Source organism: Eucyclogobius newberryi, unplaced genomic scaffold (genome assembly GCF_026437365.1).
Source record: "Eucyclogobius newberryi isolate DKJ021-1_F unplaced genomic scaffold, fEucNew1.0.hap1 SCAF_17, whole genome shotgun sequence".
NCBI classification, from domain to species: Eukaryota; Metazoa; Chordata; class Actinopteri; order Gobiiformes; family Gobiidae; genus Eucyclogobius; species Eucyclogobius newberryi.
In genome coordinates, this window is record NW_027315801.1 from 13,374,928 (window position 1) to 13,519,106 (window position 144,179).

At 41.1% G+C, this 144,179-nt stretch overlaps 4 protein-coding genes across 4 annotated transcripts; 3 read left to right on the plus strand and 1 right to left on the minus strand.

The window, feature by feature from the left end:
• The first annotated feature begins 11,343 nt into the window (after nucleotides 1–11,343).
• On the plus strand, nucleotides 11,344–81,504 carry itga5 (integrin, alpha 5 (fibronectin receptor, alpha polypeptide)). The gene is made up of 30 exons (XM_072449246.1): nucleotides 11,344–11,555; nucleotides 29,073–29,203; nucleotides 36,625–36,725; nucleotides 37,763–37,886; nucleotides 38,728–38,789; nucleotides 38,874–38,919; nucleotides 39,012–39,137; nucleotides 39,558–39,602; nucleotides 39,780–39,823; nucleotides 40,046–40,102; nucleotides 43,586–43,638; nucleotides 44,282–44,490; nucleotides 45,541–45,732; nucleotides 45,812–45,857; nucleotides 45,970–46,083; nucleotides 52,800–52,855; nucleotides 53,514–53,671; nucleotides 54,398–54,535; nucleotides 61,915–61,982; nucleotides 65,268–65,418; nucleotides 65,691–65,783; nucleotides 66,545–66,624; nucleotides 66,715–66,795; nucleotides 67,522–67,627; nucleotides 68,139–68,297; nucleotides 70,685–70,792; nucleotides 75,637–75,750; nucleotides 78,001–78,102; nucleotides 78,836–78,958; nucleotides 79,051–81,504. Exons 1-30 carry the CDS (start codon nucleotides 11,359–11,361, stop codon nucleotides 79,132–79,134), a joined length of 3,168 nt encoding a protein of 1,055 aa, XP_072305347.1. The 5' UTR covers nucleotides 11,344–11,358; the 3' UTR covers nucleotides 79,135–81,504.
• Nucleotides 81,505–82,699: 1,195 nt separating this feature from the next.
• Nucleotides 82,700–112,758, minus strand: rapgef3 (Rap guanine nucleotide exchange factor (GEF) 3). The gene is made up of 27 exons (XM_072449247.1): nucleotides 112,598–112,758; nucleotides 107,998–108,042; nucleotides 98,705–98,811; nucleotides 98,501–98,622; nucleotides 95,774–95,945; nucleotides 95,331–95,415; nucleotides 94,303–94,363; nucleotides 93,168–93,244; nucleotides 92,941–93,087; nucleotides 91,995–92,098; nucleotides 90,691–90,776; nucleotides 90,518–90,596; nucleotides 89,338–89,488; nucleotides 89,176–89,255; nucleotides 89,076–89,106; nucleotides 88,812–88,887; nucleotides 86,508–86,645; nucleotides 85,701–85,798; nucleotides 85,499–85,624; nucleotides 84,460–84,641; nucleotides 84,207–84,297; nucleotides 84,089–84,139; nucleotides 83,331–83,418; nucleotides 83,195–83,259; nucleotides 83,076–83,130; nucleotides 82,923–82,994; nucleotides 82,700–82,848 (listed from the first exon to the last, which is right to left on the minus strand). Exons 1-27 carry the CDS (start codon nucleotides 112,679–112,681, stop codon nucleotides 82,730–82,732), a joined length of 2,592 nt encoding a protein of 863 aa, XP_072305348.1. The 5' UTR covers nucleotides 112,682–112,758; the 3' UTR covers nucleotides 82,700–82,729.
• A 9,301-nt stretch (nucleotides 112,759–122,059) lies between these two features.
• Nucleotides 122,060–125,435, plus strand: slc48a1a (solute carrier family 48 member 1a). Its single transcript, XM_072449248.1, has 3 exons — nucleotides 122,060–122,495; nucleotides 123,400–123,567; nucleotides 124,355–125,435. The coding sequence occupies exons 1-3, from the start codon at nucleotides 122,366–122,368 to the stop codon at nucleotides 124,489–124,491; spliced, it is 435 nt and encodes a 144-aa protein (XP_072305349.1). The 5' UTR covers nucleotides 122,060–122,365; the 3' UTR covers nucleotides 124,492–125,435.
• A 686-nt stretch (nucleotides 125,436–126,121) lies between these two features.
• On the plus strand, nucleotides 126,122–135,404 carry LOC140362410 (solute carrier family 26 member 9-like). Its single transcript, XM_072448515.1, has 20 exons — nucleotides 126,122–126,246; nucleotides 126,360–126,499; nucleotides 127,121–127,231; nucleotides 127,378–127,553; nucleotides 127,689–127,853; nucleotides 127,929–128,081; nucleotides 128,151–128,233; nucleotides 129,544–129,691; nucleotides 130,523–130,636; nucleotides 130,945–131,022; nucleotides 131,097–131,192; nucleotides 131,834–131,940; nucleotides 132,033–132,102; nucleotides 132,168–132,260; nucleotides 132,326–132,463; nucleotides 133,410–133,652; nucleotides 134,555–134,609; nucleotides 134,688–134,815; nucleotides 135,181–135,240; nucleotides 135,331–135,404. Exons 1-20 carry the CDS (start codon nucleotides 126,122–126,124, stop codon nucleotides 135,340–135,342), a joined length of 2,295 nt encoding a protein of 764 aa, XP_072304616.1. The 3' UTR covers nucleotides 135,343–135,404.
• Nucleotides 135,405–144,179: the final 8,775 nt, after the last annotated feature.

A 144,179-nucleotide genomic window follows, 5' to 3' on the forward strand; every position in this document is an offset into this window, starting at 1 on the left:
ACTAAAGCTTCAACTGACTGATCACAATATATGGAGATAAGTTTGTTATCTTAAGTTCGGGAGCAGGACCACGCCCCTTCCTGCGGCTACACTACTTAATCATCCAGATCACACACACCTGTGTTCGTGATTTTCGTGCCCCTCCCTCCCACCCTCTTTAAACTATTCTAATTCATCTCCTAGATGGGGTTATCGAGGCCCGGGAGCCTTCAGCCCTCATCGCAAGAAGACCCAAAACGGCATTAACTTCGTACATTCGTGTTGTTCATGTTTCTCCCCTGCCAATAAACACCTTGCATCGTATCTGGGGTCGTGGTCCTTGCTAGTGAATTGATGAATGAAAATATGATGGTTTAGCACAAGTGATTCAGTGAGTGACTTGAGAATGACGAGGAAAAAAATATAGTAATAAAGGGAGAGAAATAGAGAGGGAATCAGGGAGAGAAGAGGGAGAAAAGAGGGAGAGAAGAGAAGAGGGAGAGAAGAGAAGAGAAGAGGGAGAGAAGAGAAGTGGGAGAGAGGAGGGAGAGGGAGAGAAGAGGGAGAGAAGAGAAGAGGGGGAGGGAGAGAAGAGAAGAGGGAGAGAAGAGGGAGAGAAGAGAAGAGGGAGAGGGAGAGAAGAGGGAGAGAAGAGAAGAGGGAGAGGGAGAGAAGAGGGAGAGAAGAGGGAGAGAAGAGAAGAGGGAGAGGGAGAGAAGAGAAGAGGGAGAGAAGAGGGAGAGAAGAGAAGAGGGAGAGGGAGAGAAGAGGGAGAGAAGAGAAGAGGGAGAGGGAGAGAAGAGGGAGAGAAGAGGGAGAGAAGAGAAGAGGGAGAGGGAGAGAAGAGGGAGAGTGAGAGGGAGAGAAGAGAAGAGGGAGAGGGAGAAAAGAGGGAGAGAAGAGGGAGAGTGAGAGGGAGAGAAGAGGGAGAGAAGAGAAGAGGGAGAGGGAGAGAAGAGGGAGAGAAGAGGGAGGGCTGAGGTGTGGGATCAGAGTGAACGTGTGAACGGCGACATGTGTGCATCGTGAGCAGGTTCAGGCTGATCTCACTGGTCTGATCTGGTCCCACAGCAGTTTAAGGCTCAACCAAAACTCTGACTACAGTATATATTTGACCCAAAGGAAAGGATGAGTATTTTGCATATTTGTGAGACAAATCTGAATAAATGCACAATTCATTCACAAATCTGGATCCAGCCAACTTCATAAACCCACTAAAATTGAGCCAATGTGCCACTAAACGACTTTGAGTATACTTTAATTCAGGTTTTGGTTTATAGTTTAACTCGATGTGAAATAATGTGGGTCAAAGAAACAAAGGATTTGGGTCAAAGAAACATTTAAAATAAAGAAACAAACTAAATCAGTGGAAACAAGCGGGCCACACCAGTGAGACCTGCATGTACACACTGTATTTCCCAAAATAAATGACCCAGATATGTTACATTTTAAAGGGCACAATGTAACTTTTCTAGTGGGAGGTCTGCCACTTGTTTGTCCACTTGTTCCCATGGCGATGTTATTCCTTTTCCTGGAATGTTCCACAGCATGTCATTAAACTTATCTCTCTTGCAGATGTTTTCACTGCTCAAAATGCTCACACAGGCCCTCCGCAGATCTGACCCGTAACTCTCGGTTTAAACGCGTCGCCTGCTCGTCTAATTGGAGCTCGACACGTTTAACGCCGTTGGAAATGTGTAAAAAAAATAACACGGCTAATCTACTAATCTCTGCTGACAAAACGCATTCAAAATCGAATCACGCGTGCCTTTATTTTGACATTTCACGGCCACATTCCTGGAGGTAGAGGCCCCCCCCGGCACGACTCGGCCCCTCAGGAGAAGGCGGGGGCTGGGGGGGGTCAGTGGGGGCCATCCAAATAAAACACGACACCCCAAGTATGAGAGCGGACAAGGAGCTGCACGCGGCGCTGGCTTTGTGTTAGCGCATTCCTGTCACTTTGAAGGGCTTTTGACCTGCATTGTCTGTGCAGAAGGTGAGAAGAACAGCACAACGTCTGGTCATTACAAACTACAAACTTAAGCTATTAAATGCTAAATATGGGAAATTACATACATTCATTAGCTACTAAAACAGATTAAACCATTATTAATATTGGCCAGGCGATATGTAAAAAATGATAACATAATAATAATGTGCATTAATGTGCAGCTGTTTTTTTTTTTTTTAGATGTTCAATATATTTGTATCTCATCTCATTTACAACAAATAAATGTAGCTTTTAAGAATAAAATAATAGGGTGCATGAACATAGGCATTCTCTCCAAACTTTTACCGTCATAGTTTTATTATTTTTTTTAATTAAAACTTTCCAAGCTGATCACTGACAATTGGAAACAATGTGTTGAAATTCAATAAATCATGGCTTTACTTGAACCTTGAACCTGCTCATCTCCATGGAGATGTTACTGCCTTAAATGTCCCGAAATATGGCATCAATGAAACAATCCTTTCTTCTCAATGTATCTGCATAGAAACAGTAAGAATATCTGATTTTAAGGTATTTTTTTGTTATTGTATATTAAAAAAATACATCAAAATGCATTAAAAGACAAGATTAATGCCACACTGTGGGGACATCTCCATGACGACACTGGGTAAACGTCGCTCACTTGTATCTCTGCTCGTTGGCCTCATCGACCTGCTGCTTTGGCTCAGTGACCTCTCTTTAAGTGTTTTATGTTTCCTGAAACAGACGGGTGTTTCTGAGCCCACAGGTCCACTCTGGGGGGGCTCTGCCGCGCGGGTTCTAAACAGGTGGCGCAGGATGCTATTTAAGGATGCTAAGCTAGTTAAATTGTAGAATGGGGTTAATGGACTTGTGCGCTTGGCCCTCAGGAGCTCGCGCACTGCTGATTTTACAGCCTCACTTTCCTCTGTCTTGATTAACAGATGTGCATAAAACGTGACTACAGTTTCCAGACGCGTCGTGAGGAAGACAATGAGGTTTGCACTGTGTATTTATGGATGTAGAAGTATTTATCGTGGTTCCTGCTCTTTGTCGTTCACTGTTTTATCATTTTTTTTGGCAGATCTATGGGTTTGAACATGGGTTTGATAAAAGGTTCTGAGCGTTACCATGGAAAATGACGATTTAAAACTAAATAACAAGGAGATGGAGGACGGGGACAGAGCCGACTGTCAAGGACTGGACTAAACTTTGGACATTTTTAAATAGGAGCGACTGACTTTTGCATTGAATTTGAAAATGGACAAATTTGCCAGAAATTTAAACAAATGGAACAGGTACCGAACGTTGCCAAACTGACACTTACATACTTCTCGTTATGTTTTTTAGCATGTTGCTCTGTGTTTCTTGTTCTGTTTATTATCATTTTGTTTTTTTATTGTGTTCTATTAAAAAAAAAAAGTTTAAAAGTGATCAAAATGTCACCTATAACAGGAAGCTGGAACCCAAGAATCGATGTTTTGAGAAGCACTTTTATGATTGGCATTCTGCAGCATGAACAATAATAGTTCATTTTTCATATTACGCAACATTAAATAAATAAATAAACTGGCTTTGAACGATCCTCAGTTCAGTTTTAAGTTAATATGGATAGAGTTACTAATGATGCGTTCCTTATTTGTGACAAATACAATGTTACACAGTTGAGTACAGTTTCTTATTACAATTAGCATTTGATAAATACAATAATATCTTTATTGTGGAGCAGAATGTAAACGCGACAACTTATGACAGACGCAGAACAAATATGATATATCAAAAGAAAAACTGATGAATCTTTCACCACTAAACACAGCCAAGTTTTGCACTAACTCAACAAAAGCCCATTGTTTTACAGACACGTGGGAAAACGTGATTATTAGTTCTGACTTTTAAAAACTGAAACAACAGATAAATAAAGAAGCTGGACGCATGTGTTTCCCTCGGGCGTTTGCACTTCATCAAACTGGGACGCCTTGTGTTGTCCGTTTACAAAGCTCCTTCTTCTCTGCAGCAGACCTTACAGGACAAACATGTACACGAGTGTTGATCATGGCCTTGTAAGGGTCTTTGGGTCTGAACAATCCCATGATTCATTGTGGCGCCGTGTTGCCAGGAGCTGAGGGGAAACACTGGACTGTCCACTCAGCAGAAGGACTTTGCAATGACAAACGCAGTTCTCAGCAGCGGCAGCTCACGTCCTCCACAGTGTGTGTTCAAACTGATTATTCTTCACTTTTAATCACAGTTAAAGATGCACTGCGTAACTTTTCTGGCGGAGGGTTAGTCTCCTGTCTCCATTGCATCAAATGTATCCCTAGCATTTAGTCAATTACAGGTGTTTTTATCTCTCAAAATTACATTGAAAACTTACACTTACTGTGAGTGAGGTCGCCTCTACACAGATCTGACCTGTAACGTGGCCTGGTGGTGTTACCTGCTCGTCTCCAAAGCGATAGACAGGTTTAATGCCGTACAGTGTAACATTCCAGGCAAAAACAAACCTAAGAAACCAAAGCAGAAAGTTATAGTACCTTTTTAAAGTATCCAAATATAGGTAGTTAAAAGTGTCATCATATATTAATATAGAGGAGCTGTTAATGTATTATGCCAATATTTTAACATCTGTGTGGTCAGACAAGCCTCACAATCACCATGAGGAATTAGGACTGTTGCCATGGCGATCAACAGTTTAAAACAAACGTATCTTTTGCATACAACAGATGCTGAAACCCACAAATAGCTCATTGTGGGTGAAGTTAAAAGCAGTATTAAAACAAAGATATATTGTCCTCTTTCACGTCACTTACTGAAGTCAGATGAAATGTGTTTGATTACGAGCCGCCTCCGACAGGGGAATGCAGCCGGCAGGAAAGAGAAGGAGACAAGGAAGTGAATGAAAGCTGCGTGAGCGTCTCAAACCGGGGTGCGGGTCCAGGAAGTGCACTGGGTTTTTACACTGGAGGAAATTCCTGCTCCTAGATGAGTATCGCTGCAGTTGTGGAGTGATAGAACGAGAGGGAAAAGAAGGGAGAGGAAGGAAATGTGCTGTTTTCAGGCTTACAGAGACATCTCATCAAAGACTTTATGTGTGTGGAAGGTATTTACTGGAAGAATATGAACTTTTATGAATGCATGATGTTAATGAAATAACGGTATCCAGCAGTTATTAGAGCAGAAATACTACTTTTCCTCACTTTGATTGTTGTTTTGTGTGTATTTATGATGTTAAATGTCACCATCAACCTGTCAAATTATGATTAAAATCTGTTTGACATATTTATTATGTTCATCCATATGTGCCGTCTCTAATTCTAAAATAAATAAAAAGTAATTGTAAAAGGTTGGAGCTCTAAATACATCTGTCTTTTTCTCTTCGACTTAAGTCAATCTCTGTTGAAATGAGAGCACTTGTCACTTGCTCTAATATGACTCTAATATGACTCTAATATGACTCTAATATCGTCGCCCCTCGTTCCTAAACGGGACACTTCTCTGCGACTTTAACGGATCGCTCGCTGTACATCCGAGAGGAAGTGGAGATCGGCCCGAGGAGCAAACACAGCTTAAGCCCGGCCAATTGTTGTGGCTGACCCAGGATCAAATTGCCTGTTGTGGCTTTTATTTGCCGTCTGTTCCCGTGCGGTGAAATGGTGTTTATTCTGAGACTTAAAAGGCCAACAGTTGCTTAATGGGGAGTCATCAGGGCCCTTCCCCCGTTTGAGAGCATCATGTCAGGATTGCTTTTGTGCAGAGAGAGGGCGGAGGAAAGGGCTTGAGGGAATAGAGACCTGCGAATAAAGACTGATATCTCGCTGATAAAGTTGCTGAAACTGGATCTGGCCTAACTTGCTGGACATAGCTCTTATCTGGGTTTAATTTACAGCCATGTTGACTAAATAACCAAATGTACATGGCGGAGGAGACTGTTCTGTCCAATAAAGCCCTCGGGCCAAAGACAAGATGAATTAGACTTATGGAAAAGGTCTGGGGGAGGGGCAAAAAGAGATATTGGTCTTAGATCAATAGAAAACTGTGAATTGGCCTTTCACTGGACTTCAGAACTGTATGTGGGCCTCAAAACTCCTGACATGGACACATTTTGTACCTAAATGGATACTTTTGATCACACTTCTTTTGTTTGTTTACAATGTTGGCATTTTGTCTGATTATTTCTCATGTTTGATTATTTCTAATGTTTGAGATGTATAGAATCAGATATTCACCACTTCTGATCTCATAGTGTATGTGTAAGTGTGTTTTTATGTATTTGTTTAATCTGTGCTTTGTTTTAAAAAGTATACCCATGTTTTTTCCCGTTTGACATCCCCTGTATAAATTAAATCAATAAAAATAAAGTATGAGTGTGAGTAATGACTTACTGCAGATATGTGATGATTTGATTGCAGTCGGGAGGGCATCCATAATGAACACATGTCTATTTATAGTGCATTTATCTCAGTCCAGAGTCACATTGCGAGATAGGGTGATTAAATTTCAGCAATAGGCCGGCAAAAAAACAAAGGTAACTTACTTAGGACTTAACTTATATAAGTGAGTAAATAAAACCAGATCTCAAAACTGCTATTTCATTGGCCCCGTAATAAACTGGATTTTCTTAATGCTTCAAAAACCTCCTAATTGCCTCTCGTCTCACACACAGAAACGGGAAAGGGCTTAAGTATTTCACTGGTGACGTTTAGGCCAAAGTATTGCTGTTATTGTACAATTTACAACCCTCCCCTGGACTTTTATAATGAAAAGCAAATGAGAGTCAGTTTTCGGCTGACATAGGTGAGTTAACACCTCAGTACTTTCTATTGCCCTTCGGAGGATCGCTTAATTTGTCTGGCACGATGGAGGATTTGTCACTGGATTCTGGAAAGCATGTGTAATTGCCAATGAGGAAGGCCTTTGTGCTGGTGGGCAGTAATAGGCGAATACTTATAATATTAAATTGAGTAAATAGAGTTTGAAGTTGCCGTTTAAATAGACTGGAAAATGAACCTGGAACATTTCTTAAGTACCGGTACTTTTACAGGATTGAATGTTTCCCCCCCTGTCCCGTAACTAATCAAACACATCGTATCAGTTAGTGTTTTTGAATAACTGCTTGCACGGCCTTCACAATGGGGCCCCAAAGGAAAGACTTGAACAACAGAAAAATAAAATACAATGAAACCGCACACTTGATGTGCAGAGTTTAATCTTTAATGTGAATTGTCAGATATCCATTTAGTTTAATGTGTCATCAATCAGCTGTTAATCTTTTGTAGAGGACCCCCAGATCCCTTAATGCTAAGGGCCCCCCAAGCACCTTATTTCCCCCGCACACTTTGACTTCTGACAGCCACTGTTGTGTTCCCAGTTAAGTGGGATTTACATTTACATGACATTTCAATGGAGACAGATACTTCCTGATTAAGGGGACTATACTCCTCACTTTTAAACAAGCTGTACCTGTACTTTTACTTTAGTACTGCTCTTGACCTTTGACACCCTCGTCTATTTGGAGCTCATTTACAGCACAGCATACTGTCCCGGGCCGCTGAGGTGCCAAAGTGTCACTTCTAAATTTAGACCTTCTGGCCAGCCGTTGTATCGTGCGGCAGATTTCTCCGTAAGTGTTTTGCTGCTCCCATAGCGACGGGGGGAGTTATGATGTCAAACGTGAGGCACTGGAAACTCGACCACACCTCCTTCTCTAACGGAAATCACGGTTGGAGCGAGAGCAACGGAAAATATTGTTCGCTTTGCCAGAGCCGATTGCTTAGGCATCACCAGAAACCAGGCCGCAGTTTGGAGAGAGAACGGGACGACATACCGCAGAGCCAAAACAGATGGTGTTGTAAGAACGAGCTGTGCAATAACGAACCCAAACGCATTTTAGATTTACGCCAAGGTTCATTTGTGACACGTGTTTTTGCTCCAAAGCGTAAAACAGTTCGCTCCTGCTGTGCAAGAAATCCAGCTTCAGAGTTAACTTTATCGTCCCCGAAGGGAAAGTTTGAGCCATCTTTCAGTGCTAGGGCAACCTGTGCCTCAGAGCGGGGCGGGGGGGGGGGGGACATCTGCAGGCCTTCAGCTCAGTCAGGACCTACAGCTGGAGGTCCTGACTGAGGGGGGGGGACATCTGCAGGCCTTCAGCTCAGTCAGGACCTACAGCTGGAGGTCCTGACTGAGGGGGAGGGACATCTGCAGACCTTCAGCTCAGTCAGGACCTACAGCTGGAGGTCCTGACTGAGGGGGGGGGGACATCTGCAGGCCTTCAGCTCAGTCAGGACCTACAGCTGGAGGTCCTGACTGAGGGGGGCGGCGCATGTGCAGGCCTTCAGCTCAGTCAGGACCTACAGCTGGAGGTCCTGACTGAGGGGGGGGGGCATCTGCAGACCTTCAGCTCAGTCAGGACCTACAGCTGGAGGTCCTGACTGAGGGGGGGGGACATCTGCAGACCTTCAGCTCAGTCAGGACCTACAGCTGGAGGTCTGAGAGAAATGGGGTGAGAGAGAGTAAGAGGAACATGTAACGAATAAGTCCAATCAAGAAGCCAAACCTTTACTTTACTTTTGGGACGTTTGCTCTACCAGATCAACCATAACGCTTGTTTGAGCAGTGAGTTAGCACATTACACCGGATACCATTCCACTACATCGCCTTTCTCGCGAAAGAGTCTTTAACCACCTCTTATCCACATGAAATGAACCCAAAAACTGCTGCAATGTGTACTTTTTGTTATTGCATTATAACGTATACATCTGTTGTTCTGTTCCACATCCTGTTATCCTCAGAGAAATGTAAAGTTGTGAAATATATGTCACAATCAGACGCTGTTCTCGTCGCGCTTGTCTTAAAGTGAATGTTAAAACCTGGTGAGGCCAGAGTGAGGGAGTCGTGGTTAACATATAACAGATCGTGAGGAGAGATAGCGACACAAAGGGTTAAAAAGGCAAGGTTTGGTCAACATTGGGATTATCTTTGAGTAACGCCCCCTTTTCCTGACCACACACATGAGATCATCCGTATTACGAGCGTAGAAAATGCAGGCGTGTAAATCACTGCTGCGTGTGTGGCATTTGCATGTATGAATATTCCAAGTGTGGTGGGTCAACGACATCTACTTTCTAAAAACAAATCCAGTGGGAAAGTTTGTGCTCCAGATCTTTAGATGGATGAAAAAAGAAACGCTGCCACGCCCAATTTAGACCTAAAGGTTATCCGTTTTGATTCAACTATTTTAACTAGTCTCTGTACGTTCGTGTTGAGTTGTATTGCTGAAGTATACAATAAGTAAATATATAAGATGGTGTAGAGCAGTGTTTTCCAATCAGCAAATACTTGGGAATTTGAATAAAAAGTGTTGTTTTGTTGTAGTATTTTGCATATTTAAGTCTGTTTTGGAGGATCAGTATTATTAAAACAAGAAGATATAATACAATTGACAGCTAAAATACCAGAGTATGGTAGTGGAAGTGTGAGAGAAAAATGTTCTGAACCACTGGTGTTGAGTAATAGACTATTTAAAAATGCAAAGTAAGTTTTTCAGCATTGTTCTCCAGCAAAAGAACATAACCCAAGACCCGAATGGTTCAAATTCCACCCAAAGCACAAACTGTCATTGTATCTGTGCCTGGGCAGGACACTTCCACCACATGGCCTGGCCTGGAATCACGTGCAGATCTACAAAATGTGCTTTTATTGTGACAACTTCTAACGAACAAGGAATCAGCCGAATGGACGAATAGCGAATGACATTAAACTTCACCTTGCATTTCTTCAGAATAGTGTTCTCTCTGTGAAATCCACACATCGGATGGAAATAGACTAGTTCAATGCCAAACTGTGGAACATGGATTATGCACCTTTAAAACATGAATGGGTTAACTATTCGACAGTCTACACTAATCGACATAAATAACCGTTTGTCTCCATTGATCGTGATTTCATTTATGACCCAAATAACCGTGATACACTCTGAGTTTTGATACTTTCCTTTGTACATTTATACTTTTACTTACTCACTAATGCACCAGACGTGACATGCCCCTTTGCGCTCGCCCCCAGCAGCTGTGAAACCCCCCGCTCCCAGTCCCTCACAGACACTCTGGATCGTTCCCATCACTCCCCAGTCAAAGCAGAGCAGTTATAAATACAATAACCACTTGCAGACTGCAGTTCATGTTGCGACTGCCACCCTAAAGCCAAATTTGGACTGGCAGCTCAATCCCAGAGGCTTAGGAGTGAATCAGCTAAACCGACACGCACTAATTCCAGCCGGCGAAGATAGCTTTATTAAAGGTCCTGACTCAACCGCTGCACTGAGAACCTCCCACCAGAACACATCATACACTTGGATAGATGTATGTTGTAATTAGAAAAGCAGCACTCGTGGGTCAAGTGTTGCTGGATTTGGTGGGAGGGTGAAGTTCATTGGGTCAAACGTTCATCCATACAGGGAAAATATCATTACTGTGTGTGAATTCCAATACTTACTATGGTTTGTAGGGTTGTAAAAACATGTCCTGTCCATCGATTATAGACTTAAAGGTGGCGTGGTGTGGGAAATGATTAGGATTCGACTCACAAATGTGGATTATGGAGCGATGACGCAGATGCAGGGATGAATAATAGACAATCGAAGGTGGTACATAATAGTTAATGTCGTTTTCTATTATTAGATTTAAAGCCATTGTCAAATTTCAATCCAACCTTTAGTAATAATGCAGTGTTCTTTAGTAATAATCAACAGTTTAATAGCACTGTGGATTTGACTATCGCTTTATCACCAATAGTCAACTTACTTTATCACAGCAGAAGTATTGTCAAAAGCAGATGTGGGTTACTTTAAAATAAGAATACAGAAGTAGAAGTAACAAGTAATGATACAAACAATTACTTTCGAAATCCTGATTTATGAGTTAATGTATTGGAATTTCTAAGAACATAGACAAAAATGACAAAAACAAAACCATATCTGAAGGTAAAACAAATGCTCATCAAACCAGTAAAATCAACTTAGTGACTGTAACTAAGGTAACAACATTTATCCCACAATTAGAACACGTTTTCACCACATCACCAAACATCTAAAACAAGTTCAACGTTTATTTCTTGTCTTCTTCTCAGGGAACCACAAGCTCCGCCCACTCCCTACGTCACGGCCGCGTGGGAACTCCCTGCTCCGTGTGTCCCGGTGAGGCGCGTGAAGGGGGCGTGGTGTTGCGCACACGGACACGGGACGCGGCGCAGGGAGGACGCAGACGGAGCGCTCACGGGTAAACGCCAAACCGAACCGAACTGAACCAAACTCACCGGGACGCGCACGTTTTTCGGGAACAATACACCGGGACCCACGCGCGCGCGACGCATCTCTCCCCCAAAACTCAAGCGGACTACTTTATCCTCCCGTGAAAATGGGTTTGAGACTGTTTTACGTGAAGACCCCGGAGATCGTGAGGTCTGCGCGTCTTTGCTTTGCGGGTCTTGTATTATTGACGGTTTGCGGCTGCGGGGCGTTCAACTTGGACGTGGAGAAGCCGTCTGTTTACAGCGGGCCCCCGGGGACCTACTTCGGATACGCGGTTGACTTTTATTTGGCAGAATCGTCCAGGTGAGAGAGACCGTTATTTCTTTTTATTCGTATTCTTGCGCTTTTGACGGGACATTTAAGCGCAAAAGCTGTGAAGAAAATCGGCCCAACTTTGCTCTAACTTACTTTCTTAATACCTTTCCATTCGGTTGTGTCAGAAAACCTCTGCAAAGTTATGATTCTTAACAATTCCCTTTGTTACCGAGTGTGGGACGTCCCAAACTGCCTGACATGACATATTAGTTTGGTTTTACGCACACTGTCGTTTACACAGGCTGTGAAGAATGCCTTTTTATTTGTTCATTGCCAGTGATTCATAATAGAATAATAGAATAAACAAAGCCTTTGGGGGACACTCTTCAGGGTGATCTCATTGTTTGACTCTAATGCCATTACAGTTTGACCTCTTCATCTGGCCCCGGCTGAACCACTTATAACTCCTATAACCTGTACTTCTCCTCACATCTCCAGAGGTTCTGCTTGATTGATTTGCCAGTGGCTCCAGTGGAGACTTGTGACATTAGCACAAAGCCAGTCTGTGCTGCCATATTCTAAACGTATCAGCTGTTTTTAGAGCGCAGACTTGAAGGTGAAAGGTTTATATCCCGTTATTATTTGGGCATAAGGCGGTGAATAGATGAGTGGAGAACAGAAGAGTGGTAAGTAAAGGTGAGGATGTGTGGGGCGAATGGACAACATGGCAAATGACATCTTGGAGAAATGCTAAATTTAGGAGTATTGAGTGTAAACTATAAATAAAAATGACTTAAAATTAAACTGAAAATGATATTTCTGCACTTTTGTGGTTCATTTTACGGTCCATTCCTTCTTTTGTGCTGGAGTTGAACCTCAACCAAAAAATTCAAAGATGCTGCTAAAAGTCCACACACAAGTACATTTCCCCGTTCAAGCAAATGATTAATTATAAATAAGTAAATTATATAAAATTCATCATATTTGATTTATTTCAAGTTTTCCTTTGCTTCTGTCTGCTGGTTTCTCAAATTAGTCACTCACTTGATGGTCAATATCTACATTTTAGTGTTTAACAATTTGATCAATCTCAACTAATCACTTATTGAGACAATTTTCAACTCATTTAGTAGTTGAATAATTGTAAATGGACTTTACATCTGCCCCAAAAAGCATATTGTGTGCAGAAAGCGGTTTAAATACTTGGTCAAAGCAAGAATTACTTCAAAAAGACATAGGAAACATCAAAAACCCACTTGTCCATAAATATACTCCATCAGGCTGTTCGTAGTGTTGTGGATTTGAGTAAAATGTGATATTCAAGGACATTTTGAGATCCAAACATCTATTAATTGAAACTAGAATAAGGAATAAGGAATAATTGCTAGATGCTACTTCATTCCCTCTCAGTTCCTGGTGTTTTGCTTGTTCTTCATAGTCACTTTCAGAGCCAACAGCAGTTATCAGTGGTCTGTTGGCCCCCGTCCTCCTCTTGTAGGGCGTCCTGTCCCCTGTAGACGTTCGCCTTCAGTGAATGGAGAGAAGTGCCCTTTAGGTTTCAGACACGCTAAGATTTCCTGGCTAAGAGTCCACGTCTGTTATTCGTCATCTCGGGCCGTTCTTGGACCAGCCAGCTTTGGGATTTGTGCCGAGTGGGCCGCCGGCTTCTGTTTCCCCCTTCCCGTCTCCCTCTCTCTCTCACCTCACACACTTTCTTTCCTTGGACAGCAGGCGGACGAATCCTCCACTGCCCCTTTAAATATCTTGTAGCTCCACCATGATTTAAGGCGTCCGAAGACCCCCAATTTCTCACCTCTCTCATCACTTCTTCCTATGCTGATGTCATCCTGCGGGGATTTGAATTCGCCCACGTGCTGCAGAGTCGACGCTCCCGCCTTTCTCTGTCTCGTCTCGCTCCTCTCATCTCATTAAACACGATACTTATGTCATCGTGCTCGTGACTAATTCTGAACTTTTAACGCTGGGGATGACACAATGCTCGTCTGTGCGATGGGGAAAATGGCAATGTTCAAGTCGAGTTTCCTTCGGCACAGCGGCTTCCAGGGTTGTCAAATATAATCAGCACAGAGAGATACTGGTTCATGTTGATATGTTGGATTCATACAAAGTACACAAAGTACTACTGCGTCAACGAAAGGCCTGCCCTGCAAAACGATTTGTCGCTCAAAGTAGACGGTGGCGTAAAACTGGCGAAAACTCTCAGAATGTTTGGATGTCTTTATGATCTGAGTGTGTATCTGACCCAAGCTGTGTTCACGGGACAAAAGCTGCACTATCTATTAAAATAAACTACTTGGAAACGGTGTAGTCTCGATTCATAATTCACTCCGACCATTAACCTTTCCGTAAAACCATCGAATCTGAAAGAAAACCATTTGTCAGCTACATTTTGCTCGACCTCACTGATTGATTGGCTAAACGACGAAAGGTTCACAGGCCTTTTACAGTCAGTCTCGGTGTACTTTTGTAGCCACAGCTGCCCTGGGGTGGACTGTTGAAAGTGAGGCTGCTGACTCGTGACAAAGCTGCTGTGTTCAAGTCATTTCTAGGGCTGTGAGCGTTTCGTCCATGGTATTTTAGTTGCCCAAACTTTCTAATGATCATTATTTCATCGGGATTAGAAACATTTAAATGGACAGCTAGGTACTAGAGATGACCTCTTCCTTTTCTGTATGTAAAGATGTTATTAAGTGAACCTATGCAATCTAAGAATCTTTTGTGTGCATTTTGGGTTAGATTATGGATATATCCTTGTGGATCAGTGACATTTGTCTAAATCCAGCACCGAAAAGGCGTTTGTAATCTTAAGATCATGACATGACACCACTGGCGTACGTGTCGAATGTCAAGCTATTTCGATCAAAGCACTGATTCATTCTAGCCATTTAAGCCTTATCTTCAGCTATGGAAATTCCAGTTTTCACAGTTCACTGGGAGTTGGATGATCAAAACGCATATTACTGCAGCGGAGCAATACAATTTGGTTATCTGTGCGGTGTTTCCAGCTCATCATCGGGCTCCAGAGTCGACAGATATGGGGAGCGGGGGAGTGTAGGAATTTTTGGGGTGAGGTCAGTGGGAGGTTGTGCTAGGAGTTCCCACTGTCAATACAAACTTCCAAGGATTGTGCCAGGAAAGGCTTAGCAGTAAAATAATGATGGAAAAAGAAGTGCACATGCTTATTTAGATGACAATCGGTTGGTAAATGACTGTTTAGATTGAGTACAAGTGTGAACTAGGGCTCAAACTTGATTAAATGAACATAAAACCTTTAATCTGTGGCATTTAAGACAAACTATATGCATCCAAAGTCTAAGTTTTATAGTTTTTTTAATGGTATTTTGTCATTTCTAATCGTTAATGATCAGAGTTCAGACGTTGAAGGAAGAAATGTGGCATTTTTATGAAAGCAAAAATAAAATTGAAGTGAAAACAATGATCGATCGATTGTTTTAATTATTGTAGAAGTGTATTTGAGATCTGATCTCTTCCAAGTGACTTTAGTTATAACCTTTCTTTTTTATTCATGCGTGTTCTACTGATGGTTCAGATGTTTGCCTTCGCTTGGTACTTAAGGTCTCTGCTTATTTTTACATGACATGTTTGTAGACTTCCACATTTGAGTCCATTTCTCAATCACTGCAAACCACAGCAGTGGTGGTGGCTTTGACGTTTGTTGAAACCAGTTTTCTTATTCCGCCGTCAAATCTAGTCTCAAGCGTTCAGTGCTAAACGCTTATCTGCAGATGACATGTGTTTGTTGGTGCAGATACAGGGAGTCGATGGAGAGAGGAAGTTGAATGTCATGTCAAATCCAGAAGCACAAAGCGCACTTTCTCTCGGCCCCTGACAATGAGTTGATATCTGTCAGTCCTGCCCCTGGGCCTGCGGTAATAAAATTAAGTTTGGACACTGGCAGACAGCCCACCCATGGGAGACTGCCCGAGGACAGCATGTGTGTGTGTGCGGCCTCGGTGTGTGTGGGTTCTTCCTGCAGTGCAGAAGTCAACGCGGAGGTTCCATAGTATTTTCAAAGACACATATTGAAATTGTACATCTTCAGAAGTTCTTCTTGGTCGCTTATTAGTGACGAGGTTCTTGATCTTGCTATTTCTTACCAACTGCATAAATATACTTATTGTGGGGCTGTGTATTTGAACTATGGCTGCACAATATATCAATATATCGCAATTTTAGCTGATGCAATAATCGGTATTGCAATAAGTCACAGATATAGCAACAACAGCATGAGTTTTTCAATGGAAAAGGCCATTTTATTTATAATTTTTCTAAAGTTATAAATTAGCCTTTATTTAAGTAAATGAAGGGAATGCACATTTTAGTTTCAGAATGAGTTATTATGTCAAAATGATCAATATTGCATTAATATAGATCTTGTTATTAACTACATATAGCAATCATTATCATGCAGCTCTAAATGGAATGTTTGCCTGGAATGGTCCATAGTACGGCATTAAACTTCTCAATCTGAAATTATATGTTTTTTTTGGCAAATAAATTTGCCCTGTAACTTGGCCTGGTGACTTTACTCCATGGAGAGAAAGAGAAGTTTAATGCCATACTGTGGAACATCCTCCAGAAGTGCACATTTATACATTAAAGACAAAACTTAAATAATTGTTGAGTTTTGAGTCCCTTTGCGTGCCCCTGCCTCAAATAAACACTACAGGATTTAGAACGTCGTGACGCCGTCTGAAACCCACCAATCCCTCGGAGCTGCTGTTGCCGTCCATCAGAGTCGATCGGACCCTCCAAAGTTGTCCTGACTTCATCAGACACTTCATAACCGACCCGTGAGCGCTCGTCTCTGGTGCCAGGCCGGGACAGCGGAGCAATCAGGCAGAGATACAAGAGGTCAAGCAGGTCAAAGGGTATTAATAATAATGGAGTCGGGAGATAATGGGACGAAACGACCGGTCTCGTAAATCACTGCTGTGGAAATGAAATTGGAACCAAAATCCAACACGACCACGTCAACATTCCCATATCGTGCTGTCATGTTAGCCTAGCTTTTTAAACATGCTTCTTTAGAAACTTTGTCTAAACTTAATAAATAGTTACGCTTACTGCAACTTAATTGCTGAAATAAGTTAATATATCTGTTAATGCCATGTAGCTAACAGTAGTGCCCATAATCCACACGTTCTGCTCTTTTTTTCCACTAAACTATAACTAAAGGTGACCAGAACTATGCTACTTTTAAGGCTGTATCTAACAATTATCTTAGAAGTTAACCAGCCATACAATTATTTCTATTGTAGATCCAGTCACTTTATACGGCTTCGCTCACAGGATAGTTTGGCTATGAACCGCTGAGGTCATACGGTGCATGTAGGTCATACTCCTGGAGGTCACCCACTCAAACCAGCGTGGAGTTAAACTAATATTGACTTTGGGCCACTGAGGCCTCTGCCCGGTGTTTATGCTGTGTCTACACTTTTATGAACTCTCACTTTGTGTATTGTTTTAATTAATGTCCATGCTTTTTATTGGTGCAGAAAGGTTGCTCTTGTATATTGCCGAAGTTCTTGGTTTAATCCGGCTTTAGAGCTGGTTTTGTACTGGGGCCAGATGTAGTCCAGTTATAGCACTATTTACTAGAGTCCTATTTTAGCTCTGGTCCTGATTTAGTCCTGATAAGTCCTGGTTTAGTACTGGTTTAACTGACCATGTTTAATTGATGATGTAGACTTTCCTTTGTCCTGTTTTTAAACTGATCTGTCTTGATTTAAGCTTGGTTAAGACTTAAGGTGGAACTTTTAAATCTAACTTTTCTGGGCAGCTCAAGTGAACCCAAGTGAACAGACAAAAGTGTATTGTTTTAATGAACGTCCCCAGTTGACTTGAGAGGTGCAGAAAAGTTTCACTCGTGAACTTGAGCTGCCAAGGTTCCCCAGATTTTAGTAGTTGGGTGTTGAGTAGACAATGCGGCTCCTTGTCTAAAGTAGCTACGCTTTTCTCTAATTGATTGGCCTGAAGAATAGCACCATTTTGTGTTGTCAACTCTTGTGTATCGCTACGAGAATGAAACGGGCGAGCAGGGAGCGCTAACGTCTCCTGCGGCAAAGGTCAACGGGGCCCAAAACTATAGCCCTCTGTCTGGCTTTCACTGCAGACTTTGTAATGGGGGCTTTGTGTAATGAGGCAAAGTGTGTGCGTCTCAATGGAAAATAGATTTGGATGAATGGCCACGATGTGTTTTAAAGGTACCTAAACGTTGTCAGGTCTGCTAAACACGGTGTCGTTGGAAATGCCCCTAATACGTCATGTCTGCTCTGGGATCTGGGAGTGGGTCCGATGTTAGACCACTTTTAGCCCCCATTTAAGCCCAATATAGGTCCATTTGTTTCGTTTCCTGCTTTAGGTACTTCTCAGAACTGGTTTCTGTTTTAGTTTGTTCTGTTTTAGACCTGGTTCAGGCTTGATGTAGTTCTATTTGGTTTATTCTGGTTAGGTCTAGACCTGGTTTCAGACCTGGGTTACTCCTATTTTAGACCTGGTTTATTCCTTTTATTCCTCTTTCTAGCCAGTTTAGTCCAGTATTAGACCTGATAAGGTCCCATTCGGTTAGTCCTGTTTTCAATATTTTGATTTAGACTGGTTAAGTACTTTCCCTACCTTCCTTTCTCTACCTGGTTCAGTCTTGTTTTAGACCTGGTTTAGTCTTGTTTTAGACCTAGTTTAGTCCAGTTTTAGACCTGGTTTAGTCCAGTTTTAGACCTGGTTTAGTCCAGTTTTAGACCTGGTTTAGTCCTGTTTTAGACCTGTTTTAGTCCTGTTTTAGTCCTGTTTTAGCCCACCGTCAGGTCGAAATCCGCATTAGAAAAGCCCCCCTTACGTCATGTCTCCCTTGTGTTTTTGGGGGTGTAAGTCTGCGTCCTCGTCTGACTCAGAGATGTGATCTGCAGCAGTGACTTCACGTAACCCCAGGTCAAAGAAGTGTCTCACCTCGACTCCCTAAACGTAATTATTTATCACGGTAAAAGCTCAAGTGAGTTTGACTCATATGATTTGGGCTATCCAATTTACTCAAAACCGTTAAGTTTGTTATCTTTAATTTAATTTATGTTACGGTAATTGCTGTTTCTAAAAATGCACTTATTCGATGAGTGTGAAAGTGAATAGTGTTTGTCCCTGGTATTTGTTATGTTTTCCTTTAGTGCTTTTGTGAGTCTGACTCCTGATCACACCTAGTTTAGTCTTGTTTTATTCATGGTTTATTTCTATATATAGAGAACAAACCTTTCAAAATCTGAATTCTGCTCCTTAAAAATCGCATACAATTGACAATTAAAACAAATGACTAAGAAGCTTTATTTACCACAAATACAACAAAATAAGACAAATCTTTCCACATAAGCCTTGTTTAGAATTTACAATTAATATAAGTGTTGCTTTAAGGGAATAACTCAATAAATTCTTAGTCGACTAACAGGGTTTGTAAAAACTCTTAAACCTTAATATTTTTATGATATGACCGTGTATCTGTGCCCAAAATACACTGACAAGACATACAATTACAAGAGATCATGCAATTACACATATTGATACAGAAAACTAGTAGTAAACGGTGTATTTATCAGTAAAAAGGAAGATTAACCTCATAATTCACTCACAAATCTCAAGCTAACCCAGTCCACGCCTTCTCATTTCTGCTCTCGTGAATATAAATCCTCTAAAATCCCCCCATAAATAATGCATTGACTAAAGGTACGGTTGTATTTGACATGGACAGTACTAGTACATGCGTGTGTGTGTGGATGGGGGTTATGCGCAGACAACAGCTGCGTTAACCCCGTCTGCACGTCGCATGTGGCTCTGTCCTGAGGTGCGAGAGGCCTGGACCCCCGCAGTGGCCCATTGTGGTGAGGTGTTAACTACTTTTGAGGGTACTTTACTCCAGCCAAGTCACAGGGGGGCGGGGCCGAGTTAGGTACATGATGCAATGCAAAATGTTGTAAAAATGTTGCTGCTTTATATTCAATTTCACTGGTTGCGTTTTTTTTTGCTCCTGACCGGCACTTTTAAGCCATAAAAGATGTGATTTTTAGTTCTGTTTCGTATTAATTGATGCAGTAATGAATAAAATACACACGGTTAATGTGTTGAAGCCGGTATTAATTTAATAGAACTTAAAGCGCTCAACTTGAGGGTGTAAAGTTGGATATTAAACGTACAAACTCAAACTACATCCATGTTTTCGAGTGATAAAAATGTACAAAAAAAGTACAATGTCCCGCATTTTTCATCATTCTTAAACCCAGAGATAAGCAGGAAGATTATACCCATTCATATTGATTTCCACTGGTTGAGTCAAAATTTCCTTAGAATAAAAAGCTAAAACCTTGATTTTACCGAATTTATTTACTGAGCAAAACTTAAAACAAAGGTCTAAATAGTTGTGCAGCGACTAGTGGTCGGCATGAAGCAGCGTTCGGGGTGAAAAAGGTGAATTTGATTATCTTTTTCAACCAGCAGGATGTTTGGATTTTCACACCTGCCACTTGTGGAGGGTTTTTTTTTCTGTTGTGACAGGGCTGTTGTGACAGGGCTGCTGTGACAGGGCTGCTGCTGGACTTCACACATTAGCACAGACCCAGGGGTGGTACAGGAGGGCCGGGAAAGGGTGGTCCAGGTGATCGCACTCAACAAACAAAAAATAAAAGGGCGTAATCACACACAAACAATGGGTGGTCTGTAGATGGAAGGCTGTTTTTAGTGAGTGAAAAGTGACTCCGCTTGTCAACGTCCCGTGCTGAAAATAAAGACGCTCAATTCTAAATTCTTAAAAAAAGGTTGCTATGTAAGTTGTCTGGGTCCGAAACCGTGTTTTTCCCAAAAGATGTGTTGTTTGTTTTGCCTGGAATGTTCCCCGGAATGGACATAGTAGCTCACACAATGTATCACTTAGATTAAAAAAAAGTGTTAAGAAACCTTTTTAAATAAATAAAGATGCGATAGGTGTCGAGCGTCTTCCTTTGAGGTGCTAACATGTTCAGCTCATTCTCCCCTCCCCCTTCCAAAGTTTGTCTCATTGTTCTAAACACGTTTAAATGTAGATGGGCCCCTGCAGTGAGTTAAGCCTAATGCGGAACTCCTCATTTTCCACACCGCGTTGTTACCATTTGTACTGTACAGGAAGAGGGGCCAACACTTTTGGGGTGCATTGGGGCCTCCCAAGCCCCCTCTGGCTCCGCCCCTGCTGTGAAAGACAAAGTAAGACCATTTTTACAAGACCAGCAGGTGATGACCCTCCACCAGACATAGGGCATCTCTTATTTTCTGTAAATAATTACTAGTAAAACAGGACATTCTCGCCAACAATAAGACGTTTCTGTGTGGTTCAGGGCAAGCCGGATTGGTGACAGTATTTGGAGTACATGTAGTAGTAGAAGATTGACATTTCTTCTCTGGAGGAACTGGAGGAAGTGCTTGTAATGGAATATAGAATAATTACATGGTGTTTGTCTTATGTGTGTTCTTTTGATCGTTTTTCAATTCTTCTATGCACCACTTTTTCAATCTGTAATAAAAGTTTGCTTGATTCATAGCAGGCAACTGGAAGTGTGCGCTGCCACAGGATTTACAGTTGTTGTTTTTGAGTAATTCTGCCATCTGCAGCTACAAATCTGCTTATCTGCATAATACATTCACAGTGGATTTTTCAAGCTGATGCGCAAATTGGTCAAATTCGCATAAACTTTCCTTTTCTCCCAGTCGTATATTGAAGCTGCCATCGAGACAATAAACAACATTGTTCGGATACCTCAGCACTTTTGTCATTTGGCAGACCACCTGTTACTCTGCCCTCACTCTGTCCCGTCTGAGGATAGGAAGGCATTACTGCTTTAAGGCTTCTTTTCAGATTGTGTGGGATTGTTGCCGTGGCGCTCGACCGTCTTCCGTCCGTCCCGAGTTCTCATCTGTGGAAGAACTGCTACTCTCATCAACTCTAGACCGGACAGTTTGAGGACTCAGCCAGACTTGTCCTGGCCTTGACTCTGAGCGGACACGACACAAGTTCACTGGCTCTGATCGGTCTCGGAGAATGAACATGAAGCTTTTCGCTGCAATTTCAAGGCTGGTTTCTTCATTTTTAATAAAACCGCGCTGATAAATTGCGAAAGCTGCCGTTATTTATGTCCTGTAATATCATCGAGTACAAAATATGTAAGCTTCATGTGGTCTTATGGATAAAACTATGGCTAACAGTAGTTTAGTTCTCCACAAACAAACTGGAAATGTATGTAATGTTCTTTAAGGAGCTCATATTTCAGTGGTCTTAATACATTTCTGTGAACTGAATCACATAAATCTACTTCCAAAATGTTTCAGTACCAGGTTTTCCATATTCTCTAGCCTAAATGAACCATAGTCTGGGATAAAATATTGAATATATAGGTTTAAATTAAGGTAAAGGGTCTAAATCAGGACACAAAATTCACCTAAAACCAAAGAAAAACTGATAAAGATTAGCGTAGTTTGTTGTCTTCTCGTCGCTGCATAATTACCCATGATGCCCTAGTCACTGCATAAATGACCAGTGCGTTTCACATCTGTCACTGGTTTAATCTAGCTCTAAGTGCGTCTGATAAGCAGTCAATATAGGATGACTTCATTTATTGATCGGGTCAGCGTTTTAACATTTTAACCAAATGTCAATATTTCATTCAGACTCTTTGTTGTGATGACAGAGTTATTGGACAGCCCACATGCAATCTAGATTCTTAAATGTAGCCTTTTAAGAACATAATAATTCAATGGCTGCAGCACATTTGAAAAGCAGTGAGACAAAAGACAACAACAAATTAATAAACAATAATATATTTTTTATAATTTTGTGAGGTTTTTGCTACTCTACTGCACTTATTCTATAGTAAATAGTAAACATAGCTGTGCAGTTTATTGATTGTGTATTGAATAAAATGTCTTGATACATTTAAAGCTGCAGTAATTTACTTTGCATAATTTAACAGAGACAGTATTTCAGGCAATAGACCTTTAAAGGAATAAATGCAATAAAACGTATTATTTGACATTTTGCTTTCCGAAACTTCAAATGTCTTCAAACTTATTAATTGAGTTAAGTGTCAGACAAATGTGAAATGTCTGTTCAAATTAATCCCAAAAGTGCAGCATTGACACCGTACACCCTTATTTGAAAGTTTACAACATAACCTTACTTTCATTTTTATTTTCAATCCACTTTTTTAATAGATTTTTTCCTATAAACGATGCACTCGGAGTTCCATTTTTGCACATCTTCAAAACAACATTCATTATATAATGTACATTTCGATATATTACCCACTTCTAAGTATAATACAATGCGATTATTCATTATATTATGTACATTTCGATATATATTACCCACTTCTAAGTATTCTAAAATGTGATTATTCATTATATTATGTACATTTCGATATATTGCCCACCTCTAGGTATTCTAACCTATGACGTCATCTGAAACCCAGTGAAAGTAGGAGCGTCCAGACGTGGTTGCTCGTGCCTGTATCTGGACATTCCAGTGTTTAAGAGGAGCAGGTCAGCAGTGGCTCAGACGTGCTGCAGAGCCTCTCCAGAGCTCAAGTGCGTGCTGACATTTCAGTGTAAACCTCATTTTGTGTCACTGTACGCTCTTGAGTGAGGTGTGGCTGAGGCCCCCAGATAAGCACCGCGGGGCCGGACAGTTTGTGTGAATATTAAGGGTGGGCTCACACTTACACACACGCCACAACAGGACTGGGGTCGTTCAAAGGATCGAAAATCAGATATGAATCACTGCTAACACAAAGTATCGAAACTTAAAAAAACACATAAAAAAGGACAGAACTTGCGATTTTCGGATCATTTTTAGCACAATCTTGTAAGACCACATGGAAGAATAAAGAAAGTACTGTTATTTTGTGTTGAAAATGACAGTTTGTAGTCTTATATTAGTTCTTTGCAGGTATAATTCTGGTTTAGAGAAGACCTGGTTTAGTCCATGTTTAAACCTTTAGTTATTGTAAATTTAGTCCCGGTTTAATCCTAGAGTAGACTATGTTTTGTCCCAGTTTAGTCATACTTAAGTACTGGTTTCAAATTCAGTACAAATGTTGGGCTGTGACCTGCTTTAATCCCTGTTAGATCTGGTTTAGTCCAAGTTGATCCTGCTTTGGTCCAAGCTGGAGATGTCAAAATTATTGGGTTAATCAATAATAGTGATTATTCAGGTCACAGTATATATCTGAAATTTAAAATAATAATTGTAACCATTTTTGTCAAGTTGTCATTCAGAAAGATGTTTCTTTTTGATCAGCACTGGGGACATCCTCTGTTTTTAATCTACGATCTTATGTTTGTTTCTATTTTATTTGTCTGTGTTGTCTGGTGTATGGAAGCCAAATCCAACAGTAAACCAATTCTACTTATGGGAATAAATAAAGTTACCTGAACCTTAACCATGTCACAAACATGAAGAAAAATAAGCACTTAAAAAAAGGATTTCACTGTTGTTTTGTCATGTCTCAGTGATCATGAATTATTGTTAAATCATGTTGTCTTTCTCATAACAGTTGCAACACAAACATTTGATATTGTGACATCCTTGTCCTAATTTGGACCAGGTTTATACTGTACATATGGTGTCATGCTAGCTGAGTCCTGGTCCAGTCCTGATCCAGTCCCGGTCCAATCCTGATTCAGTCCCGGTCCAATCCTGATTCAGTCCCGGTCCAATCCTGATTCAGTCCCGGTCCAGTCCTGATTCAGTCCTGGTCCAGTCCCGATCCAGTCCCGATTCAGTCCTGGTCGGGTCCCGGTCCAGTTTTGATTCAGTCTCGGTCCAGTCCCGGTCCAGTCCCATCCCGGTCCAGTCATGGTCCAGTCCTGGTGCAGACCCGGTCCAGTCCCGGTTCAGTCCCGGTTCAATCCCGGTCCAATCATGGTCCAGTCCCGGTCCAGTCCCGGTCCAGTCCTGGTGAGAGCTCGTGTGCTCTGCTCTCCAGGCGCCTGCTCTGTGGGATCTGTCCCGTGGTGTTTATGAGCGTGGATGGTGACAGCAGTCGGCCTTGGCATATTTTACAAATGTGTTTGCCATTTTCCTCCCTTCGCCCTCAGCGTAAAACAGTCATAATGGAGTTAAGTGACATCAGCTTTGCCTTGCAGCTGGGTGGAAGTCAATTAAATGAGGAATGGGGTGAAAAATGTGTGTCCAGCGGGGGAGGGGCATAACGCTGGAATTTGCCCACGGACGACCTCCTCTGTAACCTCACCACAAACTATATTAGCCATAGCTTCGTGTAGCGTAAATCATCACGTTTTTTAGCTCTGCGACTTTGCGCCACAGAAAATAGTGCTTGCGTTCTGGTGATTATGATGTGGTGAGAAATGCTTTGTGCTCTGTAACCCTCAGTGCTCAGCTGCAAGTGTTTGGACCAGCTAACCATTGCCCATTTGCAGTAAAGCTGTTGGTTACACATTCCACACTTTCAAACCAAGTCATTTACAGAAGTTTAATCAGTGCGCGGCTGCCTGACTGTCTGGTGGCGAGGCTCGTTGAACTCGGGAGTGTTGTTGCCCCCGTTGTTCCATTAGAACCATTAAAATAAAGGCAAAATTAGAATATCAAGTACATTGTGTGTAATTAGAATCATTAAAAACGATAGCGAAAAGGGATGATTATAAGCTAAATGAACAGAAATGCAGTGTAAATCTGCAAAATGAGGGTATAAAGTGACATTTCTGCACTTTTTGGAGTTAATTGTTGTCCGATCACACTTTGTTCTAGACTTTAGCTTCAACCAAGACATTTAGAGGCATATTTTAGCACGTTTCTGATGCAAAATCGATGCAAACACTATAGAGATAATCATTTTTGTCAACTTCACCCACCTTTGCTTTCAATTCAGTTAAATTTGAGTATAGTGTCCCAGTATCACAACAAACGTCTCAGAGGACGTTTGTTGTGATACTGGGAAAAAAGAGCATTTGATATAAAAGCAAGCCAAACAATCAACCAAACAAGAGGATACATGTCCTGCTTCTACACACAAGTTAAGAAAGTGTCAAAAATATGCTGTTGTAAATACACTTTGAAAGATTAATGTAGAGGACTTCTACTACCACTAATGGCTCTATAATATACCTTCACTTTAGCGTTGTATTTAAAGTCCAGGCTCTATATAAGTTGCACCTTGGCAGACGTCAAAGATGTCGTGTACTTCAAATATAGAAATGTTATTGCTTGTTCAGCTCTCTTCAGATCTATTTAAATGAAATGTCAGGTCTTGACTGAGTACTTGGCTGAAAGCTTCATTAGATGCTAATGATTCGGAGCATTTTACCTTTACAGAAGATAAGCAGTGGGTGGGGAAAGTGCCTGTTAAGACTAGCCCGATGTTGGCCAGATAAAGGGCTATTAATGCTAATTCCTGCTCATTTACAGCACTGTGAGATGGCTTATCAGTCTGTGTGAGCGTGTGGGCATCTGTGTTCCCACATCTGCGAGCATCACTGCACAATGCTGAGCCAAGACCTGCTGATTACAGCCTGATCTGGTTGTTGTGTTATTTCCTGTAGTTTTCCCCTTTGAAAAGCTGCCACTTCCAACTACAGCTGGACCACGTTCAACTCTGATAGGCTTATAGTCCTTCCACTTGTGTTATTTATTACCTACATGTGTTTGTGTTTTAGATCTGCTACAGGGTTTTGGCTGTAAGATCATTAACTGTGTTCTGTCTGATAGTTCTGGGGTAAAGGCTAGTGCAGGTGTACGTTCTTATCCTCCTCTGCAGATGTTAAACGCTTCCTCCATTCAGTTCTTTAAAGCTGGGGAATTTACAGTATATGACTTTCATTTTGTTTTTCTCCACATTGAGAACATATTAAGGCAGAACTTTGTGACAAAATCTTTCTGTATCCATGAAGAAAGAATATTATCTATTGTAAACCCGGAAGTAAGAGCCTATGTTTGACTGAGCTTTGGCGTTTATCCTACTTTCACGTCACAGTTTGAACTGACATGTGACAATCTGCCAAAGGGTTTGTGAAAACTTGGAGCTAATTAGAAAAGTGGATTTCCTCTTTTCACAGTTTGAAAATCAGGTAATGCAGCTATATCTGTGCGGCAACAAGTCCTGATTAAAAAGGAACCAGCGGAATATAAGAGTTCTCCAAAAATCCCTATTTAATTCATCCAACAATACTGCAACAGCAACTGCAACTGTATTTATAACACACTTTAAAGAACCAGGTTGAATAAAGTGCTACAATATTAAACAGTAAAATAAAACAATATAACAATACGTGGCAAGTGAATCCCATACTCACCTTGTAAATGTATTTCAAATGTATTTCTTTTTCACAAATGTAACTCCCACTAAGTTTGACTGGTTTGGTTCCATTACTTGGTCTTTCTGGTCCCGTATCATTTTCCTTATTTCATAACATTTTAATAGTAGTAAAAGTGTTTTACTTGCTGTAATGGATAAGTATATTTCTCTAATCAATAAATACAATATAATTTGCAAACGCAGATACTTTGCACGTATACCATCACCTGGAGTTATATTTAGCTTCATTCACGCTTGTTTCTCCCTCTGAACTTTACAAAAACAATAAGTTTCAAAATTCCCAGATTAGTGACATCAAAGGCACAGCTCGGTTTGTCTCACCACCGGACAGTAGATGTCATGCTAACACCAATCTTGATGAGGGAACGCCTTACTGGTAGCCATCCTTTAATTATTTGTTTGAGGCTATTTTTAACAAACATGACTTTTCCTGCACTATTCCACATTTACCCAGAGTTCTTATCACCACAAGCATACATCTGATTGCTGTTTTGTGGCTGGCATGCTCTTACCGGTTGAGTGTTAATTGCTGGATGCTAATGGCAGCTTAACCGTTAGCTTTCATGCTCTATTGGAATATCTAGTTCAGGAAAAGGGAGTTGACTTCCTGTTTGGAGCCCCCTTCAGACATGTCTGCTCCCAGGGGCCCCTCTGCTTCACCTACATCAGTGTCAGTCTGAACTGCGTCTGGGGTCAAGTATTCTTCTCCGGTGAGGTAATGGTGAACTCATACTCCATGCATTGTCCACTTTGGGAATTAATTATCTGGTCCATGCCAGAATACAAGCGCTCTTTTCTCTGTTATACACTTGTGGTGAAAGATGTTTCTCAGTGTCTGTAATCAAAGTAAATGTGCTGCACTGCGTTTATTAAGTACAGTAAAATCAAGTGTACTAAATAGTGTACGAACTGTGTCGAGGTTTCCACTGGAGATTTTTAAGATGCTGAATTCTAAACTTAGCGTATTACAGTAAAGGGACAAATGTATTTACACTATGCACCTCTATAGACGTTTGGTAAATGATCTGCTGCAAACATGGTTGATTTGACTAATAAGGGCTGTTTTTTATGTTTATTACTGTTACTGTGCCTGGTTCTGTTCTGTAGTTAGCCCAGTAGCTCAACAAAGGTAAACACACTTCAGTAGTATATCCTGACGATACACAACTTTAACTACAACTTATCCACACGTATCATTTTCACCCCCAAAAATCTCACACCAATGCGTTTACTTGTACTTAAATTAATAAGGATGTCACAATATAAACTTTTATTGATACAACGAAGAAACTGCAATTTTACGATTATTTTTTATGATTGACCCCATGAACAAAAATCAATAATTCACTCTATTCATTCATATATATCATTATACCATTTTCATACATAAAATTTGCTGCTAAAAAATGCACTATACATTTCTTTTTTTTGGTATAGATTGAATTAAAACAACTTATTTTTAGTTCTTTATGATTTCATTTTGACTTGAATAATGATGAAATTGACCAAATGATCTTGACATTCCCTACACCTGCAAGAAATATCAAATGGGACCTGTACAAATGGGTAACAGCAGTAACCTCTCTCCCCCCATTAGAACCACAGGTCTATAGGACGCTGTTGTGATATTTGAAACCCAACGATTCATTGCTTTTGTCCCGTCGGATGGTAGTCCAGGTTAAGTGCTCTTCTGGCCTTTAGGTAGTTCCAAGGACAGGACTCCCAGCTGAAGAAACAGCAGTGAGTTTGCCTCCACTTAGCTCCACTGCATTCTTGTTTGTCCGATTAACTGTAGACCCATATATTACCGTGGAGCTGCTCCTCTGTACAAGTACATATTACCGTCTCACAAATGCTCATTTGTCAAAGCGGCGGTTTCCCATGCTTGTGTTGCATTATGTAAACCGCTGCTGCAACCTGTTAAAATGTTTCTGCTTCTGGGTCAAAATTCCAGTTTGATAAATGCTAAAACGTGCAGGCTATACCGCATTTTAAATTAGCGTTTTTTGTGTGTCTCACATGGGAGGTCTGGCATGCAGCTTCTACGTTCTAATTGATGCCAGATTAAAACGCTGAAAATGCACACTTTAGCCTTTATGGGTTTGTCAGCATTTTGTGGTCTAGTGAATGTTGAATAGGTTGTAAATGCCTTTTCTCTTCTTTTTTTCCTCCTGTTTTGCTGCTACAGTGCCAGTGTTGTAATCGGAGCGCCCAAAGCCAGCACGCGGCAGCTCAACGTAAGCGAGGGAGGAGCGGTCTTCTACTGCCCGTGGAGCTCCGGCCGCACAGATTGTCACGCCATCGAGTTCGATAAAGAAGGTAAAGACTGCGCCACAGAATTCATGCGTTTTATCAGGTTTGTCTTTGTTGCTTTTCTACAATTGTGTTTTTTGGTACGTTTTCTGAGCTCCTCTCGATCTCGACCATAATCGGCCCCTGGAGAGTCGTTTCCATTCAGAGAGACCAATGTGCTTCGGTGGGGTTTGAATTGCTTAACATTTGGTTGTTTGATCAATCACAATGTTTGATCCAGTTTATGTCATTAAAACCTCCAAAAATATGGCTTTCTTGAACATTCAAGAGTTTTTGTGGTGGTCTTCACAGAATCGTTGAATCGTTGCCAACAGAAAGTTCAAAATTCAAACAATGAAATAGTCAGTCATTGGTCAATAATAGAGAAGCAGATTATACAATGTTTCTCTCTTTCCCAGAGCATCCCCGTGTCCTTAGACCCTCCTTCACAGCAAGGAAAAACAACACAAAAACCCACTGGGGAAAAGTAGAAACCACAATAAGACCCTTCTCCCACGGACGGACAGGCTTCAGATTGTCCAGGACTCATGTTTATCCATCTGTACATAGAGACAGTGGAGCCAAGAGGAGAGAGGGTTCATCTAGTGTAGAGAGAGTGCACATTTTAAACGTCGAGGAAGATTTCAGCTCACAGAACGACTCGCTTAAACTAAGAAATGAACAAACTAAACATATACACGAATCTTGGGCTTTCAGGACAATTTGTAACGGTCTAAACTGCAGCGTCAGCAGGTTTTCTCCTCGGCCCTTACACCTGTCTCCCATTCTTAAACCAGGAGTGCATTGTCTTCATCGTGGCCCCTGGGTTTGTATCGGGCGTCGCCGTTCCACTCGACTGAACCGCTGTCCGAACTCGTTGCTAGATCGTGAACACAAGATGATCAGTTTTTTCCTGTTTGCACCTTGTCACTGGATGAAAAGGATGAGGTCGGTTCACAAGGTTTATGTCCGGTGCGTCTTCCTGTTTGGCTGCCGGTCGCGTCGTTTTTGCCTCGGAAACAAGGCAAATAAGCGGCTAGTAAACAAAGAAGGGCCATGTATATGTGACAAGAAAAACAGACAAAGAGAAGGACTCCAGTTTCAAGGTCACGTAAAGGTCTGATAATCTGATGAACTAACCTTTTGGAACTTGTTATAGCGATGTTCTTGATGGTTGTTTATTTTTGCCATTATATTCAGACTAGTTCCATCAACAAAAATGAGTAAAGTAGTTCTCGATACACTTGATATTCATGTTCTTTCTTAAATATATGTAGTATAGTGTAGTATACTATAGGGCTGCAATGATTAATCGACGGATTGTGACTTGTCAACGATAAAAACGATCGTAGTTTGATCATCGTAAACTGAACTTTACAGACTTTAAAACACAAATGAAATGAAAACAATTTCCTAGAAGCCTGCAGTCACCAGAATTCAGCCTTTATGTAAAAAGTCTCAATCAATCGATCAAATCAACCTTTATTTATAGAGCCATTTACAACACTCAAAGTGACCAAAGTCCTTCACAATAAAAAAATCAAGGCAATATAAAACATAAAACATAAAACTAAGTAAAAACAGACAAAATAATACAAAATACAAAATAAAGTGTCACTACATTACAGAGTGTTAAAAGCCAGTCTGAATATATACATTTTAAACCTAGATTTATTGTACAATATAGTCGACTATAATCTGCCGAATGTCTCTAGACTCTCTAATGCAATAGCTGTCCTGTCAAACAAAGGCTTCGGGCCAGAAAACCTTAAAAAATAAATAAATCTTAAAACCAGACAGACAATTCAAGGCTCCATTTACGTCTCTGTGCAGCTGAACCGTCCCAGCGGCGTTTCAAAGCGGCGTTTAACAACATTCTTTTACGGGACTCCGCTGGGTCGTGTCCCATTCTCCCGTCGCTCCAGCTCTGTTTTTCTCGTGTCTACCGGTCCGCCCGCTCTGGCCGCTGTCCGCCGTCGGTGATGTCATACGGGGGTCTCTGTGTAGACTCGGGTCCCCTGGGCTGTCCATGCGTGTCCTTCATGCCGTCTTTTGAAAGGCTCTTTGATGGAAGAGTTGATGGGAGAGCCAGAAGAGCCAGAGCCCAGCATCTGGTTCATACACTGCAAAATAATCTAGATTGGTGATGGGCGATGCATGACAAAAGTGGATTATATCGCGACTTTTGGTTTGGAGTTGTGCACGTTTCGAATATCAAATAAACACATCTTATGAACTGACAAACTAGGAAAAATGGCAAAAAGTTACTATATCGGTATCTATTTTGTTATCAGGATAATCCAAAAATAGATTGAGGGATTAATTCTTGTCTCTGCTCCACTAATCTTGAAGAGTTAAAATAGCTTGAAATGTACGACTCATTTAAATCTATTGCTTCTCGTTTCAAGTCTATTTATTTGCTTTTGTGTTAAGAAAATGTTATCCAATTTGCAGATTTATTTTCATGCTTCAAAATTGTGAAGCTAAGGAATGTTAGGAAACAAGTTAAATATTTGTATCAAACCATAAATCAAATATAAGTCATACAGAAGTCATACACTGTGGCCACTTGGAGTCACCTAAGCAAACACAGTAGGTATGAGCCTCCCGTTGGACTAGTCTCATTTCTGAAACAACCATGTGGAAAGACGAATCTCTTGGTCATGTTTGAGAAAGGTCAAATCATTGGCTGTGTGAATAAAAATGCAACACTGGATAGACATAGATCTTTTAAAATTGCAGAAGCTTATTGAAACTATGCCACAGCGAATATGTGCTGCAATTAAAGGTACAGGCGTTTCCAACCAAATATGAGTGTTTTTTTTATAACATGCAGTGTATCTTAGATGGATATTGAGTTTTTGCAGTGTGGAGACACTGGGAACACATTAAATACATGGACAGCAGCATGTCAAAGAGGCCCGGCCAAAACAGCTGCTGCTACACAGATGACATTTACAGACGATACTCATTTACTGTAGCTGTGACTGTGTTTGCGTTGCCAAGTTGGACTGAAAGGACGATGAAATGTATTCACTGGTGATATTGGCAGCCTAAAGATGTTAGACTTTCAATGAAAACATGGCTATAAGATGATTTATTAGTCACAAGTGCAGAGCTTTCCAAAGAAAGTGATGTCAGTGGCAGTGCTGTGTTGGAGTTCGGACACGGAGGAGGCAGACGTCATGTATTCGCAGTAAGATAAAGATACAGTTTATTGTCATATAAATGTGGTCCATCCTTCATTGTCATACTGTGGAACCCTGTTATGGCGGGAGAGATGGGCAGCCACAAAGTGCAGGGATTGTTAGAAAATAATCTTTGCTGATACATTGTGTGTACTTATTAATAGGTCTTTAAACTTTACACTTAATCTGAGGGAACACTCACTAATGGAACCTCGTAAAAGGAAGCGATCCATTCATTTTGATGTAGAAGAGCTGCTTTGTCACACAATGTTCTACAACAATAAGAGGAAACGTTATCATGTGCCAAATGCAGACACAAAGACATGTAGAGGAATGAAGTGGCCCAACTGCCCACATTTGTGCCGCCTGCTGTATTTTAACATTTACAGAACAATCTGGAACCTTTCTGAGGTAACACCATGTCAACAGCCTCTACTAGGACTAAGCTACAACTTAACTTGAATTATTTGTGCTTAAAATACACATAATTCTCCAGGACACATCTTTAAAAGAGAGAAAAAAGTTGAGTTTCCTATTGAATTAACAGCTTTTCACCACGCCTAATATGAGGCGTTGCCAGCTGTATCCATGCAATTTCCCTGTCGACCTTAAACATGAACGACTAAGTGATACCATGATCTTATCATTTCTTTGCACCAGATACATTTGCCCTAGTACTTTAATTTCACTTTTGAAGGGAACAGAAATACATGTTTTATGTTTATTGTTGGATTCAAAATGTTACATTATTATTCAAATTTCGATTCAATTGCACTTAATGGTGCAGCGCTGCACTATTGGCTGCTTCAAGTCTCTTAACTTGTCTCGACGATAATATGGGAAATTTCAGCTGTCCAAGTTTATATTTTTTATGCTAAATGTTTCTTTTGGTGTTGCGTCTCAGCCCAGAACTCTCCAATCTTTAAACTAACCCGTACAAGATTCACTCCCTTGCTCAAAGTGGACCTAAGTTTACTCCCTCCCTGCTACTTCCCCCTCCACCCAGATAAGAGGGGTCTGTAGAGGAGTGGTGGACACACGGGTTCCGTGGGGGGTATGTAAAAGCAGGACAGGCGCAGGAGGAAGAGAGGGTGTAACCGGAGCTGTGTCCAGTCCCGCTGCTGTCCCCCAGGACCTGCTGAGGGTGATGAGTGAATTCTACCATTTGTCTTCCTCTGCCCAGTGACATAGGGCTCTGAGTGACCACATTATTAGCAGAAGGAGACCCCCACACTCCCACCTGTCTGCAAGCAGTCTATCTACTATTAGAACAGTTTTAAGTTCATTTGGAAAATCTATATTAGAGGTGGGCAAAACATCGTCTAGAAGATAACAGGGGACCAGTCAGCGATCCTTTGATATACATGGCATATATATGTGTTATATGTACAATCCCTCAAAAATGTAGATGTATTCTTTTTGCCAAGTTTGCCCCAATGTTACATCATTTACAAACTCATATGAAACGCAATACAATCAAATGAAAACGATGCCTGCTTTGCTCACCGGCTTCCCACAGGGGCCACGAAGCCCGAGGGCGGTCTCTACAGAGCCTTATCTACTTTAAACATCTCCCATAGTTTGAATCAAAGAACCGCCCACGTGACTCCGTCTGTCTGGAAGTCACAGTTACAGAGACACAGCGGTGGAACTAATCCTGCCACGTGAGGACGACCCACTCTGAAGTTCTTCACGTCCCTTTCGCACGCCTCGACGACTGAGCCTGTAAGCCTTTTGCACGTTTAATCAAGTCCATTTAACAGCCGTTGTCTTTGTCAACCAACAGTTCATTTATGAGGATTATAAAGAATGTGTCCAGTAGAGGAAAGAGCGGATCTAGTGCTTTTCATAGATGACGGCACTGTTTACTCGTCCTGTGAGTAGCAGTTTGGGTCAGATGCATGGTCGCATCTTTGAGGACTCTTAAACCTTCAAAGAGCTTGCGTCATGTCGCTTTTTATTCGACTAATTGATGTACAGGGCATGTCTCTAGGTGAACCAGAAGTCCTTTAGTCGGCTACAACAAAGAAGGAACGGTCACAATAGTTTGCAAAAAAGGAAAAATGCCTGGTTTAAGAAATGTGCAAGGAGATGAGTAAAAGTCTATTCGAACACATTGTCAATTTTCGGTGAATCAAATGCTTAAAACATATTGTGTAATGTTTATAGTTTAAAACGACATACATAATTACAATTTAGCGTCACGCTGGCCATGACGCTGAGGTGAAACTCGTGCTGCCGCTCTTCAGTTCCATAAGTTCTCCTTGTTCATTTCGCATGCCTCGATGACCGATCACGGTACGAGTTTCATGAGGGTTTCGCGGCTGCTAGACGTCTGGTTTCCACGGCAACGCAGCCCAAACCTTTTCTTCCCCCGTCCGTTTTCCCCCAGACCTTATGCAAACAAAGACCTCTTGAGTTATGAAAATATGGAGGCAGGGTATTCGTTTAAGAAAAGCCGGCGTGCCACTAAAGAAGATTAGTTAACACAACAAGCCTATGAAGAGACTTTTGATGTGGGAGCGCGTATTATTGCCTGAATGGTTAAAGCACTTATTTTCACACATGGAGGTTTGATCACTTAATACGTCAGGGGCCCCAGTTGACTCCTGTTGGCCCCTGATAAATTATGTTAGCCCGAAATCGCAATGAGGGAGATTCAGCAAGCGATAAACCCCAAGTTATTCAGTTATCAGCTTTGGAGCGGCAGACAAGAAAACCAAAAGGACAAGGCATAATTTGAGCGTTACGATTGCAAAAGATAATATTGAAATAAAAACACACAACGGAGTAAATAAAGGTGATTGAGAGGTTGTTGTAAGGAAGCCTGTCCAAATCCTATGTGTTTTCTTTGGACTCCAGCCCCTCGGCTGTTTCCACAATGTCCCGAGCACTCGAGGAAGCGCGGATGGAAACTAACCTACACTGTGAAAAAGACTTATTTAGGTAAAATAATAAGGTACAGTATGGAACTTTTCTGATGTCTCGTTTTGGCCACGTTCACAACTGCACGTACCACATCAAAAACTGCAACCGAACCTGAAGTAGACCATCTTGAATAAATGATTTTCCTGTGGATACACTGTAGGATTACGCAAACACTTTATTTGAAGGGCTGAATACGAGCTAAACTGTGGTCACTGAGCCTGTGTGATCTCCCCATCCTCAACATTTGCAAACAAACTTGGACAAGAAGAAAGAAGCAACGAACAAATGTCAATGGAAAAAAAACACGCACTCGATACTCAGGAATTTTACCATCATCAAGGAACTATTTTGTCTGTTTATGAACAGATTAAAGAGTGCAGGTTGTTCTGTGTAATAGTCTGCATACTGTAGTTGTGTGCTCGGGCTGGACACTTCGCTTGTTTTTGTATGAATGAGTGTTCGGAGTTTGGATTAGCTTCAGCTCTGAGGACAGATTGGCAGTCAGGTTTATTAACCCCCAGGGCAGCTGTGGCTACAGGAGGACGGGCATAAATACAGGGCATTATACCATTTGCATCACAACAGCAGTCGCCTCACAGGGCTTCACGAAAATGGTTAATTTGACCAACAGAAAGTTAGAAAATCTCACATTTAAACAGTCATTGGTCAATAAAGACAAGCAGATTAACCAACGTTCACAGGAAATAAGTGAATAGACAACTTTCCCAGAGCTTCCTGTGACCTTGGACTCTCCCCGGCAAGGAAAAGCAAAAAAAAAAAACAGTGGGAAAAAGAGAAACAGATTCCACACTTAAAGATGGAAAGGCTGTAGTTGTGTCCAGGACTGACGTTCATCCATTCATGATCATCTTTTTAGGATTCTACACTAATATTTGTGATCTGAACGCATACAAAACACTGCAAATCCAAACTCATCCACCAGTTCATGACGAAGTCTAACTTTTCCTCTATTATCTTCCCCTTACGGAGCATCTGGTGCAGATACGACTTCCCTCTTAAATCAATTTGTCTGCATTTTGTTTTCAATTATCTCACAGATGTAACATAGAACACAAAGGTTTAAAGCCCGTGTCCTCCCGCCATCTGTCACGTCACCTGCTGCTGCCAAAGTCTCAGAGTGGGAGATCTAAGTTACCGTCCAGGTGGTCAGACTGAGCCAAGGGTCGTGAGGGTCAAGCTCTGACAATTGAGCCAAGCTAGCAAAGAAAAGCCATCGTCTCGTATGAAAAGGAATGTGTGGTTAATGTCTTTACACCTGATCTGATCTCATCCCCATCGCAGCTAAATGCCCTTTTTGTGCTGCTTTTTCAGGAGATCGAACTGTCAACATCAATGATACAGAATATCAGGCGGATTTCAAGTCACGACAGTGGTTCGGAGCGACGGTGCGTTCCCACGGCGACACGATTCTGGTAAGACGACTCATTACGGTTGCGTGGACTTGACTTATTTAAACTTTGATAGTAATAAGTAATAGTACAATAATACAATATCTGAAATGTCGAGATATCGTATGGTCACAAGTCACAATATATCGAGCTTCTTGTCTTAAGTGTATAGTTTTGTTGCAGCCTCAACTTAAAAAACAGAGCAAACAACATTGACCATGATCCTTTGCTGCATTTCAGTGCACACAACGTGAAGAAACATCTGTAATTAAGCACTTTTATATCTTAATTCTTTGAAAAATGACTCCACCACCAAAGGCTTGTCAAGGCATTTCTAATGCCCAATAATCTAACCCAAACTAGAACATAATTGAAAGTGATATTATGCAGATTGAACAACATGTGTAGTCGCCACTGCATTTTTTACACTGCCACGTCAATAAACGATGTTCTTTAGGCCCAGCAGCTTACAAAATATTGAACCTTCACTATTAAATGAGACATACATATTAAGCCTGCACAATAAATCAGTATTTATTATGATATTACCTTTTCTTCTTAATTCGTTTTGATTTAGTCAAATTTTTTTGACTTTGAAAATTTGATTTTTAGATTAGTTTTTATTTTGACCGAATTTGACTGAAAATTAACGCGGGAACATATCTGCAACTGAAATGATGGTGTCAAAACTAAAATATTGCAAGAATATCGATAACGCCGTACTCGAATGCCATATTGCATCGTTTCTAATATCTGACATGTTTGATATTTGGTTCTCGTGCCATTATTGTAATATCCAAACCCTGTCTGTGTCATTCAGAGGTGTTTATTTAGCGTTACTCTGTGTACAAAGAGTCTAGTTGTGACTTCAAAGTGCTGCAGCCTGTTGTTTGCTCAGTCTGAGTCGTGACCTCAGCCTCAGGACCCTCATGAGTTCTCCAAGCTGTTGCTGCAACTGGAAAAACATCTCCCACCCAGAAACTCCAACCATTCATCATCACTCTCTCCTTCCCTCTTCTTCTGCCTCCTCTCTTTCTATCGCTCTCTTGCCTTAACTTTAGGCCTGTGCCCCACTTTACTCCTGGAGGACAGAAAAGGACGTCCCACATTCTGATGCCACGGGGACTTGTTACCTCTCCGCCCAGAATTTCACCAAATTTGTGGAATACGCCCCTTGCCGGACAGGTACAATGCACGTTTGTGGCTTACCAATGTTTTTGTGACTGCCTAGCTTTTCAATTTAAAGGGATTATTTCAATGATCAGTATTTTAATCATCTTTAGGTCTTTCAAGAGTATTATTTCCTCCCGTTGCTGTTTGTCGGGAAAGGATAGTGGCCATTTTACATTTACATTTTTTTTCTTTTGAGTCATGTATAAATGTGTAAAGAGAAAAGTTGTACCATAAATGACTCTGAACTAAGCCGGTCACAATAAATACTATTGACGATCTTTCAATATCGGAAGATTTGAGCTGTTGAGGGTTGAAATAACACAATTGTACATTTAGAAAAGGGTTTAATAGGGGTTTATTTTTACCCCTCAACTAAAGATGCACCGGGTAACTTGCCAAATGACACAAAAGCTTTGTCGGGAATGGGGATTGAACTGCCAACCTTTCAGTAAATGGTACATTATACCTGCCAACTAAGCAACCAAATAGTTATTCGGTTTACTATGTCACAATATCACATTTTCGTATTTTGATTATTGTGAGGAAAACAACACATTTAACGATAATTCCTGATGGTTGGCACTGAGCAATGGCATTTTCTTTAACACGTCACTAATCCTCAGATTTGTGACAGTCTAAATAAAATAACACATTCTGAATGTCAAAATATGGTTAATGTGACAAAAACAGCCAGATAAAATACATTTAGAGGTGTTTTTTTGGACTACAGTCTGTTTAAGAAGTCTTTTTCATTCAATCAGTTATATTGTGTATTGTGACTTGAATAATTATGGATTACCCTAATCTAATCTGGACATCCCTATCCGTTACTAATGTTTTGTTTGCATTTCAGAGATCAGTGAAGCAGGAGGTCAAGGATACTGCCAGGGAGGATTCAGCGCCGACTTCACCACGGTATTTACTTTCCATTTCGCCCTAAACATTTCAATAAGTCTTGTTTAAATTCCACTGACTCCTTCGACTGCCTTTATCTTCCAGGATGGCAAGGTGGTACTGGGAGGACCGGGCAGCTATTTCTGGCAAGGTGTCTAGGACATACCAGCCCCGCACATGTAAATCATAAAAGCTGAAGGTTGAATCTCCCTTTCAACTCCTCTTTTCTCTTTATCTTATCAGGTCAGGTCATTTCTGCATCGAAAGAGGACATCATCAAAGGGTACTACCCAGGGTACTTCATGCAGTCTGTGGAGGGCCAGATCCAGACCAAGCAAGTCCAGTTTGAACACGATGACAGCTACCAAGGTATGAGGAGCCCAATCTCAAGTTATCTTAACAGCTTGGACCGATCTGGACTTTAGATTAGATTTTCTGAACATTAACAGTACATTCTTTTAATCGTTTTGACATACAACCCCACAAAAATAGCCACATTTCTTCCTCCACACACGCTTTTATCTATGAACCTCTCGATTAAACGGAAACGGGTTCAAAAATTCAAATTTGACACATTGCGTGGCTCTAATTCTTGGTCGGAAATGTCTTTAAATGTGTCGTAAAGGAGATGATTCGATCGCCTAAGGTTCAGGTCATAGACGGTAAATCTGAACACAAAAACGCAGCCAGGACAGTCGGGAAAACACGTAGTTCACCTCAAACTTGGGACAGGTTTTGGTGATGTAACGTTGAGGTGTAAATTTGTTTGTCTTTTTCTGTGTGTTTTAGGTTATTCTGTTGCTGTTGGAGAGTTCAGCGGCGATGAAGTCGAAGGTAAGCCAAGCAAAAGATGTCAAATGCAACGCAAGCAACCTTTATTTCACATGTCACTGCCCTGGAGGAGTCATTTTTGTAAATCTGTGCTCCTTTAGCAGCTTGTGACCTACTCTTTACCTCTTAAATCATCACCCTGTTTTGCTTTCCCCCCCTCCCCTTTTCCTTTTCTTTCAGATTTCGTTGCCGGCGTTCCAAAAGGGCTCATGCTTTATGGTTCGGTAAGGAGAAGCTAATCGCTGCTTTGGCATTTCACTCCAACACGGTTCTTCTTAGAGTCTAGGCTCCCCGGCTTTGAAAGTTGGGCGAGATTCAGGAAAGTTAAGAAATAGAAAATGGCCTTAGTGTTATTGTCACGGTGGGAATAGTATTTATTTTTCCGTCTCTTTGCAGAGACCGGCGCTTGCACGAAAGTATTCAGCGTTTGTGTCTCTGTGCTGCAGGTGTACATTCTGAACGGGACGGATATGAGGATCGTGGCCAACTACACGGGGGAGCAAGTGAGTGGAGAACTTTGAGAAGCAGGAAATGCGTATTACCACTACTACGACAACGACGACTTTTACCGCTACCGCCAACGCCTCTGCTGTGATGACCATTACTCAAACTACCATGACGATTAGAAACACCGCGTTTTAGTGTTGTGTGTGTGTGGCAGCTAACACAGTGCAGATAATCCAATTTATTTCAATTATTGCTCTACTCGGTTTCAATAATGTTTTAATTGGACATAAAATGATAGCGTCTGTTTGTGATAAGCAAGCACGTTCTGTTTTATATAGCGCGTTTCACAAACCAAAGTGACACAGTGCTTCCCGGGCTGCAATAAAAACACAATAAGTACAAACGTAACGTGCAAAAGATTATAATAGAATATAATGATATGTGTTGTAGGTCTTCCCTGCTAAAGCCGCTCATCGAATGCACAGCGGCTTTGGAAACAAGAGCGTGATCCATTACATTTGTGTTCTAGACCCTATACTTTTGTAAAATAGAGGTGATCTTTTTGAATAATTAAATGAAAACCAACTGGTGGTGACTTTTGCTGTAATGGAGCAAGTCGAGCTCAGGTTAGCGGTGGTTATCAGAGTGTGGAGAGAATGTGCAACACGCTATGCATTATTATTATTACTGTAACTACCACAACCACCAATATTAGTATGATTACAACACTACAACTACTACCAAAATACTGCTGAAAAGACTAATTAGGCCCGAGCCCCAGCAGGGCGGAGGGCCTATTGCTCCCGCAACGCTGCCGAAGGCAGCATGTTTGGTACCCCGTCGCCCCTGGCAAGTACAGTGAACTAGCCCATGCCGAAGGCATGGATCATGCATACTTACTCCTGCTATGACAGAAATAGTCAACAATTAGTGAATGGGAAGCGAAGCGCTGCATTCCTCCAAAAACCCTCCTGGCATCGTCCCGTACGCGAGAATCCATGCCGCAGGCATGGGCCATGCTTGTATCTGCTCAAATCAATGGAAGTCTATGGGGAGTGGGCGGGGCATCCCGACGGAATAGGGAGTGACGAGCGCGTAAGCGCTCGTAATGATGATTCCACCCCATGGCGGCATGGGGAAGGCTTAGAGCTTTCAAACGATGTATAATTTGTTGTTATAGTGGAAACGGCTATATTGTTTTTGCTAAAAATATTATTATTTTTATTATTTTTCTTGTTCTTCTGCTTTTTGAGCTCTAATTTGACCCCCTGAACATGCTCAAAAACTCACCAAACTTTGCCCAAAATTCAGAATCGGCGAAAAATTAGATTTTTTCTGGGCCATTTTTTTTTTCGTAAAAAAATGGCGCGACAGCGCCACCGACAAAAGTCAAAATACATTGCGCCTATGGGAGACGCCCCGAGGTCAACTTTGTCGTAGAGCTACGAAATTCGGGACACGCATTCCTCTCTTGAGGACAAAAAAAAAATATTACTGTGGCCACGCCCCCAGACTTACCCTATGCCCGCCATCTTCCTTTGAAAATGAAAACAAGCTGTGTTAGCCATTTTGTTCACGTCAAACTTTGACGAACTCCTCCTTGGGCGTTTTGCCCACCGACTTCAAAATCGGCGTACGTCCTCTGGACAAGTGGGGCATCTAAAGTTATTCAATTTTTTGAGATACCTTTTACGGTCTGTGTGCGGCGCAGCCGCAAAGTTGGACAACTTATTTTGGAATATTGCAGATCTAAAAATTGCTCCCTTTTGATCAAAACCAGTCCGATTAGGACCAAATTTGAATCAGTTGTTAAACTTTCTAGTTTGGACCAGTTTAGGCTGACAAAATTGAAATGGCCGCGATAGCGCCCCCTACAGAGTGACCTTTAAATTAACATCAATTAACAAAAATTAGTTTTACCAAAATTGTCTAAACTTTACCCAAAATTCTATTTTGCCGTCCCGATCACAAAAGCCAATCACAAAAATGCCTAAATTTTTACGGCGTAGTCGTAGCGATGACAGAAACCTCCCATGTTATCCCTATGGGAAAACCGCAAAATCTCTCAAATTACCACATTTTTATGTTTTACACTTTAACAAACTCCTCCTAGTGCGTTTTGCCCACCAACCTCAAAATCGGTGTACGTCCTCTAGACAAGTGGGGCATCTAAAGTTATCCAAATTTTAAGGATAACATTTACGGTCTCTGTGCGACGGAGCCGTAAACGTTTCCCAGAATTCTGACTATTTGGCCTTCAGAGTGGCCTATAAACAATATAGTTTTTCCAAATGACATGATATTTTGAACAAAATTCTAATTTGCCATCCTGATCATAAAAGTATGAGAGCCAAAGTCATATTTTGTACGGCGTAACCGTAGCGATGACAGAAACATCCCATGTTATCCTTATGGAAAAATCGCAGAATCGCTCAAATCACCACATTTTTACGCTTCACACTTTAATGAACTCCTCCTAGGGCGATTGTCCGATCAAGTTCATATTTGGAGAATATCATCTACACAAGTGGGGCATCAAAACTTATCCATATTTTGATTCTAAGTGCTACAGTCTCTGTGTGGCGGACCCGCAAATATATGTCAGAAATGGGAAAACCGCGATATCTCTAAAATGACCACATTTTTATGCTTCACACTTTAACGAACTCCTCCCAGGGCGATTGTCCGATCAAACTCATGTTTGGGGAAAATCATCTACACAAACGGGGCATCAAAAGTTATCCATATTTTGATTTTAAGTGCTACGGTCTCTGTGCCGTGGAGCTGCAAATATACTGTCACAAATGGGAAAACGCCAAATCTTTGAAATGTTCAAATTTACGCTTCACACTTTAACAAACTCCTCCGTGGGCAATAGCTCAATCAAGCTTTACTTTGGGAAATATCATCTACACAAGCGCGGCATCAAAAGTTATCCATATTTATATTCTAAGTGCTACGGTCTCTGTGCGGCGGCGCAGCAAATTTGACTGACACTTGTGTTCATTTGCACTGGATTGGCCATGTCCAATGTGTCGCCGTCTGTCAAGTTCTTTTTTAATTCAAGACACAATAAGGGCGCCATCTTTATCAAGTCGAAAGCGCAGAGTCGGAAGGCCGGCGGCCCGCGAGGGCCGTTGGATGCCGCTTGCGGCTTTAATTCTTCTTGTTTTCACTTTAAATACCACTTTAACTAGCTATTTTTTTTCTTTTCTATTCTAAGCTGCTCCTAAAGTGGTTTGAATTTACTGCATGAGTGTAAGCAGCACAATTATTTCCTTTTACAAGCATCTTTAGTGGTTCGCAGTAAAGCTCAGTTATGAAGGAAAAGTGCCGTGGCAGTTTGCACTAATGCTTCTGGGAATTAAAACACTTATTTGAAACAATAATGAGCGAGAAAATTAGCTGACGATGCTACAATTATTCAAGGCATTCTTGGAAGACATTTTTCTTCAAAGTAACTGCTAAATGTGAAATTGCACGCCGTTTTGTAACGCTGAGGACATGCTAATGCTATGCTAACGTTCTTTCCGCTGCAGATGGGATCGTACTTTGGCTATTCTGTGGCAACAACTGACATCAACAGCGACGGGTAAGTCAAGGATTCAATATTAAACATCAAAATCATGTTTAATTCTCCTGCCACCAATTATAACGACAGATATAGTGACTAGTGTTGAGCTCAAGTAGCACGGAGATTAGCACGATTTTGGAAATGCTTCTCGCTCCCACTTCAAACGAGTAAGACGAGAGAAAGTTTTAAGTAACTGTAAAGTAACAACACATTTTCAACAAAACAATGCATTCCAGAAGCATTTGATATTAGATTTGATCCGTTCAACATTATTGCAGTTTCAAATTTACAGAGCATTTTCTGTCTTGTATCTAAGCAAAATAGTGTTTTTATTTGTGAGATGGAAAGTAGTTATTTAACTATAATCTAGTGCAGACCATTTGTTTTTTACTTGATTTATGTCTCTGTTCATTTTCCCCTCAAATAAAAAGTAAAAGGTAAATGTAAAATGTAAAATGTCGAATGTAGAATGTAAAAAGGTAAAAGTAAAAAGGTAAAAGTAAAAAGGTAAAGGTAAAAAGGTAAAGGTAAAAAGGTAAAAGTAATGGGTAAAAGTAATGTTGTGAAAGTAATAGGTGAAAGTAAACGGACATAAAATATATTGATAAGTTACTGCTCTTCCCATGGTCCAGTGTGTAATCTGAAGTCTGTGTTGGTGCAGGTTGGTGGACCTGTTGGTGGGGGCCCCTATGTTCATGGTGCGGGGTTCCGGGGGCCGCCTGGAGGAGATGGGGAGGGTCTATGTTTACTTGCAGCAGGCCCCGCTCAGACTGGAGCTCAGCCTGCCTCCCTTCACCGGCCCACAGGTGAATGGACGGTTCGGGAACACCATCGCGTCTTTGGGAGATCTGGACCAGGACGGCTTCAATGGTAAAGACGGATCCATTCAGTTTGATTCAGTTGTTTTACCGTTCCATATCTCCATCACACACTGCAGAAAAGAAGTGTGATGGAAAACAGGGCTGCACAATATCACAATATATCGATATTGCAACAAACTACCGTATTTTTCCCACTATAAGGCGCACTTAAAAGCCTTTAATTTTCTTATATATGGTTATAATTCTGGTTGCGCTTACTGACCTCAAAGCAATTTTGTGTGGTACATGTTTTGTTTCACGTTTTGCTTCACTTATAGTTATATATGAAAATAGACCATCCATGGACAGTGTGCCCTATAGTGCGGAAAATACGGTAAATGCATCACAATGACACCTTGGATTTTTTTTGCTTTTTTGTCCGAGTTTGACTATCGCATTACGGCATGTACAGATTTGTTTTAATATAACTGAAATGATTGTGTCAAAAAGTATATGTAATTATTATAATATTATCGATATTGCAACACTTAACAGACATATTGCAATCATTTCCAATATTGTGCAGCCATAATGCAAATCTTGTTATAATAAAAACCTCACGTCAACTCCAATTCCACTTGCAATGAATATATTTTTGAGAGAAAAGATTTATCTGTCTTTAATAACAGGAAGTTTCAGATCTGATAATTTTTGTCATTAATTTTTTTTTCTTTCCTCACCAAATGTAGGGCTATCGTTTGCCTTTAAGATAACTGAGTATGTAGTAGTGACGGGGTTTATACCTGTTATAAATACGAATGATAGTTTCACACCGATCAAGTGGCTGTTTGGGGAGAAAAAGTAAAAAAATCTGTATAAAATGACAGGAAGTGACATCACACCGGGGACATTCATTCCATGCAAAGTTTATGCAAATTTTACACAAAAGGGACACCGTTTTTAACTCTCTACACATGAATTTGACAAAACAAAGGTGCTCTCATGTATGTCAAATAAAAAAAATAACATTCCAGGCATGACTTCAGCGTGAGCCGCTTCCACATAAAAAGTACCGTCTGACCCACAAAACTTCAAGAAACAATGCGTTTTCTCGCCATAGATGTGGCAGTCAGCTCACCTTTTGGAGGAGACGACCACCAGGGCCTTGTTTACATCTACAATGGCTTCACCGAGGGGCTCCGGGAAAAGCCATCTCAGGTGATCGCGGGACAGTGGGCCGCTGGGAAGTTTCCGTCCATTTTTGGATTTTCCCTTCGAGGAGCTCAGGACCTGGACATGAACGGTTATCCTGGTAAACAGACCTCTCATTTGGCAATCAGCGCTGCAGATTTGTGTAGACACGGAGCCTAATTTTGCTTCATTGCTTTCAGACCTCATCGTGGGCGCTTTTGGTGTGGATAAGGCCGTTCTTTATAGGTGTGTTATGTGGAGTTGTATATGTAATTACGCAGTTTGTTTATTGCAGCGAAAGTGCTAATTGCGCATTCGACGAGCGAGTCTTCAATCTCTGCCCTGACTTTGCCCGCAGGTCGCGCCCTATAGTTAACACCACGAACTCTCTGACGGTTCACCCCGGGATGATCAACCCAGAGGAGAAGAACTGTGTCATCGCCGACGGCAACGCCAGCATTCCCGTTTCCTGGTTGGTTCCTGCTCTATCTGAATCCAAACGTTCTGCTTCCTGTGACACTCGGGTCAGATTTGGACCATCTTGTGTTTGTTCTGGACACATTTCCTCACGTTGAGTCCTCGTCCTTATCTGACCGACTCTCTGCTGCTCGTAATAAAACACACAGGGTTTGTCCAAATCGTCAAGCAATGCGCTATAGTGGAGTTTTTTTTTTTTTTCAGAATTCACCCTGTGGAAGGAAATGCGCAATAGCAACATGGCTGGCCGTGCATTTGCCGGACTGTCCAATCTGGTTCATATTGTTGAATACTCACTTGTAAATTAGCAGTTCAAGTAGCCACTCTTTGGTCTATTAAAAATGGATTTGTAGAAATGAAAAGCAGATGTCAATAGCACATCTTCTTCCACTTTATTCAAGGCTTTAAAGAAACGTCCTGACTCCTCTCTTTCCTCTGATCTGGGAAAATAAACACGATTGAAATAAATAATTATAATAATTATAAAAAATAATAATAATAATAATAAACCTTAGTTTAGGGCAGTGTGATAAAAAATAATAATCTAATTAACATAAATAAATAAATACAACTATGATGATGATGATAATGATAATAATATTGATAATCACAACATTTTCCTCATATTTATTTGTAGACCTCTCGATTAAAAACTGAAATACAATTATATATTTAAAAAAAAAGAAAACCTGATCTGCCTCTCTGGAGGGGTTTGAGTGCCCGAATGATCCCGGGAGCTATGTTGTCGGGGGCTTCATGCCCCTGGTAGGGTCTCCCAAGGCAAACAGGTCCTAGGTGACGGGTCAGACAAAGATCGGTTCAGAAGCCTCTTATGACGACGACACGAACAAGGCCGTCGCCCGGATCGGCGTCACCGGGGCCCCATCCTGGAGCCAGGCCTGGGATGGGTGCTCCATGGCGAGCGCCTGGTGGCCGGGTCTTACCCCACGGGGCCCGGCCGGGCACAGCCCGAAAGAGCGACGTGGGGCCGCCCTCCCGTGGGCCCACCACCCGCAGGAGGATCCATAAGGGGCCGGTGCAGAGAGATCTGGGCGGCAGTCGACGGCAGGGGCCTCGGCGACCAGATCTCCAGACACAGAGACTAACTCTGGGGACATGGAATGTCACCTCGCTGGGGGGGAAAGAGCCTGAGCTTGTGCGGGAGGTTGAGCGATACCGACTAGATATAGTCGGCCTCACCTCCACGCACAGTTTGGGCTCTGGAAGCCATCTCCTCGAGAGGGGCTGGACGCTCCACTTCTCTGGTGTTGCCCGCGGGGAGAGGCGGCGGGCTGGTGTGGGCTTGCTGATAGCCCCTCAGCTCAGCCGCCACGTGTTGGAGTTTACCCCGGTGAACGAGAGGGTCGCGTCCCTCCGCCTTCGGGTGGGGGACAGGTCTCTCACTGTTGTGGCGGCCTACGGGCCGAACAGCAGTGCAGAGTACCCGGCCTTCTTGGAGTCCTTGGGAGGGGTACTGGACAGTGCACCGACCGGGGACTCCGTTGTTCTACTGGGGGACTTCAACGCCCACGTGGGCAATGACACCTGGAGAGGGGTGATCGGGAAGAACGGCTTCCCCGATCTGAACCCGAGCGGTGTTCAGTTATTGGACTTCTGTGCTAGCCACGGATTGTCCATAACGAACACCATGTTCAAGCACAAGGGTGTCCATCAGTGCACATGGCACCAGGACACCCTAGGCCGGAGGTCAATGATCGACTTTGTTGTCGTGTCATCAGACCTCCGGCCGCGTGTCTTGGACACTCGGGTGAAGAGAGGGGCAGAGTTGTCAACCGATCACCACCTGGTGGTGAGTTGGATCCGCTGGCAGAGGAGGAAGCCGGACAGACTTGGCAGACCCAAGCGCATTGTGAGGGTCTGTTGGGAACGTCTAGTGGAGCCCTCTGTCAGTAGGGTATTCAACTCGCACCTCCGGGAGAGCTTCTCCCATGTCCCGGGGGAGGTTGGGGACATTGAGTCCGAGTGGACCATGTTCTCCGCCTCCATTGCTGATGCGGCTGCTCGGAGCTGTGGTCGCAAGGTCTCCGGTGCCTGTCGTGGCGGCAACCCCCGAACCCGGTGGTGGACACCGGAAGTAAGGAATGCCGTCAGACTGAAGAAGGAGGCCTATCAGGCCACTCTGGCTTGTAGGTCTCCGGAGGTCATCGACGGGTATCGGCAGGCCAAGCGAGCCGCGGCTCGTGCTGTCGCAGAGGCAAAAACCCGGGCCTGGGAGGAGTTCGGGGAGGCCATGGAGGAGGACTATCGGTCGGCACCAAAGAAATTCTGGCAAACCGTCCGGCGCCTCAGGAGGGGGAAGCAGTGTCTCACCAACACCGTTTACGGTGCGGGTGGAGGCCTGCTGACCTCAACTGGGGATGTCGTCGGACGGTGGAAGGAATACTTTGAGGATCTCCTTAATCCCTCAGTCACGTCTTCCGAAGAGGAAGTGGAGACCGGGGACTCGGTGGCTGGCTCATCCATCACCCAAGCTGAAGTCACTGAGGTTGTTCGCAAACTCCTCGGTGGCAGGGCTCCGGGGGTGGATGAGATCCGCCCTGAGTACCTAAAGTATCTGGATGTTGTAGGACTGTCTTGGTTGACACGTCTCTGCAACATCGCGTGGCGTTCGGGGACCGTGCCTCTGGACTGGCAGACCGGGGTGGTGGTCCCTCTGTTCAAGAAGGGGGACCGGAGGGTGTGTTCCAACTACAGAGGGATCACACTCCTCAGCCTCCCGGGTAAGGTCTATTCCAAGGTACTGGAGAGGAGAATCCGACCGATAGTCGAACCTCGGATTCAGGAGGAGCAGAGTGGTTTTCGTCCCGGTCGTGGAACACTGGACCAGCTCTATACCCTCCATCGGGTGCTCGAGGGTTCATGGGAGTTTGCCCAACCAGTCCATATGTGTTTTGTGGATCTGGAGAAGGCTTTCGACCGTGTCCCTCGGGGTGTCCTTTGGGGGGTGCTCCGGGAGTACGGGGTCCGGGGCCCTTTGCTCAGGGCTGTCCGGTCCCTGTATGACCGGAGCAGGAGCTGTGTTCGCATTGCCGGCAGTAAGTCAGACCTGTTCCCAGTGCATGTTGGACTCCGCCAGGGCTGCCCTTTGTCACCGGTTCTGTTCATAATTTTTATGGACAGAATTTCTAGGCGCAGTCAGGGGTCGGAGGGTGTCCGGTTTGGGGACCACAGGATCTCATCTCTGCTGTTTGCAGACGATGTTGTCCTGATGGCTCCATCAAACCCGGACCTGCAACATGCACTGGGACGGTTTGCAGCTGAGTGTGAAGCGGCTGGGATGAGAATCAGCACCTCCAAATCCGAGGCCATGGTTCTCGACCGGAAAAAGGTGGCTTGCCCTCTCCAGGTGGGTGGGGTGTCCTTGCCCCAAGTGGAGGAGTTCAAGTATCTCGGGGTCTTGTTCACGAGTGAGGGAAGGATGGAGCGTGAGATCGACAGGCGGATCGGTGCAGCGGCTGCAGTGATGCAGTCGCTGCATCGGACCGTTGTGGTAAAGAGGGAGCTGAGCCGAAAGGCAAAGCTCTCTATTTACCGGTCGGTCTACGTTCCTACCCTCACCTATGGTCATGAGCTTTGGGTAGTGACCGAAAGAACAAGATCGCGGATACAAGCGGTCGAAATGAGTTTCCTCCGCCGTGTGGCTGGGCGCTCCCTTAGAGATAAGGTGAGGAGCTCGGCCACACGGGGGGAGCTCGGAGTAGAGCCGCTGCTCCTCCACGTCGAGAGGAGCCAGCTGAGGTGGCTCGGGCATCTGTTTCGGATGCCTCCTGGGCGCCTCCCTCGGGAGGTGTTTCAGGCATGTCCCACCGGGAAGAGGCCCCCGGGAAGACCCAGGACACGCTGGAGAGACTATGTCTCTCGGCTGGCCTGGGAACGCCTCGGGATCCCCCCGGAGGAGTTAGAGGAAGTGTCTGGGGAGAAGGAAGTCTGGGAGTCCCTGCTCAGACTGCTGCCCCCGCGACCCGGCCCCGGATAAAGCGGCAGAAGATGGATGGATGGAAAACCTGATCTGATTATTGCCGGTTGGAAATGACTGAATCTAAGCTCAATTAAAATTAAAACCCAATTTTATTCAATTAATGAATCACCAGGTATAATTTAAGAAGAAAATGCTTGGCTTAAAGTGTGCCCCCAGATCTAAACCAAGTCTGTAATTAAACTTTTTAAGTGTCATAGTCATTTAAATAAAGATAGATACAATTGACTCAAAAGGAAACAAATATTAGAACTCTAGAGAGCCTTACCACTCATTCTGAACCACTGTTTTAAAAATGGGTTGTGTTCAACATTACACAATGTTATATGAGGCACACTATTGTAAGTTAACTCCCATCAGAAGAGAAAGCAGAGACTGAGGAGAGATATCTCCTCTCCTGCGGGAGGAAGGTAAGGGGAGAGCGAAAGGAAGGGAGAGGAAGGGAGAGGAGGGTAGAGATGAAGAGTGAGTGCAAGTGGAAGAGAGAGGGATAGAGAAGTAAGGAAAAGGGGAAGAGAGGGAGAGAAGAGAAAGGAGAAACAGGGCAGAGAGAGCAGTAGGAGGGGGAGAGAGATGTAAGGAGAAAGAGGACAAGAGGGAGAGAGAGGGTGAAGGGAGAGTAGAGAAAGGAGAAACTGAGCAGAGAGTGAGAGAGAGAGCAGTGGGAAGGGAAGAAAGATGGAGGGAGAGAGAAGGAAGGGCTGTGGAGAGAAAGGGGAAAGAGAGGAGCAGGAGAGGAAGGGTAGAGGGAGAGAGAGAGAGAGGGGAGGGGCCTTGTGCAGTTGAATGAGATATTGTTTAGCGATGGAACACAGCTGGGAAACATCAGGACACAAGCTCTCACTGAACCAGCAGCAGATTCTACACCAGGCTGTTCTCTGACTGCTACAAACACCCTCCTGACCCATTTTCAATACATTCTTATTGTGTGAGGTTTGCAAAATACAAAACATAAACCGCCCCCAGAAAGCATAAACGACACCATAAACCTAAAACAGATGAAAGAGGACATATTATGCAAATGTTGTGATTGTTTATACTTTGCATTTATGTTCTCAAATTCATATTTAGAGTAATTAGTGCATGTTTCAATCATCTTTTTCAGTTTTGAACATGGACAAGTCGTTTTCGAGCAATCTTGTCGCATGAAATAATGATCCAGGGTTGTTGTATAGCAGACAAAAGCATCATACGTCTGTTTTAAGTTGTTTCAAACACCATTTTTTGTGCGTTTATTATTTTCACAGAACAAACGGCACAAAAATGAGTCGGAAAATGAAACGATTTCCACTAAGCCTCTGTGTATCTATCAAAATACTTCCTTTTTTCCCCCCTTCCTTTTGCCGTCTCTTGTTGTGTGGTTCCGCTTGTAAAACAAACGGAATCGCAAACATTTTGGACGGCATCGGCGTTCGGCATGTTGCACAGCTGATGTCATGGGAACGAGCAGCTTTCAGGTTTAAATACAAACGGCCATTGACTGGTCCAGGCTGAAACCTGAGTGGAGCCCAATGTCAACCCGCTCAACACGGCCCGAGTAGTAGAGGATTGGATGAATGATTTAGTGAATTTATACTTAGCTGTGATTAGGGATGTCAAGATTATCCAGTTAATCCATAATCGTGATTATTTAGGTCACAATATAATAAGTAAGAACCAAAAAGTAATGATCGTGACCATTTTAGAAGCAAAATTAGTTCAATCGTCAAAAAATAGACCTAAATGTAAATAACTGTTTTTGTTAAATTTAACTTTATTTTCTTCTTCAGAAAGTTCAATTTTGAAAAGCCAGTCACAAACTTGAGGAACAGTGACATTAGACCAGGGGAATGAGAGAAAAATTAAAGATTTCACTGTTGTTTGCTCACAGTCTCATTAATAGCGAAGAAATCTTTAAATCGTGATGTTTTTACTCACAAATTAGCACTTATTTATTATTGTGATCCCTAGTTGTGATTATTGGTGGCTTGCAGGTTACTCTTTGTATTTACCGTATTTTCCGGACTATAAGTCGCACTGGACTATAAGTCGCACCAGCCAAAAAATGCATAATAGAGATGAAAAAACATATATAAGTTGCACTGGAGTATGAAATGCGGTTGCAAGTGTGAAAATAACAAATAATATCACATATAAGTCGCTCCGGAGTATTAGTATAGTATATAAGTATAAATATAAGTATAAGTCGCTCCCTGGCCAAAACTATGAAAAAATACGGAACTTGTTTTCAAAAGCCATATTTTCTGCAATCATCATTATTATGTCATCATTATCTGTAGAAGGTTAATTACACACAAAAAAAAAGTTTAATTCTGGAAATATATTTTGGCAATTGAACTCACAATTTCAAGCCCAGTAAAACAAATTATAATCAAGATTACATTTATTGTGCCCATTTAATCTCATCAAGGAGCAAACACTTAAATATGAATGGTTTAAATATTGTAAGAATCACATTTCAGAACCGGGCTTAACTATAGCAGGTTTTATACATAAAGAGTACACTTTGTGAACCATGTCAGAAGCTGTGACAAAAATAGTTCCCCAAAAGGAAGCGACAGAACAAGCACGAATGAATCGGCTGCTTTGTTTCCATTCTATATTGAATTTGCTGCTTGTCCAGGATTAAATGAATAACGTGACCTCTCTGTGTCCTTGTCCTCCTTGTGTTCTTGTCCTCCTTGTGTCCTTGTCCTCCTTGTCTCCTTCTGCAGTGTCAATGTGACGTTCTGCTTATCTGCGGATGGAAAGCACCTCCCGGACGTTCTTGGTGAGACCACTTTATACCTCGTTTGCACTTGTTCTCTTTGAATGGAATATAATGATAAAATGCTCTTACTTTTATGGGATATTTAAGTGTTGCTGGTGTTTAAGCCGCTTTATCATATCAACCAGGAATTCTAAACATCAGGTATAGAAAGGTAGTGATGTGGGGCAAGTTTTACTGTTTGGATTCTATGGTATTTTCCTGAGAAATGGCCAAAAGGAAAATCTAGCCAGACACTTTACCCACAGCGGTCACTCCAGTCAAACCCATGACAAAAAGGGGAGCAGAGGAATGCAAAACGATCTTAAATTTGGTGTTTTCATAAATCGAATACACATAAAAAGTCTCAGTTTACATTCGAATGGTTTGACTTATTGACAATAAATAAAATAAATCTATATAATCCTCTGTCGCACTTTGGGGATTCAATGCATTCCCACCTGAAAAGTGACATTGTACACCTTTAATATTTGTGACAAGCTTCGTAAAAACAGTACATTTGCTTTTGCCCTGGTCATGATTTCATCTTTAAGTGTTGACGACGTCCCTAGTTGTTTTTACGAAGGCCTTTTCCGTACCCGTCATTGGTAAACGCCGATTCACGCTAAACGCTTAAGCTTCACGCTGTTTAAAGCTCATCTGTGCCCGTTCCTCGTTGCAGACTTCCAGGTGGAGGTGCAGCTGGACAGTCGCGAGCACAAGAAGAAGAGCGCGGTCAAGAGGGCTCTGTTCTTGGAGACGCAGCAGCCGCGACTCCTGAAAAGTGTCAGAGTGCGTCAGGGCCAGCGCGCCTGCCACCACAAAATGATCTACCTCAGAGTAAGAACACCGCTGACCAGCACATGGTCTTTCATTGACTTTTCATTGTAGTGGCATTTTCAGAGGAGTTGTGCACAAAGCCGGATGTAAAGTTTGACTTTCTGTGCCGTGCCAAAGTCAAACTAAGATTTAGATGTTTTTAGACTCTTGGAATAAATCACTGGCAGTTCAGAGTTCAACAATGTCTTGTTAATGGTGTGATCGAACTGCCCATGACCAAAGCTTCATGAAGATTTGATGTTGAAGATTTTTTGCTATGTTAGGGCTGCACAGTCTGAAAAAATATGCAATATTTGATTACTGACTGACAAGACTAAATTAACATTAACATTGATTAGATATCAATGATTGTGTTCGGCAATAAAGTGAAATCGATATTTATGTGATGTATTATGCAGTTTGATTTTTCACATTTTGTAACGGCTAATTCTAGTTCCTCCATTAAAATGCATTATCGTTTATTTATCCCCTGTTTTCCGAAATCTCCCACACAAACACAAAGAGACTGATTTATAAACCATTTGAATACAGAGAGACGCAACTAAACTATCTTATTCCATGTGGTTATCATGGCAGATCTATTTAGGGCTCTGTAAAGCCATTACCGCTATTTATAGTGATGGATCATAACTTCTGACTCAAAATTAAATAAATCAATTAAACATATTATTATTGCATTTTCCTTGGCGCCAAAGCTCACTGGGTAAATATGTTTGTCTGACTCAGGACGAGAAGGAGTTTCGTGATAAACTTTCGCCCATTTACGTGGCCTTCAACTACAGCCTGGACCCCACAGCGGCTGAAGACCCCCACGGACTCAGGCCCATCCTCAACTACCACACCACCAACGCCATCGAGCAGAAGGTATGGACACAAACAAGAGCCCAACTAGTTTAATCATTCAATATATAATCATCTCTCTTTAGATTTTCAATATGTTGTTTTTAGATGAGGACATTACTTACTGTATGTTAAATCTGGAGTACCTAATTTTCACGCCAGGAAGGAGGAAGTAATGCATCTGTCTAACTCGTCCTCAGCTCTTAATAACCACATACATTATAATTTGGTCTATTTTGTTTTAAAACAGCTTTTGTCTGACAAATTGTGAAGCTAAGACGGACCGCCCAAGCGCAGCCAATCACAGCGCTGCTTTCGGTGCTTACTTCCTGTTTGACAATAAATAAAATACTTTATTATAAGCTACAGTCTAATTTAGTCACAAAGTGCTTCTTTTAATAACGTACACTTTGGGAGAAAACACAAAATGAACCAATTTAACCCTCCAAAAAGTCTGGTACCTCTCCTTTAAGTTTAGAGTAGTTTATTATGAAATTTTCTCTTGCACTGTCCAACTTCATCAGTCTTAAAAACAACGATGGGAAAGAAGGATTTTGTGCAGGAAAGAAAGTGAACAGGGGGTGTAAGAGTATGGAGAGACATTCAGCAATGTATCGCCACACCATTTTTTCATTCAAACACATCCAGGATAATGAGAGGATACAACATAACTGCTCAACTAATACAAGTATAAACCGGTGTAATCTCTCTGAGTGGCCCATGATAGAAAAGGTTTTTAGAAATGAACATGTGTAAAGTTAAAAGCTGATGGTTTGTCTGTCTTCTCCCGATTGGATCTTTTGTCGATCGCCTTGATTGAACGTTCAAATTGCAACTGACCACAGTTTCCACAGTTCTTGTTGTGGTTCTACAGCTCTTGGCGTGGTTCCACAGTTCTTGGCGTGGTTCCACAGCTCTTGGCGTGGTTCCACAGTTCTTGGCGTGGTTCCACAGCTCTTGGCGTGGTTCCACAGCTCTTGCCGGGGTTCTACAGTTCTTGGTGTGGTTCCACAGCTCCTGGCGCGGTTCCACAGTTCTTGCCGTGGTTCCACAGCTCTTGGCGTGGTTCCACAGTTCTTGCCGTGGTTCCACAGCTCTTGGCGTGGTTCCACAGTTCTTGCCGTGGTTCCACAGCTCTTGGCGTGGTTCCACAGTTCTTGCCATGGTTCCACAGCTCTTGGCGTGGTTCCACAGTTCTTGGCGTGGTTCCACAGCTCTTGGCGTGGTTCCACAGTTCTTGCCGTGGTTCCACAGTTCTTGGCGTGGTTCCACAGCTCTTCGCGTGGTTCCACAGTTCTTGCCGTGGTTCCACAGTTCTTCTGGGTGCCCCTACAGCTGTGCCATATTTGTCTCAAGCTGTAATTTGGGATTGCGTTCAAATCCTGTCTTTTACGTTCCTCGTTCATCTTCACAAATCCACATTCGTCTCAACCCTGTCTCTGATATCAAAGCTTTGGTACGTTCATATCAAAGCCGACTCATTTCTTGAGACTTTGGTTCGATGTGCTGTCCACAGACGTTTTTCCCCATCTGTCACTCAGAGAAGGCAAACCTGATCCGTCGGTTCCAACACGATGCATTTGCTCTTGTCTGTAGAGGAAATGGCCGAGTTACCCTCACACTCCTACGACATACGCTTGTCTTCCAACACACGCAAGCCAAATGTGTAACCTCTCATGTAACGCCGACGCTGCCAAGTGCTTTTCAAACGTTTTTAAAAATGGTCGACGCACTCTCGGTCCTTTTAACTCAGTCCACACGTCACTGTTAGTTTATGGCACAGCTACATCCATTAATTCGAGCATTACGCACATTGTAGCTTTTGCGTGTGAAAAAAAACCCTGCCTTTAAAGTGGCCTTGGTGTTCTTGAACTCGCATCACATGACTATGACTAATGATCTTGATTCACATGCTTTTTGCGATCTGTCGGGCTGCAGAATATTGGACAAACTCGACTTAATTCTCGCTAATGGGTTACTTCTGTAGATTATATTCAAAAAGCAGCACTTTGTGACAAAACCATGCAGCTGCACACTGTCTGTAACACATTATATCGATCCAAACCCCAGATTAAAGAGCTCATACGTCACTAACATACGTTCTGGGATGAGAGTTTGTTGGCTGTGGGATGACGGTCATCTCTTGTTTTACTTGGCGCTCTGGGAAATCTGCTCTAAAGCTGTTCATGCTATAAACATGTATGTGTGTGTGTGTGTACTAGTAACGTGTCAAAGGGTTAGTGAGAGCCCGGAACCAGTTAGATCAATCAAATTAAATACTTCCTCCTTTTACGTTTTGAACATCCAATCCCCTAGATTTAAGAAAATATGTTCCACAATTATGTATAATCAAGCTACTAGGGCAGCAACAGTAAGTCAACTGTAAAAAATAATAGCACTGTAATATAAGGTGCATTTTTCATACATAAAGCCCACCTGTCTATAATACGCAAACGAAATAAGTCAGATAAGTCATTCAGTTGAACTTTATTAATGCAGTATGCGTGGAAAGTGGCCCAGCTTTTCTCCGTAATCTTTTGGCAGTTGCTGCGAGATATTAATGGATCCATATATAAGGCGCACTGGATTATAAAACGCTCTGTCGGTTTTTGAAAAAAATTAAAGGCTTTTAACTGCGCCTTATAGTCCGGAAAATACGGCACAGCTATTTTAATGACAAAAACAGTATCATTATTAAATCAGAATGTCAAAAGAGAATAAACATTTTCTTTTCTTCATCAATAATACACTTTATTGTCACATATTCTCTATTTAAAAGCCTGTAGTCACCATATTTCTGTCTTCTTTTGGTTAAAATGCGTTTGATATACAATAGAAATAATTGACTAATCAAAAGTCTTGTAAAATAGAAACAGCTCCTTGTGTTCCTCCACTTTACCACTCATAATATTCAATCTTTATTTCAGATACGTCCATATAAAACAACTTAACCACGCATAGAACACACAAACACAAAACAAAGCTACTCCTGAATAAGACCCTGGTTTAAGAGCGGGCCCCCAGTGCCCCGGCCACTTGAAGGAAAAATTCACCCTTTCTAGTTTTTTGATGACGATTGTGCTCCGCTGTGTCACCCCCAAACGCTGGCAGAAAGGTTCTATGCCCAGATACACAGAAGAGCGGGGAGCGCATGGGGCCGTAGTCATCGCCGCGGTTTCTATGGTGTCCTAAATTAGAGCTTCAGTTCACTGTAATGACAAGGGCCTCCTCCAGCCTCTCTAATCTCTGCCTGTTTTCAATTTATTACCACTGCTGTCATGAGCCTCATCACTGATACCACGCAGCGGGATGCAATTTTGGCTTTCCCTGCCACACGTCCAGCGGTCGCCCCCCTCACCCAACGCCGTTTCATTTAGTCCTTCCCCCACGCTGTGATCTTTATCTGCTTTTCAAGTCAACACACTGGACTTCACGCTGTAAAAAAGAATGTCTGCATGAGGGAAATCGACTTGAATTCAGGGGATTCGAGTTGGTTTGACTTCTTCTCTCATGTGGGTTTCCGAGGGTTTCAATATAACTTGTTTGTCTGTATCTGGACCTTTCATCATCAAGCGTGACTCTTAGCTTGAAATAAGAAAAAACGCATTCACAAATTGATATTACTGGTTCAATATTACTGACAAGATTCATTGTTCTGCTGCTTTTAATCAAGATCTGGGTTTTAAGAACATAATTTTCCCGTGCTCTTGCTTAATGTTGAGTGCATACGGCAGGTTTTCATGTTCATCTAGTTACTTTGTGGTGGGAAAGTACCTGCGATATATATTTATCCTGATCTTACATCAGTCAAAGGGCAGTTTGTGAGAAAATGACAGGAAGTAGCGCTGAGATAAAAACAACAAAATACAGAATTCCTCTATCTATGGCATCAATGCACTCCTTTACAACCCTAAAACATGCAGGGTCAATTTACACACACGGTACACAAGAAAATTAAACTATTGTCATACATTTTTCCTTCCCATGTCCAACCAAGAAGTTAAATTATAAAATTAAAAGTTTTTTCTTAGTTTCATCATGTTGTATGCAAAGTAAGTCAAATGTTCACTATGTTCTAGTGAAATGAGTGTTCACTTTACATACTCTCCGAAACAATCAAGCACACTTTCCCTTCAAACTTATACCTTTCTTCTTCTTCTTTGGTGTTTTATGGTGGTTGGTATCCAAATGTTACATTACTGCCACCTTCTGTAGTTGTACGTCTTCTGTAGCTGTACGTCTTCTGTAGCTGTACATCTTCTGTAGCTGTACGTCTTCTGTAGTTGTACGTCTTCTGTGGCTGTACGTCTTCTGTGGTTGTACGTCTTCTGTAGCTGTACGTCTTCTGTAAATGTACGTCTTCTGTAGTTGTACGTCTTCTGTAGTTGTACGTCTTCTGTAGTTGTACGTCTTCTGTAGTTGTACGTCTTCTGTAGTTGTACGTCTTCTGTGGCTGTACGTCTTCTGTGGCTGTACGTCTTCTGTGGTTGTACGTCTTCTGTGGTTGTACGTCTTCTGTAGCTGTACGTCTTCTGTAAATGTACGTCTTCTGTAGTTGTACGTCTTCTGTAGTTGTACGTCTTCTGTAGTTGTACGTCTTCTGTAGTTGTACGTCTTCTGTGGCTGTACGTCTTCTGTAGCTGTACGTCTTCTGTAGTTGTACGTCTTCTGTGGCTGTACGTCTTCTGTGGTTGTACGTCTTCTGTAGCTGTACGTCTTCTGTAAATGTACGTCTTCTGTAGTTGTACGTCTTCTGTAGTTGTACGTCTTCTGTAGTTGTACGTCTTCTGTAGTTGTACGTCTTCTGTAGTTGTACGTCTTCTGTGGCTGTACGTCTTCTGTGGTTGTACGTCTTCTGTGGTTGTACGTCTTCTGTAGCTGTACGTCTTCTGTAAATGTACGTCTTCTGTAGTTGTACGTCTTCTGTAGTTGTACGTCTTCTGTAGTTGTACGTCTTCTGTGGCTGTACTTCTTCTGTGGTTGTACGTCTTCTGTAGCTGTACGTCTTCTGTAGTTGTACGTCTTCTGTAGTTGTACGTCTTCTGTAGTTGTACGTCTTCTGTAGTTGTACGTCTTCTGTGGCTGTACGTCTTCTGTGGTTGTACGTCTTCTGTAGCTGTACGTCTTCTGTAAATGTACGTCTTCTGTAGTTGTACGTCTTCTGTAGTTGTACGTCTTCTGTAGTTGTACGTCGTCTGTAGTTGTACGTCGTCTGTAGTTGTACGTCTTCTGTGGCTGTAGGTCTTCTGTAGTTGTACGTCTTCTGCAGTTGTACGTCTTCTGTAGTTGTACGTCTTCTGTAGTTGTACGTCTTCAAAGCACGTGCTCCACGCCACACCATCAAAAAATAAATGAAAAAATAAAAAATAAAGAGATAGAGAAGGAAGAAAGAGAGAGCGAGGAAGAAAAAAGAGAAAGATAGAGAAGGAGAGAGAGAAATATTAGAGAGAGAGAAAAGAGAGAGAGATTAAAAAAATAAATAAAAAATATAGCCGCAAGCGGCAATGATCGGCCCTCGCCACGCCGCCGCCACACCGCCGCCACGCCGCAAGAGGAGGGGGCGCTAACGCGCCCCAATTGTCCTTTTATTACGCCTACTGCTGAATCTGTGACGCTGTCACATCTTCTCCCCTTTGTTTTACCATCAAAAAGCTATTTTATTTTGAATTCTTGGCAAAATGTGCGGCTTTGCCGCACAGACACCGTGACTCTTTGAATGAAAATGTGGATAACTTTTGATGGTCCACCCCTGAAGATGAGTCTCACCAAATTTCAGGTTAATAGGGCTGACGCCCTGGGAGGAGTTTGTGAAAGTCTAAAGTGTAAACATGTTCTGGCGATTTCCCCATTGGAATAACATGAAAGGTTTCGGTCATCGTTACGGCAACGCCATAACAATTATGACATGGGTCTCATTGACTTTTTTGATGGGGATGCTAAAATTGAGTTGTGTGTCAAATTTCATATAATTTCGCAAAACTAAACATTTAACCTCCATATAAAATCTGTAGGGGGCGCTGTGGCGCCAAATGAATTTATTTCACTTCAAGTAGGTTTAGGGCAAAGAGTTTAACAACTGATTCTAATTTGACGCAATTCGGACTTTATCTGCAAACGGCAGAAATTTTAAATATGGGAGATTTCTGAAATTCTTGCTACAGTTTGCGGCTTCGCTGCACAGAGACCGTGAGAGGTATCAATGTAATTTGGATAACTTTTGATGTCCCACTCCTCAGTAGCATTTTCACCAAATTTCAGCTTTTTAGGGCCAACGCCCTGGGAGGAGTTCGTAAAAGTACGACGTTTGGAAAAACTCCGAAGTCATGTTTAGCCATTTTTGAAGCAATATGGCCGACATTTGGTTGGGCGGACGGCGTTGCCGTAATAATATTTCATGATTCTACGATCAGATTTTTTTTGGGTCATTTCCCATCTCTCAATGCATTTTTGGTACATTTGGGGGCGCTGACGCGCCAATTTTTTTATTTTAGAAAAGGGAAATAGCCAGAATGTAGAGAGGCACGATTTTTAGAGGTGTGAACATTTTTGTGACTTTTCGTCAATGTTCACTGGGTGAAAAATAGGGGGGTTGGTCCCGAGAAGAAGAAGAAGAAGAAAGAAGAAAGAATAATATTCCGATGCGAAAACAATGTTTCCCATTTTTCAAATATCATAAACTATACATTTTCGGAAAGCGCTCGCGCTTTCCTACCTCATGGTGTGGGTTAATGTGTGAGAGTTAATGGGGAGTTTATTCTACCACTTTTACATGTGACAAGTAGTGTACTACTACTCTTCTGTACAAATGGTTATTTCTCCTGTGAACTCGTGGTTTTGTGAGTGAAGTTTAGGATAGATATTTGGTGTGATCATAGAGATACTTCATAGTTTTGAGGACTTTGGCCCCTTTTATTTGACCAATCGGTGCACAGAGCATGTCTGTGGTTGACCAAGAATTTCTTTAATCTACTACAACCCTGAAGTTTGTATTCATTTGCTTAGTTCAAGATTATTTGACTCTCAATGTTTTTCTCTTGTCGTATTCCATCCTTTCATTTCATTTAAAACAAAAAGAACTTTCAAAACTAATCAAATTGAATCGATTCAAAATGCGTTGTGATAAATAGTTACAAATTATATCCTGATGCATAATTTATCTTTTCCCCCCATTTATTTGACACTTTTCTTTCAATTTCACATCAACATTATTTTGAAATATGAAGAAATATTTTACTGTATCTTCACTTGTTCCAGCTTTGGACCTAGTTTTTGATGAGTGACCCAGCCGCGCCTTTGTATAATAATTTCAACCTATTAAATCCATATTAAAGTCATTTTAACTGTAAAATAATCCTATGTTTTTGCGGTCCAAAATCACATTTGTTGCTTTGTGCATCCTCCAGGCTCAGATTCTGCTGGACTGTGGCGAGGACAACATCTGTGTTCCTGACCTGAAGCTGGCCGTGCTTGGGTAAGTCTTGAGCTTGTGCACAAACCTCTCGGCGGCATAAATGTGTCAGGAAATATACTAGACCGTGGAGTGCATAATGTATGTTACACTGCGAGCGGGGTCACAGACGCTGAACTCTTCACCTCTTCTATGCAAATGGGATTTAAGCTGCGAAAACACAATACAGTTGCTTTTGTTACTTGGCTACTTTGTTTTTGTTGGAACCCAAGATAGTAAGTACTGTTAATAGCCTTCGTGTTTCAGCAACAGGGCGATGACCTCGACTGTTTCCTTCCACACGTTTTACACAAGACCGCTTACAAGCTACAGAAATACAAGTGAATGTGGCTTGCTGCTGCGGCAAAGTGAAGTGAACATAACTTTGAATGATTAGAATATGAATCGAAATGTGTGTAGTTTATTTATGAACATATAGTTTGAGTTATTAGGCCTGGTTAATGGAGCGTTTCAAGATTATATTGATGCTTTTAATACGACTTTGTTCCTAAGTAACAATATCTGGGTGTGCTTTTTTCTTTTCCCTCCTGCACCTCTCAAGACCCTTCTGTGCACGTGTGCTTTGTCCCCAGGAAAATGTTTAGAAAATCATGTCAATTGCTGGTATTTTATGGTATTTTTTAGCAATACTTTACTTTCATTGAGCTGAAGTGTTGCTCTGTTAAGCCGTTTGTCCACTGCACAGGTCGAGTCAAAGCACTTTAAATAACGGATAAATACAGAGGCTTTTATTTTGTAAGGGCCATGAGAAGTGCAGCAGATTGGAATAAATGACATGATGGCAAACTGTTTATGTAATCTTGGCTGGATAAATAAATGGACCAAAACCATTCGGCACAAATCAAATACATTTTCATGTTCTATAATAGTAATGGCATAACTTACTTTAACTTTCAATAAACTGGTCACAAGAGAAGTATGTGCACATAATGATCAATAGGAACGGGGAAAAACGAGATGAGTTCATAGTTCATAGAGACATCATAGTTTTTGATTTATTTGATGTAATACAGCTGCTGTCATTGTAGCACTAACATAACTTACTCGCTTTTTATGGTCTAATCCAAACCTTAACACATGGAAAATATCTCACTAGATAATTTTCCTCACAAGTGCAGAATTTGTGTGCCTTTTATCTCGCGAGAGCTCGTCCCATCCCCAGGCCCCTGATTCCCACCCTGAGCTGGTCTTAAGCTGTCAAACGCCACTGCCACAGTTTAATTTCAGGAGTCTGTTAGCATTTTACTCCCAAATAACACGCTCCCAATACTCCCTACCCTCCCTGTCATTTCATTTCACATTCCTATATTTATCTAACATCTGTCTCCAGTTTCTCCCGACGTATGGTGGATCCATCTCGCACTGTATGAAACAACCTGCTGTAAAGTGTGGCGCAAAACAACATGACTCTTTTATTATTTATGTTACAAGTTTACGGCCCATTGTAAAGTCACCACAATGACCTGCTTTCCCGGCTTGTCAACTACCAACGCAGCAGGGATTTAGTATCTCGCTTTTTCTGTTCAATCGTTCTCGTGGAATGCCGTTACTTTCACTTGGACTATGATTTCAGTCAGAAGTTCATTTAAAGATGTTGTTCGTGGTGTTTTACTTGTAGTTCTGTGTTTGAACGGTAATGAGCTGTAACTGTTACGTTATTGGTTGAACAACACTTTTGGAGCAAACGGGTTTAATCATAGAATCTGGCAACCCAAAGTGAGGATCTCATTCTGTTTCCTGAGTGAGTAATTTACGGAAGCCCTGGAAAAAAGAAAATAAAAAACATGTGTATTATTTATGCTTTATTTTCAGAGTTCAAAATATGTATTCTTCCAGTTTGAGCTTGAAGGTTAAAAAAAAGGTTCTTTTTTTTTTTTTTTTTGAACAGCTCCACAGCACAAAAAACTAAACTTGTACCTTTTTCCCAAGAGCCCCAACAACAGCAGCAGACAGAGGAAACAACAACATAGACTTCTTTTTTAACCGGCAAGCTCAAACCAGAGGAAAAAACAACATTAAAACATAAAAAAATTATACACACAATTTGTGTTTTGATTTGACCGCTCAGGGCTTCCGTAGTCATTGTCTTTGGATCCAAAACACAAAATAAAACATAAACCATTTTCTGTATTACATTTTACTGCTCATTTGACACTTTGTTTCATGTCTCTATTATACCATTTTACATAATATACATAGGTTTAGGTTATAACACAAGAAATACCAAGTATCCAAAAGTGTACAGGAAATAAACAAATGCCTCTTATTGTCCTCTTTATGCTCACTCACTGGCTTGTGCAGGATTACCTTAAGAACTCTCTCTCTGTTTCCATTTTGCTTCTCATGAGCGGTTCCTAATTAAAATCATCTGTGGCCTCGCATTGTTCTGGGCCCAGTCTTCCATGGAAAGTGTAGTGAACGAGGAGGTGCTTTACATGGCCATGGCCTGTTACTTTGCACTTACAACAGTTTTACAAGCCTGGAAAAGTTTAAGTAACAGGGGAAACTTTAAGGTGAATCATCCCATGTATTTCACAAGCCTCTTTTGCAATGCCAGTAAATGTTATGTATTTTATCCAGAAGGCTTTTGGGTTTTACAGAGCAGGGGCCTAATTCAAACTCTGAGTGAATCAAATCAATATTTAAATGGAAAGTCCACAATGTTGGCATTTTTTGTCTGGGTCCACAATTTGCAATGTTAATCTTGTGGCTGCAAATCTTTTGAACTGATGGTTTCTCGGCTCATTTGAATAATTCCTACACTTTGAAAACAAGACATTACATTTTAAGCCAGTTTTGTTTCATTTAAGTACAAGCATAAGAGCTGCGATTAATCAAATAACTGAGACCAATCAATTGTATTTTTTTGATGATTTGAATCGTTTTCAGGACTATACAGACTCTAAAATGTAAATCTTTTTCTAACAAAGCATTATTACAAGGCATTATTTAATCAAAATCTCAAAAATGATGAACTGTTTGTGTTTTTCATCAATAATCCATTCTAAATATTTTCTATCTAGACGCCCTCAGTCACCTTTATTTGGTTGATAATGTATTTAAAATGTTTCAATTTACATTATAAGTAATTGCTTGACCACTGACATATGGATAGTTGCAGCCTTTAGAGATATTAAACCGAAACTTGGTCCAAACCTCTTCATCTTCTTCGTCTGAACTGCTCTTCATTCATTCGTCATCACTTTCTTTAGGGCTTTTCAGAATGTTACATCACGCAAACACAACCTATAACGTCTGAAGTAACACTTTGTCTGTTTGGACCTTTAGGGACCGTAAAGAGGTGTATCTGGGCGATGACAACGCGCTGACCTTGACTTTCAACGCCAGAAACGAGGGAGAGGGCGGGGCTTATGAGGCCGAGCTGTACGTGGTCCTGCCGCCTGAAGCCGACTACACTGGGATCGCTCGCAACAATGAGGTAAATGTGGCACGTTTAAGCTCTGGATCAAAGCACCTCGCTGTAAGGCTAGTTTTAAATTATACCCTTCATATTCATTTCACTGTTGAGAAATACAACGATTTAGCTCCAAGTACAACATGTAATTAGCAGTTCAATAAGATATTTGTTCATCAAAGCCAGCGTTTCTTACACTACAATTAAATGCAAATGTAAATACAATTGTGCAAACTTCCAAATCGAGTCTGATGTGGGCATACTGGTTTAATAATGATGGTATTGTGTTTTTCCAGAGCCGTAACCAGCTTACGTGCAGCTACGACACAGAGAATCAGACCAGATATCTGAGCTGTGAACTGGGAAACCCCATGAAGTCGGGCACCAGCGTAAGTCATTTAACTGTGTTTGAAGAGATGAGCATTTCTGTTTCCTGTTTTGGGAAAAGTGCATCCTTGATTAGAACGAGCATAAGGGAACGAGAGAGTCGGGAAGTGCCGTGACAGGAAGTACAGGCCTCCACTTCCTGCAGAGTTCATAATTGAGCCATCCACCGGCTTCCTATTGGGGGACACATGTACAAGGAAACGCAAACTGCTCTAAAGCTTTAAAACTGGGTCTCTATTCTACTTTTATATATTCATTTTAAATAGATACAAATTTGTACTGGTTTAAATCTGATATAATCTCAGTTTTATCATAACTTAGTCCAGCTTTAGATCTATTTTAGTACTAGATTTAGTATTGGTCCAGTACTGGAGGTTTATTATAGATCCAGGCTGATTTAACTAATAAACTAGACAACACACCATTCCTGTGTGACTGTAAAAGATACTACAAAAACCAACAAATCATTAATTAAATTAGGTACACATTTGAGAAGTTTCACTGCTAAAAAAGGACAAAGTTTGATTGATCTGTATCAGAACTATAAGACCATATGGCAATATTTAATAAACTACTTTTATTGTGACATTCTATTGTCTAAAATGTGTTTTTATTGTCATTGTGTATCGAGTACTGAGCCTTTTCCTTGTAGACAGAATATTAGTATCGTGATGGCTCCTTTTCATGGTGGAACTACACGTGTTGTTTGGCTGTGACATAAACTCCCGCTGACTTGTCCCAACTCTTGTTAATGTCTTTGCAGATGTGGGAGGGGCTGCGCTTTACGGTGCCCAGACTGAAGGACACGCACAAGACCGTCCAGTTCGACTTGCAGATTCGCAGGTACTTTTTCCCTTCTTAAAGCCTCGTTTGTGCGTGTTTCGTGTGGTTAGCTGCTGACAAGTCATCACAGCCTTTTCTTTCTCTCCACAGTAAAAACGAGAATAATTCCCACAGCGCGGTGGTGACCTACAAGATGGAGGTGGTTGTCCAGGCAGATGTCATTTTACAAGGGTGAGTTAAAGGTTGGGATAGCCTCATTTATTAGAAATCTGGTGTTTGATTAAAAACACACGCTCACTACCAGAGACCAGCAGTAAAGTGATACAAAGCTACTTTTACCCTTCGACCCATTTTTTTTCCCTGTGAATTGTACTACTAAGAGTACTTGTACTGCTATCCCTCATTTGTCCAAGGTTAGAGTTTCTTCTTCACTAATATTATTTTGAACCAAGCCACTCTATTTACTACATGCGTCTCATGTTTACTTGGTTTAGAGCTGAATGATTCTGGAAAAAACATTATATTGTTATTTTTTTAATCAATCGCAAGCATTGCAGTAAACCAAATATTTCAATGTGTGCTCTATTTTTACAATCCTCTTTTTTAATCCTGAATTAAAAATGTACAAAGAAGAAATATATAAGAAGAAATATGAACAGCTATTCTAATATAAATATCCCATGCAGTTCATTTATAGAACTACATGGTAAGCAGGTTTTATACAGAATAGAAGTAAATATTTAGTTTTTTAAAGCGGTGAATTGGCAATTTCCTTAAATTTATTGAATCAAAAGTTTTATATGATTCTTTCTATATAATATTCAGCAATACAAAAAAGCACGTCACTTAGGATTTCTCTCTTGGTTTGTATTAACAATTCTCTTACTCACAAACTACTCTTTTTTTTATAAACCTGCTCCTTACTCATGTTCACGTACATTTTCTCCTTTTCTGAAGTGTGTCTCGGCCTGATAAGGTCTTTTTCCCGCCGGCCAACTGGAAAATGACCAAGCCTCTCAGCCAGGAGCAGGACATCGGCCCTGCAGTGGAACACATCTATGAGGTATTTCCTTCTTGTAGTGTGCTCAGACTCATGTAGGAAGAAGGCTTAAGCCAGCTTTAGTTGTGAGACATTTAGTTGTGGTTGAGGGTCGCGGGCCAGTGCCGTCTTCAGCTGTGTCTTTGGGCATTTCACTTCACTAATAACTGCATAACTGTCCACGTAAAACCTCTGTCGTCCAGGTAGAACAGAGATGGCACAATCTGTCACCCATTTACAACTCCTTCGATCCTTAAACCTCAACCAAAACAAATCAGAATGTTAATGTTTTGAAATGTTTTATAGCCATTGTTGCCATTGTCAGTGAATTAAACCTACAAACTAAGAACTTGCTTCAGCAGTAACGTGCAACATGAAACATTGAATAACCCTAAAATAGGCCAAAATACAACATATATAGTACATTACTTATTGCTGCAGTGTAGTGCTGTGAGAGGCTTGTCAGGCTTTTGTAGCACAACACAAATATAAAGCACTAGTATTCTAAACTTGAGACATTGTGCATTTCTTTTAGCTGGTGAACAACGGCCCCAGTCGCATCAGCCACACCATCCTGAAGCTGCACTGTCCCCTGAGAGTCCCGGGACACTCTCTGCTTTACCCTGTGGAGTTCTTCACCGAGGGCCCCATCAACTGCACCTCCGACTACAGCATGAACGCACAGAACCTCATGGTAAGAGCCGCAGCAAGTCGTAGTTTGGTAATGGTTATTGTTATCTGACGGAAATTACATTTTTATAGCAAAGACTGTGGCATTATTAAATCAAAATGTTAAAAAAATGAATGAACTACTTCTTATTTTCAGCAATAATCCACTTCATTCATACATATTCTCTTTTATGAAGGCATCAGTCATCGTATTTCCATCTCAACTAATACAAATAATACTGTAATTGCTGACTAATCGACTTTGATGGACCACGATTTGTTCTGTGGTTTTCTTTCTAAAGAAGCATTTTGGATCCACGCTACTAAAAAAGTTTTGTTCTTCACTAACAACAGCGTTTAATCCCTTTGAGTGTAGAAGCTGCCCAGATCTGTGGGTTCACATGAGGAAAACCTGACTCAGTGACGGTCTAAGCTCCCTCTGATGCGTGGTTACGTTTGATTAGCCGTCAGCTCTCCTCTGAAGTGCTCCACGCCCTCGTCCCGCTCCTCTGCTCCACCCAAGACACTCGCTCCACCCGGGTTTTGAACTCCCGATCCCCCCGTGTGATCCCCGCCGTTTAATGGGCCGCCTCACAGCAGAAACACAACTATCTACTGCAAATGTGTTCAACTGACTAGAGTTTTAAAGTAGTATAGAAGTATTCTTTTGATTTTATTGGGCGTTGATGGTTTACTTCTGAATTTAAGACGTGATTATTTATTTCTATGCTGAGATTTTAGAGCATTTCACCTTCACTTTCTCATCCGCAGAGAGAAAAAGCTGATTTTTCGAACTCAAAGCTAAATATTTTCTGACTTTGAGCCTTTGTAAATCAAATCATGAGACTGAAAAACATCTTCTCGACACTGGTCAAATCAAATCAAATCAAATCAAATCAATTTATTTTTGTAAGGCCCAAAATCACAACAACAGTTGCCTCTGAGGGCCACAGGGAGAAATGAATCAACAATGTCTGTGGTGGCGATGGAGTCAGACAATGTCACTGGTGACTACATGCTGGTTTTTATATGATTTGATTGTTTGTCCATGATGATCAAATGTCTCTTTTCATTTTAAAATACAATTAACTTAATTGTGGTATTGAAATATTGATTGTAACGCAGTTGTTGGTTTGGAGCTATGCAAAATTAGAGCATAAAAAACTGTTAATAAAGGCGTATTGCTGATTACGAATACAAATAAAATAAACATGCCACAAACAGTCTTTGAAATAGGAGTATGAAGAGATATTTGTATAGTGTTTATTTTACAGTTCATTCATATTTTTTGCAATATTTGATCCTTAACCAAGACATTAGGCATGTTTTATCTGTTTGAATGAAATAAAAGTGTCAGAATAACATCATCGGGATAATAAAATGAACTAAAGACATATATTTGTTGTCAATATAGCCCAGCCCTACTTAAAAACATACTGTAAATGAACATAAACCTCATAAAAGAATGTTCTATTTGAACTCTCCTCCGAAACGACTCAAATCAATACAAACATTTGATCTCTGGAGACATTTGAACTAGATCTTTGGAGCGTTGTGAGCCAGTTTTCAGCGCAGTTGCTTGTGTTTACGTCCCGTGCAGCCTGACAGATGTTGCTCGGGGCCGTTACGGGGTCGTCTTATCTCCGCTCGGGTCCTATGTTTTCTCTTTCCCGGGCGAGTTAGACCGAGTTTCCACGGGAAGCGGTGCCACTGCTGCTCACATGCTTCTGATTAATGGAAACACGCCTCCAGGTCATGCTAACATTAGGAGCTGTATTGATGGCATCAGAGTGAGAGCGAGACGTCCCGGCTTTTTCTGTGAAGCCACCATACCTCAAAGCTCATAAAAGAAGTTACATTAGTTTAGTTACATTAGTCTGAAATTATTGTCCTTGTTCAGTTCAAATACAACCAAAAATGTATAGAGCAGTGACTAAAATCAATATAACAACACAGTCTTGCATTCATATCAATAAAAATACAATGATTAAAGAAATTAATCATATGTTTATTGAGGGGAAACTAAATGCTGCCAATGTTCACTAAAGGGCTTGGCATTTTCTCCTCATCTTGCATTTTTTTGGTAATTTTTTATTTGATTTTGTCTTAAAAAAAATGGCTTTCAATATTTATTTCCTGAACATAAGCAATGCAAGACTTGTAATATTGTCTAATTTCTTCCTTTTAAAATGTAAACTCTGCTCCGAACCACAAGGATTGTCTGTGACCCTCTCGATTAACCATACCAAATGACTGAATCTTGATTTAAATGTGATTAATTGCGCAGCACTTGTTCAAAAGCGCTCTGCAATCTCAACAGTGTTTTTTATTATATATTTTTTATTTCCAAACATTTCTGAATCAATTTCACACCATTAACCACACATTTCCCTGCTTGACTTTTTATTCCAGATCCAGCGCGCGGCCACAGAATCTCCGCTCCTGGCTCTGAAAGGCGGCGACCATCGCATCGAGAAGAGAGACGTCCACAAGAACCAGCTTTCTCATTTGACTAACCTGGTAAGAAGCTCTCCAGCGCCTTTCATTTCTATAAATAAGGCCACACCAATCGACACCAGGTAATGTAATGCAATCTGCCGTTATTCGATTAGTTAAACTGTGTGAGAATGAGAAGCCTCACTTCACAGGTTAAGCTAAATTCACTTAAATGCTCAAAGCTAGTGTTAAATCTACTGCGTTGTCCGGAAACTAAAAGTGTTTCGCCCGGTCGCTTCGTGTTGCTCCCGCGATGCTGTAATTACGTTGTGATGTCATTAAAATCCGGGGGTCACAGGGTGCAGGGCGGTTCCGTTTTGGTCATTAACGTTAAAAGGTTGTGTGAAGAGGCGTGGCGAGAGAGAAGGAGACTGGGGGGTCTTGATACTGTCGTTCTCACAAGCAATTAAGGCATGAATATGGCCTTAATTGCTTGTGAGAACGACAGCATCAAGACCAAGTGCATTTAACTGATGTAAATAAGAGTGTTTTGTTTACTTACCATTAGTATTAATATTATTTAGTCTTATGCTAGCTATTTTTACTTTATTTTATCATTATTTTATTTTTATCTTTTTATTTTATTATTATTATTTTTTTCTTCTTATCTTATATACTGAAGAACCATTTTAACTCCACAAATGACGTCAGGCGAATATTATTTTTAGAATTGCTAGTGAAAAAGGATTTTACAACAAAACTCAACCAGAAAAAAAATCTACACAGCTGCGACGAAATGCATTAAAGGGGCAACGAACCAGTCGTAGAAAACAACAGAAAAATACTTCCTTCTTAATACAACAGGTCGTTCCGCTTTGTGGTCAGTTGGGATGAAATAGAACAGCCTTTTCTCATCCTGAAATATCATATAAATTACAGGTTTGCAATACATAAATTGCTCACAAATTAGATGAAAACAGCATACAGAGGCCTGTTTTTGTCTCAAATGTCCGCATGCACAAACATCCGGATTACACGCATCAATCTCTACATAATAAACATCTTCTCTGACTTTGAAACTATAGATTCTTTATGAAGCGGTGACGTCACGTGACTTCAGCCCAGCACCATTACCTCTCACACTGGTCCTATTGATCCGCCCTCTGTCCCGCAGCTGCAGGTGCCGCCCCGCTCTGTGCCTCCCGCTGTGGGATACCTGCCCCGGGCCAAAAGAACTCTTTGTCCGAGCGCCTGTCGCTGCCTAACTGTGCTCGTTTATCAAGCGTGTCCAATGACATGTCGGGATAAAGGAGGTCTTTCTTGATTTCGGCCGAGTGTCTGCGCTTTTTATTTAGTGAGGTGGGAAAAGCTCGAACAGAAATCCCTCTTTGTGCTGAGAGAGTGCAGCGGGTAATGGATCAGTGACGCCGGGCGAGCAGGTCGCAGCCGCGCTTTGAAGAGGTGGACGCGCAACACAAGCAGTGCAATATAGTCACAGTTTGGGGATTGTTAGTTGTGCGCTTGGTCGCTCTGTAAATGAAGGAATTATTCCCCCCGTCTGTGGTGTGGGAGGTCACAGGTTCAGTTCCCCAATGTGCAACCAAATACTTCAGCCGTAGTTTTACTGCTCTCACGGCTGGTTTTTCTGTGCTCAAATATATAACGCATTCAGGATCCTTGTATAATGCCATTATCGTGACTTATTTAGAGCGCATTGTAATGTTTGTACCACTGAATGGAGCTTTGATGACTTTTAATGTAACAGAAGTTGAGTTTATTTACAAAATCTTCTTTAGTAATCTGCAATTTATTGAGTTGTGCAACAGAAAGCCACCATAATTTTAACATGTTGCAAAGAACTGACGCCTATATAATTGTTATGCTATTGTTTTCAAATCACAACTCTTTCCCTGAACCCTTAACGTAGTGTTTTGTGTTTGAGATTGGGCGCTGGGCAGTTGCACATATTGATTTGTGATTGATTTTGAAGTCGCTTGTATGTATAGTTTGATTAAGATCGTATCGAACAGTCAGATTTCTCACAATGATACTGTCAGATTATACCCAAGTACAAGCCCGTTTTGTTTTGTTGCAGCAACCGAGTAAACCGCGTCATAGACCAGAATCCTTTGCTCCATTGCAGGGATAAAAGTTGCATATCTACAATTCCTCTACTAAATATTGCAATACATATGGTACAGTGACATGTGTATAGTTACTTTCCTACAGTATTCTGGACCTCGGCTCTTGTCCTCGTCAAAGAGTGTGACAAAAGTACTTTCCGGAATGTGAAAACGAGCGATTGCGTGGCTCTTTATTTGTTTTGTCTTTCTGGACCACATAATCCCTTCAGAGGGGCTGTGTTGGTCTGAGGGTCTTGCCCCAAGCCCTCCTGCCCCGTTTGCCCCTCTCCTCCTCCTGCTGTCCCGGGACATGAATGAGACATCAGAGAGAGGAAGTGCTCTGATACGCTCTCTGTCTGCTGCAGTGCCCACATTAAGTCTGTCTAAGCCTGAAGTCTAAAGGAACTGGGCGGGTCCTGCACTGAAGGAATGTCTACTGTATCTTTAAAAAATGTAGATTTGTTTTAAAATATTTCTTCATACTTTAAATTCAATATTTTATAAGTTTGTCTTGCCACAATTAACATGTTCTCTCATAACTTTCATGAAAACAAAACAGTTCAGTTCTGCTAAATGAATAATCTAGTCATAGCTATTTAAGATTTTGTTATATTATATGTATTTATTGTATGTAACGCTTTTACTCTATGTCTTTGCATATGATGTTTTTAACCATATTATTACTGTCATCATTACTTCACTCAAGGTTGTATTTTTATTGATTCATGCATATTTGAGTGAGTCTGTGTCCACTCTTTACTGTTTTTATGATTATTCCAAACATCCAAACTCAAAGTTATACCCGTAGAGTTAAAATATGTCAGCTAGGCATTTTTAAAAACATATAATGCAGCTTGTTACTGTGAAATGTCATTATAAACAAGAAGTCAATGGACCTGTTTCATTATAAAGCCGATTAGATTAAAACAATTTAACATAAAATAACAACGACAATAAAAAAGGGCAGGACCAGCGAGAACACAAAATGAGTAAAGAATACAATTTAAAATCAAAGAGTCACAGAAAAGAAGGGATAAATCCAAAAATTGTGGTTTACAATGGACAAAATGTAAAGTAATGATCTACCTACGCTTTAGTTTAATACCACATACCTGCAAAACAAGTACGATATGTCTTCTTCAAATGAATAAGCACAAATTGAATTCATTTCGTGTACATTTTATGACTCTTTCCATGCGGGCAACACTTCATCACCGATGTGCGCCCAAAGGAACGCCACAAACCTCACACTTTGGGGTGGTCTTCTTCCAGCATCAGATTTGAAAGCATTTGACTGTTTATTCAAATGTGATGGAGCAACTTCCCTTAAAATGCCGGATTAAGTGCATTCAAGTCTGAAGTACAATCGTCGGGTTTTGTGGCGGTGCATTTACAGTCTCATGACATTCCTCCAGACTTAATTCGAAGCAGGCTGCGGAGCACGGATCATAACATTGAGCTCTTTGTTGTATTTATTGAACCTACAACATGAACACGACTCTTTCACCACATTTGACTTTTATGTTTTTTATCTTGCAATCGCATCCCACTTTCATCCATGCGTTCCTGGATTGCAGTGGTTTTTAATCGTTTGTATATGTAGGTTACAGCGATGGTATGCTGGCTTTTATGTGGTTTTTTTTATCCTTTAAGACCTGGTTTAGTTCTGTTCTAGTCCTAGTTTCGTCTGCCTTTAGACCTAGAGAAGTCGTTTTTGTACCGCAGTTCATTCCTAGACAAGATATGATTTAGTCAATGAATCTTGTTTTGCTCCGTCTGCTTGAGAAATGCCTATATTTGGGTAACCAGTCTGCTTAACTTGGTCAAAACCCAGACTAAAACAGGTGTAAACCACAAAACCAAAAAGTTGTACCACCAGAAGAAGTTTAAACTTGTGTTTGAGCATCATAAAGTATAATGTTGTGTCTTAATCAAAAGTTTCAGTAATCTTGCATATTAACTGGATCTAGACCAGGACTATCATTCCAGGGGTGAACTAAGTCTAAACCACATTTTATGCAGCTTCAGGGTGCGTTCTAGTTTGGTCCTGGTTTGAGCTAGTTTTAGTTTGAAAATGGACTTGGTTTGGTCCTGTTTTAATCCTGGTTTGGTCCTGTTTTAGCCCTGATTTGGTCCTGTTTTAACCCTGGTTTGGTCCCGTTTTAGCCCTGGTTTGGTTCTGTTTTTGCCTTGGTTTGGTTCTGTTTTAGCCCTGGTTTGCTCCTGTTTTAGCCCTGGTTTGGTTCTGTTTTAGCCATGGTTTGGTCCTGTTTTAGCCCTGATTTGGTCCTGTTTTAACCCTGGTTTGGTCCCGTTTTAGCCCTGGTTTGGTTCTGTTTTTGCCTTGGTTTGGTTCTGTTTTAGCCCTGGTTTGCTCCTGTTTTAGCCCTAATTTGGTCCTGTTTTAGCTCTGGTTTGGTCCTGTTTTAGCCCTAGTTTGGTCCTGGTTTAGCCCTGGTTTGGTTCCGTTTTAGCTCTAGTTTGCTCCTGTTTTAGCCCTGGTTTGCTCCCGTTTTAGCCCTGGTTTGCTCCCGTTTTAGCCCTGGTTTGGTTTAGTTTAGCTGTACTTATTTAAACAAAGAACACCCACATAAACCACAGCAAAGACAACGCAACTCAAAACATCAAAATCTTTCTTTCCCCAATGAAAATGTGACTTAACCAGGACTAAACTAGGTCTAAACCAGGATTAAACGATCCTAAAATAACCCAACGACTTTGTCAAAGTACCACCAGTGGAAGTAAAGTTTGAGGACTGTATAGTAGGATTTATTCCATACATTACATATTTCTTTGTGTTTTCAGTCGTATTCGAACGTGGAGTGCTGGACGCTGCAGTGCGACGTGGGTCTTCTGGAGCGAGGGACCACGGCCATCCTCAAAGTGCGCTCTCGAGTCTGGGCCGAGACCTTCATGGAGGTGTGTGGGAATCAACTGAACTTTTTGCCTCGTACAGAGCGGCTTTTGTGAGGCGCATGTGTTTCCATCAGATGACAAAGGCCAAAGCAAAGCGCATGTGTCTGAGGAGGAAAAAAAGAGTTTCCAACTGGCTTCTGTGTATTTTCTCATGTCAAAGTTTGACAGAATACAACTACTCAGTGTTCTGAAGACATAAGAAGTAGAACAGTAACAAAGCAAAGCCAAGAGGATGAATAATAGAAAAAGGAATGTCTGCATTGGCTTTGTTAAGATGCTCTATATTATGTGACAGCTTCAACAACCACGACAAAAAAGTATCCACTGCAAAATGTATTTAAGTACAAATAACACACAAAAAAATGGCTTCTACTCACAGATAATCTAGTATGAATTAAAAACGAATAAATAAAACTAAAAACCTAAGCAACAAATGGACATTTCAACCCTATGTATCGTTTTATGCATCTCATCTTTTATAATCTCACTCCCTGATTATTACAGTGACAATGATAACTTGTACATAGAAGAATGACTTCAACACAGGCCGTGAACATATTCAATGGATGAAATATACTTCTTTACCAAGTGTAATACTTTAACACGTCTCAAAGGAAATCGCACCCTTTTACACCCCTGTACTATACTGTAATTGCTTTTCTGGGTGTTGCTCAAGCGATAAATATAATAGGAAAAAAGAGGTCCAATAATTTGCTGAGGAAGGGAAATGTACTTTCTTCCTGTTACAAGCGTCTTTGCCAGCGCTCCAGTCACTTCTGTTTTTCTTTCTTCATTTATTAACTCCACCAGGCTAATCTCAGTCCCCTCCCGCTGATGCTGCAGCAGCACAAACACAGTGTGAATGCATGAAAAGTCATTAACTCAGTCATGGGATCGGAATCTGGACGTGTTTCAAGTGTGTGTGTCGCCATCTAGTGTCTCCCCTGAGCACTGCATGTTTAATCTACTTCATGTTGGATCGGCTTCATGTTGGATCTGCTCATGTTGGATCTGCTCGTGTTGAATCTACTTCATGTTGAATCTGCTTCATGTTGAATCTGCTTCATGTTGGATCTGCTCATGTTGGATCTGCTCATGTTGGATCTGCTCGTGTTGAATCTACTTCATGTTGAATCTGCTTCATGTTGAATCTGCTTCATGTTGAATCTGCTTCATGTTGGATCTGCTTCATGTTGGATCTGCTTCATGTTGGATCTGCTTCATGTTGGATCTGCTTCATGTTGGATCTGCTTCATGTTGGATCTGCTTCATGTTGGATCTGCTTCATGTTGGATCTGCTTCATGTTGAATCTGCTCATGTTGGATCTGCTTCATGTTGGATCTGCTCATGTTGGATCTGCTCATGTTGGATCTGCTTCATGTTGGATCTGCTTCATGTTGGATCTGCTTCATGTTGAATCTGCTTCATGTTGGATCTGCTTCATGTTGAATCTGCTTCATGTTGGATCTGCTTCATGTTGGATCTGCTTCATGTTGGATCTGCTTCATGTTGGATCTGCTTCATGTTGAATCTGCTCATGTTGGATCTGCTTCATGTTGGATCTGCTCATGTTGGATCTGCTCATGTTGGATCTGCTCATGTTGGATCTGCTTCATGTTGGATCTGCTCATGTTGGATCTGCTTCATGTTGAATCTGCTTCATGTTGAATCTGCTTCATGTTGAATCTGCTTCATGTTGGATCTGCTTCATGTTGGATCTGCTTCATGTTGGATCTGCTTCATGTTGGATCTGCTTCATGTTGAATCTGCTCATGTTGGATCTGCTTCATGTTGGATCTGCTCATGTTGGATCTGCTCATGTTGGATCTGCTTCATGTTGGATCTGCTTCATGTTGGATCTGCTCATGTTGGATCTGCTTCATGTTGGATCTGCTTCATGTTGAATCTGCTCATGTTGGATCTGCTTCATGTTGGATCTGCTCATGTTGGATCTGCTCATGTTGGATCTGCTTCATGTTGGATCTGCTTCATGTTGAATCTGCTCATGTTGGATCTGCTTCATGTTGGATCTGCTCATGTTGAATCTGCTTCATGTTGGATCTGCTTCATGTTGGATCTGCTTCATGTTGGATCTGCTTCATGTTGGATCTGCTTCATGTTAAATCTGCTTCATGTTGAATCTGCTTCATGTTAAATCTGCTTCATGTTGAATCTGCTTCATGTTGAATCTGCTTCATGTTGGATCTGCTTCATGTTGGATCTGCTCATGTTGAATCTGCTTCATGTTCCAGAGGCCCTATAAGCAGTATGTGCTGGAGTGTTTGGCCCGCTACAGCGTGGAGAGAATGCCCTATGCCATCCTGCCCAAACATGCTCCCAGTGGACACAAAAAGGTATGTGTTTTTCTGTTTTTATTATTTATTATTTTAATATTTTACTAAGTTATTTTCCTTTTTGGGTGATAATAAAAACATAATGTAGTGAATTATAAAGATGTCTGAGTCATACAGTTCAATATGTGTTACTTATTTTTGTGCTAAACCTAAAACAGGACCAAAAATGGACTGAACCAGGACTAAACTGGGACAAAAACTGGACAAAAACTGGACTAAAACTGGACTAAAACTGGGACTAAAACTGGGACCAAAAACTGGACTAAAACGGGTCTAAAACGGGACCAAAACTGGACAAAAACTGGACTAAAACTGGACTAAAACTAGATTAAAACTAGACTAAAATGGGACTAAAACAGGACTAAAACCGGTCTAAAACGGGTCCAAAACGGGACAAAAGAGTTATTTTGGTAGTTGCAAACGTCAAAATATATTTCTAATCCTGCAGTTTAGACCTCTTCAGACATGTTCTGAAGTCATTCTTAGCAGTTTATATTTCCCTCTTCTCCTAAAGGTAAATACTCCTGGACGTGTTTAAAATGTGCATCGTGAACTCAATAATCATGCAGCCATATACAAAATATTAAAAAGTCTCAGTAATTAAGTATTTATAATAATTTGCTGCACTGAGATAAAGCAAAGGATTGTGGTTTATGTAGTCTAAAGGTTTTTATTTTGGCCAAATAAACCGAATAAACAGTGTAATAACCGTCCTTCTTCCATCCTCCTGCAGGTGGCGACTCCCGTGGTCTGGAACAAGCCTGACATTGAAAACTCTGTTCCTCTTTGGATCATTATCCTGGCTGTTTTAGTTGGATTACTTCTGCTGGCGCTGCTCATTTACATCCTCTACAAGGTCAGTCCTGCTCCAAGTGGAAACACACACAACATTACGGCTCATTTCCCTTTAAACTTTGCAGTAAAACGTGTCCTCCTTTAATCCTGCAGTTGGGTTTCTTCAAGCGATCGGTCCCATACGGCACGGCGATGGAGAAGGCGCAGCTCAAACCCCAGGCCGCTTCAGAGGCCTAAAAACCACCATCCCTGGCCTTATGATTGCAATGAACTGAAGTATTATGAGCGCGAGAGGGAAAGAAGAAGAGAGACCACTGGAACTCCATTGTGCTGCACTAAACAACAATCCAAAGTTCTCCAAACCAAATGAATGTTCTTTTCCATGTTGTTATTTATGTTTTTATTGCATTTGGGACTTTTTTTTGAATCTGTGCCAACGAAAAACGATGTAGAAGTGACTGAAGAACTGTACTTCACTGTCTTGGCGCGTTGGAGGATTCCAGAAGGAGCCTGTGACGTCCTTTTCCAGTTTTGCCGGGACGTTTTTATCTGCCTTTGGTGCTTGAACTGCCGTGTCCGCTGTCACGAGTCACTGTGGGCGCACAGGAGACAGATCGGGACACTATAGCGCTGTAAACTTAAGAGTTGTGTGTTCTTTAACGTCAGATACTCAGGTTGGTGGACGGTCGAGGCGGAGTTGGACTCGAAAAGGAAATCTACTGATGTTAGACCCAAAGACTCCTTCCTTTTGAGATCTGGACTCTGGTCTGTGTTCACGGATCTGTTTGGAGTCCCGTTCAGTGCAAACGTCCGACTGGGAAGAGACTGGAACCGTCCCTGAGAACCACCTGAGAACCTCATTTAAGGCTTGAAGCGGAGCGGGAGCAGCTCCACTCCTGGTTCAAATGCACAAGAAACTGTTAGTGCAGGAGTTTTAGTCGTGGAATAAGAATGAGAGCCAAATACGTGACAATCAGGAGCAGCGCTGTAGCATTGAGCTTTAAGCAGAGCATCAGCCGCGCTCAGGAGCTCACAGCGGGTCATGTCAGGACGCGCTCACACTGGGGCCACTTTCAGGCTGATGTAGGCGTATTCTAGTCCGGGTTTAGTCCGGGTTTAGTCTGGGTTTAGTCCTGGTTTAGTCTCAGTGTTGATGTGGTGCAAGTGTGAGCGCAGTCTAAGTCGCCCACTGAGCGAAACGAGTCCCGTGTTTTTAAAAGATGCTCAGCTACGTAATCATTTTGAATTAGATTATTTTTTTGTTAGTGTCTGCCACAAGCTCATGAAGTCGGCTGCGGCTGTGCTTGGATTTTAAAGATGCACTGATACCGATACCGATGTCGATATCTGTGCCGATACTGGGGGGGGGGGGGAATGGAGCGAGTATCGATTCACCATCTGCCAATACTGATCCGATACTTCCAGATGTCTCACAATGTTCTGCTGTTGAAGTAGTTTTAAGTAAAGTAGCCTGGTATTGGTCAATATCAGGAGCTACTCAAAAGCATATATTGATATCTGTATCGGTGCATCTCTACCTAATGTCACACAGTACGGCATTAAAGTTCGCCATCTCCTTGGAGACGAGCAGAGATTACTGTGGAGATCTTTCACCTGTAGTAGTGAAATGAACGCTAGATCGTATACTTGTAATGCCGTACTGTGGAACATTCCAGGCACATCGTCATGGAGACAACCCTTCATCAGAAAAGTTATGTAGAACCACATTCAAGTCACCAAAAGCTTCCAGGGACAAAGCTTTGAGTTGGTCCCGTAGAATAATGTGTGCCTTTTTGTAAATACTGTCAGCAGGTCGTGTGTGTGACGAGTTCAGATGTGTGAGCGGTGTATTTATGAATGTGTGAGTCCGAGTGGCCTTCCCAGAGCTGCTGCGTCCAGAGCTGCTCAGAGCTGCTGCGTCCAGAGCTGCTGCGTCCAGAGCTGCGTCCAGAGCTGCTCAGAGCTGCTGCGTCCAGAGCTGCTGCGTCCAGAGCTGCTCAGAGCTGCTGTGTCCAGCCCTCCACACATCCAGAGCGACTTTGTACCTCAGACTGAGCTGGTGGAGCGGCTCTGGGAATGAGATGTTTGAAAGTGCAATATTTATAATTCTTCCTCTTGGTTGTTACAGTGCGTTTGAGTTTGATTTTGACTGTGTGGTTTGTGCTTTCACTTACTGTACTCTCACCCAGCAGCAGGAGTGCCATAGTTACTACTAAGATTTCACACGTTTGAGCACATTTCTGGAACACTTTCTCCTCTGATTCCCCAGACTGACTCCAAACACCACCATTTTAGCAGAATGTGCCTGTAAACAAACTACTATTGGACAAACATGTATTTGTCTCTAGTTTGACTGTTTCATCCACAAGAGTAAGATCTGCTCCAGTTACTTCAGGAGAAAGCACTGGTTTATCTTTGTTCACATTGTAGCCCATTTTCTATTTCTCTGACTTAAAAAAGAAGTTGTACATATTTATGACAAGGAGAGTAACTAATTAGTTGTGAATTTCTCACCCCATATTGGGGACCACATTGTTGGGGATAAAATGGGTTCTTTGGAAGTCAGTTATTTTCTGTTTGTTTAATAAAGTATTTCCATTTTTATTTGACTGTGTTCTGGTTCTTATCAGGTGAAAATAATTTATTTAGAAAATTCATATCAAATTACAAATATGCCACTTAGTGGAACTGTAGCAAAAGCACTGACAAAGTACTTGTATATACATTATATACATTATATATATATATATATATATATATATATATATATATATATATAAATATATATATAAATATATATATATATATATATATATATAAATATATATATATATATATATATATATATATATATATATATATATAAAAATAAATATATATATATATATTTATATATATATATATATATATAAATATATATATATATATATATATATATATATATATATATATATATATATATATATATATATATATATATATATATATATATATATAAATATAAATATATATATATATATATATATATATATAAATATATATATATTTATATATATATATATATTTATATATATATATATAAATATATATATATATATATTTATATATATATATATTTATATATATATAAATATATATATATATATATATATATATATATATATATATATATATATATATATATATATTTATATATATTTATATATAAATATATATATTTATATATAAATATATATATATATATATTTATATATATTTATATATAAATATATATATTTATATATAAATATATATATATATATATTTATATATATTTATATATAAATATATATATTTATATATATATATATATTTATATATATTTATATATAAATATATATATTTATATATAAATATATATATATATATATATTTATATATATTTATATATAAATATATATATTTATATATAAATATATATATATATATATATATATATATATATATATATATATATATATGTGGGTGTAGAATGTCTCATTCAACAGATGCAAAAAGTATAATCTAGATATGTTAAAACTATGAATATTACATTTTAGAATATTTACATTTTACCTTTTGCATTAAAGCCACATGTGGATTTGTACATGTGTATTTGTACACACATGAGTAAAGTAACATCACAGGAGTCACATGTCCTCATGTCCTCATCATCTGCTTCAGTTTGAATAAATCCATATGAAAAAGTCCATCCACAGTCGTCTTCTGTAAAAGTCTAGCTCTCGATGGTTCTGTAAAAGTCTAGCTCTCGATGGTTCTGTAAAAGTCTAGCTCTCGATGGTTCTGTAAAAGTCTAGCTCTCGATGGTTCTGGACAGCTGAGTGAGTTTGCGCTGGCCGTCGATGACCTTCAGGTTCAGGATGTAGTGTCGGATGTTGCTGGGCGTCCTCAGGGGATGACCATGTTCTGAGTCTGAAGCAGAGAAGTCATGATTTCAGCTTCAATCATTCAATTCAACAAGCACAAGGAGACAGAATCCTCCTCACATGTAGATATTCGATTAGCAGGTCCATCTAGAAACATCCGGTCTGCTAAGCCTCTCTGTGGAGACGAAGGCACTGGAAACACACACGTCACTATTGAAGTACTCTAAAGCAGCATGTATAAGTATAAGTATACGTCATGTGCAGTAAACCTACCATACGGCTGACTCCTGCATCCTCGCACTATCTTCATCGTCTTGGCAATCATGCACTAAAAACATACAAAAGTATTTATATTTTAGAGAAACTATCAACAACACGTCACTGGATCTTACCATTTTCTCAAAGTTGACCAGTTTGTCGACGTAGTTCGGATTCCCTTCGTGGATGAATGTCATATCTGGATTAAAAACACCATGATTTTAAAAACAGATCCTCTTTTAAAATATAATATATGTTTCTTGGACTTGCCTTTGAGGAGCAGAGGCATGAAGGGGATGTACGGAGGACTGAGTTTAGCCACGGCCAGTCTGTACGCTCTGTGGTTACGGGACGGGTTCTGACAATCACACCAATTCCATTAGAACCTCAATATTTCTATCTGCAAACAGGACAGGACTATAACATGACCAAAACGGGACCAAAACGGGACCAAACTGGGACTAAAACAGGACCAAAACAAGGACTAAAACGGGACAAAACCGGGTCTAAAACGGGACTAGAACAGGACCAAAAAGGGACTAAACCGGGACTAAACTGGGACAAAACAGGATCAAAACGGGACAAAACCAGGTCTAAAACGGGACCAAACTGGGACTAAAACAGGACCAAAAAGGGACTAAACTGGGACTAAACTGGGACAAAACAGGACTAAAACAGGGTCTAAAACAGGACCAAAACAGAACCAAAACAGGACCAAAACAGGGACTAAAACGGGACCAAAACGGGACCAAAACAGGTCTAAAACGGGACTAAAACGGGACTAAAACCGGGTCTAAAACCGGGTCTAAAACGGGACCAAAACGGGACTAAAACAGGTCTAAAACAGGTCTAAACCAGGTCTAAACCAGGTCTAAACCGGGACCAAACCGGGTCTAAAACGGGACCAAAACGGGACTAAAACAGGTCAAAACCAGGTCTAAACCAGGTCTAAACCGGGACCAAACCTCAATATTACTATCTACAAACGAACTATACGCATCAATGTTTAACATAAAAGTGGCGCTCACCATTAATCTTTCATACTGGCAGTAAACTCTTTTTATTTTGCTGGGTATTCGCTGTAATCACAAAACGTCATTATTAGTGGATTCTTTGACACGTCTGACATGTTTTAACGGCTTTTACCTCCCATGTTTTGTGAAGTCTTTGCACAGAGCTGTTATTCAAGCCAAACATAACGGCAAAAAATGAATTCAGGTTCCTCTGCTCTTTCAATCTGCAAAAAACAGAAAAACACAGGTCATATTAGACGTTGAAACCCACAAAAGTCTTAATATTCCTTCATCAAACTGAGGAACAGGAGGAATGTTGTTATGAGAGAGGAAACATCATGATTTGTCAGTGTCACATGGTCGAGGCTTATGTCGTAGTTTCTTACACTGCTGCGATCTTGATGAACTTCTTGAGCAAAACGGCGCGTTTGACCAGGTCCTCGCACAGGCACAGCTCGGTCACCACCCAGTACTGGACCTCGTTGAAGCGCCGCACGCACCGCTCCAGGTTCGCCGTGATGGACCCGTGGAATTTGTGCCGACCGAAGACGTAGTAAACCAGCTCGACCTGCGAAGAGACGGACAATGAGCGGGTGTCGCATTCGAGAGGTAGAAGTACACGTTATTGGAAGATTCAATTTGTCTGCAGAATACTTTTACACGTTTGAGCATTGAAATGAACAGAAAAAGTCTGGTTTAAGAAGTTTAAAAACACAGAGGAGCTTCATGGATGGTGGAGGTGGGGGTGGAGCTGGAGTGGAGCTGGAGCTGGAGGGGGGAATAAACTAAATATGAAGGATTTCTGTCGCGTGTGAATGAAATAAAGCTCGACTCTAGTTGTGTTTTTGACATAGTTCACAGTTCAAAACCACACGCCGCATATAAAAACAGGGCTAAACTGACTGTAGGAATATACCAGGACTAAAACAGGACTAAAACAGGACCAAAACGGGACCAAACCGGGACTAAAACGGAACTAAAACGGGACCAAACCGGGACCAAACCGGGACTAAAACGGGACAAAACGGACTAAAAGAGGGACCAAACCGGGACTAAAACAGGACTAAACTGGGACTAAAACGGAACTAAAACAGGACCAAACCAGGACTAAACCGGGTCTAAACCCAGTCTAAACCGGGACCAAACAGAGACCTAACTGGGACGAAACCGGGACTAAAACGGAACTAAAACAGGACCAAACTGGGACCAAACCGGGACTAAAACGGGACCAAACCGGGACTAAAACGGGACCAAACCGGGACTAAAACGGGACTAAACCGGGACCAAACCGGGACTAAAACAGGACCCAAACAGGACCAACAGAGTTTACATCAAGACAACATCGGGCCAAATTAAAACCAGGACTAAATCATCAATGTAAACAAATAAACAGATAACAGATTTAAAGTGTAGCTTAAATCCCACCTCGTGCATGGCCGTGAACAGCTCCCAGTCATAACTGAGGAGTTCATTGGCGATGTCTTTGGAGCTCATCTGTTCCAGGACGTCTGCTGTTCCCTGCTCTGGCCCCAGCTGCTCCTTTAGGGGGCGCTGTGGCACAAAAATAACACACTTGAGTCTCATGTTTTTGCTTCATTATCCACACACAGTCCTGAAGGGTCTTTACCAGCTGCTCCACCTGGCTGCTCGCACACACAAACAGCCTCTCGTTCAGTCCCAGAGCGGTGAACACTGCGGTGGAGTCCAGCTTCAGCTGCGCTCGCTCTGAAGGCGTTTAACACAATATAGACAAGAACATACATGAAACACTGTCACTTTCTTATCACATATAGTGCACAGTTTATGTGGAAACAGAAGCAGTGTCCTCTGCAGACCAGCGTTCCACAGTTTTCTCTCAGGTTGTCTGGATAAATGAAGCTGCTAAACAACTTCATCTGCATTTTATATTTATTTTATTTATTTATTTTTACTTTTCTTTTTTTTATTGAAAGAATAAACACAGAGCAATCAAAACTTGTGTGTAAATTAAGATAGTCCAGTAACATTGTCAAAAAAGAAAAAAAAGAGAAAGAAGAATAAAAATAAATAAATAAATAAAAAGAAAGAGAGTGTGTATTGTTTGAGATGACCGTTTTTAGAATAATGGATCAAAAATGAAAATAAAATACAAGGTTAGAGCACCTGATCCATAATGTGAGTCCCATTTCGTCCAGTTTATGTCAAATTTGTCCATTTCCAAGTTCAGTCCATATGTGTTCTATTTATTTCAATATTTATTTGGCCCCAGCTGCAAAATTTGCGCTGCATCCTTTAAGAAACTATAAGAAACATGCAAATATCTCTGCTTTTGTCTCACTTTCCCAATGCATTAAGCACAAGAGCAGCTGCCTACCAACAACACAGTGTGCTAAACATAATAATGCAAATGAAGTGTGATCAGGTGTACATGTGAGGCGTTCGAAGAGCAGCTCACCTCCTGCAGAGTTCATTTTGACCAGGACATGCTCGGATTCAGGCTTAAGCACGGCCGACATCACGTCCTGCACAGGCGTGTTGACCGGAAGCATCACGGTCAGAGCTTTGTGGTCCGGCTCGTAGATCTCGTACAGCACTGACCAAAACACACGGGACACATAAAAGCAACCACAAGGTTTCTCTCCACTGTCACCACCAGAGCTGCCGTTATCACACCGTCTGAAGTGCCACATCTTACAGAAAATCACAATAAACTACAATAAACTACAATATTGAAACTGTGCTAAGAATAAATACTGAGCCCCACAAATATACATGCGTTCGCACATCCGGGAACGTGTGCAGTGGCAACCGAGTCCGCCATTTTGAAAGGCGCACAACAGCACGTCTACTACATAAGAAATCCAGGAAATATGAGGCCAAAATGCCAAAAACCTGCGTTCTGTTAGGACATTGCTCCATAAGGTCATTGTTCTGTTAGGACATTGTTCTGTAAGGTCATTGCTCCATAAGGTCATTGTTCTGTTAGGACATTGTTCTGTAAGGTCATTGCTCTGTAACGTCATTGCTCTGTAAGGTCATTGTTCTGTTAGGACATTGCTCCGTAAGGTCATTGTTCTGTTAGGACATTGTTCTGTAAGGTCATTGTTCTGTAAGGTCATTGCTCTGTAAGGTCATTGCTCTGTAAGGTCATTGTTCTGTTAGGACATTGTTCTGTAAGGTCATTGCTCTGTAAGGTTATTGTTCTGTAAGGTCATTGTTCTGTAAGGTCATTGTTCTGTTAGGTCATTGCTCTGTAACGTCATTGCTCTGTAAGGTCATTGCTCTGTAAGGTCATTGTTCTGTTAGGACATTGCTCCGTAAGGTCATTGTTCTGTTAGGACATTGTTCTGTAAGGTCATTGTTCTGTTAGGATATTGTTCTGTAAGGTCATTGTTCTGTAAGGTCATTGTTCTGTAAGGTCATTGCTCTGTAAGGTCATTGTTCTGTTAGGACATTGCTCTGTAAGGTCATTGTTCTGTAAGGTCATTGTTCTGTAAGGTCATTGCTCTGTAAGGTCATTGTTCTGATAGGACATTGTTCTGTAAGGTCATTGCTCTGTAAGGTCATTGTTCTGTAAGGTCATTGCTCTGTAAGGTCATTGTTCTGTTAGGTCATTGTTCTGTAAGGTCATTGTTCTGTAAGGTCATTGTTCTGTAAGGTCATTGCTCTGTAAGGTCATTGTTCTGTTAGGACATTGTTCTGTAAGGTAATTGTTCTGTAAGGTCATTGTTCTGTTAGGACATTGCTCTGTAAGGTCATTGTTCTGTAAGGTCATTGCTCTGTAAGGTCATTGCTCTGTAAGGTCATTGCTCTGTTAGGACATTGCTCTGTAAGGTCATTGTTCTGTAAGGTCATTGCTCTGTAAGGTCATTGCTCTGTAAGGTCATTGTTCTGTAAGGTCTTTGTTCTGTAAGGTCATTGCTCTGTAAGGTCATTGCTCTGTAAGGTCAGTGTTCTGTTAGGACATTGCTCTGTAAGGTCATTGTTCTGTAAGGTCATTGCTCTGTAAGGTCATTGCTCTGTAAGGTCATTGTTCTGTTAGGACATTGCTCTGTAAGGTCATTGTTCTGTTAGGACATTGCTCTGTAAGGTCATTGTTCTGTAAGGTCATTGCTCTGTAAGGTCATTGCTCTGTAAGGTCATTGTTCTGTAAGGTCATTGCTCTGTAAGGTCATTGCTCTGTAAGGTCATTGTTCTGTAAGGTCATTGCTCTGTAAGGTCATTGTTCTGTTAGGACATTGCTCTGTAACGTCATTGTTCTGTAAGGTCATTGCTCTGTAAGGTCATTGCTCTGTAAGGTCATTGTTCTGTAAGGTCATTGCTCTGTAAGGTCATTGCTCCGTAAGGTCATTGTTCTGTAAGGTCATTGCCCTGTAAGGTCATTGCTCCGTAAGGTCATTGTTCTGTTAGGACATTGCTCTGTTGACTGACCAAGAAACAGTTAGTAGTTTTGTCGTGTACCTTAGTTTGCCGTTATCGTCTAAAGAATCAAAGTATTCGTAGCTCATTATTCTGTAGAAAAGGATGCAATCGTGTTGGTTTTTATATATCGCGTGCCCCTTTTAAAATGGCCGCTATGGGGAAGGCTGTATGACGTCACAGCGAACGCATGTATAGTTCCATCAAACATTTACTGACCGATAAGTCAAAATAGTAATTACTGTGACAGGCCTAGTTCCTTCATACTGTCTCATAAGTACTTCATATATTACTGATGTACATTAAAACAGTTTTGGCAGGTAAAATATTCAATTATTACCTTTATCCTGTGCTCTGATTGGATGTAACCTTCCATTGGGCTCATCGCAGTTTGAAAACCAGTCGAATGTGTGGTTCTGTCGTGGACACCAAAGACAGTAGTTTCAAATTAAAACTGGCACTACGCACATAATCAGGACTAAACTGGGACTAAAACAGGACTAAAACAGGACCAAAACAGGGACTAAAACGGGACAAAACCGTTAGTTTCAAATTAAAACTGGCACCATGTACATAAATGCAAATTGTAGAAAAATACTCGTACCCGGCCAAGAGACTGGTAGCCGTTTTCCATTCTGTAAAGGTAAAAATGGACCGGCGTTAAAAGAGTTATGTCACAGTCTGTGGGATGTTGCACAACTTACATTTTGGTCCTCCTCCTCTCTCTGAACTCCTTAAGCACGCTGCATAAACGATAGTCTCCAGCTACTTCCTTTCTCAGACCCTTTACAAATGACAGACAAACAGATTTTGTCACTGCAGATGTCGTAAAGTGCTAAAATACGCTTCAGTTTGAGACATTTTACCTCCAAAAAGTCCACAGCGACGGGATCCTCCTTGAGCATCAGGCCGAACAGCGCCACCCACTGGCCGACCAGCTTCACCACCTTCTGCTTCTTGTGGAGGACATAAGCAGCTTTCTCCTGCTCTGAGCCTTCGGAGAGCTCGGCTTGGTAAGTGCAGACTGTTGTCAAGGGCAACAGTGTAATGAAAAGACATGTTCTGACTCCAAATACTCATCATCTTATTAAAAGTTTACATCTGCATCACATTTCTTAAAACATTAACTATAAAGAAATAGGCAAAATTTCATCCACTCAAATGCTAAACAAAATGTAAAAATGTGTCTAATGTGTCAACAAAACGAAAAATAAATTTAAAAACAAGCTCAAACCATAAAAAAAATGGTCTCAGAAATACATGCAGTGTACTGTTTCTTCATGAGTCGATTTTGAACACTATATTTACTTTTTATGTTAAGGACAATACAATTAGCAATAAGTGTGAGTTTGTCACTGTAAATGTAAAGTCCAGCTTGTTTTTAGACTTTAAGGGGCCAAAGTCTCCTCTATTAATTAAACACTATACATGCAACATTAAATACATTTCTTCTGTGTTTATATGTTAATAAATAGGGCTGTTATTATTAATTTTTTTCCAGAAGCCGCCTCGTGAGTGATCATTTTTTCAATTACTTCTGTTGTACATTGTAATAAAAATAGAAATAATAAAACCTAATTCGTACCCAAATAAAAGTTATAATTTATTTTTTAAATAATGCTGCCGTCTTTGTTATAAAAGGCGTTTTAGACTCTGTATTGTCCAACTGACGATTACGAGGATCAAAATACAGCGACCATTATTTTATTTACAGTCACTATTAGTTAATTAATAATTGCCCCCATTAGCAATATACAAAAACAATATTATATAATTTAACCCTGAAGGCCATTTATGTAATTATTAACTATTCTAAAGGTTGAGCTGTGACTGCGTTGTACTTCCTCATTCCATCTCAGTTTGTCAGTACGTTCTAAATCTAAATGCCACTGTCAACATGAATCACATAACAATCATAAAGCTGTAGTTTTATGAGCGTATATCCTTATGTAATTGTGATTTATATGTGTGTAGTGGTAGCAGTGGCAGCAGCGGCTTCTCCTTATCGTCCTGTGTGTTATCAGTTCATTGAGCGGTGCCGGATATTGGTGCAGCAGAGCCGGACACAGCAGACTGGAGGGCATGAAGACTTTATGAGTGAGCAGAAAGTCACTCGCACACGCATCTGGGGAGCGAAAACACAACAGGAAGATTAGAGCTCAAACATCGGCCACTATTGCGGACTAGAATCTGGAGCGAGGTGAAGGAAGTTTGCCCACTGATAGCGTCGTGTGCACAGTCCAGCTTCAGAGCCTCCAACAGGTGTTCCAGGATTTTCTCAGGCGTGCCAGACATGACCGTGTACCTAAACAAACAAATACAGGTCAATGAATAATGACAATAATTATATCTTTATATAGCAGGCACTCAACGACATAAAGAGAGTAAATCACATGAGACAATTCATTAAAACTGGAAAGCAGTTACAAACAGGGGTCTTGCTTTATAACGTCTTATATTTAGAAAAAATAATTAAGAAGATCTCAGCGTGTTTTAATAATACATTATTTAGTCAATATTATTGTTAATTGGATTATTTCCTTCAACAATATACTGTATCCCACTTCAAGATGAGTTCATATTTTAGAGCTTCTTCCACCTCTGCAAAGTAAAGCTGTAGTGGTCAGTGGGGTGCGGTCAGGGCAATCAAGGCAAGCAGTGATTGACCAATAAAAGCTCAAATTACCACGTAATATGCATTTAAATTGTTCCGAAATGTATCCAAAAAATGTTCCCCCTCACTTCTGCTGCTGAAGCTTGGCTGGAAGTCCGTGTCTTTTAGTGACCTCTACAGGACGCTGGGTAGTACTGTGCAGGAAGCTTGGTTCTTCTTCTCTCGCCCCGTTTCATTTTGTGACCGTGTTCAGAGGCACGTTCATGCGCCTTTTAGAATCAAATCAGACAGCAGGCTGCGCCTGCGCTCTGAGGACAACACAGCCTCAAACCACCTGAATGTGGGAATCGTGTTTGCAAGTTTTCCCTCATCGTGCATGTGCAGAGCTGAAGCGAAGCAACCACAGCAACACAGTTCCACAAGTGACTTAAGAACTGTCCTTTAGCTCACAGAAAAGAGTCTTTGTTTGTAGTTAAGGCTCTGGTCCCGTTTGTAATGATGAGATATTAGTTAGAAATACAGGCAGTATATATAGAGTACTTCTGCAGTAGTTGTACAGAGTACTTCTGCAGTAGTTGTACAGAGTACTTCTGCAGTAGTTGTACAGAGTACTTCTGCAGTAGTTGTACAAAGTACTGTACTTCTGCAGTAGTTGTACAGAGTACTTCTGCAGTAGTTGTACAAAGTACTTCTGCAGTAGTTGTACAGAGTACTTCTGCAGTAGTTGTACAAAGTACTTCTGCAGTAGTTGTACAGAGTACTTCTGCAGTAGTTGTACAGAGTACTTCTGCAGTAGTTGTACAGAGTACTTCTGCAGTAGTTGTCCAAAGAACTTCTGCAGTAGTTGTACAGAGTACTTCTGCAGTAGTTGTACAGAGTACTTCTGCAGTAGTTGTACAGAGTACTTACTTGCTGTTGGGCCCGGCTCCAGGCTCAGTCGACTCTGCACTTTTCTCCAGCACCAGGACAGTTTTGCCGTGCTCCTCGAGTCGCACTGTGTTGGCCTCCACGTCCTACACACAATACACACAATACACACAATACACACAATACACGCAATACATACAATACAGACAATACACACAATATGTTTATGACGTGAACACATCGGCCCATGATCATCTCATTATATCATTCACACTTACACTTATAGCTATTAAAGTGTAAATATGTACGTTTTGTGCCAGAGGCTTCGCCACTTGCTCGTCTCCATGGAGATGTTATTGCATTGCAACAACATAAGTTTAAGTTTTGTCCGTAAATCCATTTAAAAAAAGAATTCCACTTACAGTCTTATAAATGAGAGCCCTGAGTATTTCAATATATTTTCTAACAATAAAACCATCTGCAATTGAGTAAATGCATGATAGACTAGATTAATGCCACACTGTGGAACACTTACAGGTTAGAGATGTAGATCAAACTGTAATTGAAAAGATTGAATTGTAATGACTTATTTTTGCTTCTAAAATGGTCATTGACTATTATAACGATTATATTGTGACCTGAATAAACACACGTCCTTCAGCAATAAATGTTTTATTCTCTGCCATTTAACAAACCACGTCACGATTCCTCTGTGTCTTTTATTGATTTGAGTAGTCTTTTTTTGTCCTTTTTAATTCCGTTTGATGTATTTTGTGGTTTTAGATTGTATTTATAATGTACATTTGCTAAACTGAGTAATATTTTCCGTTTTTGTTTCATTTGCGTTCTGCTAGTAAAAGTTGTTAGTAAAAGTATATAAATAAAGTGGATGGATACATTTATTTGCATCACATCAGCCTTTTTAGAGACTAGACTCTGCGTACGACGTCGCCTCGGTAACGGCACCATCCCGTCACGTCTGGCGTACCTTGAGAATCCGTATGAAGTCGTGCTTGTCCACGCGCAGGAAGTGGCAGTTGTCTTCCCTCAGGATGATGGTGGCGGAGCGAGGGGCGTCGTTCAACAGGGCCAGCTGACCAAAGTCCTCCCCCTCGTGTAACGTCGTGACCACGCCCTGGAGAACGAGCGCAGTTTCAACTTTGCAAAGATTCCCCAAACAACTTTCACAGCTCCATTTGTGGTTTTTCCCCTTACTTTTCCGTGCGTGATGACGTTGACCGAGCCCTTCCAGATGATGTACCAGGACGTCCCCTTGTCTCCCTGACTGAACACTGAACCATAAAACACATGGAGTTAATCAGATATATCCAGAAACAAGTGTAATATCCAAAAATATTCAGTATGCGCAGTCATATTTACAGCTATTACTTAAAGAGCCCCCTATAAGACTCACTGAACTGCAGTTAAGATAAATGTATATTGAATTTAGCTAAAAATGCAAACATTTTATCCCAGAATACCAATTTTTTTTAGGTTTAAAATGTTATTTCATGTTTGTAACTGATGACATCACACTAGGAAATTACCCAGCAAACATTCGCCAAAAATTCATCTAATGTCACCATTTTTTTTCTTTTTTTTTGACAAATAAAAATTTGAGCGCGACTTTATTTTGATTGATGAATTCAAAAAGAGTTGTTTCTTTGTGTAAATTATGCACAAACTTTGACTGGAACGAGAGTCCCTAGTGTGATGTCACTTCCTGTCATTTTCTACAGCTTTTTCAACGTTTTCTGCACAAATCTCTACTCGATAGGTGTAAAACTATAATTTATATGTAAAACAGATACAAATACACAAAATAAAGTTAAAATTAGAACATTGTAAAAGCCTATCATACGTAACTTTAATATTCATGAGTTTCATCTTCCCGTTTGCAGGCGCCATTTTCAGGACTATTCATCGTTCAAAAGATATCGATAAGATAAGAATATTTGGGGGTGCTAGTTTGTCATCACTTTGAAACGCATGGATATTGCCCATTTTGAGCCCATTCTGGTCCTGATCTGGAGGTGCTGTTCTTGTCCTTTTTTAGCGCTGGTCAAGTCCAAGTTTAGTTCTGGGTTTAGTCCATATTAGATGTGGTGTGTGAGAAAATGTAAATGCAATGACTAGTATTATTCTTTTGACTATTGCATTATATAAACAGGAAGTAACCAATTTTTACTAATCCAGAGCTCATAACCAAACCAGGACCAGATAAACACACACATTTGCAATCTTAACTGTACGTAAGCGTGGAATAACTGGAGTGTAGTGTTTTGCTCTGGTTGATGCGCACAAAGCTCCATGTGTGTTTCTGTGACACTCAAATGTCAGTTGCACTCACACACTGTTCCGGCTTTGGCATGTGACTCAAACACCAGCACCGCAGCCAGCTCCTTACGCACCTACGGCACAAAACACACACACAAGTATTACAACCACCACAACAAGCGCTCGTTTTGTTGAAATGAACAGACAATTATGCTTTACATTCAGCTAAAAATACACTCGGGAAACCGCTGATATGGCAATAGTGCAAATAATACGTGCAAATGTGCTGATGACATAATGACTCGTGTTCACATTCTAGAGTAAGTGTTTTTCTTCGGTCCACTGTTGATTGAAGGTAAAGTGAAAATGATAAATCTCACATCTTTTTGCCGCTTCACACTCACTTATTTGTGCAGATATGGATTTGGATGTTAATCTTTGTTCCAATTTTTGTCACTTGTACAAATGTAATTAACAAAGTAATAACACTACATGCATCACCTCTAGAAGACCACATTAAATGCAGAACAAACCTTTGGTGAAGATGCTCTTACGGCAGGCTTTTAGATAGGATTTGAAAACACGGTACGGGGCAGGCTTGGCGAAGTACGAGTAGCTTTGGCATTCTCCGGACTAATAAAAAGTACTTCACAATTTAAAAGGTTATGGAAAGCCAATATGATAACACTCCGCCACTTGGGAGCGGCGGATCGCGGCATATTTTCGGACGCTTATACAAAATAAAGCGGGGCTTCTAATGCTGTGCGCCGTCTGACGTTATCCCGTGCACCGTAAACGAGCGCCGTAATTTACACCAGACGGTGCCCAGCGTTCTCTTAATTTACAATATACGCCGCGTGCCGCGGTGGTCGTCCCTGCACTCGAAAATGCCCGTCCACAGATGGAAACGACTATGAGGCTAAAATCTGTCATATTTACATAAGAATCCTATGTTCCTTAATATCCACGGTCCCTTTTCTGAATCTTAAAACTTTCATAACAAATTCCACTCGGTTATTTGGCCTCATTTAAATGAACGGGCCTTTTCCATATGGACGCGCTGTTAATCTGACCTATATAATGAGGAGGTGCGATACTGACCGAAGTGGAGAGATGCGCGGCAGCTTTCACGTGTAGCAGCTCCTCGTAGATCACCTCCAGGTCCTCAGCACTTCTCTGACTGGGGCTGAACACAAGAAGAAAGAGGGAAGGATTTCAAATCAACGTTATCGCTTTAATTCAGTCAGAACTGGGGGTGCCACAATATGAAATGTTAGCGTTATAGAGTTATTGTGAGAATAAAACGGCACAATTTGTCCTAACAAAGTGAAATCTCCCTCAGTTTGTGACCTGCTTTAAGAAATTGAACTTTCTGAATGACAAAATAAAGTACAGATTACACAAAAATCGCCAGATTAAAAAGATGATGTGATATTTATATTTAGGTGTATTTTTTCCCGACTATTTTACTTTAGTCATCCCAATTTGGCTCAAACTCAATCAAATCCTTCATGTTTGTTCAAGTTTTGTGTTGTGTTCAAGACCTTTTGCGGAGGATCATTGTGAGCAAAGCGTCCGGCCCGAGCTGAGCGAGCAGAGACAGCGCCTCCTGCAGGTCCTCGTCGGAAACTTTCTCGTTTGTGACGTGGTTCAGCCCGAAATCCTGGAAGCGGTAGAACTGTGTGTCTTTGTCCAGGAAGTTCAGCTCCTGCTTCACTGCATTATGGGGAAAAACAACAGCGTGACATGTTGAAGTGAAGAGCGTAAAGTCCATCTAAAGAAATGATTTGACTTTTGAGGCGATGTTTTGACACCACTCATACGAGATCTGTGCTATTACTCACTAAAATGTACCGTATATTCTGGACTATAAGTCGCACCCGAGTATAAGTCGCACCAGCTCAAAAATGCATAATAGAGAAGAAAAAACATATATATAAGTCGCACTGGAGTATAAGTCGCACCAGCTCAAAAATGCATAATAGAGAAGAAAAAACACATATATAAGTCGCACTGGAGTATAAGTCGCACCAGCTCAAAAATGCATAATAGAGAAGAAAAAACACATATATAAGTCGCACTGGAGTATAAGTCGCACCAGCTCAAAAATGCATAATAGAGAAGAAAAAACACATATATAAGTCGCACTGGAGTATAAGTCGCACCAGCTCAAAAATGCATAATAGAGACGAAAAAACTTATACATAAGTCGCACCCGAGTATAAGTCGCACCAGCCAAAAAAATGCATAATAGAGAAGAAAAAACACAAATATAAGTCGCACTGGAGTATAAGTTGCACCCCGGCCAAAACTATGAAAATACAGTATATTGAACGACAAAGTTAAATAAGGTCAAATCTGATCAAATCGAGAACGTTGATTGATCCGTACGAGGAAAACTAATGGTAATATTGAGTCAAATAATCCAAAAAGTCAAATACGACTCTTCTCAGATCAAGATGACTAGTTTGAATTCAAGTATTTTCAGCGTTTTGAACACTGGAGCTGATTGGTAGAGCACAATCACACAACATTATCCAAACGCTTTGATGACTGTAATCACAAGCGTCTGAGGAGCTGGTGTGTACTGATTGAAGTGGGCCTCTCTCCGCAGACAGTGTCGGGTCCTCCAGGCTCAGGGGGGCCCTTGACCGGACACTGGACACTGCTGGGTCCTCACTCAGTCTGACCCACATTTACAAACACTTTTGGAAACTTATCAGCCAAAACAGAGCCCATTTGGCAGCGTTGGGTAATGAGACATGCTAAATTGGCTACTTAATGGATTTTTTTGACCATCTCTAATCTTCAGGTGATTTAAGTGTGCAGTTGTGTGAGATTCAGTGGGAACAAATATGTATGACCTTCAAACTCTAAATCTAACCAAATATGGTATGTAAAAGTATAAAGTGTAAAGGCTAGCACATGGACTATGCTGAGATCTCAATATTTTTTTAAAATTTGAATCCAATTCGAACATTCCTGCCTGGCCAGCCAAGAACACACGCTTCTCCAATTCTTTACAAAGCCATTCAATCTGGGCACCGGTTTTATCTCTCCAAATTCAAATGATTGACAGGTGAATTAGCCAATCAGGCTGGTCTTAATCTGAGGTGAGAGAAGTTTGATTGTGTTCTAAATGAATCACAATCACAAACTATACGGACCGCAAACGCCCAAGAACAGAACAGCATTGTGGGTTAGAAGAACCGGGGACTGAACCACCGACCATTAGGCATGAGGGCCTAACAATAAAAGTGAAATAAACAGCCTCACTACTGCGTGTTAGTCGTGCCGTACTTTTATTCCATAAAGGCGTAACTCTGCGATATTTGAACAGAGAAATCAAAGTGCACTTGAATAAAGGGTGATGTTTATTGATCATTCTGTTATTCTGAAGCCTGAAGACGAGAGAGTTGTCGAAAAAGATACATACGCTCAGCACAGACGAGTGCAGTTTGCAGATAGCGCGCTCATATGGGAAAGAATCAATCTAAAAGTGATGTGTCCATCCCGGAGACACCTGTCATGCTGCAATGTCAAATAAATATGGGAATAAAGAGTGTCTGGAATGCTATGTATGTAGTCTGTAATTTCTTTGTGATTTTAATGCATTTTTCCTGTTGTGTGAAGCACTTTGAATTGCCTTGTGTATTGAAATGTGATCTACAAATAAACTTGCCTTGCCTAAAATGAACAGATACACATTTCACCATGAGGCTGAGCAAAATAATATGTCTGTTTGCCGTAACCCGACCAACCCGGTGTGAAACTAGCAGACTAAAAAAAAATGTATCAGCATTTTGTAGAAAAAACTTCGAATTCTTTTATTTTCCAATTATTTCGCCGACTCACCGACCAGACTTCCCTCAACCACCGTGTCGAATACTTTTATCACGCTTGTTATAAATCACAACAAACATGGCGGCGCCCGTGTCCCCCGCATGTTCCCCCCGCTCACCTTTGCTACCAAAATAAAGAATAGCGGCGTACAAAAGGTCGATTGAAATGTCTTAAAATCGTGAGATTTAGTCTCCCGATCGGGTTGATAGAGACGTTTTCCGTCATTGACTGTTGAAGCCTGACCCCTGGTGGTCACTCCGACTCAAAAAATGGCAAATTTTGGATCTTTTTTTTTTGCCTTCAAAGTAAAAAAAAATAAGAATTTGCCTACCGTCCGACCCACTTGAAAAATGTTGACTCGGGTTACAGCAAACAGACAATTTATTTGGGGTAGCCTGAGGAAGTATTCTACAGAGTTGATCTTTTACCGTGTGACAGGATCCCCTCGTCCACCAGCACCTGCCACATCCCCGCCGCCTGACTCCTGGACTGGAGACACTCGTTCTCCTTCATCAGCCAATCGATGAGCTCCTTTCCCGAGCAGCACTGTCTGCAACACCAACACACACACGAGGGCGTCGCTATCGCGTCACGTCGTCTCACGAAATGTCACTGCGGACGCCGTTGTGCACCTGTATGTTTTGAGGTGATGCTTCCTGTCTCTGATCAGACTCCGGCTCTTTTCCAGGATCACGCAGTAAACCGACCTCGCCGCTTTCACCACTCGGTCTGAAAGAAACTGCGGGACAAAGCAACACATTACTGCATGATATTAACGTGTAAAGATGTAAAAAATATAATGATATGAAACAATTAACAGTATTAAAGCGGCAGTATCTAACTTTTTACTCAATATCAACTGCGTTTTCAAGACGCTCTTCCATATGTCCATCTAAAAATGCCTGATAATGTTTTAGTGCAATAACTTTAGTGTTTAGCGACATAAAACAAAGGATTGCAGTTGTGTGCTTTAAGATGTCTTCATTCTAGTCCTTCTTTAAGAGGAAAGTGCTTTTGCTTTCTATGTTGTTTATGCATTTCCTTTTGTTCTTCATTCTGCTTTAAAAGATGCACATTATAAATCGCTGTATGAATATTACACTGCTCTCTTATCCAGATTGTAGTAAAACAGGTTTGCGAAGGAGAATGTAATAATAAAAATACATCAGTACATGGATTTCTACAACAGAAAAAATGACTATTACAGCTACATCTCTAATAAGCAAGCAAAACTGGTAAACTGGTGCGAGATATGTGCAGTGTCTTGTGTCTTGTGTGAGCTGGGAGTTGTTTTCTTGCATTTTCCCACAGCGTTACAAACACAAACAGCGTAAATGTAGCTTTTGTGATTTTGTATGGCGGTTTTGTGCATGTGTGGGCTCCTGCGAGTTAAAAAAATGTGTGAAAATCTGCCATTTTAAGCTCTCCCGCTCCTCCTACAGCCACTACACGTCTGAAGCGTCGACCACCCTGCTGCGCTCAACTCCCTTTGAAATACTCTCATGCCAACGCTTTCAAATCCTCCCAAATAGTCAGTGATGCAGACAAAATCGACTACGCAGTGTTCCTTTGTTTTGTCCCTTTTTCACTCTTGGGTTCAAATTAAAAGTAGATTAATGTCTACGCAGCGATGTTTGCCGTGGGTCTAATGATTGACAGGGTTTTTTGCCCCGCGTCTGCTTCTGGAGCGCTCTGCAGTCTTGTGATTCCAGGAGTGGCGCAGACAGCAGCCGTTTGTTCACTGGACCGTTCCTCGAGGTTGTAGAGGTTTTGTCAAGGGTTAAGACTGAAAATATGATGGAGTTTGTCTGTTTTAAGGAGACGCAATAGTAAAAAGAGAAACTGGGGGAGGCGTTTGGCAGCTCAAACACTAGTAAAGAGTAAGATTTCAACAAGAACAGCATAAAAGGGCTATTTTTGAAGACATCTAGCCATGAAAATATTTGTAAATGAATATTTGTTGATTTACTGACCCCTTGTGGTTGGGGGTCCTTTTTCTTTGTCAAATACTGGCCTATTCAGCTACTTTGAGTCCATCAGATGTACCATCAGTTCTCAAAATGTGGTCCTTCAGGTGGTACGCAGAAGCTTAATTATTTCTTTAATTAAGAGCTAATTTATTTAAGCAACATTATCGTCCTCTTTTGGCTTAGTCCTTGTATAGGAATATTTAGTCTCATTTTAGACCTGGTTTTGCTCTAATTTAAAACTGATAGGACTCAAAAAGCTAATCAAATCAGAACTTTTAGGAAATTCTAGTACCGGTATATAGAGTAAAAATGTATGTGGGGAAAACTGTCAGGACGTAAGATCTGATTTGAAGTTCATGCAGTTGGAAAAACCAAAGCTTTTAATTACGTAAATAATGCAAAAGAGACTACAACATGAGAGAAACTAAAACCAATCCGAAGGAGAGGTGCAAGAAACTTTCAGAGTCAGATTTACGAACAAACCCGAAAAAGCAATCAGGTCAAAATTAATTCCAATTGCACCTATTTCACGCCAAAATAAATACAAGTTTCTGGTCTTACCTTTACATTTTGATAAGAAATAAACGAGTTCAAGAACGAAGAAGAGCACAATCGTCCACGGGCTCAGGAGCGCCCTCTGCCATGAGTCAGGGGTATTGTTTGCCTCCCCGAGTGAACTTTTACTGCGGTTTTATAATCAATCTGTGAGCCTAAACATATCATACATTCAGAATATGGAAGTACAGAGCATATCATTGTTTTATTTGTTATATACAGCGGGACAGGACACAGTTGGTGAGGAATGATACAGTGCACCGAGCAGAGTTATAGGACATGCGAAAATTCTGATAGTCTTAATTGAAATTGTTCCATGTTGGATTCAAAGGGAAAAGGGGTTTAAAATGCATACAGCTGAGAAATATTAACATTTATTATATTTATAATGAAGTTTTTTTATTGACAGGCTGCTTCCCCTGTCAATCTTTGGAGGAAAAACTTGCAGATGTATCCTACAGTGTATTCAATAAAGTACATGTAACCTAATACTGACCTCTAATACTGCATTTTTGTCATACACTTTCTACTGCAAATTTCAGATACCACGTCTTGCCTAAAATACACTTACGCAGGCAAAAGATAAACTTATGCTCGAGATTAGTTGGTTTAAATGCTTTATTTTACAGCTTCACTTTACAAGCTTGTAGTCATTTAAGCTCATAAAGACACTAGTCATTTAAGCTCATAAAGACACTTGTGACTGTCCTCTGTCCCATAACACGACCTTTGCCCTTTGGGTATTTACGGGCAAACACACGGCCCTGTTAGCTCCCACTTCAGACCCACGCGTTAAATCTGACGTACGGCCTGAAATAACGACACGTCAGCCTGGCAAACTTACCCTTGTGCTTATGGATAGAAATGCACCATGCGTCGTGCCGAGTATCATTTTATTCACATTCTCAGCTATACTTAAAGTCGCACTGGTCTGTCAGCGGCTCGTCTCCATGGAGATATTGCTTCAGCTGAATTGTTCCAAAGTCTGGCATTGTACTTCCCGTTCTTGCATTTAGCTCATTGCGTTACTTTTAGGTTAATTGCTAAAAGAAGACATATTTAATGCTGTACTGTGGAACGTTCCAGGCAAAGTTAATAACATCTCCATTTAGGCAAGCAGGCATGTTTTTACCATTTAATTTCTCTGTTACGTCATATAATTTAGAATCTTAATACAAATTCTGCTCCTCTTCTACACGCTAACATCAATTACGTTCTAATCTTTTCCGTTCTCATCAGCTTTATCCAGTCAAAGTTATCAAATCGTTTCCCCCCGGCGTAATATGAACTAAATTAAAAAGATAATAGTGATGTGACTTGATGAAAGTTAACGCTGCCATGTTTCATTTCTTGAGACAATGCAAAAAAGACAGCGACAATATGTAAAAAATAATAATAAAATCAATAAAAGACAGTGTGGCGGCACAGTTTAATTTATTTAATTTATTTAATTTCAATTGTGTGTTATTATAATCTTTGTCTAAATCTTGACCTGATCTCACGTCTCGTCTCATCTCCAGAAATTACCATGATAATTATGACTAAACTAGATAAATTCATGCTTCTTTTTATTATTATTTTGTCAAATCTATAAAACACAATTAATGATAAAACGTGGCACGCTCTTACGTCTCGTCTGCATCAGGCGTTCCCAGACTGACGGTGTAACAGATGCACCGGGCGCTCTCCTCTGCCCTGTTGGCATTAAACTACGGGGAGGTCAATACATTTCCCAGAAGCCTCCTTTCCCCCGGGCTCCCACACTCACATTCTCAGACATGTCAGCATCCAAACAGATTACACATGCATTACCTGCCAGCGGTGATGAATCGTGGAAAAGCAAGAGCCCCTGACTTCGGTGATACTTCACTGTGCCAGATAAATCTACATCAGGACTTGACTTTTAGTTCAGAGGCAAATGACCGACCAATGCACCACATACGTCACAGTTTTTCACAATAAAGTGCGTTATATTCAACTAATTCAACAACTTACTGCCACTAGTACTTTTAACTCTGCACTAAATATACCAAAAGTTGATCTCCAGTCTTACTTTATGTGCTAAAATGTGTCTGTAAATGAGATTATAGGTCATTACACTTGATGCTTTTTGGGGTAGGTTTATCTCCCACCTCTAAGTACAAGATATTTATGAATTCAGCTCTAAGAATGACCATTTACTGCTTCTTATCCGACTTCTTATCCAACTATAGCAAAAATAATCCTGCCAAAATGTTGTAATCTTACTGTATCTCTTGTCAAATTTATCAGATGAATCAATAATTGTGATAATTCAGGTCGTAAGAAAAGAAAAATAATAATCATGACAATTTTCGAAACAAAATTAAGTCTTTTAGTTCCAGACAAAATAGACCTAAATGTAAATAACCCGTTTTATCTGCCCGTTTTTGTCAAATTTAACTCTATTTTGTCATTCGGAAAGTTCAGTTTCATAAAGCGGGTCACAAACTCGAGGAACAGTAACACGTTAGACCACGGGAACTAAACAAAACTGAAGATTTCACCGTTGTTTAGTCACAGTCTCAATAATCGGGATTACTTCTTAATTCATCACGATAAAAATACAGTAAAACATCCTGTGTATGAGTACATCAGGTAGATTCCAGCTAAAGTATTTCTTAGAATGATGTAACAAGATTGTTCACATAACTTTTACCATTCAGTCATCTGCTCTGCTCATAAACACATGTAACATATCTGACCTAAACACCATTTTGACACTAAAACTAGAACTAACACCTCATTCTGGGTCAAACCAGGACCAAATGAGTACAATCTGACCAAACCCAGATCTGTTGAGGTCTGAGCGTTTGGTGCGACGCACAATAGAACGCTACAGTTGGGATTTGCGTGGAGACTCGCCGTTCAATTTCTTTTGTTTGGCATTTGTAAACTATCTAATAATGTTATCAGGGTGAAGCGTAGGCCGGAGTCGTGTTACAGCGCCGACAGGACGTTTCCCACAGGCGCAGGGATGAAGACACAGAGTACACTCCATAAAGATCTGACAGTGATGAATGAGAGCGCCGTGGAGCAGTGGACGGGGAAGCTCTGTGGGTCTGACGCCCGCTTTATCCACTGGACAGAGGTCACTGAAGTATTCCAACACTATTGTACTGCAAAGTGAACTGTGGACTGTGTTTTATAGCCCGGGAACAGTAGTTTCATTGGAGAAATAAACCAAGAATTGCAGCTGATCCAGCTGATCAGACGGTCCACAGCAGTGTTCTCCGATGTCAGGTTTGAAAATGAAGGTGAAACTGAAGTATTTGAACGTACAAAAGGCTATTTGTTACGTTTTGAATAACATTTTGGAGGATTTTGGACATCAATATCATTAAAACGGAAAAAAATACTTCAATAAACAGATTTATTTTCCTAGTACTTGATTAAAGGTATGCTCAATGTTTCTTTGCAGTATTGCAGGGGTAAAGTAAAAAAGTACATTCTCCAACACTCTTACACTCAATTTTTTTTTAAATATCAGAGGATCATTTTGCCCTGTGCTCATGTGCTCTTATCAGTATATACTTATATATACTTATATCAGTAGAGATTGTGTGAAATGGTCTCAAACAGGGGTTTTTCCGTTAATTTCAAAAGGCAAAAAAATGAATCTTTAAAAAAAAATTAAGTGCTTTTGAATGTACATTTTGTTTTCTTTACTTAAATGTCTTTTAAAAGGTGTAATGTTTTAAAATGTGTTGCTGTGATGTCTTTGCTTTGCCCCAGGTCACATTGAAAAACAGGTCTCAATCCCAATGGGGTTTTACCTGGTTAAATAAAAGTTAATTAATAATGAATTTTTAAAAAAGTAGTGAAGTTGTATATTTAACTCCAACAACAGGCTCTAAGTCAGATTATTTTGTCCTGAACATAGTAATGCTTAAAGTTGCACTAAGGGTCCACCACCTGCTTGATTTTGCTTTCATGTCCCACCGTTTCATGTCCCACCGTTTGGTCAAGCGAGCTCTGTGGAGAGGCGACACCACTCACAGTAAGAAAGAGCTTTGGTTCTTTTAAACGTGCTCTATAATTAAACATTGATTGATTGATTGATTGATAAATAACTTTAATGCCATACTGTGAAACATTTCCATGGAAAAAGCACATGCAACTCTCCACCATAGTGCACCTTTAAACTTAACTAAAGATTTGAGGAACATTTTCTTTACACACTTAATTCACTTGAGTAAAAATAGCTGTACGCACCGTTGCAGATACACTTACTGCAGTATTCGTGTAGTATGCCTCTTGCCTTGTCTCGCTGTTGTAGGAAACTCAAGTTGTGGTTGTGACTGGTACTAAACGACTCTGATGGTTTGCAATAAAAATGTCTGAACTGTTATTCTAAAAAAGTACTGCATAACCACTTCTGAGAATACTTCATTTACACTGTATATTATGCTTTCTCCACTTGCTTTGATGTTCTGTGTGGTCCCTTTACTCTTCAGCGCTCACATGTATTTGTCTTGTAAAACTTCCCGGACAGATCAAGTACGACAATAATACGGCCTTACGCTTGTATTTGTCTTCACAGTATTAATTCACTTCTCACTCCTTCAGCTTCTGGCTTGGGTCGATGCAAAACTGCCAATCTGCACCATGTTCCTGACCGCCACTAATCACTGACACCTATGTTTGGTGACCACTGCAAACTGTAGTAAAAGTGGGACAATGCTGTGGGAAATGGAGATTAAAAGGTGATAAGTGCAATAACGCCATACGAGTTCCAGTTTGTACCAATCAATATGCATCAAGGGAAACGGGACTCGCAAGCGGCCATTTTATTACAAACCAGGAAGTCAGGACATCGAGAAAGTGTTGATTTTTGCAATGAAAATGTTATCAAGTTTTTTTTTTTATTTCATTCGTGTGGATTCAGTGAAAAGTGGGACAATGTGTGAATATGTGGAGGAGGGACAGGGCTGTGGAGGATCAGACCCGAGTGTAGTGCAAGACTGTAACAATATCACATGTTAGTGTTGGGATTATCGTGAGAAGAAACAAAAAAATGGATTATTCCAGATTGAAAATTTCAAATGTTGTAATCAAGTTTTATGAAATCAAACTAAAAAGCAAGATAAATAGTACTTTACGTGTGTTTTTTGTAGTACAAATTGATTGAACTGAAACGACTCATTTGCCTACGATTGTCACGATTCTTATTATTTTACGATTGTATTGTGACCGGATCAAATCGATTCGTTTATCAATGAACCTACTGATCCCGACATCCCTGGTCTCTAGATTTGTAATTGTATTTGATCCATATTCCAAAACTCAACATCCATATGGAAAAGAGGCAAAATAAAGAAAATCAGACGGAAAATCTGTCTGAATATGACCAATGTGTCTTCTCACAATAATTGCAAATAAAACTAACATTTGTGAGACTTTGTGAGACATCTTTCTTTTGTCTTTTCCCCTTTATTCTCTGAGCAGTGGATTCATTTTCCGTGTCAAGAGTCGACTCTATCGCTATTGTAAAGAATCTGACTTCAGGAAGCTGTTAAAACTATGCGATAACACAATGGTCTGAGTGGTAAAGGCGTCTTAGAGGGTGTGTGTGTTGTGTGTGGGTGTTGTATGTGTGCGTGTGTTGTATGTGTGCATGTGTTGTATGTGTGTGTGTGTGTGTGTGTGTTGTGTGTGTGTGTGCGTGGAGGGGGTCAAGCGTGCGGGACCTTGAGTGGCCTTTACACTCCTTGTGACTGAAATGCCTGGACAGGAATGTGTTTTTAAGGCTCGCTCCAGTGCTAATGCAGGATATTAAACCAACAAAAGCCCTAGTTCAGCAGTTTGAGAGGATGCGAGCGCTGCACTCGACGGAGGCAGAGGTCGTTTAAGCTGCAACTCGCCACATTTTCATACCGTAATTGGCACTGTTTACAGAAATTGTGTTTGAATTGGCCGAGCAAAGCCTTTAGTAAGTCGTTTTTTTTAGACGAATGAATATACACTTTTTTGTTGCATAGTGTCATTTGGAAAAGGGCAGAGCAATTGACCAAATTTGAATCACTACGGAGTCATTTCTGATCGTCATCGTGGGTCTTTTTAATTGAATGTGGTTTAGTAGAGTTCAGACTTTGAAATGTATTTAAAAGACAATATCGTTTGTGTTCATGAACTTAGAATTGTCATTTTAATTTGTTTTTGATGATAATAAAACACAATGTAAAATACAACCCACTTCTCAAACTACAGTCACACGCCTACTGCTAAAGTTATTGCTCCACTACAACTACTAATACTACTTCTTACCACTCTCCTTCACTACTACTGGTTACTTCTGGTACTGCTGGGATTACTACTTACAACTAATTCCACTACTACTGTACTACTTGGATACTACAGCTGCTACTACTGCCGGCACATCCGCAGTGTTGGAATAAATACTTATGCTTATATTTTGTAGTGTTTTCCGTTACATGCAGCAAACAAAGTACTGAAACAAAGTACAAAATTCTGAATACTTCACGAGTTACATTATGCAGTATGAGGGTAGAAACACGACTTATCCGTCTGACACGGTTTGTTCTGCAGGCTTCAACAGTCCAGGGGTCAGGCCTCAACAGTCCAGGGGTCAGGCCTCAACAGTTGACCGATCACGAGACTAAATATCACGATTTTAAGATATTTCAATCGACCTTTTGTACGCCACTATCCTTTATTTTGGTAGCAAAGGCGAGCGGGGGGAACAGGTGGGGGACACAGGCGCCGCCATGTTTGTTGTGATGACGCTGCTGGGCGTGTTTCAATCCCAGACGTAAGTCAAATTTTACACCGTGATAGAGTGTGACATTACTATGGACATGTCAGTGGCGCCGACAGAGGCAAACTAACTTGTAAAAGGCAATATAACGACAGTTATGCGCGTTCTGTTTTGTTTCAGACTAATGCGGAGGACTGAATATGAAGACGCACATGTGATGTGCAATGTGTTATCAGTCCTTTGGGATAAAAGATGGGTTTACATGATAAAAATCTTCGACACGGCGGTTTCGAAAAGGCCGGTCGGTGAGTCGGCGAAACAATTGAAAAATTAAAGATTTTGACGTTTTTTCAACAAAATGCTGATTTTTTTTTCTTCCAGTCGGCTAGTTTCATACCGGGTCGGTCGGGTTACGGCAAACAGACATACTATTTTGCTCATCTTTAGTACTATTATTATTTTCTTCTCTCTAAAAAAGTGCAGTTCGAAGTTTAATTACAAGATCAACTATCACAGCGTAATCTTTTAATTTTAGGAAAGTAACTGTATTCTGAACACCACCAAATTTAGTCATTCAGGTACTTTTCTTACTCTTTTTAACTCTTAATAGAACACGTATTGGTCAGTGGCCTTTCGCTCCGAGGTCAGTCTGTAGCATACACACCTGCTTCATGGTGTCTTTCGAATCCAAAGCCTCGGGCAGTGGAGTCTGAAAACCAAAAGCAGACACAGAGTTGATCAGACAACGGCTTTAACCTGAAACAACACTGATAACACGTTTAAGCAGTGCGATATCTGCCCTCCGTTATCTCACGTTGCATGATATTCAGCTGCTGGTTTACTCTGATAGTACCTGTCGTTATTTCGCTCATAAGGTCAAACAAATACATTATCTCAGCTCTCGGAGATGCCATTGTCTGCTGCGGCGGAGGTGGGAGCGAGTGGGAGGCAAAGCGCATGAGAACAGGACACAACTTTAAGACTGCCACAACACTAGTACTTTAAAGACACAATAGTACATGTATTTCTCAACTTGGACAAATTTTGCATTCGAAAATAGCAGAAATAAACTACTCCTACTACTACTGACACATTAATGCACCTGCTAATGCTACTGCGACTACTATGACACATTACTGCACCTGCTAAGTCTATTGCTACCACGACAACTACTACTACTGACACATTACTACACCTGCTAATGCTATTGCTTCTACGACTACTACTGCTATGACACATTAATCTATGGGAGTTTTTGTTTATAGAAGATCTTCTACTGAGTGTTTTTCAAACTTCCTATAAGTGATCTGTTCTTTTCTTCTGTATCTACCTCTGTATCTTCCTGCGTTGCATCAATGAAATTTCCCCATGTGGGACAATAAAGGAATATCTTATCTTAATGCACCTGCTAATGCTACTACGACTACTACTACTACTGACACATTACGGCACCTGCTACTACTATTGCTACGACGAACTACTACTACTACTGACACATTACGGCACCTGCTACTACTATTGCTACGACGAACTACTACTACTACTGACACATTACGGCACCTGCTACTACTATTGCTACGACGAACTACTACTACTACTGACACATTACGGCACCTGCTACTACTATTGCTACGACGAACTACTACTACTACTACGACGAACTACTACTACGACGAACTACTACTACTACTACTACTACTACTACTACTACTACTACTACTACTACTACTACTACTACTACTACTAACTACTAACTACTACTACTAACTACTACGCACCTATTACTGAAACTGTTCCAAGTGTATTTAAAGTGACAGAAGGTCATTTTCAGGAGGTGGAAAGTCACTTGCAGATTCCGCTTGCAGATATAGAAAGGTAAAACCATACTACGGTGCGTTCTTCATGGAGATAATATTATACATGTTTTGTGTTATACAGCAGCAATAGAAACAACGTTTCCATCATATAAGCCCTCTCACCATTAGAATGCAGGTTTTTCTACATTTTTTGCGCACCAAGAACATGACAAAAAAACATTCTTGCACCTTATCAGCTTATCGTTCAGCAAATGATAAACGGAACAATATTATTTGGTGCTATCTGTGCATCTTTTCTTTCTAAAAGGGAAGTATTTCAACAGTGAGACCTGAAGTACTTTGAAATACATAGTAATTAGCAGCACAGCTATTAGCAACACAATACAGAATAAAGTGTGTCGATTTTTGGTCCTCATACGCATACTTAAAGGTGTACTTTAAATGTCACTTTTTTGGTGGTTGAGGTTATTGATTTGCCTAGAAAGTATAGTGTTCAACAGAAGTCTTATTCTTAATGGAGACAAGCAGGGGGCGCTCAGGTAGTAATAAAAATGCACCAATAATTGAAGTAAGATCAACAATAACGTTACACAGTTCAGCTTTAAAAACACTGAACTCTTTGTATAATAGTGACAATTCCTCTAATTCCTCTGATTGGGATTTTTATCTTTTCCCCGACAACACCTGAGTTCTAAGAGCAAATGTATCCCCGTTAAATGATCAAAATGTTGTGCGCTTTAGACGGTATCGTGTGTGAAGAATGCAGTTTTTGTCCCCGAGAGTGAGATGGAGCAGATGGACTGATAGAAATCTGGTTCACCTGTCGCCCGTGTGTGCGATTCAAACTACTGAAACACACACTAAAACGTGCTAAGACCTTCTTAAGTCATAGTGCATATTTTAAGTACCTTTTTTTCAATCACAAAAGTATAAAATAAATCGACAAAAATCTACAGTTTTTAGAATAATGCACCTTAAAAAAGGTTGATTTTTAGTAATAATTTTCCCGTTTCAGACTAAAGCATTGACCTAGGCTCGGTTTTGTCTCTGTTAAGTTTTTTATTTTGACTTTTTGTATGTATGACTGTTTTTTAAACGGGAATTGATGCGTTAAAACATTCAGATAACGCAGCAAAAACAGCCATTATTTCTAATATTGTACTATACTACCACTAACCTACTACAGTCAACTGCTTCTATTACTACGAATTAACTTCTAAGTGATTTTCTGTCTTCCTTTAATACAAATATGGATGATAATTCCATAAGGTTGTTTGTATTGTATGGCTTTCACGTCTGATTTTATACATGGAAATGCACCTCTTCTGCTACGTAATCATGTAATAGTTTGTTTCGGTTCATTTGTCCCTGATGCCAATCCTTTTACAGATGCCCTCTGTAGATTGGGGAGAAATGCCGGGGAGCCAGTATTCCTGACACAAACAGGATGACGGACAGGCACCTTTGGGTGTCGGCGCACGAGTGGCATTTGGCTCTGCTTTCTGTCAGAGCGACTGGAATGCAACAGACAGAGAAGGCGCGTGCTATCGGCTAATCACGACAGCTGGAACCTCCCCTTTGTTTACACCGCTCTCTGTTCATTAGCGAGAACAACGGAGCTCATTACTACGGAACTGCACCAAGTGGGAACCTTCACATGGTTATCATCGTTATCAACATCAGTCTGTAAAGATGTTTGGTCATTTATCATTCTTCTTCATGTATTTCCTTAACCATCTGTTCAAAAGGGAACTATCAAGCTCCTGGGCATGAAAATTCATAATAAAATCTGTCAAATCAACCAAGTTCTTAAATCTGCTTTTTAGTTATACTGGCTTCAACTTCAACAAGTTACTATAGAGAAGCTTTAAACTTGATTTTACTTCTAACATATCTGAGATATTTAGGTGAAATGACATCTGTAAATCTTTCTAACATTGGCAGCTGGAATTTTGCAGTGATTGCGGTTGTCTTTGATGATAATGTGTCAAATATTTGTTCACCAATAAGAACTGAGAGGACATATTTTGCTTGACTAATTCCTCATGTTCTCCATCCATTGAACCACTGTCTCCATTTAAGCACCAAAATGTATCCATTAAAAAAACTGCAGCTCAGTTATTTCAACGATTGCTCGAGACCAAGTCAAATTATGTCTTTGGTCCCCCAGAGCGAGTGTGAGATCAAGTCATAAAAACAAGGTTTGAGTCAAATCATTATGATCTTAAATCATTTCAGTCTGAGTCACATGTTCAGCCCATTTAACAAGAGTTTATTTTACACTTATTCTTATCAGCACAGCTTTAAACTAACTTTGAACTCCAAACCATCATTAAAATGTATTAAATGAGATCAATAAAGCGGCACAGACTGTATTTGACAACAACATCCCACTTGATTTCAGAACTGTGTACTTGGGCCTTAAAATCTCACCCATGGACACAATAAATGGATACCTTTGGCGCTGAAGGAAAAAAGGCCATTACTAAAAAATGGGTCACTCAAACTGCACCGACAATCAAGTATTGGACAAGACTTATAACGGACATTCGAAAAACGGAAAGAAAGTGACCTTTTTGATAGAATTTAGGGACTTATTTGTTGTGCCGTCTATAGTAATAATGTAGATTGTTTATTTGATTTACACTGCATGGATTACTCACAACCTCCAGTATATGGTGTTTGCTCTTCATTAACACAGAATATCAAAGTGTGTCCATAACATCACATGTTCCACGCAGGATGCAGTCAGCGGAGATTTACAGTCATCTTAGCGAAAGTAAATTTAGAAATGATGAAACCCTTTTAGTCCCATCCGGTCTTCCTCCTGTGGTCTGAAGGCAAAACCTCTGTCCTCTCTAAAGCCTAACAGGGGAGGACTGTTATGGTTAAAAGTGAACAATAAACAATACACTATTTATAACTGGAATTTAATAAAAAGGAAAAAGTTGCTTGTTGTTGCCTTCCTGTTTCTCCTCCCGAACAGGACGGATATTTAAACCTCCAAGTATTTAAACCCAAATGGGAGGAATTCCTTAACTGTGGCACAATATTTAGCTTGTCATGCTGGTTTATTATTATTATTATTATATTTTTCTAGTTGCATTGGTTAGAAAGAGTATAGTTAAATGTTTTTTTTTTCAACATTTGTTTTGTGCCTTATACGTTTATTGTGCAGCACTTTGGAACCTGTTCAGGTTTATTAAATGTGCCAAAATGGATCGGATTATTATCATTATTATTCTCATCATGATCATTATCATTATTATGTAGCAATAATTCCAAACATCAAGGAAGGTTCAAGGCAATAACTTTCAATTACCAAAGTTCAATAACCAACAATAGTAAAAGCATGAATAAGTGCAAGAAGCCACGTGAATAATACTTCTTAAAGTATTGCATTTGTGCGTGTGGAAAGTTCAGAGGGACTGTTCCCATGTGTCCTACCCAGCTGATGCCTCGTATGCACGGCTTCTCCCCTCCGTGGCGGTCCGGGAACACTTGGTAGTGATAACTTCGAAACAAATGCATCTCGTCACGGTCCCAAACGATTAAAAAAAAATCAACTTTCCCAGTCGGAGTCTGTGCAGAAACCCCCTCCAGACATCGCCTTTAGCGCTCACATTTTGGACAGACGCGCACGACGAGCAGAGGATCCGCAGTGGGACCAAATCCCAAATCCCGCTAATAAGACGCTCGGTGGGGGCCCCGCAGCTCCGTGTCCCTCATCCTCCTCCGGGCCGCTGCAGCAGGAGGACGCGCACACGCCGGGAGCCTACAACGCTTACGGCGGTTACGTGCGCTCTTTGGCACGGGAAGACGCGGAGTCATCAGAGGGAAAGAGACGCCTCCTGTGCCACACGATGACGCGTCTATTTGGTAACGCGGGGTGTGTGTGAGATGCGTGCGTGACAGGTGCGTGCGTGACAGGTGCGTGCGGTGGTGCATGTTTTTACTCAGACCAGGATTGTTTTTACGCGTCGCTTTCATGACTTAGAACGCGTTTGGTGATAATACCTGCGAAATGTTTTTTAATGAGCAAAATCCTCCTCCTCGGCTGTAGAGATCACACATGAGGCACACATAAGCCCGACAAATAAGGGTTCAGATTTGTGTTCAGCTGTTGGTCTAACTGGCCCCAGAGCCGCACGTGGGTCAGGATAAATAGAAAAAGGGGGCACAATGTTCCATGCAGTCAAACGCTTCATCAGGGCCGCTGCTAGACATTTGGGTGCCCCGAGCAGAGATGGGGGCACATCCAATGCCCCCAACCCACTTTGTACTTATAACAAATACGTATGTGTTTTCATTAAATTAAGTTGAATAAAGTTTGTTTATGTTTTTTTCCAATGAATTTTATTTTGTAAATATTGGATAAATCACAATGCTAAGTGGGGTTTGGGGGTCCTCGACCAAGACGTTTTCAACAAAACTCATTTCATTTTCTGTATTCCGGTGCAGTTTAGATGCAATATTATTAACAACTCATCACTCAGTTTATTATGAGGGTCCCTAAATAGCCTTGCTCCGCCCCTGCTCCAGCGTCACCCAAAGCCCTTCTCCTGCTCAGATCGAGGCTCTAGAAAACACTAAAGGCTGCAAACTATTCTCACTTTCTGTTGCATTTATGAAAACACGGTTTAGACATTTGTAAGAAGTTGAACCACTTTGATTTTGCGCATGCCACGGCGTCAGCTCCTCATTTCATCAACTAAAGACTATTTTGCTCCTCGGGGTTCCTAGAATACTTCTGGTTTGTGGCTGGCCCTCGCATCTCACATGGAGGGAGAGCGAGGCGACACTTGAGTCCTAGTTTGTATTGCAAAAGGAACAGTGCAGCTGCTGCACAAATAACCCATGCCATTCAATCCTAATCTCCTGGTCAAGCTGGTGGTGCCCCTCGGTGGTGCCCCTCGGAGCACTTGTTGGGCCCCTACGTGTGCATTATGAGCGTAATGTCATTCATGGTCTAATGTACTCAGTGGACTTCAACATGACAAGAAGCGGAACCCAAGAGTTGCACCTTGAAATAGCTTAAGCTTCACACTTTCACAATCATCACATCAAAACTGAGACTTGATGTGTCACAACTGGACCTTTTTTGTTCATTAATTGTCGCATGTTTTGCTCTTTGGGCAGCAGTGTAAATGTGATATAAAAGCCTAAATGAACATGACCTTAAATTGACCTGTACCAGGACAAAGAGTTGGATCTTTAAACAGGTAATTAAAACAGGAAATTAAATTGATTTCAGAATTTTCCACGGGCCTTTATGTAGTGAGACGGGAACGATGTTAATATTAGTTGTTGAAAAAAAGATAAATACAGTGGAATAACGGATTAATTTGTTGCTCAAATTGATCAGGTGAAGTCTATTTAAAAACACCATTGATACATAAAACACAATTAGTATCTCACAACTGTAGATGCCTCCGGTCAAACAGGCCCTTTTGCCGTTGCTTCATTCAATGGCAGATACAAATTGATAGATCCTCTCTTCTTTCAGTCTTAAACTACTGAGAAGAAATAGCATTAGCTTTCCTCTGCTTCGAGTGAACGAACGGCTCCACACAGTGGCGGTCATTTAGAAATACAAACCCATTCATCCATTTTGTTGCTTCGTGACAATAAATTATATAAATATTCAACAGACTGTACGTGATTGAGGAATCCAAAATCTATTCAGTTATTCATGTATGTTAGCAGTAAGCAGTTAGCCTGCTAACTGTAGCTTGCGATAAATTAACTCTCAGACATGCAGTTATAGTTTAATACTTTGTTCCTCAACCAATAAACTGTAAAAAAGTAGACACCAAACATTTAATTCAACTATATGCAATCGAACACAATAAACACTGGTCTTAAATCACCCCCAAAAACAGGGACGTTCTGGTGGCACAGGAAGTGACGTATGACGGGAAACATCCACACGCTTCCATATGGGAACACATAAAGCCACATGGAGAGTGGTCATTTCACACTCTAAGGACAAAGTTAGAGTGTCCGGTGTCATCGTGTCCATACAGTGAAGTCAAAGTTTATAAAAAAGTAGCGGGAAAGAAATTTGAGCGGGAATAGATTTTTTCCCCCCAACTTTGAATTGTGTTTATTGTCACGTGTCTGTTGTATGATTGGGATGTGTTGTGTATGTAACAGCCATCTTTGTGCCCTAGGACCCCTTGAAAGAGAGATGGATCATCTCAAGGCGCTATCCTTACATAGATAAATCAAAGTAAATCAAAGTATTTTGACAATTACCTTAATTTATGCTGTGACATTATCTGATTTACTGATATTGTTTTTAACTGTTATTTTGTTCTTATCACTCACTGGTTTGAAATGGTAATTAAGATTGGGTTTTACATTTTTCTTCTTCTTCTGTTACTTTTAATGGCGGTTGGCAGCCAAGTGAAAAAGTGCATGTACCGCCACCTACTGTTGTTGTACCTCTAACTTCTTGTCTGAGTTTAACTTCTTAACTATGTGTTTTACGCTATATTGTTACAACAAGAACAAAAAAAGGAGAGAGCGAAAGAGAGAAATAAATTATAAATACCCTTAAATTTAAAAAAGCCCATTAGGCTGATTGAACGGGAAGCCCTCGGCCAAGTCTGTGCCCATAAAGTAGGTCCCGGCCCTAAAAGGTTGGTGAGCCCTGCCTTAGGTTGTACCCAGACTTTAAACTGTTAAAGTTAAGACTTATCAGGCCGTCCAGCTGTCGGCCTCAGCCAGGTCTGAAGGCGACTGGACAAACTGATAGCCTCAAGGGCAGTGGGGGTGGAGCTGAACTATCTGGTACTATAATGCAGTCGAGAACACATGAAGACCACTCATTTCTCCTGTTTCTATAGTATGCAAGTTACAGTGTGCAGACTATAGTTTGCCGGCTATAGTGTGCAGGCTATGGTGTGCAGGCTATAGGATGCAGGCTATAGGATGCAGGCTATAGTGTGCAGGCTATATGATGCAGGCTATAGGATGCAGGCTATAGTATGCAGGCTATAGTGTGCAGGCTATAGGATGCAGGCTATAGGATGCAGGCTATAGGATGCAGGCTATAGTGTGCAGGCTATATGATGCAGGCTATAGGATGCAGGCTATAGTGTGCAGGCTATAGGATGCAGGCTATAGTATGCAGGCTATAGTATGCAGGCTATAGTGTGCAGGCTATAGGATGCAGGCTATAGGATGCAGGCTATAGGATGCAGGCTATAGTGTGCAGGCTATATGATGCAGGCTATAGGATGCAGGCTATAGGATGCAGGCTATAGGATGCAGGCTATAGTGTGCAGGCTATATGATGCAGGCTATAGGATGCAGGCTATAGTGTGCAGGCTATAGGATGCAGGCTATAGTATGCAGGCTATAGTATGCAGGCTATAGTGTGCAGGCTATAGGATGCAGGCTATAGGATGCAGGCTATAGGATGCAGGCTATAGTGTGCAGGCTATATGATGCAGGCTATAGTGTGCAGGCTATAGGATGCAGGCTATAGGATGCAGGCTATAGGATGCAGGCTATAGTGTGCAGGCTATATGATGCAGGCTATAGTGTGCAGGCTATATGATGCAGGCTATAGGATGCAGGCTATAGTATGCAGGCTATAGGATGCAGGCTATAGTGTGCAGGCTATAGTGTGCAGGCTATAGTGTGCAGGCTATAGTGTGCATGCTATAGTATGCAGGCTATAGTGTGCAGGCTATAGTGTGCAGGCTATAGTGTGCATGCTATAGTATGCAGGCTATAGTGTGCAGGCTATAGTGTGCAGGCTATAGTGTGCATGCTATAGTATGCAGGCTATAGTGTGCAGCATTAACTGAAGCTTAAAGATACAAAGTGTCACTCTTCTGGTGGAGCTTGTTTCCACAGTAAGACAGTGAACTTATCTGTCAGCATTTATGTATAAGTATATTTAAGCGTTTTTTATTGCTAAACACTACAAAAACGTGCATTTTTACAGTGAGCAGGGTAAATTCTTAACAGATTTGAACTGTATTTTGTCTCCATGGAGATATGGATTATTTTTTTTGTCCCTGTAGAGACCAAAATCACAACAGCGGACGCCTCGCTGGGCTTAACAACATTACTGATTTAAAGAGCAGAAAAAAACAACAACAACAAAACAATAACAATAAGTATGTGTTTAAAGCCATAGTGTGGAACATTCCAGGCAACGTTTCTATGGAGAGAGGCACAGGTGGCAAGGCCTCCACACAAGGTCGAAAGCAGCTGTGCAGTTCATTCATTCATTTTCTACCGCTCGGGGTTCTCTCCTGTGCAGCTATTTGTTAAAAGTTACAACTCTGATCACTTAAATATAATACATGATACAAAAACACACACTATTGACATATAAGAAGGAGCACACTTACTTCTGAAGTGCTGCGTCTCGGTGGGAACCATAAGGACTTGATTACATTCTCCATAACGACGTTTAAGACCCGATTTAAACGGTGTCTGCAGAAGAAACAAACACCAAGTGAGTGTCAACACTGAGAATGTGGAATGTATTTTTATACAAAGCAAATGTGTGTAGCGCAGTATTCTGATCAGCCTGCAGCTCTTCGCCGAGGCCAGAGTCAAACGAACACGTTACATAAGAGGACACTTGTGTAAATCCTGTGTTCCAGCTGAGGTCTGCTCTTCCTGTGAAGTCACTTTAATACAGCTAGGCCTCAGAAAAATATACTGCCTCTACTTTGTCAAATTGTAATTACAGAAGCCGTTTTGTTCGGTTCATTATAGTTGTATTTGATGATTATTATTGTGACTCAAAAACACATGCAAAGAGACGGTTTATCACAAATACGGTGGCATAATTACATCAACATGTCAAAATAGAACAATCACTTTATGATGTTGATGAATGACAAGATCCAACTGTAGAATACAAATAATTAGTCATGTCTTTACGCTATATTGTTTAGTTTAAGCTTGTTTGCTCCTGCCTCCATCTGAGAGTGAAACACTGGCTCATTCAAATCTCTTTTTATCACTGAAATTGTACTTTGTTTTTTTCAAATCACAAGACCTTCTGACTTTTCTCTGTTAAGGAGCACAAGACTGCTCTGAAATAGTCTGAATGGAGAGGAACATGCAACACTTAAACACACAATTTAAATCTAATAATAAGACCTTAATCAGCTCAAGTTGAAGGTTTTATGTAAGATTATAGGTTGCATTCACTGTATTAGACGTTTGAAATTGAGACAATAATACCTAAGAAATAATAATTAGGTTAAACAATTAGAGATCATTAGTTATTTTATATTTATTTCAAAAACAGTAAAGCTTCCATAGAGTTATAAAAGCCACTGGCGTCCATCTGAAATTATAACATTATGAAATTCTATTTGAACACAACAATATTCTCAAATATTTCCATGAACATTTGCTGTCTGTGTCCTCAGATATAAGGTAAAGATGTTCAAAACAAACACTTATTTTACAGTTGTCAGTGTTGTTCATGTTTGCATGTTGTGGTTTGGTTATCAGAGAAAAGGAGCTCTTCACTTTGGGAGACGTGCCAGATCCCATGACTAAGAGCAGTTCACCCTGATATGATATGGTGCATCCTCACATGACACATTCATTTGTAATTGTCTTAATAGTATAATCAGTCAGGACAATAAACACTGCCCTCTAATGCAGACATATAGAAACTGCATTGGGTTTAATGTGAGTATAAAACTTATTTTTGTTATAAAATGACACGTTAACTAGAAAAAAGCCACAGGTTTGCCTTCAGTCTGTTGTAAACATCATGTCCATCTTCTAATGTTGTCTTGTGTTTACACTTGGCTCCTGAGGGAATGGGAGTAGGATTTCCTGCAACATTTTTACGCCCAAACTTTGTGGTCAGTGGCACACACACCTTTTCCTTCCCAAGTGTGGTCACTGTGAGAGGATTATTGTGAATTGCATTCTATTATTATAATAGTTTCACAATCATTTGCATTACATTTGTCTTAATATTTTTTGTATAAAACAATCTAAATGTGTTTTGTTCTGGTTTAATTTAGATAATTTTCATCCAGCCAGAGGAAATCACCAAATGTTTTCTGTTTATTTAACAAAAAATGAACATTAATGAGCATCAGCACTGGTTACAGACGAATAAACAAATAACATGCCAACAACTGCTATACATTTCCATATATTGAGGTTTTATGCCAGTAATTAGAGAGTTTTTGTTGATGTAGGTGATTCAAACAGATAAATGCATTCACAAAATGTAAAAATGTCATACTAATATTTCATTTAACTTCTTATTATTTTGAAATGTGTAAAGTCACAGACTGGAACGTCACTATTACGTAACGGTAACTTGTTAGAACTCACCAGAAGAGATGCTGGGTCCAAAGGCTTCCGTGCTTTGTGTTTGTGTTCCTTTCTTCAGCCTCCTTTCATGTGCCTGAGTCCTCTCTGGCTGGAGTGCAGGGAGTCAGCGGAGAGAGTGGGACACAACACGCTTCCTGAATCTGTGCAGATCAGTAGAATGATTATCCTCAGAGCACGCTGCCAAACCAGAGTAACTGTTAATCAAATGGACTCATACTAATGTTTGTTTGGGAAGTTTTCATATATTTATTAGACTTGAACATTAACTTCTGATTTCCTTCAATAGTTTGTTATCTTAAATAAGGCATTTTTAAGTAACGTATTTATTTATTTTTTACCGTAAATTGCATACTCCGGGGCAATTTCTAATCTGGAAAATACGGTAAATAGAATATGAAACAAGATCAATTCTCTAATTCTATAGATGGCTGATAAATGATTCTGAATCGAAATTAATCTCAAACAGAAGCAGGCAATGTAACATGATTAATACTGTGAATGGTATTTGGAAGATATGCAAAATTTGAATATACCTACTATTAAAGTATAAAACAAGAATATAAAGTGATATTCTATCACGTTTGTGGATAATTTTACAGTTTATTTACATTATTTAGGCTGCTTGAACCTCAACAAATACATTTAAAGACATGTTTTATGACATTTCTATTGAATTGACGAGCGAAACTAAACCAGGTCTTTACCAAAGATTAAGAATGATTAAACCAGTGACAAAAACACGACTAAAACAGGTCTTCACCAAGGACTAAAACAGCAACACAAGGACTAATGCCAGACTAAAACAGAAATATAAAAAACAGCCTAAAGCCATGACTAATACAAAAATAGGAACAGAACTAAATCAGGGACAAACTAGGACTAATACAATACAAAATTTAGTCAGAATTTCTGTTGATATCACCCACAGCTAATTTCAAATGTTAAAATGAAACATTTCGCCAGCTAAGAAGGAGACTTAACACAGAACTTAACCTGGAGTAGATCGGGAGTACAAGAGGCCCACATTAAAGACCTAATCTAAGTCTAAATCAGGCCTGAACGGAGCTCAAACCAGGATCACACAGGACACGTGTAGTAGCCTAACCAAATTTGACCTTGTACAAATATTATCAAATAAAAAATCTGCATAAAGATCTGAATTCAGGTGGTTCAAACTCACATGTAGAAGACTGTCTCCTCTTCCGTATGTGGGGATGGGGTAGAGACTGAGGGGCTTTTGTTGCATTCATAAATCAGTTTTGGTGCATGAGCAGTGACATCGTTGACTCGAGTCACAACCACAGGAAGTCTTTGATGTATGACTTACCCAGATTTCATGCGTTATTTTCATGATCTGTTGATAGCGTAACAGTTACATTTACCTTCAGATGTGAAATTTGCTCATATGTCATACGCTATCACCATCACATATCACTAACATCTAAGTCTGTAGGTAAACCACAGCTTAAACTAAACTCAGAGCATGCCTATGTGACGTATAACTGCACAATTTGACTGCCCTTTGTATTATTTACCGTTATATTCGAGTAAGATAGCCTTTAATGTCCACACATGGGGAAATTTTGGTTCATTCATGAGCAATTACTGTCATACTCACACGCAATTAATGTCATATTCATCTACATATAACTGATGTAAATAAGAGTGTTTACTTTACCATTATTATTAGTATTATTTGTCTTATGCCAGCTATTTTTATCATTATTATTATTATTTTATTTTTATTTTCTTCCCTCCATTCCCTATATGAGAGGTCCTGTTTACAGGAGTTTTGTTAATAAGAGTTTTTGTTTTTGTTCATAAGAGTTCTTCTATTAAGAGGTTTTTTTTTTTTTTAAACTTCCTATAAGTTATCTGTCCTTTCCCTATGTATCTACCTGCGTTGTAACACCAAAATTTCCCCATGTGTGGACATTAAAGGCATATCTTATCTTATTTGATCAATATCAGACCATAATACACTAGGGGCTTCTTTGTGTCTGACTGCTGTGTGTTCTAAAACAGTGTAGGTGTATTCACATCATGCAAGGACACTGCAGTGAACATGCAGGAAGAGGCTTTAATGAGACGTTTCAATCTGAATAAATAATGACACGGTTGTTGTCTCATTAAAGTTCAGTTTTGGAGTCAGTGTACAGGCTTTTCTTCTTTCTATTTTTTTAATGTTGAATGCTGTAGGTTAATCATGCCAATTAAGTAAAGGCCTAAATTAAAGCCCAAACAACCCTCTCCCATCACATTTGATCTGATTGTTCTGTTTTCTTACCTCGTTTCTTGTAAACAAAACAAAAGTGTAGTTTTCTGAGCTTTCTGTACCATCCGTCCACTAGAGGACAGTCACTTGTTGAGTTGGAGATAGCGACTGTACTGTATTAGTTTGAAACATGTTAGCTTTTTGATGAATAGTGATAAATACCTTGCTGGCACTCAAACGCCTTGTTTATGAATAATGTATTTAGTCGAAATGGTCTATAAAACACTAAGACAAAGCTTAGAACAAACATAAATGCGTGTTTCCCATTGGCTCAGGCCCAGGGTTCACTCCAGACTTCCTGTTTCTGGGTGACGTCATCAGCAGAGCCACCATCAAAACAACACGGAGTCTGAAGCTGCGGAACTGCGGTTTAAATCGCATTATCATCGCCTGAGATTCGAATGAAACAGCTTCGTTTATCACTGATCATAGCGAGATGATTAAGGCGAGAGGTTTAGCTTAGCACAGTTAGCTTGTTTTGCGTCGCGTTACATAATGTGGCGGTAAGCTTCTGTTGCTTAATGCAAGCTTTTAGCCTGACAAGAGCCCGAAGAGGTTTTACAGCTCCACATTTGACTTGTTTCCTAGTTTAAATAGCCATGGCTTTCAGGAGGGTGTATCTTAGCATAGGCTATGCTACTTTTGGCTCGCTCGTCGGTCTCTCGGCTTTTCTGGTCTGGAACCTGGCGTATAAACAGCACTGGACGGCGGCTATGGGAGGCCTGTCGGGTATGTTATTATATAATGTATGTCACAACGTGTTCTTTATAATGTACACACGTGTTCACGACTGCTACAGTCTCCCTATTGTTTTATATGTCTTACGAGCGGTCACAGTCGTGGTCTTTAAATCTAAATTACGTCCGGAAGTGCCGAGGGTGAACCACATCAGTCTGTAGCTTACATGCATTCGCTCATACATGCAGAATTGGAACTAAATCAGAACAGGACTAAACCAGGGACTAGAACAGGACTAAACCAGGGACTAGAACAGGACTAAACCAGGGACTAGAACAGGACTAAACCAGGGACTAGAACAGGACTAAACCAAGGACTAGAACAGGACTAAACCAGGGACTAGAACAGGACTAAACCAGGGACTAGAACAGGACTAAACCAGGGACTAGAACAGGACTAATCCAGGGACTAATCCAGGGACTAATCCAGGGACTAGACCAGGGACTAAACCAGGGACTAGACCAGGGACTAGACCAGGACTAAACAAGGGACTAGACCAGGACTAAACAAGGGACTAGACCAGGGACTAAACAAGGGACTAGACCAGGGACTAGACCAGGGACTAGACCAGGACTAAACAAGGGACTAGAACAGGACTAAACCAGGGACTAGACCAGGACTAGACCAGGTTCAAAACAAGACCAAACTAGCAAAAGCCGTCACTCTCTAGTTCTTTTGTTCTTTATATGAACTAATGAACCACACACACGTCCCATAGTGATAATCATTTCTCTCAGTCCATTGTTGGAGGCTCATGAGTCACACTGAAGCACATGACCGACTTTATTGCTTCATCCTCTCAAATGTGTTTTAGCCATCGCTTATTGTGTGTCGTGTGTGTTTTGTAAGTGTATAAGTAACTGTGTGTGATTGGTGTGTGTTCTTGTCCTTGCAGGCGTGCTGGCTCTGTGGGTGCTGGTCACTCACATCATGTATTTACAAGACTTCTGGCGCACCTGGCTCAAAGGCCTCCGGTTCTTCATCGGAGTCGGAGTGCTCTTCTCCGTCCTGGCAGTGTCCGCTTTGGTCACCTTCCTGACGCTCGCCATCACATGGAAGCAATGTAAGGCTCTTTACTCGCTCGATCGTGTCCAAGTGTAAGCGCAGCGTGGGCGGAGTCAGGAGCTGGAACATTCAAACACAACGATCACACCTGATTTCCTGTTCTGCAGCAAAAGACAGAAAGCAACAACATTCACCACGAGTGCAAACCACACACACGTTTAATATTTCAGTCAGAAGTTTACACTCCAAGTGTAGCCTTCAAACAAGATCTTAACTTTAGAGGTTTAGTGTCTCCTGTAGTTCACTCACATAAATGTAAGAGCAAGTGTATTACACAGTAAGTATTCGCTCATGTAATGTTTCCATTTTGGCCATTTTATGTGTAAAAATCTAAATCTGAGCCAAATTGCACATATTTGGGACATATACGTCTAACAATTTGATCAAGCCAGGTTTAAATGTCTTGCTTCTTGCCGTTTCTTGACTTATTAGATGCAGAAAAAAACATATAGACAAAAATAGATTAGACTGAAAATTTGCATAAACATTCTAATATTTTTTTAAAGATTTTTTGGAGTAAAAATAAAAAAGAAATATCAAGAAATCCTTAACATATGATCTCTGGACATCTGTAAGTGTAAGACTGTAAAGTTAAGTGTCTGTAGCTGCTACTTTAAGGTCTTTATGGAAGAAAACGGCCTTTGATGTTACAGTTTTTACAGTGTTTAATGTCCGTTTCCATCCTCCGTCTGGGCGGTGAACTCACACATGTACTGTTACGTGATGTCTGCTTTGTTGGGTCATACTTTTCTGACTTGGAACCGGTTCTGTGTGTTCTTCTGCAGCGCCGACGAACCCGACGAGCCTGTACCTGTCGGCCGTGTGGAGCTTCCTCACGCTGAAATGGGCCTTCCTGCTCTCGCTTTACTCGCACAGGTATCGCCAGGAGTTCGCAGACATCAGCATCCTCAGCGATTTCTAGTCTGGAGGAGGCACTTCACGCTGCAGCCGGACTATGAGTGTTATGGGTTTATTGTTCCACCTTAATAAATCCGATGTCCCGCTAAATGTAATGGAGGAGTCACCTGGATTGTACCACTTTGAATTGCACTTGTTGGAGCTTTGTTTCTTTCCTAACCTGCTCTCTCTGCTGTGTCACTTTGTCCCTGTCACACGCTGTAGTGACTCGCTTATTTATATTTTTAAAAGATGCAGAATGTGTTTTTTACTTGTTTAAACAAAAAAATAATGTGTTTTATTTGAGAAAACAAAACTAATTAGTCTGTAAATTATATCCAATTCACAAAAACAGTACCAAAAAATATCTGCTTAATAAATGGCAACAAATGCGGTTTTGCTGACTCCAAACCATATTTGTTGCCATTTTATGGGAAATGACTAAGAATTTACTGCAGCTTGTTTTTTTGTTTTAACCCCATAGTGGAAGTTCTATTTTTGTTTAGTTACCATTTTATAGACTTTAAATATAAGCACTGAAAATTCCAAGTAGAGTTTTTGATGTTGTATAATGACTTCTAAATTGTCCACTCTGCATTCTGGGTGCTTCACGCGCTTCATGTCATGTCCACCAGAGGGAGACAGACTACATCAAATAATCTTCGCATTCCTCTAAAATGGACAGAAATGAATTTGATGACAAAAATAATGCACTTTAGTGTTAATATTGATGCCATGCTTTTGCACAGATGTGTTATTCTTCAATATTACGCGTCATTGTCATGTTTTCATATCCTTTTGTTATACCATGGTTGTGAACAAAAACATTATTTTGAGTATTATTTTAGCTATGAATATAATGTATTTTTGTGGTTCATGGGCCAATAGACTTTCTATGTTTCCATTCCCATTGAATGTATCGATGTGTCGAATACAAATTCAAACTATTAAACATCCACTGTAAATCCACTACTACTGTCTGAGTCCCTTTGTGCTTTTACACACACACACAGACTCACACTCACAGACTCACACTCACAGATACGCACACAGACACTCACTCAGACACACGCACACACATACACGCGCAGACACACACACACTCACAGACACATAAGTGTAGTTATTCTTGTCTTGTCAGTCCCATTCAAACCTAACTTAACTTAACTACCCGTGTCCTAACTGTAATATTGTGTTTTATATTACAATAAAAAGCAAACTCTAAAATAGATTACAATACCATAAGTATATAGTGTGTGAAAACTACCCTTACATTTCCTCGCCCTTACATATAAATTGGCATAAAAAAGGTTTATTGCCATTACTGTCATTTATTCTAAAGTGGGTTTTGCCTAATCTTCTGGCCAGTCCCAGTCCCAGGCTCTTGCACCTTGAGCTCCGCCTTCAGTCCGCCTCAGAAAAGGACAAATAATGAACATATCAAACATGAGCATTCAGCACATGGGAGCAAAAGGCTTGGACTTACTTCTTCACTCTTTCAACGCCAAGGTACGGCAACAGATTTTCATAGTTCATTGTATTTAAACGTGTTCTTGAAGGTGGGTTACTGCTGCAATTCAGTCAAATGTTCACACAACTTCCATTGTAACAGACTGACTGAAGTACTTTTAGGGTCATATATATGTGTTTAAGCCATGCACCGGGACCCTCCTCGCATTGTGATCGACAGAGCAGTGTACAGCCTCCCAGACTTTGACAGAGAATTTGACAAGAAGAATAGACACTTCCCCATTGATGAAAAAGTCAAGAAAGTCTTCAGGTAAACATGTCATTATCACAGTATTTCTCATTATGAAGTCACAGCTGCTTGAAGAGAGTTGTGTGCACATCTGAAGCAGCAGTGTGTAAGTTGCTTGTCGTTTTTGTGGTCAGATGCTCAGTGTCCAGACTCCGGGGCCTCCTCCTCCGGCTCCTGCCCGTTCTGAGCTGGATGCCCCGGTACAGAGTGAGAGAGAACCTGTTGTGTGATGTCATCAGCGGAGTCAGTGCCGGGACGATCCAGGTGCCCCAAGGTCGGACACGTTTGTATAATGCAGCTATAATGACACACTTCAAGAGCTCTGGACACAAGTCAAACGGCAACGCAAGGGATCAGTGTTTTAATATGGAAAGAAATGAAAACATAAATGTACTGTACTTTAAAAATGTCTATCTTAGCTTGAATTAAAAGCATGTACAAAAGATGAGTTTTGAGCAGCTCTTATGTTCAGAGAGGGCCATAGTTTAGGACCAGCCACAGAAAAGGCTCTTTAATCTGAGCCTGGAGCAGGTCAGGAAAGGAGCAGGAGGTCAGCCGGCCTCAGTGCTCTGCCCAGAGTGTACAAAGTAAGCGTTTCAGATAAGTAAGAAGGTGCTAGATTGTGCCGAGACTTATAAACAGTAACAGTGGAGGGAGCACAGGCCAAATGTGGTCCTGGCGTCTCGTCTTTACCATTTGGCCCAGGGCAAAATACCACTGGACATGGTCTAAAACTCTTTCACCACTGAACTGATGTTTTTTTGTATTGACCCAATACTTTCTACAAAAGAGCAACAATAAGATGAAAACGGACTAAAACATGATTAAACACAGGACAGTCATCAAATGTTTCCGCTTCAGTCTGAGGTTTAGTGCTAGTGTCTTTGTTCTCCAGGCATGGCGTTTGCTCTGCTCGCTAATCTCCCGGCCGTCAATGGCCTGTACTCCTCTTTCTTCCCCCTGATCCCGTACTTCTTCATGGGCACAGTGCACCAGATGGTCCCAGGTAAATCAGTGTGATTTATCTTCAGTCGTTTAGTCTGATGACATTGATAAGTTACTGTAGCTGCACTGGGCAGATCAGCTAACTCTTGTCTAAGTGCAGCGAGCTGCAGAAAGTACAGGCCCAGCATTCTTCTCCATGTTCTTCAGGGACGTTTGCTGTGCTCAGCATTATGGTGGGAATCGTCTGCTCTGATCTGGCTCCAGAGTCAGACTTCAGTCACTTCAATGTGACTCTAAATGCCACACAAGTGGACCTCGAGCGCATGAATGAGGTCCGTCTGGTCATATCTGGAACTTTGGCCTGTCTCACTGCACTTATACAGGTAAAAAGAACACATCTGTAGTAAAAGTGCACTAATCTCTTACATAAAACACATGTTAGCCGTTCTTCCATTGGTCTGGATGTGTTGGAGGATGAACCCCTTGAGTTGAATCCTCTTGTGTTTCATATGTCACAGATCGGCCTTGGCTTTCTGCAGTTTGGTTTTGTTGCGATTTACCTGTCAGAGTCGTTTGTCAGAGGTTTCATGACAGCAGCAGGACTACAAATCCTCATATCTGTGCTCAAGTATATCTTTGGGATCCATGTTCCGGCGTACAGCGGCCCTCTGGCTGTGATCTATGTAAGTGATTCAGTATTATTATTATTATTATTATTATTATGATGCCGTTTGTTCTGAGGCTGTCCTTGTCTCTAGACTCTTTCAGATATTATTTGTGGTCTTCCTAAAACCAACGTGGCCTCGCTCGTCTTCGCCCTGGTCAGCGCTGTGGTTCTGATTGTGGTGAAGGAGCTGAGCGCTCGCTACAGACACAAGCTCCCGTTTCCTCTTCCTGTAGAGATCATCGTCGTGAGTAACTATGGCGATAATAATATGTAGTTGAGTTTGTCTATAGTTTGCTGCTTTTGCAACATACAGGTGATTGTGGCCACAGCCATTTCTGGTCCTCTGAATCTCCCAGCGATCTATCACATGGACAAAGTGGGGGAAATCCAATTGGGGTAAAGTATGGCTGTTACCATGGTTACCATGGCGCCTCTCAAACATTCTACTCACTCATATTGTGGCTCTCTTTGGTTTGACAATTCGGGATTTTCCATTTGGGTGTTTCTCATTCCTGACTCCGACAATAAGCCGAATGTCCTTCCCTCTCTCATCCCCATTTCACACTACATTGTCCTGTCAAATAAATGGCATGAAAAAATAATTATTATTTGTTACTCACTGTATTTGCTCCATAAACTTTATAGCTCACACTTGGACAAACACCACTTTAAAACTAGGACTAAACCTGAAACTAAATATAAGGCCAGGGCTAAACCAGGGCTAAACCAGGGCTGAAGCAGGGCTAAACCAGGGCTAAACCAGGGCTGAAGCAGGGCTAAATCAGGGCTAAACCAGGGCTGAAGCAGGGCTAAACCAGGGCTAAAGCAGGGCTGAAGCAGGGCTAAACCAGGGCTAAACCAGGGCTGAAGCAGGGCTAAACCAGGGCTAAAGCAGGGCTAAACCAGGGCTGAAGCAGGGCTAAACCAGGGCTAAAGCAGGGCTAAAGCAGGGCTGAAGCAGGGCTAAACCAGGGCTAAATCAGGGCTAAACCAGGGCTGAAGCAGGGCTAAACCAGGGCTAAACCAGGGCTAAAGCAGGGCTGAAGCAGAGCTAAACCAGGGCTAAATCAGGGCTAAACCAGGGCTGAAGCAGGGCTAAACCAGGGCTAAAGCAGGGCTAAACCAGGGCTGAAGCAGGGCTAAACCAGGGCTAAAGCAGGGCTAAACCAGGGCTGAAGCAGGGCTAAACCAGGACTAAACCAGGGCTAAACCAGGGCTAAACCAGGGTTAAACCAGGGCTGAACCTGGACTAAACCAGGGCTAAACAAGGGCTAAACCAGGACTAAACCAGGATTAAACCATGGCTAAACCAGGATTAAACCAGGGCTAACCAAGGGCTGAATCAGGACTAAACCAGGGCTAAACCAGGACTAAACCAGGACTAAACAAGGGCTAAACCAGGACTAAACCAGGGCTAAACCAGGACTAAACCACGGCTAAACCAGGACTAAACCACGGCTAAACCAGGACTAAACCACGGCTAAACCAGGACTAAACCAAGGCTAAACCTGAATCAAACTGGGCTCAAACCAAACGAGTACAAGACGTTTTGTTTCATAATGACAGACATATTCGTCACAAACCAGGACAGATTCGACCACAGAAGCGTCTCCTGTCCTTCACCTCCATTCTAAAATATAGGCCGATTAAGACGTTATGATGAATGCATTCTATTGCCCTCGTCGTTCATTTGTTCTGTTGCCTAGTTTCCCAGCTCCGATCGTCCCCACAGTGAGTCAGTGGAGCTACATGTTTGGCACAGCGTTCTCCTTGGCCATTGTGGGATATGTCATAAACCTGGCGATGGGGCGAACACTGGCAGCTAAACATGGATATGATGTGGATCCCAACCAGGTACTGCTCCCAAAGCCTGGATCACTATTTATATTTGATCTCAATGCTTGTACTTGTACTTCTGAATACTTTTACTAAACCTGTCAGTTAGTGCATGATGGAGGCTGACCAGTAGAGGGCGTGCGTGAGGGAAAATGTCTGAGCATTTCACACTGAATCTGTATATGATGATATCCCCAAAACACAGGGTAAAGTAGCCAAAATGTGAACAGTAGAAGTAAAAAGTAGTCCCCCCTAATAATTGCTCAAAAAAGTAGTTGGAGAAACTACTACTGAGCAACAGTTGTATGTAACATCTAATTTATTATCTAATGTAATTGGACACAAAAAAGACCAAAGAAAACCTGTTTAAGAAGTGCAAATGTTAAAATCACTTTCACGTAAAGCTTTTGTCAATACAGACTAACCAAAACCTTTGCTCAAGTACTTTAAACCAAATATTATTCAGGTAAAACAGTTACAATTTATTCAAAAAGTAAATATTTCTGGTTACTATAACCTACACAAATGTAAATACAGTTATCATATAGTAAAGTCATAGGTCAACATATAGTCAACATAAAGGAGTTTTTGTTTAAAGGAGATCTTCTACTGAAAGTGTTTTTCAGACTTCCTATAAGTGATCTGTTCTTCTGTATCTACCTCTGTATCTACCTGCGTTGCATCAATGAAATTTCCCCATGTGGGACACTAAAGGAATATCTTATCTTATCTTATCTTATCTTATCTTAAAGCACTTAATTAAAATGTCCAGTTGAATTAACCATAGAATACTTCAAATACATTATGAAATGTTATAACAAACTACATTTGTACATTATTCTTGTTTAGGAGATGTTAGCTCTGGGATGCAGTAATTTCTTTGGGTCCTTTTTCAAAATCCACGTCATCTGCTGTGCCCTGTCTGTGACCCTGGCAGTGGACAGTGCTGGGGGAACCTCACAGGTAATGCTTTATTTATTTAAACAGAATGTCATTTCAACAGGACGAGGCTCAAACACACTTTGGACAAAATATGTTCCCTTGGGATGAAGTGGAAGGAAAAACAGAGTAATATTACAATAGTTGCTTTGGAGATATTCAAATTTAGAATATTACGTATATTATCTGTAACTAAAACAATGTAAAAAGTAGCAAAAAAAGCAGATTTTGTACATTAAAACAAATGATGTTTTAGAGTGATTTTTCTGCCCTTTTTTGGTAGTTTAGTTTTGGTTTATAAAATGTATCAATCCATTGACTTGTTTTTTCAGTTTGCGAGTTTATGTGTGATGCTGGTGGTGATGCTGACCATGCTTGTTCTAGGGGCCTTTCTGAAGCCACTTCCCAAAGTAAGTGAACACTGAGATCTGCCATGTTTTCACCCAGTGAAGTCACATTTGACCAGTCTAGTTCCCTCCACCAGTCAGTGCTGGGAGCTCTGATTGCTGTCAACCTAAAGAACACTCTGCTCCAGCTCTCCGACCCGTACTACCTGTGGAAGAAGAGCAAGTCGGATTGTGTAAGTCACAACGTTACTAATGGTAGTAATGGGCCAGTCATCTAATCCTTCATTTGTCTAGGACTGATCATTGTAGAAAACGTGTCAAAGGTTATCTGGACAATAATATAACTACATGACTACCTTAGAATTGACATGACTACTTCATTACTCTGATTTTTAAAACATCAACCATGTGACAATAACTTTTCTTTTGTTTTCCTACAAAAATAAGGTGGTGGGCATGGTCATAATTCATGTACCGTATTTTTCACACTATAAGGCGCACTTAAAAGCCTTGAAAAATGATTGAAAATAGACAGTGCCCTATAGTGCGGATAATACAGTACGTGTTGTATTTTTCTATTGCCTTTAACAGGTAAATAACCATGTCTGTTTCATCTGAAAGCCCACACCTCCCTGTGATTGGTTAAATCCAGCTGTCACTCACTCAGAGCAGAACAAAGGCTGACCAACAGGAGAAACGGGTGCAAAAAGTGTCTATTTTTAAGAAGTCAACTGCAGATATAGATAGAAATAAATAGAGAAATTGCAATTTGACTACAACAGCAGATCATCCCCACATTGCCCAGCATTATAGAAAAGTTCCACACTGCACCTTTAATTTTCCTGCATTTCTTTGTTTCTTTCTCTCTTTTTAGTTTGTTTGGGTGGTGTCATTTTTAGCCACGTTCTTTCTGAGTTTGCCGTATGGAGTTGCCGTTGGTGTTTCCACTTCGATTCTGGTTGTGATTTTTAAGACACAGTTGTAAGTGAATCAGCTCAACGTTTCTAAGCAGCGGAAAATATATCATTCTAATCATATATCAACAAATCACAGTTAAATTTACCTTTTTCTAGCCGCAATGGTTCAGCAATAACACAAATAGCCGAAACTGGGATCTACAAGAACCCTAAAGTGTACAGTAAGGTGAGCGATCATCATACTACATACTTACAATGTTTATGTTGTTTTCAAAATGACTTTCTCCACAGGCTACGTCAATAACTGGGGTCAAAATCGTAAACTACTGCTCCCCCATCTATTTCGCCAATGCTGAGATATTTCGTCAGAGAGTAATACAAAAGGTTGTGCGATAAATGCTTTGATCGTTCAGTCAAATTGTGTTGCTGACTCTGGCGTTTATGTCCAGACGGGTTTTGATCCGGTTAAACTGCTCCTGACCCGGCAGAAGTTCCTGGAGAAAGAGCGACGAGGACAGGCCCAAGAGGAGAAGCAAGAACACGCTCGGAGGAGGACCATAACCTCTTTAGTGACCATGAAAACTCAGGTATGAAGTGTTCAGCGGCACCGTTAAGACAAAATAATGGCAAAGGACACAGCAGTGGTCCTGGAATGGAAATGAGTCAAGTAGGAGTAACTGGACGTAACATCTGATTTGTAATTGGAGGTACAAAGCAATAAATAAAGGAGAAAATCAAAGGATCGGGAAACGAAATCTGAAGAAACGTCACAAAAACAGCTCACAGTGAGAAGAGTAACCAAAACTGTGACTCAAGTAAAAAAAATAAACTAATAATAAGTAGGAATAAAGAAAAACTGCTATAAAAGTAAATGTAACTAGTGCTACCTCTGAATACACTTTCATGTTAAAATAAACTACAATTGGACCAATAGTTTGTGTTCATATAATGCCAAGAAGGACTCATTGTTGAAATATTAAAAGTGAGGTTCAGGACAAATACTAACACTATTAATGTCATTCACATCTACTGTATAATGCACTCATATTAGAAGCTAGTCTGGCAGCTTTCCTCATATGTTACTTAATTCCACCACTTTTTAAGAAATAGTTGTGTTTAGGAAAGTCGATAACACTACATAATGACTACACTTCTGTTACCCTTAAGAAATACTTTATAACGACTTATTCAGGCTTAGTACTTACTTAATTAATATCTTAAGCCTTTTCTAAGCTTGAATCATTGTAAATAAACAATTTGTTCTCTTTATTCTTCCTTTATTAAGGCTAATTAGCATGCGGCTAACGGCTAACCATGCCGTTTGAACCTCTACAAATCTGTTCTGAAAGGCATGTTATTCTTTTAATATTGTTATGCATGTTTCTTCTGGTTGTGCTCATGAGCCCACAGCCTCGGAAGATGAAGTCACAAATTGAAAACCCAAAATGACAAATGGGTGATAAAAGTACTAGCTTGTTACTGCGCGTTAGCCGTAGTACAGTTGATTGTGAATGGTTTTGTCCTTCATCTCAGACCATATCTCAGCTCGATCTCCAGAACGACTTCGACCTGGAGGATGGAAGCGCTTGCCCGGCGGAGCCTCCCCTCAGCTACATCAACTTCGGCTGCAGAGACGGCGAGGGGCCCGATCAGAGGGAGAACCAGGAGCCCGCTGGTCCCACGCTGCAGTCCCACCCGGTGCCCTTCCACACGCTGGTCCTGGACATGGCCGGAGTCTGCTTCATCGACCTCATGGGGATCAAAGTGCTCATGAAGGTGTCGTCTTCTTCGTTTTCGTTTCAGTTTCTACAGCAAACCAGACCACATTTACTCTCCAAGATCGATTTTTAAGGGCGGCAAGAGTAAATGCAATCGAGTTGAAATTACAATTTGAACGGTCCCAATTAGAAAATCTCACATAACCACAAAAATATATTTTCTTATCATTTCCTATTTACCTTGTAGTTTGGACGTCTACAAAAATGTTCTGAAATTAATGTATTACCATCTTAAAAAACATTGCTATATCATTTAAACTTTTTGCAGGTCATTTTCTAATGTCTTCTGAGCCTTCTTAATAAGAGCTTTTCCAAACTCTCAGATATGATTGTCAAGATGATCCAATTAATCGATATTTGTGATTATTCAGGTCACAATATAATCGTAAGAACCAAAAAATAATAATATTCGTGACAATTTTAGAAGCAAAATTAAGTATTTTTTGTTAAATTTTTAGCCCATAAAATAGACAGAATGTAAATCACTTTTATTCATATGACTGTTTTTGTCACATTCACTTTTTAACAAACATGAGGAACAGAAACAACGTGAATAATCGTTAAATCGTGATGTTTTTTCTCACAATAATCGTAACACTATATTGACATTGTGACACTCTCAGGAGAAGAAGTGAGATTTCAAGTCAGGGTAAAGCTAACAACAACAACAACAACAACAACAACAACAACAACAACAACAACAACAACAACGCTATCTATAATTATATGCAGAACGCACTCAGCAGTTTCATTTTGACCCAAACAGCTGCATTTACACCCGTAACTGGAGCAAAACAAATCGTGCTCAATTACATGAAAAAAAAAAGATTAGACAGTTATTTATTCAATAATTATTCAACCCTAATCCTTATTTATTCGTGCACTATTTTTCCCTTGCAGATGAACACAAGCTACAAAAAGCTGGGCATCCGTTTATACCTCGCCAACATTCAAGGTAATATCCTAACTGCACTTTCACCGTTTTTTTTTTACCTGGAGCTTTATTGTTTTTGTGCGTTTGTTGCTCGTACAGCCCAGGTTCACCAGGAACTCGAGGAAGGCGGGGCTTTCGAAGATGGACACGTATCCCGCAGCGATATATTCCTTTCTGTTCATGATGCTGTTCTTTTTGCTCAGAAGACAGCAACCGAGAGAACCAAGGTGCCTAAAGATAGAGTGTATTTATAGATTATAGTGTAAATGAAGCACTTTTGCTAAAACAACGCTATATTTTGCTTTGAGAGACGCCGCTTCACATGTAAAAAAGCTGTTTCAAAGCTCTGCATGTGAATACTAGTGACGTGTTGCGTTGGGTTTGTAGAATACCGACTTCTTCCTTTCACGTTTTTAAAATAGCTTTAAGTAAATAAACGATGCTTTCTAATATGACTTATCTGGTTTGTTAAATGCAGCTATCACACTATCAGGCTATGACCAAGGTCGAGTAGATTTGGTCCTGCCGTGAAGTTTGATCAAGTACGACTTTGAATGTCACAACGGTTTAATATTTGAATTTGTTGTTTCAGGAAGCAAACGTGGCACAAGAACATGACTTTGACTTTACGGATGAAACTGATCTGGAAAAGGTATGCATTGTGTTCCTTATCTAAGTAAATGCAAATGAATTTGACTTGTAGTATTGTTTTTCTAGTAATTAACACGCTTGAATTTTACAGAAAATGTTTTAGGGTCGACCATCGTTCTGACTATTCTGATAATCCAATAATCTGACAATAATCCAATGTTTCTGAAGATGGAAAATGTTAATTAAAACTTCAATTCTGATTTGAATAATTTGTGTGTGGTTCTTTTTAAACTTTTATTTACAGACCAAATGTTGATGTCTAAATATATTTAAAAAAAAAAAAAAATGCATTGCCATTTTCAGTGAACAAAATTCGGAAAGTAAAATTATCATCAGCAATATAGAGCAACTTAAAAATAGGAATATCATTTATTTATAGTAGAATATAAAGATTGGCATTTTTAAGTCCCTTTTAAAGACACTTTTTTTTTTTTAAAATAGAAGCGTTTTCATAATTTTATTTTCTATTTTTGACTGTTATTGTCTTACATTTCTTACATTTGCTGCACATATTTGCTGTAAAATTAATAAATACATGATATTATTACATTTTAGTGCTTTTCTAGACATTCAAAGATAATGTTTTTTTTTTTATAAATTACGCAACACAATCTTCCAGTAAGCTAAACATTGAAACAAACTGGACCAATATATTCTGAATTTAATTTAAAATAATGTTAATTTGACACAGTGCACTTCACAAACAAGTACAAGTACAGTATCATGAGGTCACCAGCAGCTGCCCGCTCATTCTACACAATAATCTACACAATAAACCTGGGGTAACCTGCTGACTGTGCGCCATCATATTAGTGTCACCGTAATGAAGGTGAAGCTGCTGCGAGGCCCCACAGCCGGCTCCAGGGCCGGGGCCCCGCCGAGGCAACAACCGTAAATGAAGGTAAACAACATCTCGGCTTTGTCTCACCATATTCTTTACAAAAGCTACAGTGAAGCGTGGCTAAATGAGCTGAAAGCGTCATTAGACTAGAGCAGATTAGAGCAGCGGTTGGTCGTGGAGCAGGTGCTTAAGGGCCCGTGGTGAGGGGCCCATTACGGCTTCAGATGACTTCACAGGACTCTGCAGTTCACAAGGTAGTATAGTACAACGTATGTAACCCTATATGAGAGCAAAACACAGATACAAAATGTGTCATGCTTGATCAGAACAACGTTATTGAAAAAAAATAATTACTTTTATTGAATTGTGTTGTAAAAACTGTAAAAAGATTTAATCCTATCTTATAGTTCTGGTTTAGTCCTGTCTTATAGTTCTGGTTTAGTCCTGTCTTATAGTTCTGGTTTAGTCCTGTCCTAGTGCTGGTTTAGTCCTGTCCTAGTGCTAGTTTAGTCCTGTCTTATAGTTCTGGTTTAGTCCTGTCTTATAGTGCTAGTTTAGTCCTGTCTTATAGTTCTGGTTTAGTCCTGTCTTATTGTGCTGGTTTAGTCCTGTCCTAGTGCTGGTTTAGTCCTGTCCTAGTGCTAGTTTAGTCCTGTCTTATAGTTCTGGTTTAGTCCTGTCTTATAGTGCTAGTTTAGTCCTGTCTTATAGTTCTGGTTTAGTCCTGTCTTATAGTGCTGGTTTAGTCCTGTCCTAGTGCTGGTTTAGTCTTGTCTTATAGTTCTGGTTTAGTCCTGTCCTAGTGCTGGTTTAGTCCTGTCCTAGTGCTGGTTTAGTCCTGTCCTAGTGCTGGTTTAGTCCTGTCCTAGTGCTGGTTTAGTCTTGTCTTATAGTTCTGGTTTAGTCTTGTCTTATAGTTCTGGTTTAGTCCTGTCTTATAGTGCTGGTTTAGTCCTGTCCTAGTGCTGGTTTAGTCCTGTCTTATTGTGCTGGTTTAGTCCTGTCCTAGTGCTGGTTTAGTCTTGTCTTATAGTGCTGGTTTAGTCCTGTCCTAGTGCTGGTTTAGTCCTGTCCTAGTGCTGGTTTAGTCCTGTCCTAGTGCTGGTTTAGTCCTGTCTTATAGTTCTGGTTTAGTCTTGTCTTATAGTTCTGGTTTAGTCTTGTCTTATAGTTCTGGTTTAGTCCTGTCCTAGTGCTAGTTTAGTCCTGTCTTATAGTTCTGGTTTAGTCTTGTCTTATAGTTCTGGTTTAGTCCTGTCGTAGTGCTAGTTTAGTCCTGTCTTATAGTTCTGGTTTAGTCCTGTCCTAGTGCTGGTTTAGTCCTGTCCTAGTGCTGGTTTAGTCTTGTCTTATAATTCTGGTTTAGTCCTGTCCTAGTGCTAGTTTAGTCTTGTCTTATAGTTCTGGTTTAGTCTTGTCTTATAGTTCTGGTTTAGTCTTGTCTTATAGTTCTGGTTTAGTCCTGTCCTAGTGCTGGTTTAGTCCTGTCTTATAGTGCTGGTTTAGTCCTGTCCTAGTGCTGGTTTAGTCCTGTCTTATAGTTCTGGTTTAGTCCTGTACTAGTGCTGGTTTAGTCCTGTCTTATAGTTCTGGTTTAGTCCTGTCTTATAGTGCTGGTTTAGTCCTGTCTTATAGTGCTGGTTTAGTCCTGTCCTAGTGCTAGTTTAGTCCTGTCCTAGTGCTGGTTTAGTCCTGTCTTATAGTTCTGGTTTAGTCCTGTCTTATAGTGCTGGTTTAGTCCTGTCTTATAGTGCTGGTTTAGTCCTGTCCTAGTGCTGGTTTAGTCCTGTCCTAGTGCTGGTTTAGTCCTGTCCTAGTGCTGGTTTAGTCCTGTCTTATAGTTCTGGTTTAGTCCTGTCCTAGTGCTGGTTTAGTCCTGTCCTAGTGCTGGTTTAGTCCTGTCTTATAGTTCTGGTTTAGTCCTGTCCTAGTGCTGGTTTAGTCCTGTCCTAGTGCTGGTTTAGTCCTGTCTTATAGTTCTGGTTTAGTCCTGTCCTAGTCCTGGTTTAGTCCTGTCCTAGTGCTGGTTTAGTCCTGTCTTATAGTTCTGGTTTAGTCCTGTCCTAGTGCTGGTTTAGTCCTGTCCTAGTGCTGGTTTAGTCCTGTCTTATAGTGCTGGTTTAGTCCTGTCCTAGTGCTAGTTTAGTCCTGTCCTAGTGCTGGTTTAGTCCTGTCTTATAGTTCTGGTTTAGTCCTGTCCTAGTGCTGGTTTAGTCCTGTCTTATAGTTCTGGTTTAGTCCTGTCCTAGTGCTGGTTTAGTCCTGTCCTAGTGCTGGTTTAGTCCTGTCTTATAGTTCTGGTTTAGTCCTGTCCTAGTGCTGGTTTAGTCCTGTCTTATAGTGCTGGTTTAGTCCTGTCCTAGTGCTGGTTTAGTCCTGTCTTATAGTGCTGGTTTAGTCCTGTCCTAGTGCTAGTTTAGTCCTGTCCTAGTGCTGGTTTAGTCCTGTCCTAGTGCTGGTTTAGTCCTGTCCTAGTGCTGGTTTAGTCCTGTCCTAGTGCTGGTTTAGTCCTGTCTTATAGTGCTGGTTTAGTCTTGTCTTATAATTCTGGTTTAGTCCTGTCCTAGTGCTAGTTTAGTCTTGTCTTATAGTTCTGGTTTAGTCTTGTCTTATAGTTCTGGTTTAGTCTTGTCTTATAGTTCTGGTTTAGTCCTGTCCTAGTGCTGGTTTAGTCCTGTCTTATAGTTCTGGTTTAGTCCTGTCCTAGTGCTGGTTTAGTCCTGTCTTATAGTTCTGGTTTAGTCCTGTCCTAGTGCTGGTTTAGTCCTGTCTTATAGTTCTGGTTTAGTCCTGTCCTAGTGCTGGTTTAGTCCTGTCTTATAGTTCTGGTTTAGTCCTGTCCTAGTGCTGGTTTAGTCCTGTCTTATAGTGCTGGTTTAGTCCTGTCCTAGTGCTGGTTTAGTCCTGTCTTATAGTGCTGGTTTAGTCCTGTCCTAGTGCTAGTTTAGTCCTGTCCTAGTGCTGGTTTAGTCCTGTCCTAGTGCTGGTTTAGTCCTGTCCTAGTGCTGGTTTAGTCCTGTCCTAGTGCTGGTTTAGTCCTGTCTTATAGTGCTGGTTTAGTCCTGTCCTAGTGCTGGTTTAGTCCTGTCCTAGTGCTGGTTTAGTCCTGTCTTATAGTGCTGGTTTAGTCCTGTCCTAGTGCTGGTTTAGTCCTGTCCTAGTGCTGGTTTAGTCCTGTCTTATAGTGCTGGTTTAGTCCTGTCCTAGTTTTTTTACTTTTATTGAATTGTGTTGTAAAAGCCGTAACAAGATGATTGATCCTTTCTTTGCCCAAAGATTTTCAGGGACAGAGCAACAGATCTAACCAGACATGTTACTTTGATGCTTTTTTCATCAGGGGCCGCATGTTGAAACACAGATAAAGCTGAGGGCCGACCGAGGGCCACAGCAGGTGGTTAATAATGTTTCATATTGCTCTATTTATATATCGGAGTGCTCGTGGGGTCAGCACACAGTAAAACAGCTTTCAAATGTCCAAACTAAGTGGGCAAATTAAATGACTTGGTAAAGGAAGAAGAGAGCTGAGGCCATCCGAGTATTTGTATTTATTATTATAGGCTTAGAGTTAATTGATTGATTAATGAAGGAACTAAAATAATTATATCAGATTCCTTCTTCCTTCACCCAATGTCGTCATACAGTCTTATTTGGCACAACACTGAGCCACAAACCCTTTATTCAGGCCTTAAACCTCAACTCTTAAATGTTTCATATTGGGTTTATGACAGTAGATGTTATAGTCGAAAGTACTGCTTGTAGTAATTTGTGCCAGACAGTAGATGTACTGTGAGTGAGATTGGACCCCTGGATCTCTCGTGCATATTTGTGTGGTTGTATATGTCATTAGTGCTGTAACATAATATGTAATTGGAATTTGCGATTGTGATTAGTTTCACAAATGATGTTTTTAAAATCAGGATTGAGATTACAGTGTACATTTTAAACATGTCCACGAGCAGGAATAGTTCAGAAAACACTGCTAAACTATATTGTGTAGCCTCAAGTGTCATAATGGACAATGCCACTTATGATTATTTTCAACATTTTGGAATTTTCATGACTATAACATGCTGCATAATAGACTCCAGAATACTCACTCCTCCCCCTTTGGAGAGAGGGACATAATCACATTCTACAACCTGAAAACAAACAGTGTTGTGTCTGCAGAGCCTGAACAGATTTATGAAGCTATTAAGAAATCATCCGGAGGTTTCCTGGCAAACAGCCGCTCCACAGACCTCCTGCGTCTCACACACACACACACGCACGCACGCACACACGCACGCACGCGCACGCACGCACGCGCACGCGCACGCACGCACGCACACACACACACACGCACACACGCGCACGCACGCACACACACACGCACACACGCGCACACACGCACACATACACGCACACACACACGCACACACACACACGCACACACACACACGCACACGCGCACACGCACACGCACACACACACACACACACGCACACGCGCGCACACACACACACACACACACTCACACACTACATTATACTGTAGCCCAGGCCCTAACACTGTAGCCCAGGCCCTAACACTGTAGCCCAGGCCCTAACACTGTAGCCCAGGCACTAACACTGTAGCCCAGGCACTAACACTGTAGCCCAGGCACTAACACTGTAGCTCAAGCCCTGGTCCCACTCGCTCCGGAGCGAAACCGGGGCCACTTCTCGCTTCTCGGCCGGGGCGAGTGGAGCGGCTCTAATCCAACAATTTCACTAGTGGGAACAAGTTGGAGCAAACTGATCCGTGGCCCCTGACTAAAACGAAGAGGGAACACAGTTAACGATGGTGAGTGGATTTACCTGTAAAAGTAGTTTTCTTTTCATTTAAATCTGCTCAAAACATTATTAGAGCCCAAGGCAGTGTATTTAATTTGGTTTGGGGCAGTTACAGTTTCTAGACACTAAAGTCATGATTTAATGCTGAAGGTTGGGGAATACTTATTTAACTTAACGTGCCATTTAGATATTTAGACCAAATTATAAAACTACTTTAAACAATGTTTTTATTTCATCATTAAAAACTGAATTCATTTTTGGGGAATTATAAACATTAAACATTAAAACACTATATTATGTCTGTATAAATGTTTTAAAAGGTAGTGGAAATAAAATGGCTTATTTTTTGCATTTGTTTAAAGGTTTTTGACCTGCTACTGTTGATACAACAGGAATCAAAGTTTGAAGCTGAGTTGAGACTTGCGTCTTTTTCCTGGGTCTTTCGAGTTGGACCAGCATTCATCAAATATAAACTTGACCAACGCTGTAGCCCAGGCCCTAAGACTGTAGCCCTAACACCGGACACTGTAGCCCAGGCCCTAAGACTGTAGCCCTAACACCGGACACTGTAGCCCAGGCCCTAAGACTGTAGCCCTAACACAGGACACTGTAGCCCAGGCCCTAAGACTGTAGCCCTAACACCGGACACTGTAGCCCAGGCCCTAAGACTGTAGCCCTAACACCGGACACTGTAGCCCAGGCCCTAAGACTGTAGCCCTAACACCGGACACTGTAGCCCAGGCACTAACAATGTAGCCCAGGCACTAACACTATAGCCCAGGCCCTAACAATGTAGCCCAGGCCCTAACAATGTAGCCCAGGTCCTAACACTGTAGCCCAAGCCCAAACACTGTAGCCCAAGCCCAAACACTGTAGCCCAGGCACTAACACTGTAGACTAAGCACTGAAACTTTAGCCCAAGCCCTAACAATGAACACTGTAGCCCAAGCCCAAACATTGTAGCCCAGGCCCAAACACTGTAGCCCAGGCCCTAACACTGTAGCCCAGGCCCTAACACTGTAGCCCAGGCACTAACACTGTAACCCAGGCACTAACACTGTAGCCCAGGCCCTAACACTGTAGCCCAGGCCCTAACACTGTAGCCCAGGCACTAACACTGTAACCCAGGCACTAACACTGTAGCCCGGGCCCTAACACTGTAGCCCAGGCACTAACACTGTAACCCAGGCACTAACACTGTAGCCCGGGCCCTAACACTGTAGCCCGGGCCCTAACACTGTAGGCCAAGCCCAAACACTGTAGCCCAGGCCCTAAAACTGTAGCCCTAACACTGTAGCCCAGGCCCTAAAACTGTAGCCCTAACACCGGACACTGTAGCACAGGCCCTAACACTGTAGCCCGGGCCCTAACACTGTAGCCCAGGCCCTAACACTGTAGCCCAGGCCCTAAAACTGTAACCCTAACACCGGACACTGTAGCCCAGGCCCTAACACTGTAGCCCGGGCCCTAACACTGTAGCCCAGGCCCTAACACTGTAGCCCGGGCCCTAACACTGTAGCCCGGGCACTAACACTGTAGCCCGGGCCCTAACACTGTAGCCCAGGCCCTAACAATGTAGCCCGGGCCCTAACACTGTAGCCCGGGCCCTTACACCGTAGCCCAAGCCTCTAGCACTGTAGAACCAGGATTTGTCAATAGCTCAATTGCGAACTTTCACACAAATCACACTTTCCGCGTGTGAGCAGCGTAACACATTTCGCGTGCGCAACGTTAGATTTCCCGGGACTCCAGGGCTGTACTCTTTTCCCCACAGCTCCAAATATGACCAAGTCCAACAGGCACATGGTACCGTACATAGTACTGCATATGGTACTGCACATGGTACCGTACATGGTACTGCACATGGTACTGTACATGGTACTGTACATGGTACTGTACATGGTACTGCACATGGTACTGCACATGGTACAGCAGCACATGGTACTGCACATGGTACAGCACATGGTACTGCACAGCGGGATTTGAGCTGGATTTTTTCCAAGTGTTAAATTGAATTGTCTGGACTTTTTCTAAGTGCAATATGTTCTTTATATTTAGTTGTTATTATTACTATTATAATTATTATATGAATATATTTATTTATTTTGATCTGTTTTCTTTATATATTTTCTTTTTATTAGTAATTTTTCACCCACAAACTCTGGAGCCTATAGGGTTGGATCTGTTTGGAATCGGGCGTGTCTCTCACTGAGCAGGGCGTGTCTCTTACTGAGCAGGGCGTGTCTCTTACTGAGTAGGGCGTGTCTCTTACTGAGCAGGGCGTGTCTCTTACTGAGCAGGGCGTGTCTCTTACTGAGCAGGGCGTGTCTCTCACTGAGCAGGGCGTGTCTCTTACTGAGCAGGGCGTGTCTCTTACTGAGCAGGGCGTGTCTCTTACTGAGCAGGGCGTGTCTTTCACTGAGCAGGGCGTGTCTCTTACTGAGCAGGGCGTGTCTCTCACTGAGCAGGGCGTGTCTCTCACTGAGCAGGGCGTGACTCTCACTGAGCAGGGCGTGTCTCTCACTGAGCAGGGCGTGTCTCTTACTGAGCAGGGCGTGTCTCTCACTGAGCAGGGCGTGTCTCTCACTGAGCAGGGCGTGTTTCTTACTGAGCAGAGCGTGTCTCTTACTGAGCAGGGCGTGTCTCTCACTGAGCAGGGCGTGTCTCTTACTGAGCAGGGCGTGTCTCTCACTGAGCAGAGCGTGTCTCTCACTGAGCAGGGCGTGTCTCTCACTGAGCAGGGCGTGTCTCTTACTGAGCAGGGCGTGTCTCTCACTGAGCAGAGCGTGTCTCTTACTGAGCAGGGCGTGTCTCTTACTGAGCAGGGCGTGTCTCTTACTGAGCAGGGCGTGTCTCTCACTGAGCAGGGCGTGTCTCTTACTGAGCAGGGCGTGTCTCTTACTGAGCAGGGCGTATCTCTCACTGAGCAGAGCGTGTCTCTTACTGAGAAGGGCGTGTCTCTTACTGAGCAGGGCGTGTCTCTTACTGAGCAGGGCGTGTCTCTCACTGAGCAGAGCGTGTCTCTTACTGAGCAGGGCGTGTCTCTCACTGAGCAGGGCGTGTCTCTTACTGAGCAGGGCGTGTCTCTCACTGAGCAGAGCGTGTCTCTTACTGAGCAGGGCGTGTCTCTCACTGAGCAGGGCGTGTCTCTTACTGAGCAGGGCGTGTCTCTCACTGAGCAGAGCGTGTCTCTTACTGAGCAGGGCGTGTCTCTTACTGAGCAGGGCGTGTCTCTTACTGAGCAGGGCGTGTCTCTCACTGAGCAGGGCGTGTCTCTTACTGAGCAGG

What these genes read in the sequence shown, in the direction of transcription:
- slc48a1a (XM_072449248.1), top strand. Translation starts at nt 122,366, where the DNA reads ATGGCTTTCAGGAGGGTGTATCTTAGCATAGGCTATGCTACTTTTGGC. An exon ending in GGCTATGGGAGGCCTGTCGG is followed by an intron (nt 122,496 to 123,399) that starts GTATGTTATTAT and finishes TTGTCCTTGCAG; the next exon opens with GCGTGCTGGCTCTGTGGGTG. An exon ending in CGCCATCACATGGAAGCAAT is followed by an intron (nt 123,568 to 124,354) that starts GTAAGGCTCTTT and finishes GTTCTTCTGCAG; the next exon opens with CGCCGACGAACCCGACGAGC.
- itga5 (XM_072449246.1), top strand. Translation starts at nt 11,359, where the DNA reads ATGGGTTTGAGACTGTTTTACGTGAAGACCCCGGAGATCGTGAGGTCT. An exon ending in TCAGCGCCGACTTCACCACG is followed by an intron (nt 38,790 to 38,873) that starts GTATTTACTTTC and finishes TTTATCTTCCAG; the next exon opens with GATGGCAAGGTGGTACTGGG. An exon ending in GGATCGCTCGCAACAATGAG is followed by an intron (nt 65,419 to 65,690) that starts GTAAATGTGGCA and finishes GTGTTTTTCCAG; the next exon opens with AGCCGTAACCAGCTTACGTG.
- LOC140362410 (XM_072448515.1), top strand. Translation starts at nt 126,122, where the DNA reads ATGCACCGGGACCCTCCTCGCATTGTGATCGACAGAGCAGTGTACAGC. An exon ending in AAAGTCAAGAAAGTCTTCAG is followed by an intron (nt 126,247 to 126,359) that starts GTAAACATGTCA and finishes TTTTGTGGTCAG; the next exon opens with ATGCTCAGTGTCCAGACTCC. An exon ending in GTGATTTTTAAGACACAGTT is followed by an intron (nt 131,941 to 132,032) that starts GTAAGTGAATCA and finishes ACCTTTTTCTAG; the next exon opens with CCGCAATGGTTCAGCAATAA.
- rapgef3 (XM_072449247.1), bottom strand. Translation starts at nt 112,681, where the DNA reads ATGCATTTGTTTCGAAGTTATCACTACCAAGTGTTCCCGGACCGCCAC. An exon ending in ACTTCATACGGATTCTCAAG is followed by an intron (nt 92,099 to 92,940) that starts GTACGCCAGACG and finishes TATTGTGTGTAG; the next exon opens with GACGTGGAGGCCAACACAGT. An exon ending in ATGCAGGAGTCAGCCGTATG is followed by an intron (nt 82,995 to 83,075) that starts GTAGGTTTACTG and finishes GTGTGTTTCCAG; the next exon opens with TGCCTTCGTCTCCACAGAGA.